Here is a 144,179-nt window from a genome sequence, read left to right as displayed (position 1 = left end):
AAACAACAAGTGAAGGATGAGTTTAAAAAAGTCGGACTGAAGGAGGAAGATGCAAGGGACAGGGTGAAATGGAGAAAAGGGATTAAGACAATTGCTGCGCGGAAACAATCGGCCACCCCCACTAGTGGGGAACAAACCGACGATGGATTATGATGAACAACACAGTTTATGTTAAATTTATACAAAAAAAATGTCTAAAATTACAATTCTTCTAAGTTTAAAAAAACGCCGCGTTTTTTGATTTGCAGCTCTTGAATTGTCATAAACTTTTGTTTTAAGTGTCAGTTACATGTGAGAGTTCGTTGTGTTTACTCAGTATTGTGATGCACACATTTCCTTTGAGCCAATGCTTTAGCCTACAATAGCTGCTGTTTGCTTCGCTGACCGAGTTGAGTTGGAATCTTCAGACCAGCACCAACTCCATCCTGAGTGACAAATTTCGATTGCCTGCTTACATAATTTGTTCTTGCAGTGCTAGCTTGAGTAATCCATCGCATGCGCCTCGATGGCTTATTCGGTTTTAAGGCAATGCTTCCCAACCTGGGAGTATCGCAGCATTTCTGAATGATATAGTTTACGATTAGGCCTAGATCGAGAAATTATTGCATTATCATTTCGTACCTAACACGCAGAAAAAAAATTGTGCGTTGTGTTAACAATTTTGATATCCCCCTGCATCTATATTAGGTATAGGGTACTCGGGTGATAAGAAATTTGTTAGCAAAGACGCCATTTTTTGTAACAGTTCAACATCTTATGCCCAGTTTTGTGGTCGCATAATAAAGCTGCCAATAAAAGTGTGTTGCAAACTGAAAAAGGTTAGGAAGCACTGAATGAAGCGACCGATTGTAAACAAAAAAACAGCAAGATTGCCAAATGACGGTACGGTTTAACTCACGCGATGTCCGCTTGATCAGCGTACTTCGATGACATCTTTTCATTCAGCGCAGGCGCGGATCTAGGAGTTTTTTTTGGGGGGCCAGAAAATTTGAAAATGAATTAAAAAGTAATAAAAAAATAAAACAGAAATGAACAATCAGTGGCATAGCGAGGAATTTGGGGGGTTTTGACGGCCGGCGGGCGAAGCCCGACGGCGTGTTTGCCAAAGGCGACACCCAGCGGCGGGGGGTCCGGGGGGCCTCCCCCAAAAAATTTTGAAAAATTACTTTGAATTTGGTGCATTCTGAAAACATTTTCAACAAAAATATGGGTATAAATATTACTGTCAAATGGTGCTGTCCGGTGGCATAGCAAAAGTATAAGATCATGTTTTCTTCGGCATTTTTTTCGGTAATAAAGCTAAGTCTCTATGTTTTCTTGTTGCTAATTCCTGGCTGAGATGTTTGAATGTTTGGTATTGGCAAAACTCGCTCTTTTAATGCAGTTTCGCTTAAAATTAGGCAAACTTTGTTTTAGAGACATAGAGACTGAAAGCATCATTCTCAATATCGTGACGTCACACGCGTGCCAAAGGGGGGGGGTTGGAAGTCCGCTGTGGGATTAATATCAGCTGTTTAAAAGCATATCAAACCATTCAACAATTTCTCACAAATTTGGGGGGGGGCCCGGGCCCCTTGGGCCCCCCCATAGATCCGCACCTGATTCAGCGGCACCTAGTAGCCTACATGAAAGAATTTAAGGACAAGTTTGTCAATCTCGGTGAGCGGGCACTTCTCAGTGGTTGAATGTCTCAAATAAGTTATGCGAAACTGCCAGAAAGAAGCTTTCTCAGTTTAGGATAAAGATTTTCGCAATCAAGGACAATGTGGAAAAGATCGGTTTTGCGTCGCTTCAACTTCAAACATTTTATCAAGCTGTTATGTCACAAGTTTGTTGTGTCTTCCCTCCAACCTGTCTGGGCAGTAGCTTACCCGCGGCAATGTAGCTAAAAGTGCAAGGAAATGTTTTCAGTGTCTGATTAAATTTGATTGACTCAAGCCAGCAAATTAGCTCTTTTTCGCATTCTGCAGAGAAATTGAATGTAAAAAAAGTCTTATTTACTGCCTAGACGGGAGCAAGTTTAAGTAGTGTCAGAAGCACTGAAGCAGAACCATTGCTGTAAATATTAAATAACAAAGCTAATCAAATAAAAACAACTTCGAATGGCTTTTATTTGCAAAGAGGACAGGGTGCCCTTTTTAAAAATTCACTTTATGTCACTTCCGTGCGCCCGGTACGTCATTTGAAATGTCATTATGAGAAATATCAAGCAAATACGTAACCTGCTTTTCAAATAGATGACGTTATATGAAATTGCTTCATAAATCAATTTCAATGCAGCCTACCACTGAACTCCAATCAGGTGATGTGTACATTGGGTAGAGAAGCTAAGAGGACACTCGGTCATTCGGTCAAATGTGTTCACCACTAAAAATGAAAAAAAGTAATTCTATTAAAATGATTTCCTCACTCACTTGCTAAGCCTAGATTAACTTATCCTGACAGTGTTGGGAAACGTCAGCACAGGATCTGACAAATGATTGGTTGCGTAGTCGCATGTCAAAATAAAAGGATTTTCTTATTCAACTACAAAATGTCCAATGATTAAATTGACCTATCGGGTGGTGAAAAAATGAGAGGTGTCTCACATGCAATTAGTTGTTCAAGCAATCATCCATGTTACTTTCAGCCAAACCTTTTGTGAAAATGTTGATGCCGATATTTTCATTTAGTAGGACGTTTCAAGTGTTTTATGCCAAAACAAAATTCTTCAAAAAGTATCATCCGAAACAAATCAAAACACAATCAATTTTTTAATCAACATTAAATATGTTAACGACATGATCTGATTAATTGAACAAATTTTGATCCTCGGACTGAGAAATCAACTTGGGAAGCTTAACTTTAGTAGTTTTACATAGAAACTTTGAAAGTTCACGAACGAAAGTTTCACATAGAAACGCAGAAGCTTTGAACCACTGAAAGTAAAATTTCCACTTGTTGAAATGCCATCGTTTGTAAATTATTCCATCCGCTTGGTGCCGCTGAATGGAGTTGTCGTTGAAATGCGTTTGTTCAAGGGCACATTCCGAGGGTCAAGCCAGTGCTGCTTGATCTTGTCGTTTCTTTACTTACAACTTTTAGAGCTTAATCGATTGAAGTTGAAAATAAAAAAGAAAATTGTTACTTTGTTTTTTAAAGAAAACCAAAACAAAAGACTTCCATCCAAAAATAAACGAATATTTTTTGTTTCAAAGAATCCTATTCATCAGTCTCTACCGTACTTCCATGACCAGACCGTGTAAATAACACCAAGTTTGCTTTCAACCCGCATACAGTGTAGAAATGGTGGCTGACCTCTGACCTACGTGATGCTCTGGGAGCTTAAAACCGCCACCCTTTGCTTAATATGGCTATTGAATCAAAGACTTAAATGTGCCCTTTTAGTGTGCTGTGTATTGTCATGTTTCCATTTGTGTTTTTCTTGTTACTGTCATGTCATAGAATATGTCAAATAATATCTTACAGCTTAATGAGATTAACCCATGCAATTGTAAATATGATTAATGTGAAGTGAGATATGCTGGCATTTAGAGCGTTCATTTCTTGTTGAGAGCTGTTTTGTTGTTTTGCTGCGCTATTTCGTCTCTAAAATTTTGTTTCAAGAAGCCGTGGAGAGACATCAAGACTTGCCAAAGAACAAAATAAAATATTAAGTCAAAAACTTAGCACGGTCTCAACGTCTTAGAAAACATTCAAATACAAAACCAGTTTGAACAATGAGTTCAAAGAATATTTTTATCGAATCAACGACATTGCATAAATGTCAAGCAATAAAAGCAAATCTCAAGTATTTCAACAAATCTTGTATCTTGAAGCTTTTTATAGTCGAAACTTAGCCTGATGACAACAATTAAAATTAATTAGTCCATCCGAAACTAAAATGAGAACAAAAACTCACAACAAACGTGATCATGATTAGTGCGGCGTGGCAGATGTGCTGTACGTTACGGGTGTTCTGTTAAATGTTAAGTAGCTGCATATCACATCAACAGAGATATCAATTCAGACCAGTAACGGCTGCGGAGAAAATTTTGCATCAATTTTGCTTCATATGTTGTGACAATTTCTTACCCTTAATATGAGTTAAAACACTTTGTTATTCACCATTTAATGCCCGATGCTTTCAGCAATGGACGTTTTAACCTATTATGGCAGCACCATGTTGCATGATGATGGATTTTGGCGGAACTACTGCTTCCTACATGTTGATAAAAGTAGGTCTGATGCCAGGTTTCGCAGCATGTTATAATGTAACTCACATAAAGCCGTGGTCTGTTGAAAAGTTTTGTAGATAAATATATTTAGAGGTACGTTTTAAACTGTCAACTTCTAGTTGAGTAAAGTGTTTCTTTTATAGTTTTTTTATTAAATGTTGTCTGTGCTCTATCTCGCTAATAAAAATATGCCCTAAAAATTAAGGCATGAACCGTAATTTCATCTTCTCTGACCTTTTTTCATGTACTTTAGTGATATTACCTATAAACAAAATAATACTGTACATGAAAAAACCTACAACATTTCAAGTTTTGCTATAGAAATTCCAGAGGAACTTGATGTAATTATCTGAGTGTAGTTCCAATAAACTAAATAAAAACAACACATGGTATACAGGAGGCTGTTTTACTTGGGACGTAAAGTCAATGATAAAACAAGTATTTTACAAAGTACGTCTTTAGACCACTAACAATTCAAGCTTATTTTCTCTGATTTGTATGAATGCCACAATGCTTGAAACTGCATGACAAAACACCTTGAATTATTTGCAATTTGTCCAGCAGCGAATCTAGGGGTAAGCATCTTGTCGCGTGTCCCACAAGAAAAATAAATAAAAACCGAGAAAAAAAAATTCAAATTTTCCTGCATTTTGCAAAAATTTCTTGTTTGCTTCGCTTGCTCAACCACACTTTGTTACACCTACCAGCACATAGGTCCAAACGCATGCTTGTTTGACAGCGACTTTAGAGTTAAGAAGTTATTTTAAGTGCCTCAAAAACTGAAAAAAATGCAGTGTTCTATTTTTAAGGTCACTATGTAGGCCTATAAGAATTTTACACCAATTTGCGCTTACGCTATGTGTTGTAGTTTCATTGTGAAAAATAACAAGCAAAATAATTGCAGCATTCGCGATAAATCTTGGTCTTACATGCAAAACATAGATAGGTACGTACAGGTAGTCTATTATGTCATGTATCCGAGATCTTACTCCATTTGAACTGTACATACCTTCACCTAATTACCACTAAGTCTGTTCAAACTTTCATCAAAAAATAAACTCTTACAATTTTTATGTCACCATGAACAAAAAGAATTTCAAATTTAGCTTTTTATTTTTATTTTCAACTTTTACAGAAATCTAGCTAATGATTATGGTAAAATACAAACTGTGTCTCGTAAACAAAAATCATTACTGAGCCACAGAATACGCTAAAAGTGACCAAAACGATGTTAATTTTGTCAAATATTTTTGAGAGCAAGCCCCCAATTGAATTAACGTTTTCCTTTGAATCTAAAATTTTACATTTTAACATTTTTAGTTCATCATTTTTGATTTGGCTCAACTTTGGTACTCTCCAATTTATTTTTTTAGAACCGCTACTAGATCTGTTAAAGAATCAAAAATCTTTTCCGAGTATTAACCTGATGAAAAAAAAAGTCCACTAAAGCTCAATCACCACAGACAGATACAGTTCATTAGACAAAGCTCATTAAATCCAAACATAATCGCTATTTTATTGTGAGTATATAATTAAGTTACTTTTGCAATACAGCAGATCACTACGATTTACAAATGAACATCACGGAAGCAATATTTCGAGACTGCGTACGTTAGCCTGAGCATGCGTGGGACAAAAACAGTTTCATCTCTTACCATGACAGTGTAAAAATTACGTGTTCATTTTTGATGACGATTATGTTCTTTGAAAACACACGCGTTTATCACGATCACGCCACATCAGACTCAGTAACTCTGTTCTGAGAAGAAACTCTTCATCTAAGATTTTTAAAACGGTATTTTGTAATTGTCATTAGTGGATGGAGAAATGGAATGATGATATAAAGTTAAATAGCCCTCTTATAATAATTGCGTTATTTTTACCTGCATTCGTACATGGAAACTTACTAATATTTTATTGCGTTCCACTGCTAAAAAGAGTTTAGCGTGTATTTTCCTTCACGCACTGTCAAGAGCACGAAACAAAAAGCAATTGATAAACTATGATTCTTTTGCTTTGACCATTACAGCTTTTTGCCTCTGAAAGCACGTCATGTTCACAACGTCACCAAGAATAGTCAGTTAAAAAAATAAACAAAAAACCTGGTTAGAGAATGATGCCCACAAAATTCAAGTTATTCGAATATTTTTTACAAAGCCCTTCTGTATCAGAAATGTGCCATATTATTGTTCAGTTTCGTTTGCTCTTATTTTATAATATTTGATTATGACAAATTCCTAAACGCAACGTTAAGATATAGAGCAAGTATTTTACCCATACTCCGAGAAGCTAATAATTTCAAGGAATTAACCCAAAAGTTTACGAACCAAAAAAGACTATTCCCAAAAGATTGAGAATAACAGAGGTTAGGTATTTGCAATAACCTTTGCGTGTACTAATCAACTTATAAGGGTCAAGCGACTTAAGTTGACAAACTGTCAGCTTGTGTTCGCACCACGAACCATTGGGCTCGAAAATGATTGATCGGATTATGCAGATGTCAAACAAAAGCTTAGTTTCCGGCGAGGATGTCACAATTAAATATATACCCAATTCTTTCACTGTACTTAAACTAGTAGCGCAGTACAAGGCTTCTAGAACCACAGCACGCTCCATCGATGGGTGGTATACTTATCTGATTACAAAACAAAAGCTCGTGGGATTGAATGCTGGTAAAAACTGCTTTTTTAATTCAATCTTTAGAGAGTGTTAGTTTGGTTTAAAGTTGAAATGCAAATTATTCTATATCAGAGTTTGCTAGTGGCGCATTTGTTTTTGAGCTTTTTTTTTGTCGTATCTTTTTGCTTACGCTCGATGGTTGACAATTTAGATGAAGTTGATAAGAAATTCATTCTCTTGTCTACAGTCGTAAGCTTGAGCGGTGTCGAACTGGCCCCCTATTGAGCGCAGTGCCACTTTGAGATTTTTTCCAATAAGGAAGCGCGGCTGTTGGTGAGTAACACCTCATGAGACGGCGAACCAGTGGTTGACCAAATCCTTTCAAGAAAATAAAGAAAAAAAAAGGCTTAAAGCAACTAAAGGATTTAATTGTGAACGTCACGCTTTTCACACTTGTCATAATAATCATCTTTAACGTTGGTTGCACATCTGGCAACAATGCAAACTCAACATGAGTTGAACAAAACTCGGATGTAGAAAAAAAGAAGTAGTCTCCGCGTCTTTGCATGCAATCTTAATCGTCCGAACGGAAAGCCTTATATAGACTGTGTTGCAAAAAAACTGATCACTTTGGCAGAGAAACAACTGAGGACAGGACATATGTAGCTGAGTTATGACAACCTAATGTTTGGCAAAAAACGTTTGGCAGCACAAATAATTTGAAACGGTTATGCATTCGAGTTATTTCCAAGCAAAGGGTTCCAATTGTAATTTAGGCCGAACAATGTGAAGGTTTTGCTGACAGCGCTAGCACAGAAAAAAGGAATAGCGGTTTCAATAATAGGTTAAGTTGCAGAAACTTGACGATTGCTCAATTGTTGATAGATTATCAGCAAAGTCATACACGCTTAGCTGACGTCAGAATACACAGACATCGTTAAAAACGCTAAATTAGATATCTGCATTGTTCAATGCCTATAGACTTTCTGGTAAAAGCCTAATAGGCTATTAACTTTCAAATGTGATATTTAATTGCAGAAACACTAAGAAAGTGATATTTATTTGCTAAAACAACTAAAACTACCTATTTGTTGCTGTGATATCTATTTTTATATTAAATTGAAAAGATGGTGACTGAGCTAGACACAACAAGAAAATATGGCACAATGCCAGCACGGTGCTCATTGAAGAAGATATCTCCAGGACCGTTTTGGGCCACTAAACTATGGGGGCAGCTAATTCAGCAATTCCAAGATGAGATGCCCACCAAGAAGCATTGGCGGCACATGAGATCTTACAAGAATTGCTTCATAGCTAGTGATGCCGTCGATTTTCTACATCTCATTCTAAAAAGCAATCACAACATTGGCAAGGAATTGTCTCGATTACAGGTAAGCAAAAGTTAAACCTCATTTCATTTATCACCATTTTATTACCAAATAATTTACAAAATAAACTAAACAGTACATTGTACATTATTCAGCCACAGACATATACAACCAAGCAACCACACGGCATTTAACATAATGGATTAAAATTGAAACATAAACTATAAGCTACAAACGTTTTCGGCCATACACACGTTAGCCCTTATCAAGTAACAAAAAATAACTGCTTATCATATCTACAATGAAAATGAATGACTGATCTAAACACTGAATTGAAAAACGAAATGCAAAATGAAACGGCAGAACAGAAGAAAGGCACATCACGTGGCGTTTAAATTACACCAGGCAAAGACGCAACATATGACGTATCAAGAAAAGACGTTGAGTAGATAAGAAGCACCTGAGGCAAACAACTGTGTATTGAGGCGAGGATTGTATGATTTTATTAGCAAAGCCTCGTGGATTTTAGTGTCGAATTCGGTGAAACATTTACGCATAATTCTAAAGGACTCCAAGGATGGTTTGTTATTTGAACATGTTTGACAATCGAATATGTGATCTTTAATGGCACTTTGCTTGTTCAAATTAGTTAAATCCAAGTGCTCCCTCACTCTCGTGGCCAAATGCCGCGTAGACATACCGATGTATGTACAATTCGCGTCATGCGAACAAGTGAACTTGTACACGACATTTGAACACAAGTAGGAGGGAGTCCTAGATTTAAGCTGAAAATAATAGCTGTGTATAAAACGTTCAAAGTTGGCTATTATTTTCAGCTTAAATCTAGGACTCCCTCCTACTTGTGTTCAAATGTCGTGTACAAGTTCACTTGTTCGCATGACGCGAATTGTACATACATCGGTATGTCTACGCGGCATTTGGCCACGAGAGTGAGGGAGCACTTGGATTTAACTAATTTGAACAAGCAAAGTGCCATTAAAGATCACATATTCGATTGTCAAACATGTTCAAATAACAAACCATCCTTGGAGTCCTTTAGAATTATGCGTAAATGTTTCACCGAATTCGACACTAAAATCCACGAGGCTTTGCTAATAAAATCATACAATCCTCGCCTCAATACACAGTTGTTTGCCTCAGGTGCTTCTTATCTACTCAACGTCTTTTCTTGATACGTCATATGTTGCGTCTTTGCCTGGTGTAATTTAAACGCCACGTGATGTGCCTTTCTTCTGTTCTGCCGTTTCATTTTGCATTTCGTTTTTCAATTCAGTGTTTAGATCAGTCATTCATTTTCATTGTAGATATGATAAGCAGTTATTTTTTGTTACTTGATAAGGGCTAACGTGTGTATGGCCGAAAACGTTTGTAGCTTATAGTTTATGTTTCAATTTTAATCCATTATGTTAAATGCCGTGTGGTTGCTTGGTTGTATATGTCTGTGGCTGAAGAAAGTAACCTCTTTACCAAAATTGTATTGTACATTATTGGTCACAATTCGTAAATGCGTGTATTCGGCTACTGATTTTAGGTTTGTTGCTTGTAGTAGCACTAGCAGATCCTGGGGGACACTTGGTCACGTGCCCCCCAAAAAACATGTACATTTTTTGTGGTTTTACTTAATTTTCTCGCTCGCTTTGCTCGCTCACACGCATTTCATTGACCTAATCAGGGGCATAGGAAACGCGTGCATTCAGAAGTGTGGCCTTCAAAAACTGAGAAAATGATTGCAATATTTCAATTCAAAATCTATTGCTTACTCAGGTAATCAACAATGAAATTAATGTTTTGTAGTCTTGATAAAAATATGAACCGAAATGTGCTTTGTATAGCTACGATATGTTAAGATGGGAAGACCAGGTAAAGGCATTATAAACTTTCCAGAAAGACTCCATGATATTACACAAGACTAGGATAAATTTTATCAATAACATAACTTATTGGAACTTTTCCCTGGCCATGAAAAAAAATTGAAACTTTGAATTTAAAAGCATATTTTTGTTGCTCTAATTTTCAAAAAAAAAATTAAAAGAAGAATTAGTTATTAATTGGATGACTTTTGTCAAGAACGATAAATGCGTCTTAAGCGAAAAGGCATAATATGAAGACGCAAACATGCAAAAAGCGACCACAACAAGGTAAACAAAGCCAAAAATGTTTTGTAAAGCATGCTCCCCAGACTTCTTGTCTATATTTTCGCTTTTTTGGATCTATATATTTTTGTTAATTTTGCTTGTTTTTTTTCGTTATTGAAATTCTGGTACTCCCCTAAATTTGTTTTTAGATTAGTTTTTGGTTGCTTGACCTGTTTTAGATTATGGTTTGCTGCCAAACACCACAAATCGAAAAATTGGCAATGTCTCTAAGCAATTAATAAAATGAAATAAATTAAGTGATATTATTGGTTTTTCCATTACGCAAATTCAAAAAATGAACGTGAGTTGTGAAACTTTCCATCTTGGTTATTTACTGCCTAAAGGAAATTGTCGTTTACAGTGTTCCCCTTTTCTGGAGAGCTTATGTTGATTAAGGCATTTCTTTGCAACGTTGTAGAAATAGCTGAAAGATTGATTATGAAATCTGCTGCCTGACGTAATGGATTTACTAACTACAGAGTGATTATAATGCTAATGGAAGTTTAATTAAAAGAATCTAAATTCATCTTATCACAACACGAAACAGGATTTCAATGTAACTAATTACATTGCTAAAAACGAAGAAAGGATGAATCAACTTTTGCGTTTCTTTACTGCGTGTCTAGATAGCATCACATATGCATCTATTATGAAAACATATCTACGTGGTTTATTATTTTGGGCACATAATTGATTAAAGAATGCGGTTACGTTGGGTGAACGTGTCTTTGTTTTTTATTTTTTGTTGTGACTTTTTATTTATATATTTTTTCTAGACAGTGTGAATCTACACTGTTTTGTAATGCAAGCTCGTAGACTCCAGATGGAAAATACTTTATTGAAGATACCTTTTTGGCCAAAAAGGACAACTATGTCAGATTTTAGCATTGTTTTCCCGAATATAGCAACCCTTGTGTTTGTCTCATCTGCAGCGTTTAAAAATTAAAGCTTTTTTTTTTTTTTTTTGGCTGTCATTATTCATCAATGATTTTTGCAGACGATAAAGTTGCTGCAAAAGTTTCATCAAAATAACTTGTTCGAAGACGTTCAAGGAGGAAATGAAGAATTCGGAGACAACAACCGCTTGTATAAGTAAGTATCATGTTGTGAGATGTAAGGCGTTGTGTAAATAGATCTTCTTAAGCTTTTTTTTCGTAGCCTAATTCGTTTGACTCGACGACTATTTGCCTAGTTCATTCAACTTTTGTATCAGAATCTATAAAAAACTCTTTTTTTGTAATTTGTTTGACTCGACAACTATTTGCCTAACGACAGTTCATTGGACTTTTGTATCAGAATTTACAAAAAAAACAAGATGTTTTATTGAAGGAAAACAACTACATTGGGGAGAAACATAGTTTTACACAGTTTTCTTTTCCTAATTACTCAAAATGTCAATTGGACTAACGACTTGTTCTTTCGACAAACTGTTGTTCAATGAAATTGTGTGTATATTTTTTGACTCTTTCAGTAATTGGTCGATTGAGAAAACTGCTTCATCAGAAACCGTTATACTTTTGTAGATTTTCCAATAACAAAAATGACGACTTCTTGTACCTATCAAAAGAATCGAACCCGAAAGCGAATAATGCCACCTTCCTGTCAGAAAGTTTTGCTGCCGACTACGGATCGAAAAACGGAATGGAATTAATTGTAGGAAGAAGACAAACAGTCCATGCGTTTTCGAAAACAGCTTACAAGGACAAAGGTGAGATATGTGATTACACAAAATAACTTCTGATCACTTTTCTTGACACTTCTTCTTGAACAAAAATACTGCCAACAAACAATGCAAATTGAGAAGCACTTCAGATGCAACTTACGTAACTTTGTTTTTGTTGCTACTTCCAAATTTCTGCTTCTTTGCATCAAATTTGCAGAGTGCATACCCTTTGTGCTGCAAAATTAAAAGGACATACTTCAGTGGTGTGAAATGTTTTAGGCTGAATTCTTTACTACAAGTTTACAAAAACTGTTGAAGATGTATAAAAATTTCTTGGATGAAACTGCTTGCTTGTGCTTTTTTGTTATTTTTTTTATTAATTTTTAAACAGTTTTACTGCCATGATGAAATTATTGTTTACTGTTTTTCAAATGTAGTTGCAAAGTCATCCTCTGTTGCATCCTCAAGTCCTCCAAAGCCGTCGTTCCTTATACCAAGCAACAGCAAAGAAATGCCTTTATTAATATCAGGCGAAGAAGAAAATAAAGTCTGGCGAGATGTGCTCGTAGAAAAAATAAAGGAAACCCTTCGTCTTGAAACCTTAGACGATCTCGTCGCTCCTCATCGCATTAAAGGTAAAAAACAGTTGTGAAGCAAAATCGGAAACTGTAACAATTGAAGCATATTACAATATTTTATATCCAGTTATATTCAAGTGGGCCTATAAAAATTGTTTTCCCAATAGCAACAGCATCTTTGGTAAGACATAAGTGAGCTATACGTTTTTCATAAACAATTTTTGGGATTTTTCTGACTTTAGTAACTTTAGCAACTTTTTATAACTAACATCTTCTTGAATCGGTATACCTAGTTCAGGTTTTGCATTACCAATTAATGAATCAACTACAAAAAAATAAAGCTTATAGCTTAATCTATTGATTTTAAGGTGAATGGATCAAACACAATGTCACAAAGGTGGGAAAATCAGGCGTAGTACGTGCTCTTTCTAACCAAGATCTTCCTGATTGGATAACTCAGGCGATGTGTTCTCTCGCTCACTGGCCATTGAACCAAGCTGAAGGTAGGCTACAGCAAATAATACATAATATGATCAAGGCATGCACCAGCTCACGATTCTTAAATTAAAACTTTATGCTTTTGAGAATATGTTCACGTTTGAGTCGCTTGATTACTTGTGTTGTTATATTGTCCAATTTAGGAAACTACACGATGTTGCTCTTTTAGACTGTATTACTTTGTCTGTGAGGGTTTAAAAAGTTTTTCGCGTTATTTTCCAGATTTGACATATTGCGAAGGTCTTGAAAGGAACATGTTTAAAATGATCACCAATTACTACTCTACTGGAAGCAATGGAACACCCCTGGAAAGACAATCAGGATGTAATGGAGGACTCAGATCTACAAACGACTCTGGAAGAGAGCCCAGCAACAATCACTGTTCATCTCCACCTGAACCTCTGTTGACATGTGGTCTATACGAATTGTTTAGCAACATTTTGTGGCTTCTTGATCCACAAACAAAAGAAATTGCACTGAAAGCCTTGAAACTGAGTCTGTTGCTTCTTCCTCCGTCCAATCGAAGAAAACTTCATTTTCTCCTCAAGTTAATGTTCAAAGTTTCCCTAAATCCTTCGCTACAGCAACTTCATCCTTCCATTCCTACCAGGCACGTTCAACAAATCTAATTATTAAGCTTGTAATTGGCCGAATAACTTTTTATGGACTGGATAAGAGCCTATTGACCAATTAATTAATGAGCTTCCAAACCTCCACGACTACATATATTCATAACAATTACTCTTTATTTTTCACAGATATCTGGTTTTGCAAACGTTTTCTCCTCACATTCTATCTCATTTCAAAGCGGTCCATCTTGATGAATTACTTGCAATTAGACTTATTGCTTTTCTGATGGACAATCATGAAGAGGTGAAATTTTTATCTTATTCTTGTCTAGTACGTTAAACTTGTTTGTGCTGCAAGAATTTATCCAATTTTGGTAAAGAGGTGACTTTCTTCAACCAACCAACGTTTATGGTTGAAGAATTTATCCGTTTGCAAATTTAGTCAATTTATCGAATTTAATTTTTACACGTTCAAAATTTAATTTTTGAAACGTGTTTTCAAAATTTAATTAATTATTATCTAATCAGTAGCCTACTTTTAAGCAATGCAAGTGAATTTCTTGTCATTTTATAGGTAATGAGAGTTCCAAGTACCATTGCATCTGAAGTAGAAGAAAGGATGACCCGATTAAAGTTATCCAAGAGGTACATTTCCACAATTGAGTTTGTTGCTACATCATTTACTCACATTCTTGTAAATATTTAAGCCTGCAACCAACTGAAATTTGAAATGAAGAGATAGATAACGTAGGCCATGCTGAATTTTTTTCAAAAGTTTTATGTTGTAGCTTTTTAAAAACTGAATGAGATGCCCATAAAATTTACATAAATGTTACATAGAAAGTTATTTATTACTCAACATCTTTTATGTATAAAGTGGCCCCTTTTCATTAACTTGTACGTAGCGGTGTCCGACAAATTGTTCGTAAGCAATTGTTCGTAAGCAATTGTTCGTAAAATTAATTCTTCGTAAAACAATTCTTTCTAAACCATTTTTTCGTGCATGCAATGGAGATTTGATGTATACGAAGAAATGCTTTACGAAGAATTGTTTTACGGATTTCATTTTACGAAAAACAGTTTACGAACAATTGTGTTACGAACAATTGCTTATGAACAATTTGCCTATAACCGTACGTAGCCTACGTTAAAAACAAAAGGACATGGTGCGTGTCTTTCATTACACAAGTTCTTGCAAATGAATATTTTTACCTTTATTTCGTTACAGGTATTCCAGTGGAAGTGATGCTGACTCATTTTTATATCCGATTTGTAATTTTTCTCCATCGGACTGCTTCAACCGAGAAAAAGTTCCATTGAAACGTTCCAAGTCTGCAGATGCTTTAAAAAATTTCTTCATCAAGCCTAAAAATAGCATCCAAAATCTTGCTGCAAAGAGTCCCAAATTTAACTCAATGTGAGTGCTCTACGACTGATGAAGTGTTCTAATTATTTGAAACTTAAACATGGCCTAGAGACTGATTGGCTTGATTGGTTGGAGTATTTTGGGCGTGTTGTCAAAACTTCTCTTGCTGGAAGGTCTGAGTTGTTTTCTACAATAGTCAGGAAGTGATGTCTTCATTTAATTACCAATATTTTAATCCAATCTGTAGCATTCATTGGCATACAGGCCTATCGAAAGTTTATAAGTCTTCAAACGTAAATCACGTAATTTTGATTACAATCTACGTTGAGTTTATGCAAGTGCACCCCCTTAATAATTCCCTAGATATTTTAATAATTATTAACTATTTTGTGCAATAACTAAAATGTTTTTGTTCTACAGAAAGAGGTCGCACAGCAGCAAAGAAGACGAAGCGTTATACTGCAAGCAATCGTGCCAGAGGTTCGGGTCAATTTCTAAAACTTTGAATGCTAAACCAGAACTGACATTCGATGACGTCGACTTACAAATTGCCCAGTCTTGTCCTGACATTTCAATTGACAATGTGAAACACCCAGTGATTGGCAACTCTGGCAAGAGAGGCAGCTTGAGAAGATTTCTTAAAATATTCCAAATGAAGTGAAAACTTGCTTATATTTTTCTCTCGCTTTTCTATTTAAGTAGTAATTTATTAAGAATATCATTTTTTTAAGTTATTGTAAAGTGACATCGCCCTACGTCATAATTTGGACTAGCATTCAAGCAAACAATCATTGTTCAATTTAGTACAGGACTTTTCAGATCGTCATGTCGTGCTATACCTGTAACCATCATGTAGTAGACTATTACAAGTGTGGATACAACAAAAACTATTAGTACATGATTTTAAGTACAGTATACTTGCTTAACACTATACAACTGTCAGTTGATATTTCGTATCACTGTGTAAGTGTGCTCAACAGTAAGTTGCAATATCTCATTTTCAAAATATGTTGCCAATGTGCAAAACAGTTGTTTTTTTCTTGTAAAACAACATAACTGCCAAATGATTTTTTATTTGTTGATTAATAGGCCTATTGACACTACTTTTTAGAAATTTTTCTTCAGTTTTTGTAATAAATTATTGTTTGCAATTATGGATTGTTCTTGCGATATGATGTCAACCGAACAACGCAAGGTTAAGGTTGGCACTCGCTTTCAGCTAGCTCCTCTAGTTTCCTTTGTTTTTGTCAAACTTCTACCGCGTGGTGGCAGCAGTTGGCACTAAAATGTAAATAAATTGAGGAAAGATTTTTGGGATAGCTATCCTTCATTATCACTGATACACAAAGAAATAAAAGGTCAAGTAATATTCTTGTCGTGTGCGATTGAGTAGCATATTCTTTATGCAGATTTACTACATAACAAAGCATATAATTTTAAAAAGATAATACAAATAGGTAACATGAGAAACTTTTCAATCTTAACGTCGGTGGACTGGATCTCCGTCAACGACATGAATACAAGATTGTCATGTTTTTTTCAATACAGGCTTTAAAGGTTGGTTGATAAAATAATGTTTCAGCTATTTTTGCTATTTTTTGTTAATGTTTCAACAAAATACAACGTTTTTGATGAGATTCATTGCATCATAGTGATTACGTAAAAAGTTGTAATCGAACTTGAAGCGGCAACTTTCACAAAAACTGACAAGAACAAAAAATCGTCTATTTTCGGAAAAAGTTTTTGTATGCGATACGAAGAACAAAAAATAATACTTTGAAAATACATTGCAAACAAAGTTTTATTGTTTATCGTTTTGTATCAAGTCGGATTCGGGCATTTTTTTAATGACTCCGACTCCGGACACGCCCAAATCCCTCCGACTCCATAGCCCGCATCAGATGCAGGTTTAATTAAATGCAGCAGCACAAAAAATTGTGAGATAGACATGTTGATCAAACAATGGAAGAAAAAACATAGCCCGGATTTGCAGAGTTTTCCAAAGTTGGGAAATCAACGCGGGATCTGCAAACAAGTAACTAGATTTAGATTGGTTGCGGAAATGAAGTTTGGATTACTTATTAACGAACCCTATCGTATAGTCTGTGTACAGAAGCTAGATATTGACGAGGCACAACAATATAAACGTCTTGTTTAAGTTGCAAAAATATTTTTTTTTGCAGCGGTAATGACTGCGTCAAACAACGCATGAACAACGGCTGGCTTTACCAAGTTAGCATTAAACATTGCCAGGACACCGAGGCCTACACAAAAAATAAATGGACAGTTACACTATCTCCGGTGCAACAATATTCATTGTTATATGCGAAACTACGTAAAAGAATAGGAAACAAGCTGGACAATTTTTTTTATGGTCATTTGTCAAAATCGCATCAAATACTTAATTATGCGAGTTCTATCGCACATCAGGTTTCCTCCATCCTGAACTTAAAAATTTCATTGCATCACATCGCAATTTTAACCCTTCGAGGCCTAAGCCTCATTTTCTTGCTTTGACACATGCTGACATAAAGAAAAGTAGATGACTGGCAATTCGGTTTTACGTCGTGATTTATTACCCATCAAAGCTGTGCACGTTTTTTGCCAGGACCAAGCAATTGTAAACTGACGTTGGTTTGTCAGAGTGACGCACTTTAACGTTGAAACTAAAAACTAATTGAGAGAAGCACAACAGGATGTTTTGTGAAGATGTTTCAAGTTAAGTCCCTTGACAAATGTGCGGGAAATACGAATCGTATTGCTCGCTCGATGTTTCCGTTTGAGACATTGAATTTTAAACAACGTCTGAATCGCAAAGTGATAGTAGCGGTGCAGAATCAGCAAAAAATTTCGCTAGTACCAAGTGTTTTACAAACTTATATTCTGTCTCAAGCACGTTCTAGCCTAACGTTCGTGTCAGGAATAACAACAGGTGAACTGAAGGCTGGCTATTGTTTTTCGGCTTGGAGACGCAACAAACCGAATTCTAGTTTGGCTGATGCTAATTGATTCGTTTACGAAATATGTTGTTTCCCACAAAATCGATGATTTGTCAATGCAACGACATGGTGGAAGCTGTTATCTCTACAAATGGTTCTTTCGGGACATGGTTCAAATCTCAACCCAGTCGTAAATAACATTTTCAACAGGATACCATATATACAGTCGTGCATAACCTTCAGCTTACGAACAGAGTATTGAAACAGTAAATTCCACAAAGAAGACAAAAAGCTCAAATGTGGAAGTTTTAACATTATATAGCATAACCAAATACAATAAATTCAGCACAACAAAAGCGTCATTTGAATATACAAACAATTGTAAAAAGCCAATTAACAACTTATCAGCCGATTAATTGTATTGATTTATATGTCTAACCTGCTCAAACCAAAATATATCCAAGTATAACCTATTTTTATAATGTGATCATCATTTCATGGTGGCAGTAATTTGGCAATCAACCTTATTTTGAAATAGGCTACACATCATTAAACCGTTTGCTACCACGGCCAAGGTGTCTCAAGTACGTGCACGGTTTGCGCAAGAGGCTATGCTTCGTTTTTATAATAAATGTATTTGAAAGTTATTTTCCAATTTCAGCAGTCACCATCATCGCATTAACGGGTATGATATAATTTGTAACATTGCACTTGCACTGAAACTAAACCGTAAAACTATTTTCATAGCTAAAAGCGTCTAAATCTCATGTTATCACATTCTTCCTCACACAATCGTTATGACAAATAGAATCTCTCGATTTCAAGCTGGCTTATGTCATCGATAACACACACAGCAAGGTTACGTTGTTAATTATTTATGCGAGTACATCTTCTGTAGCTGTGGGAACCTATTATTCGCTAATTTTCAAATATTAAAAACAAATTTTCTCACCCTATTAGAGTGACTTTTTTAATTCTATTTGTGAAACTGATTTTAATTGACCTTACGCAAAAGTGAAACAAAAAGAAAGAGAAAGTGTGCTCAGGTTAAGGCTGCAGGTTTTTTTAAATTTCAAGTTTAAACGGCTGGTAAATAATAAATTGTGTCAGCTCTCATTTTGAAATTTTTTTCAAAGAACTGCACTTTTCAGCAAATCAAGCTAAACAGCACAACACTTTTAAAAATACTGTTTTGTGAGATTGGTTTAAAGATAGATGTCACGTGTTGCCAAGCATTGACCATTCTTTTTAAAGTATGATAGCAAACTTTACTGTCTGAGAAGCGATAAGACTATTAGCATCAGAAAACCACGACAACAATGTTCTGGTTTGTTTGCACGATTGTAATTATTGCTAAATAACACAAGCCCAGAAGACCAACAGGTCGAAGAAGCCTGAATCAATTTAGCGTTTATTAGCCTTGAATTGACGTGTCTAGAAAGTATTGCAAGCTGGTTTCAAGGCTTCTCTTGGGAAGTTCGGACCGTGGGAAATGGTTAAATCATATCGGGTACAATTTCTGACGGGTTGTCGGAAAAGGCAACACGACTGCACTGCGCTGCAATAAACCAACACAATGGCAAAGCAGGCTGCAAGCAACGTTCCCACGCCTTATCTACAATAGCTCGTTAATGAATTATACACGACTGACTCGCCATTAGAAGAGTGCCATTTTCCGACTGATTTACAACAACAAACTATCGTTTAATCCTTCCTTCCAGTATCTTTATTTATTAATTGGATTTTTTTTCTGAACTGCAATTTATCCCAGCTCATTTTCCTAGAGACGTTAAAGTTAACTTTACCTAATTATCACTAATTTTAAGTCATCTAGTGCTAAATCACAACAGAAGTATCATAATGTTGTTCTTTGATTGGAGTTGTAACGTCAGACCAATCCTGCTATTATTTGAGCATAACATTTGCTGTTATTTACTATGATTTGGGCATTACTATCATTTACTATTACTTGGGCAATGGGCATAGCTATACTATTATTTGGGCATATATTATGGGCATTATTTGGGCATAGCTTTTATTTTTATACTCGAAAATGTACTTCTGTGACGTTTATTTTCCTACAAAAGTTATCAATTTTGTGTTGCAAGTTGGTTTGTTCGTAGAAGAATCGCAAGGTCACGTGGCTTTTTTGTCAAGAAAATGACTAAATAAAATCAGTTTTGCTTATTTCGAATGAGCATAATCATAATATCATTTAATTGAATCGGAATTATTGCAGCTCAGTTGAAAACTTTTGTAGAAAAGAAGCTCATATCTGTTGAAATATTGGCCTATTAGAAACGTAATTGGAGAGACAGTTTAAACTTAATTTTAAAAATGTTACTCACCTGTAAAAACTTATAGTTGTAGACACGTTAGGATACATCATTAATATAATCTTTCAAAGTAAGCTACTAAGCCTACTTGTAAATATGCTCAATTTTCTACATTGGATTTTCGATAACTTTCGTATCCTTGCTTGATTTTTTTTTTAAATCTTAAACTAAAGTGATGCGCTGTCATATATTTTGATATCGAAAAAGTTAAACAAAAAGAAAAGCGTCAATGAGCCAAGTGCAGCAGGCCCATGGTTTCATCATACCTAGAGGCTAGAACACTTATGTTAGGCTCATGCTTTACGTTTCAAATTCTTAGACTTCTAACGTGAAAGTTTTCTCATCCAAAAGCTTTTTCTGCTTTTGCGACAGAAATCCACCTCTGAAATTGCGGCAGGTTTTTGGTCATCATGATCCATTCAATGATATTTCTCCAGAGACAAGCTAATCCTCCTCATCAAAGAATAGGAAGGAAGTGAGATTATTGTTACAGGACGGTTTCTGGTGTATTGGGTTTGCACAGGTGGAATAATATTTTCCAATACACAAGTATTTCCTTTAGTTTAGGCTGATTGTTTTGTCACAGCGTTTTTCAATGATCGATCAAAAAGAAATAAAAAGCTTTTGTATTGACATTGAATAAAAGAGAGGTCAAATTATTTGAGTTTAGTGTCTTCCCCTGTAGGCTAGTGATAGCAATTTCGTATGTCACTTTTACATGTTCCGCTTAAGAGTTTTTAAAAAGTGTTTCCGAATTGTTGAACCATGTTGTAATCACCGGGTAGTGCGTTTCATGGACAGTCTAAAATCAACCCATCAATAGTTAGTCTGCTCTTTATGCAATGCGTAGCCTACAAGTTGATGCCCTCATTGTCTCACTTTCCAGCACACCGTGCTTATTGAATCTTGATATGGAGCCGACTTCCAAGCGTCGTGTATAAAAAGGTAAAAGTAGTCCTATACTTGATTCAAGTGTTGGGTATGAGAAGATAAGGTTCTCATTGTACTAAGCCTTCGACAATAAGGAGAGTAGGGTGGCCAGTTCCTTTCTCTCGGCCGCCTTTACTTCAGCAACTACGCTCACCCAATTTACTACACCCTGGGTAGAGGTGAGCGGTGTTTTGAACAACCAGCTTAGCCGGGAGTCGAACCAGGTTTGCATAATTGGAAAGCCTACGCCTTATCCGTTGCGCCATGTATAGAGGGTCTCAAAACCCGGCCACGTACATTTGGCATAAGTTCTGAAATTAAAAATAAAACATGGACAATAAGCAGTCTGCTACCAATCAATATAAGAGGTTGCAAGAAAAGGTATAAAAAAGCGAAACTTTGATGATGTTTGTTGTATCCATGTGTGCTTTTGCAATAAAGTTCGAAATGTTGTCTTGATGCAAAGGAATCGCAAGGGAAAGAACATTTTTTTTATGTATTTAAACTTGTTTCGACATGTGTTGGACGGATGGCCAATGATAGATTAATGACTTAAGCTTTTTCAACAAGTCGGAAGCAAAGATTTTGTCGAGAAAGATAAACGAGCACGTTTTGAAACTGATGAAATCAAAAACACAATTTCAGATTATATGCTGTCACTATCTTGCAAAAGAAAACTGTTAGCACGGTTTCTGGCATACTGACAGCTACAGCTGCACATCACCTTGAAGTACAGATATCATAATGCTGCTTCTTATTCAATATGATAGCCTACTACAAGAGCTCACAAAACGTTTTAGAGTTTTACCATTAATCCAACAAATATATTTTCTTTTAAATTATGATTGCCAAGTATTTCTTAGCACGAGAAGAAATTGCTTTTGACGCTTTGGCTTAACACCAAACTGTGAAATTGGCTTGACTCACTGCACGCAAGCACTCACATTATATTTCAAATGAAGTGGTAACACATTTTGCCAATTACTTTGGCGCCATAATTTAGGGAAAAATTGAGCGGCAAGCATAGCAAGTCCGGTTGAGCTTTTGCTATCTGACGAAACGTTATTACACACCAACCGCCGAGTATCACAGGAGGTTTGAGTGTAACGCAGAAGAACTTTTATGATCGTGATTTCATTTCATTGATACTTCAAAGTTTTCCAAAAACATTTGAAACAAAAAATTAAACAGAAAAAGACTTTGGCAAAAAAACAAAAGCATAATATTCACTCTTGAAGTTTTACTTGCACATATATGCCGACATCTGAGTGATACTCGTTGGTTTAAGATCATCATCAGTCAAGCTTTAAAGTAAACAAACATACAGTGTTAGAACATACTGTAGAAGCATGCTGAGAACGTTTAACGTCTGAACACCCAAAGCTACATACTGTAGGTTGAAGTTGGTTTGTCTAGAATAAAAATAGTTAATACAGTAAATCAAAAATAATTTAGTTATAATATTGATAAAAATAATGATACAGTGTATGGTTTTCGCTTTGATATCACAGACAGTTTCAAAGCGTAGGTATGAAGCCACAGTCTAATAGCTTTGGTTGACATTTATTGGAACGGGCATTCCATTCATTAGACTAGACCAGTAAACAAGTGAATAACATAAATTTCTGTTTGTCTTTGGTTTTGTTGAGATAAGACATAACTCCCTCCCTGACAGAAGTGTTGTCTGCAGTGTAGATTCGGTCAAAGGATATTATTGAGAAAGGAAGAAATATTTGTCCAGAATAATTTAGCTAAACTGTACAGTTCTAGATCCTCGACAATTCAGGCAGCAAAATAAACAGAAAATGTCAAGCGATCAGCACCAATTCGGTATATTGGACATTGATTCTACGTTGACAAACAATAGATCAATGCAAACATGCTTGATTTGGCAACGAAGATGTCTCAGCAGGTCATAATACCATGCACTGAAATCTGGCTCGAGACTCCGCAATTTTCCGCTCAACCAAGCGTGACGACGATTGCCAGAGCGCGACAAGGAAAGGAAGAAATCGCTTAGTAGTTAGAAGCGGGGAGTAGTGAGTGAACTGAAATGACAGAGAGGCATCTTCAAGCGCAGTTAGATGTTATTCTGCCAATAGACGAGTTTGCTCACGCGAATATGGCAATTTTAGCGCTGTAGTGTTACCTTTTTGTGTTTTTTAAATCGACTCATGAGTAAGACAGGATGTTTAATCTGTAAGGATATCGTTGACTTTTAATTTGCTGTATAATTTCACTAAAAGTCCTGTAAAGGATTCTGAAATTGCAATTCGACTGTGAAATCACCTCATATATTTGTGATGAAGTTTTTGATGTTAGACTACTGTTAATTTTATACTAAAATATTTTAAAAGCAAGTGGAAAACACATAAAGTTTACTATTGACAAAATTGGCACAGACTTACGGAACAAGAACGTTTCGCAAGGCACAGTAAAGGTTTCAAACATTTTAAAGTCGTTTGCACATGCGGAAAGTTATTTATATAACAGGCTACCATGAGAAAACACCACAGATGTTGAAATTCGGTATCGGTTCTAAGCCCTTAAGAATTTCTAACAATGGAGATAACTAAAGAGAGACAACAATACACAAAGAAATGATAAGCTTTGAAAACAATCGAATGAATGTTGCTTGTGTCAAATTAGATACTTAACTTATGTCTTGCCAGATGGCCTGTTAGCGAAAAATGACAAATAAATTTATATTGCTTTATATTTACAAGTCGTCAAGATCATCATAGCATTGGGTCTAAAGATGGCTTTTATATCAGTTTGTGATTGCGTCTTGAAATTTGTTTGCTTGGGCCGAACTGGACTCGAACAACCGTTTGGTTATGTTTTAACTTGCAGGGCTTTACAAATGCTTCCAGTAGAATAACGTTCGGGCCTTCTGTCATAAATTGACAAAAAACGTAGTTTACTTGTTAGACAAAAGAAGAATTGCATTGCTTTGTCAATGTGTAGTGATTTGTAGTTTAATCCAGTAATTCTTTCTACTTGCGATATTACTGTACCATGGATAGGAGCAATCGAAAATTTTCAAAAGCTATAAATACATTGTCATAGACAGCGATAGACTAGTGAATATGTTGATATCTTCGAAGACGTATCAAAGCAGCACTTTAGTTTCAGTTATGAACCGCATGGCCTTCCATCTTGCTTGCATTGTTGATATGCCATTGAGTACGAAGTACATTCCAAATAATGAAGATCACACCTCTTCTGATCTATAATCCTATGGAATGCAATATCCTAAAACCATTTTAATACTTTCTAACGTTAAGCACGAAAACAAACTTTGAATCAAGTGAAAGAGTCTGAAGTCTTGTCTGTTACAGTATTTTAGATTTAGCTGCAGGCGACTAAAAAGACAATTTCGAAACTTGTTTGAATTTACATGGTTGCTGCTGGATCGCATTCTGTTTTCCGAAGAAAGACATCTTGTATGCTTGAAATTATTTGCTGCTTTTAATGTAGCTTTACCACATAAGAAGGACGGGAATGTGTGATACTACTATTATCTATTGCTTATCACTATCTATACCAGGCAGGTTAGAACAAGTCCTTTTGGAATGGCCAGTGGATAGAAACACCAAACAAGCAAATAAAGACACTATTGCTGCTGCATCACCAAAGTTGTAGGCCACAGCTATACAGAGTATTGTTGAAGTTAGATGTGTATTGTGTTCATAATAAAGAACTAAAATTTATAATGTAATGAACAACTGAAACTCGGTTAAAAAGAGTGAAAGATTTCGGTATGAAAGGTCATGGTAATGGGAAACAGTAATGGTAATGGTATGAAAGGTCATGGTAAAGTCTTTATTCTTATCAGGCTTAATTTTGCTTTGCACAAAAGGCGATTGCATGTTCAGCTAATTAAAGGATTCTCAAGAGCATTGTTCAAACCCTGTGAACGTCTACGACCCTGCGCATGGACAAATCCTCTCAGTTCTTTCAAAAAGTTAGAATACGTGCAAAAATCTGTTGATCGTCTTATTGAAAGCTTTAGCCATTTCCGCTGGGTTGCCAAACTAGTATTTAATTTTATCTGACATAGAAACTTTGCAAAAACTAGATTTTCCGAAGAGAATATCCCAAACAGCAAATCAACCGTTTTGCAAATTGCAACGTCTGCAGATGTTGAATCAATGTAAAAACAGTTGATTTGTTGTCTGGAAGTGTTCGGATACTAACCAGTTAAGGGTGACTGCACGTTACCACCAAGGTGGTGACTTGAAGTGTTTCTTATAATAGCGTTTCCGGCCAAAACCAACTTTACAAACTAAGCCAAAAGCCACATGACATTGAAAGTTCCTTCGTCATGTCAATGAGGTTTATTTAAAACTTCCGCTTGAATACGTTTGTTGTCATTTGAAGTTATGGCTTTCAAAATGTCGTACAGTGTGAATAAAAGCTATGCTACATTTCTTCTATTGATCTGGAAAACTCGCAGAACTTCAGCTTTAAATGATCGATCAGTGATTATGGAGTAAAACATTAAAAGTTAAATCTAAAAGCAGAAACTTTATCTCCACCTGAACGGCCGCTTGCACCGTGCCCTTAGAAAGGCTTTAGGGTTTAGGCGAAATCAATTCCTTGCTGAACCAAAGAGATTATTACAACGTCCTCTTGAATGCAGCATTCATTATGTCGCATGTGGTGTGTATGTCTAGCTCAGATGACAAAACTAACCATTTTTACGTTGTGTCAACGTTTGATGACATTAAAACTGTGTAAACATGGCAACTTGCTAGCGGGACAGGGACAGGACAGCAGACTCAAAGTGAGAAATTAAAAATCGCTAAAAAAATTCAAAAAACTGAAACAAACAGTTGTAGAACAAAGTTTTCATAACATTATTCATTTCATAAAAATTATAAGTGAGCGAGCACGTTTGACGGTGAAATAATAGTTCTTGATCGCAATCCTATTCTCTTTTGCTATCAAACGTACCATAAAATCACGTTGAAAAGTGTTTCGGAATAATGTAGTGTAAAACTGCTCAAACAGCCAATGTTGCTCTGTGTGCGTTGTAGCTCATGTTCGGTCATTTTCAGTAGTAAATTATGAGATTCCACGTTTTTTCTGTTCAAACGAGACGAGCCAGCACGCCCAGTTGATTTGTTTACCATAAGATAACAAGAGCACGGTTGAGCACAGAACTCGTTGCACAGTGAAATATGAAATAAGGGTTAAACGTTTCGAATAGAGTTTGTGATACAGCATTCAGAGAGAATAGTCTTGAAAAATAAGAGACATAGTGCTCCGTACCAGCAAGAGATGTGTTTAGTCTACATAGCATATGCTGGCTGCTCTTAAATATATCACAATTTTTTTTGGGTCCATATCTACCATCAAATTAAGTTTTGAATAAGTTTTGTAGTTAAAAAGTGTCTGTGAAACACACATCATTGACAGCCATCAAAGCTATTTGGATTATTTTGCCACCAATACTTCAGCTCCACTCGACCTGCATACTTGTGGGAAATATCGCGTGGCTGTCACGAGTCCAAAGAAACAGAGTAAGTATTTTTGTTTAATTCCTATAGCAATATAAACTCAGACTCAAGAGCTTTTCAAAAATTGATAGAAATGACAAAACCTTTTACCTCCGACTCCACAGTCTTGTCTTTACGCCAGCCATGATATCACTGATTTAACTGCAAATATTTCCTTATGAGTTTCGGTTTAATTTCGGCTGTAATTTGTAATAGCCTACTATTGTAGTTTTAAGTGATAAAGTATTCATTTTTAAAATGTTTTTATAGTTATTTTTATAAGTTTTAAACCTTATTAGTTGTTACTAGCCTTATTGCAGTCATAGCCAACTGTGCCATTTTGACCAATGGTTTTCTCACATTCTTTCACATTAAAGGTCTTTTGCTGTTCCTTCCGAATGTTACCAATTTGTAGTTTCGTTCATCATGATTTTCTGTTAGTTTTTTTTAGTTCTCTTGAATTTCTTCTTGTTTCTCAAGATCTATTCAATTATTATTTTGTCTAACGTTTTACTCTCCAACCTTGCTGCAAGAGCATGGCTAGCTCATTTTCACTTATCCTTTCCCCGTTCCTTATTAATAAATAACTATAACCTATCAAGAAAAAGTTACTTTTATTTATTATGTTTCGATGTTATTGTTATTCTTCAACCTCGATTCCAGTGGAGTCTAGCGTAGCCACTACATCAGGCCGCTAAACGTTTTAACACTTTTTCAGGTTATCGCCATGAAGTCCTCACGAAATGACAACTTTACCAAAAGCGGAAACAGTAAAACAAGAGTTATAAAGAGCCTGAAAAGCCAGCTGAAAGACGTGGATTTATGGCGTGCCGCAGCAGCAGAGTTTCTTGCCACGTTCATCTTTTTATTCATCGTCTGTATTGCCCACATGACACCACAATCCAATTGTGAGTAGTTTTGCATGTCAACAAATATTACCAAATCTACACTAGCTCTGTAACAATGAGTTTTCAAAAGTTGTACCACAAACTGCAGTCATATATCATCTTTACTTGTTAGGATGAAAGCTCAATACAGACGGAAAGGATCAGTTTCTTTACCGTTTGTGTTTAATTTAGATGATGTTAAACCCCGTGTTTTATCTTACTTAGATTTCTATGTTAATGAGCAATTTTTTTACAATCAAGCAAGTCCTCTGCTCTGCCACAGTTTTCTCTTGTAAAGTTATCACTTATCAACAAACCATTTCATCGTTTGAATTGATGTTATTGGTTGCAAAACACGTCAAGCTCGTGTGAATGTGACCGCCTTTTAGAATACCGAACTCCTCTAAAAGAAGCATGTATGTTCGGCTTTCCAATAGGAAAACGTGCATCTTGCAGCGTTGATATACGTTGGAAAGCAATACTGCAGCAGCAACACAAAACTAATTAATGGCTCACCGTGTACCAGCGTCTAATTGAGCTCAGACTTTTAGTTGAAACTGACCGATGACCACTAATGGATTTGGATTAAGTTATCTTTTGTAGATTGCAGAGCAATTACTGGCTAACCAACGTCTGCGCATTGATATTTTCCTTGCGACAATGTTAAAGTCGTTTCTTGTATTTGTTAACTTTACAGCCGCCTAACTTTTTTCATTTACACATTTCAGTAAAAAATGAGAAGTTGGATGTCACGTTTACCAACAAAAATCAAGTATACACAGGAGAAACTCTTCAAGTAATTTAATTTTGAATAGCATTTTTCTGATTTATAATTGTTAAACACAACACTTATTGTAAGTGATGTTAGGCTATGGTAATGTTTATAATCATAAACCAGTTATCGATGTTTAGTTGTACGATTAAATTCAAATATATTTGTTCCTCAATTGCAAACCTCCAAGGCTGCAGCATAAATTTCTCTGACCGTTTGTACGCAGGTTAGCGTTGGAGTAGCTCTCACATATGCGACGCTCATTCAATGTTTTGAGAATATCAGTGGAGGTCACATGAATCCTGCTATCTCAGTGGCCATGGTGATAGCTGGCCACATCACTTTGTTGAAGGCTGCGATATATTCTATAGCTCAAATAACTGGTGCATTCAGCGCAGTGGCTTTATGTTTTGGGTAAGTAAAAAAACTCAAAAACTTGTTAGCCTACTGAGTTAAGATGTAAGATGAATTTGGTAGTTTTTACGTCAATGCAACCATTAATGATGCTAAAACAACTAAGAAATACTTCATTCTAAAGTTAATCTAGATGTCGTTTTCCGTAGTAAACAACGATCACTCTTGGAATGAAATATCTCGATGATGTAGCGGCCGTTCGTGTGTGGGCCTTTTTTTAGTTCTGGCCCCACAGACTTGTGCTTCCAAGATAGTGTCTAGCACGATGATTAAAGTAAAAAAGTCCAGAAATACCCACTCAATAACTAAAGGTCACACCTTTACTGGCCTAATTGTATCGGTTTACTTTTGCGTCAGTTTACATTTTCAACATGCTTTTTCCGCGCGAGAAATGAAGTCTTATTGAAGCGATTAGATTTTGCAATTCTCTTCATATCAAGCTTTTTAAACATATTTGTGCTTGTAGGCAGGCCTACTTGAATATAAGCCCTCTTTAATAAAACTGTGACATTTTCACAATTACTCTGACATGCTCACAGAAACCTAATTTTCATTTGAGAGTCTCATAACCCTGTCAAATCCACAACTCACCGGTTGGAAAAAAGGACACAAACAATCCAATAACACTAACATTTAAAAGAGACATTATGCACCCAATAAATTAAACAGGATTAAAATAACCAAACGACCAACAACTAATCATAATCAGTAAACATCAAGCACGTGGAAGGCCAATATTGCAAGCTGTCAATGAAATACTTAGCAGAGAGCTGAGAAGCCGTCAAGAGTTAGAGTATGTGGTTACGTATGCTTTGAAAATGGATTTGTTTTGGTCCTTCTCAGATTGCGTTTTACACATAGCGGTTTCGCTGTTACCCATGACTTTTACTAAATAAAACTTTTACCTCATGCACAGAAAGACTTTTCCTTATCAGTGACTTCATTTGAAATGCACTGGTTGCTTGTTTTTCCAATAACAACTATCTAATAAAACCCTAGCGTATCTTTGCGTTGAAATTCGTGATATTCCATGATTTTGGCATAAATCAAATATTGTTTTCAACCTTACAAAGTAACGGATATTGATTCTTTGATTACTAAATTTCATTGCTGTTGAAATATCTAAATTTGGGAGATTGCAATGCAACCAGGAATGCAACTGATTGTGGGTAAGAGGGTAAAAGTTTTAGATTAAGAGGTGTCGAATATAATTTTAATGGCCATCAACAGTCTAACTTTTTTGTGCAATTTTTAAAATGTTGTATAGTTCTTCAATCTATATCGGGCTGGAAAAGTTTTTCAAACGAGGTAAATATTTGGTTGAAAACGAGGTTATCATGAAGTTTAAGAATTCAGTCGGAGTGGCAAATTGATAACTGACCCTTCCGGTGTGGACGAATAATCGGAGCTTCGTGTCTCTTATTTTAATGTCCCTTGGGAGGGCGGATATACTGATATTTAGATTAAGACTAACTTTAAGTTACTACACACACACGTGTAAAAATGTAGTAGGTAGCAACGGTAGCAATATAATTTTTGTTCCACCAAACTCAAAACATTCGGGTATGATCATTTGTCTTCATTCTTGTATCATTTAAAAGCCGAGATAACGACTTCTTCCAAAGGTGAAACTCGAAACCTAGCTTAGGTAAAGCTATCATAACGCCGTATAGAATTGATTAAAACTTTCGTGTAACATTAATAATCATTTATGGTGACATCAGCAGATTTATTAGTCACATTATAAGTCGAGAACGGAAATCCTTTGCTGAAAAATGCTGTGGTTTAAGACAAATTTTAGAAAATTAGCATTCAAACAAAAATTTTACACCGACGTAATATTTAATGGCGTGTATTCACGATGTTGATTCCCTTGATGTTTCCAACAGTGAAATGTGATTTATGTTACTCGTGGCGGCCATCGGTAATGACGTTACTTAACATTCTTTTTCAATTGTGTTTTCTGCTGCTCTGATTAGCAATATAAAGTTATAGTGCCTACTACGTGAACATGTTTCCGCTCTACTATATGTTCCAAAGCATTGTCTATTATAAATTTGAATGTTTTATGTCTTTTGAAATCTTAGTTGAGTTGGATTTCGAGAAAATAGTGGTTGATTAAAATGCTTTTCATCTAGTTGTGTAGCAATATAGTGTTTCAGCAACCTCAAATTAGTGTTTGGTCTGAATACGGAAATTATGTCTCGCCATGTCTATCCCAGCCATGTGTAATATTAGTTCATAAGTGTAAAATCACTGTCTCTGTACTAGTGGGCTATGTGTAATTTGCGATACCAGAAGAAAGACAAAATGTTTGAACATTATCGAGCAATTGTTAAATACCGCTTCAATTGCGAAAGAGATTTTTTCAATTTCGATTCTTTTTCAGGATGATGCCAAACCCAATTTCTCAAGCCACCACTGTATCTCATGTCAATACAAGCCTAACCTCTTTTCAAGGTTTTGGAATTGAGCTTCTTCAAGCACTTATTCTCACTGTTGCGTGGCTGGCCAGTTATGTTACCAGCAAAAGCCAGTTAGGCTCGTCAGCACTTCCAGTTGGGATGGCATACTTGGCCAACAGTTTATGGGCGGTAAGTTTTGTTTTTGTTTGGTGTAAGCCTCGACAGTTGTAGCTACAAATCGAACTCATATTTAGAAGAAAGTTGTAAGCGTGTGCATTGTTTCATTGTACTTTTTGTAAAATTAATCTGTCACTAATTCTCAATCAGTTTGTTGATGCTATTTTGGAAAAGAGGAAATCTTACACGCGAGTCTTATCATCAACCAAATTCAGTTGTGCCCCCACTAAGTGGGGATGGCCGATTCTTTCCTTGCAGCGATTGCCTTCACTCCTATTCTTTATCTATATTATTAAAATTTGCAAAAAGCACACTTAACTTTTACAAGAGTAGACCGTTTGGCTGTGTGAAGCATTACGTCATCTCGCCGTCCATTCCATGACTTTCTTTGCAACTTACTGATGAAGGAAAGGAAAGCCAGTGTACGTAAAATGTGTACAAAATGTCCATTTGCGACAAAAGTGATTGCGGTGTTGTTTCAGGGTCAATTGACAGGGTCGAGTACTAACCCAGCACGTTCCATAGCTCCTGCTGTTTTATCACACCAGTGGAAGGACTTATGGGTGGGTGGCAACTAATAAGATAATTCGCACACAAGATGACCACATTTTCAAGTTTCCTTTCATTTCAGTAATGCTTTGGTGCCCAGTGGCGAATTCTTTTAGTCTGATATAAACGCGAATGATTACGAGTTATGTACATTTTAACACAGTGCTGTTCAACCATTTAGCAAACCCTAATACTGCAAACTTTGTGCGTAAAATTTTGTGGATTATGTTTGAGTCAGGCGACATGATTTTATTTGCATACCCATTTATTTGCATATTTGCATACGACATGATTTTATGTGATACCAATGAGCAATGATTTGATATAGACTGGCAGCATAGACCACAATATTATCGATTAATTTTTTCCAAAGGCGCGCAATTTTTTTCATTCTATTTGCTAAGCTGTCATACTGTTTTCGCAGTAAATTTATTGAAATGTAGAATTGGTGACATTTTTTTTTTAAATCTTAAACTAATGCTCTTTAACACCATTCGGAGAGAACTGGCAATCAGTGAGGTAGGTACTTACAATGCATCATTTCTTAACCTTGACTTGCTCTATATAAATGGGGTCTAACGAATCGATCTAACAAGTCAACAAACACCGGGATAGTAAAACTTTTAATGTCACATTTTCAGGTCTACATTGCCGGGCCACTTGTTGGTTGTGCCGTGGGAGCAGTTCTCTACACTCAAGTATTTGTGACCACGCCAAGAAAGGACAGAAGAAGAAGAGAAGTAACAAGCTCCGGAAGAAGTGCTGAAGGTGATCCATCCATGTTGCATCCCTTTCCCATTGCTAAGTCGCAAATTATAAGTTAGTGGGAATGACTGTCTGTACCTACGCAACAGTCAGGTTATTCTCATCTTAAAAACGTTTTAATTTTTAACAATAGATTCAACAAGAAACTTGTTTACAAAACTAGTCAAAAGATGTTGCTTGAATATCTGCTTGACCAATTGCTCTTACAGATTATGAAATCTTATTGTTTCACTGTCGGGTATGTCGTAAAAAATGTAAGGTGACTTCGAAACTTACATTTTTAATTTTGAAATATTTTTTATACATTTGTAACTGAAGTATTGCTTTGCATTTTTGCAGGAGAATCAGTACAGAGCGACGAAGACGCAATTGACGCGTCACCATTCAACAACGCGTCACAGCACATGCAGACCACCAACTTTTCAAATCCCCCAAAAAAATTGTCAGTATTGACACATGTAACTCAGCGTGGAGATTTCCAACCGAATGCTTGTCTCTCAAAGCAAACAACGCAAAATCCTCAGTCAATTTACATGCAGCAAAACACTGTCGTATCAGCAGCAGCTTCATTGAACGGCCAGTGCAAGATTCCGCAATTGAAAAACATGCTTTCGCCTCGTGAACAACAGAATATGGGTGCTGATCTTCAGCCCCTTCGCCACCCTGTTTTAAATACACCATGTCCAGGAAATGTGGCTCTCAATCGCAATAATTCCCTGATTCTTTCTCGTCCCAGCACAGCATGCGGCGCTCTCATGACACCCAACGGCAGATTGAACTGTAGCGTAGATGCTTTGGCTTTTGCTCGGAGTCAAGCCACAACACCTTCGGCAACATTTCGCAGTATCAGCGTTACCGAACCTTTCATCGAAAGTCCTAGAACTTTAATAAACAACAACGTTCTTTAAGTTTTAAAGGTTGATTCAGCAAATCAGTTCATCAATGGAGTCAAGGTTTCCGACCATAGCTGGTTAGTGGTTATACAGAAAGAGAAAGCGGAATGGTCGAAGTTTTCCCGACAAGCAATGCTCGTCGTTGTACATCGCTAGTCGGTAAACTGACAACAAATGGAGACGTTTGCTGACTTGGTTATTTTGCCAAAGTCAAACGTCTGTTGGTCGATGTCTAATTGATTTCACTGCCTTGAATATTATGTAAGTGTAGCGTCAATGCAACTGTTGTATAACTACTTTACTATTCATTTAGCTAGATGTTCATGAATCATGAATCCAAAGACTTATTATCATTATTTGAACAGCACCCGTCCTTTAAAGTTGGCAAGAATGCTGAAATGATATACTGTTTTTCCGTATTGTAATTTTATTTATATAACACTTCCTTATTTTTGTGTGTTTTTTTAATTTTTTTTTTCTGATGGAAAACGAAGCTACCTCTTATTGCCCTTCATCAACACCACTAGACTTAGATCTGGTGAAGAAATGGAGCCAAACAATGTTTTGAATTGTTTTTCAGTTTCGTCACTGGTCTGGCACGTGCTCATTGCTTGCTGTTGATCAGTTGCTTTTTTTGGTCAATCTTGGCTTAGATCTATTGGTTAAAGGCCTAGACAAAATGAATGGACAGAAAAGGCACTCTGCTTTGTATTCACTTTCAAGCATGTCATTAAATGACACAGACGCAGCTACATGATCTTGATATGTGCTTCGTCAGAGTTTCGCCTTGGGCTTAAAAGACTGTGCAAGTAAATGCTCTTCCACCATTCGTTTTATGAAGAGAGGTATCACTTGTTTGAAATCCCGATCTAGCGTGGATTTAAGTATGTCTTGTGTCTCATCAAAATATCTACCACACATACAAATACAATCATCACTAGATTATTATCAAATAATGTCTATGCTGATGTAAAATTTTGTTTAAGATTTGTTTTTTTTATTATTGGATAATTTTATTGAGTGATTGTCACATCAGACGCTTAAAAATTTGTTGCCGTTTGGTGAACAGAGCGTTTGAAAATGAAGAATTCTTTTTTCAACAAACCTATTAACAAGTAACAGCATTTGTGTTGTTTCGTATCACGTTTTACTTCATTTTTGGCGATGCACGATTCAATTTGCGGCATCTGTGCTTGTTGAGGCTGGTACATATTTTTAACAGTAGTTGAAAAATGTCTAAATGTACTTTATGATATTTTTGTTGATTTAAAATAACTGACCCGAAATCGTATTTTTTCCTATTCATTGTTTTTGTTAAAGTTGAATTTCAAAAGAAAAATGCGACGCTGGACAGACCCTAAATAGCTTACCAGTTACGACAGTAAGCTGGGTAAGCTACTTTAGAAAAAACCGTAAGATAAAATCGACAAGAAGTACGAAGCATATTCCTCATACTTTTTATGAGTTTCACACAAATCGCACTAACGGTAAGAGCAGTGGTTTTCAACAAGGGGTCTATGGACCCCTTGGGGGTCCGTGAGGGCACTGGACATTGACAGAATTAAATAAAAACATTCAATCAATTTCACGTGGATCGCGTGGATGTAAGGCAACAACTTGTAGGTACGAAAATAATGTAGAACCGTCAATTGTTGCCATATTTTGTTAACAGACATTAGCAATAGGACAGGTTATTTAGCAAAAGAACAGGTTGCAATGGCGGCTAAAAAATAAAATATAATGAAGAATACATATCGTACGATTTACCGTTACTTTGGAGACGATGGAACAGAAAAACCTCAATGCTTCCTTTGTGGAAAATTATTGGTTAATTAGGGTCAGTCTTAATAATTTAGGGGTCCGTAAGCTTGATAATTTTTTGAAAGGGTTCCGTGCACTTAAAAAGGTTTGGAACCACTGAGTTAGAGTGAAACATTGACAGGCAGTTTTACCTTCAGTTCCTGTCTTGATTGCAGCTTTGACAGTAAACCCTTCTTTTTACATTCTGACAGTGTAAAATCAATTACATGTAAAAACTGATTAGGTGGTAGCAAATGGTTTAACGCGAAACATTTTTTGAGGAAGAAAACGAAGACAATGTTGATAGAAAGAAGTAGCTTAATGAAAATGAAAATCAAACCGAAGCAAACAATAATAAAGCACGTTGATACTTACAAATATCTCGGGTCTCTCATCATGTAAAATGGAACTTTTCATTCATAAAGTAAAAGAAGAAGTCGAGCTACAACCATTCAGTTATGACGTAAACAGTGGCGTAGCTAGGGAATGTGCCGCCCGGGGCGGATTCAGATTTTGCCGCCCCTTCAAGAAAAAGCATGTGAAAATGTAATTTTTTTAATTGACTTAAAGTGGAATTATTGTATGCTTTGAACCAGTAGCGTAGCCAGTAATTTTGAAATGGAGGGGTTTTAAGGGCCGGCGGGCGAAGCCCGACGGCGTCCTCTCCAAAGACGACACCTAGCGGCGGGAGGTCTGGGGGGCCTCCCCCAGAAAATTTTGAAAAATCACTTTGGATACATTTTCAACAAAATTGTGGGTATAAATCCTCTATAGTATAAATATTCCTGTAAAATGGTGCTGTTCGGTGGCATAGCAAAAGGATAAGATCATGTTTTCTTGGGAATTTTTCGGTAACTTAATAAAGCTAAGTCTCTATGTTTTCTTGTTGCTAATTCCTGGCTGAGATATTTGAATGTTTGGTATTGGCAAAACTCGCTCTTTTAATGGAGTTTTGTTTAAAATTAGGCAAACTTTGTTTTAGAGACATAGAGACTGAAAGCATCATTTTCAATATCGTGACGTTACATGCGTGCCAAAGGGGGGGTTGTAACCCCCAAACCCCTCCTCCCCCTTGGCTACGCCACTGTTTTGAACGTTGCCATTCTATTTGCTTTTATTTTCCATGTACTTTTGCATTATCAACAAAAACACAAAACGTCCTGTCTGAAAGTGCCGCCCCCCAGACGTGCCGCCCGGGGCGGTCCGCCCCCCCCCCCCTCTAACTACGCCACTAGACGTAAAACAATGAAAACTGGACTTTTGCTAAAGAAATCCACAAAAAATTGTTTTCAACCCTTGTAGGCTACTTACCTACAGAAAGATATTGAAACATCAAACGAAGAAATTAGAAACAGAATTGGAGTGTATGACAGACGAGCAAATGATTTAACAAAACAAAAATTTATATTCGTTGACGTATTCTGAGAAAATTGTAGGGCCAGCTACATCAATTGGTTGTTGAAGGTATGGTGAAAGGAAAAAGATGCAACAGAAGAAGGAGACGAACTGGGGAGTTACATACAACGATACCCTGACTCGTCAAGTATAGGAAAAACAAAAAGAAGATATGGAAACTGTTGACAGCCAACCTTCGGCTCGACGATGACACATGATGATGATAAAGTGCTCTTTAGTGCGCTTTTGCTGTAAAATTTGTTTTTGCGGTTACACAATATATTTTTCCGTTCTTTTGAAAAAGACTGCGAATTCACATATTCTACCAATTTAATATTTTTTGTATTTTTTCCATCAAAATTCAACAAACAAGTCATTTTTCACTTATAACTTGAGTAATTACAGTATTGACGAAGATTAACATATTTAAAAAGCTTGAATTAATCAGCTACACTGCTACAGTAACACAACAATCAAAACTAAAGATTTTATAGGAATGTCAAATGACAAAAGTTTGGACGACCATGATCGCCAATGCTTATATCAAATCCGGCACATATTCAATCAATTACAGTAGGCTATAATTATTTTTTTAGCATAAACACAATAATGTCCTGCGACAAAAAGTTACAGTCTCAATGATTTGATTCAACTTTCAAGTGAAAAAGTTTTTACGCCTAGGCTACTTTTTCAACAAATGTTTTTTTTCATACGTAGCCTACTTTTTCTTTTGCAAATCTGTGTTATGATTATGATTAGTTTCAAACCAAATCGTAACTACTGGTAGTTATCTACTATTAGTAGTTAAATCATAACTACTAGGCTACAACGCAAACTGATAGTTAGATTCAAAATAGATTGTTGCGTTGGAAGAGAAATACGTTCCGAAGATTACCCAGCTCACAAAATTTGTCCTCTTTACACAGATTCAGGTGGTCTGAAGAACGTTGTATCTGCTGTCTACTTTTAAACAACGAGCGACAACTGTCTTTGAGCTTTGGCGGATCAGGGGTGAGGAGCGATGAGGGCGATCGACTCCTCCCCTAAAACACAGAAATGTAACTTTATTCACAGTGTATTTGCAAGGTCGGATTGATGTAGACCTACTCATTATTACGTTTTGTTGAAATCGCCCCCTTCTCCTTTAAGCTACTTTCTGGATCCGCCCCTGACCGTGAACTGTGTCTCTGAAGCTCATTTCAGTCGTTGAGAAATGTGTATGATTAATTAAATTATCACACAGTCTGACTAAAGATAGGATATCGGAGCAACACCGACATAAACTGATTTATCATCTTGTCAAAGATGAAGTCAAAGTAAAAAAGCAAATAAACATTATCTAAAGGCGAAGAAAACATTGATATGATAAAATTTTAATTTGCGGTTGTGAGGTGAAAGGTGGCTTTCTTCTTTACTTTATTTATCTTAGCTTGCGAAGCGAATCATATTCCCTTGTTGACTAAAGACTGCGCTTAGTTTTACTTGGCATTGTGGCTAATGTGAAATGCATCAGAGTTCGAAATTTAATGGAGAAATAAAACTATTTTCAGTATTTGAAGTAAAGTTTTTAGAGGTAGAATTTTGTCACCTGTAATAAGATAGCTTATGGAAAATAAATCTGATAAAAACCACTTGAAAAAAGGTTCAAACACCAATACAAAATATATTAAAAGTTCCGCAACAATCAAATACCCTACCGACTGCCTTAGGTTAGGGTCAACTAGCAACAAAGGCTACCCAGTATATGAAAAAGTTTTTGAAAACAATGTCTATAGTTACTCTGAGAATGAACCGTTTATTTTACAGATTATTTGTATTTGCAAAACTACTGATTTCTAAAAGCTTGTTATTGGAAGGAGGTTAGAAAAATCTATTAAATCTTTTTGAAACCAATAACGCCTTGTATGATTTGAATTGCAAAATATGAATTGCTTTGCAATTGTTCAAAGATATCAGAGGATTAGTCGCTAAAGGACATCTGTGCATTGCTTTTTGCAATCGTTTGCATAGTCGCTCATTTAAAAAAAAATGCAATTAAAAGAAATAGGCCTATATGAATTAATATGAATCCTAAAGCCACTGATATAATTAAAATACATAATTTTCAAAATTCCTAATAAAAATAATGCAATATTTATGAAATTATAGGCTATGTAATGAAAAATTTATAATTAAATTTTGCCAGCTAAACATTGGATAACCACGTTTTCCAAAACAAACAGTCATTAAAATTCATCTAAAAGAAGAAAACATCAATTCGTGCTGATGGGCTTAATTTTCACTAATGCTAGTCGCTATTGTGGTATCATGGGTAGGCTATTGGTATTCTAGTGCAGGGCTACTCAACTAATGTTAGCAAAGGTCCATTTTGACAAGTTGAATATTTGTGCGGTCCGGTGAATATTTCATATTTAACCACGAAAATTAAACAACCCGTAGCCTACAAGCACCGAAACGCTTTTCAGGTAGTATGTAACAAGACTTGAATTTTTGTCTGGCACAAACAAAGCAATAAAAAAGAAAAAAATGTATTGCGTTTCTTTGTAGTGTGGATCGCACATCAGAGAAGACAGCAAAGTGTTGGAGGGTCTGAGGGCGAAGCTCCCAGCTTCTTGGATAATCACAAAAAATTGCTTTTCCCTAATGAAAATCTGTCTAAAGAGGCCCTAAAATGTGGCAATGAGGTTATTCTTCCAGAAGCCCGAGGTCCACCTTTAACACCCAGAAGGTCCAGATTCGGACCGCGGTCCGCCAGTTGAGCAGCCCTGTTCTAGTGGAAGAGTTGTCGCAGTTACACAAATGTTGACATCAAAACATTTTATTTTTTAAAATTAATTTCAGACTTTGAAATCACAATAAAACGTGCAGACTTGCTGTTGCAAGTTCTCCTCTTTTGGTGCGATGGTATAAAAAATTTAAGATGCTTAATTCCGATCAAAAATGCAAGTATTTATGTTCACAATCAAAAGATCAAGTTTGTATATGCCCACTGCAATGTGCACAAATAAATAAGTTTCGATATTGATCTCACAAATAGTCAGTTTCACCGAGATTTAATGAAGTTGAAGCCATAGACTCTTACGACCATACTGCATCAAACATAAAAGCGACAATGACTTATCTAGAGTGGAAATTATTGCAAAATCACTGATCTTGAACATCTGAACAGAAAGTAACGCAAAGGAAGAATCACTAGTCACAACACCAGGCAAGAGTCTTAAATCTTCGGAAAGTTATCTATCTTTTTTTTTTTCAAGATAGCCTAATTTCGAAAGAAAAGTAGCCTACATGAAAGTGTTTGTAAGAAGGCCACAGTAAACTATAAACTTTGTAAAAACTTTTAAAGATAATAAACTTGATAAGATCAACTAGATACGTCAATACGTGATCAAATTCTTGGCTTCTCATTTATGACTTAGTTTAATGAGAATTAAGTTTTTTTTTATTTACACATATGAGAGTTTCTTCTTGCGTTTGAGGCCGCCGCAGGTTACGTTGTTATATCCAGGCACAGCAGCCAATGAATTGTGTATTTATCGAGAGTTGTTTGGTCCACATAGCCCAGGGGTGTCCAAAGTTCGACCCGCAGACCAAATACGCGCGATACGTTTTTCTTTATGGCCTGCGGCTGTTGTTTTAAAATGTGTTATATTTGACCCGCAGACACACAGAAATCATACAAATTCAACTTGCATTTTTAAAAAAATTAATGAAGACAATATTTTTTACAGTCAAATCCAGGCGAGAAAAGTTAGAATCATTGTTGACTTGACTTGAATTGTTGAGTCATTATTGCCTTAGACTGCAGTAGCAAATTAAACGACTGCTGCTTATTGAGCTTTTCTGCAAAGCGGACACCACCATCTTTCTGTCATGCACTCGTGCCTTTTTATCAGAAGCTTGATAAAAACAAATTTTCCAAAATGTTGAGCTTGTTTGGTTCAATGTGTTTGTGTGAACACTGAACAGGCGTTCTCGATTATGAACTTGAACAAGAACCGCTTGAGATCATAGCTGAGCGACTCCCACCTTCGTGACATTTTATGCTTGTCTACCACAACCTCGAATCAGACTTGACCTGGATATAGAAATCAAGACGTCAGTTTCATCTTTGACACTAACATAGCTGTGTTTTACAAAGTTTCTGGATATGCTAATTTCTGATGGAAAAGCAGATAGCCTACTGTAACTTATACAGCCTAACTTATCATATCCCGTGATATGTAGGTAGCCTATATATCAAAATGCTTAAACCTGCATATTGCTTTGTTGTATGAAAATGATATTAAATAATACAACATTGCTACTGCACATATGCATCTTCTTTGACGCAAAATAAGATTATCAGAACTGTTGGCCTGCGGGCACTTCTGCATTATCAAATTTGGCCTGCGTGGGAAAAAGTTTGGGCATCCCTGACATAGCCTATCGGTATCTATGCTGTAGTTGTCCACACAGGAAAGTTGTAGGGACACAACCTGCCCCAAGTAGACAAGCACTTGTTATTCTTCTTTACAGTTGTTCAGATATTTAGTTGTAAACTGTTAGAGTTTCATCTGTGTTAAGTTTTGAGAATCAATGGAATCGATGAAAAACAAAAAATTTGAACAGAACTTAATTATTTAATTTTACTTGACCTTTTATGGTTCTAATTAAAAAGTAATTTCAAATGTGCTTTGACTTGACTCGTAATTTGATTTGAAAGAAAATTTAGACAAGAAAATTTTTAAACATTTTTAGCATAAAAATTTGCAATTTCGACGTCGGTCATTCAAAACTAATTTGAAAATCAACCAAATTGCCTTCACGTGACAATACAGCAGCGCAACGCAAATATGTAGTGGAAAATTTGACAAGGCTGACCTAATGCAGCCCACTCTTGTAACCCAAAAAGATAAAATAAAGACAAGATACTTTTACTTTTTCGTTTCAAGCCGGATTATTGAGCTTGTATTCAAGAGCTTGTCATTCAAGCCAGAAGAATTACAGGTTTGACGCAGCAATATTCGACAAGACACCTGTAGGTATCTCTACACCAGTGACGTTCGGTGGCTTAAACCGTTGGGAAAGCAACTTGGAAATATGCTGCAGCAAGGTAGTAGGCACGAAGGGCGTAACCGTCGGGCGAAGCCCGAAGGCGTGTTGCCGAAGGCAACACTTCCAGCGGGGGGTCTGGGGGGCCTCCCCCAGAAATTTTTGAAAAACACTTCCAATTTGGTGCGCTCTGAGAGCATTTCCAAAACAAATCAAAAATAAAAATCTGTCAAATTGTGCTTCGCCTATGTGGTGATCATACATCCATTTAATGTTTAGAAGTCATGAACAATCTTAATTTTAACGTTGCAGGACCAAAATCCTGTGTTAGACATGGAATAATAGTTGTCTAAATGTTTAATTCGTCATGAATGTTCATTCTCAGATATTCAGTTAGGCCTACACTACAAAAATTAACACTTAGGCCTAAACATTACAACCGCAAGCAATTTGTACAAAAAGCTGGATAAGTTTGCCTCCTGCTTATAGAAGCTTAACCCTTTGACCGCCACCAAAAATTTACCCTACCGTCACGCATGAGTGATCACGAGTTTGTTGGCCCTAAATTTCTCATGTATGAATCTTCCCTCAATAACCTTCACATGAATGTCGAAGAGCAATTCTTTCTCTTTTCAAAAATGTAAAAAGATTATTTTATACAGTTATATTAATTAATTTTTGACCTCGCAAAGTTATCTGCATTTTTTTTCATACTTTTCTCACTTCAACCCCAAATAAAAGCTAAATTTTGAGCTCTTTTGGTGTTGAAATTTAATAAAATGTTTGAAATATTATCGGCAACACTGAAAAAACAGTTTCTAGCGCGACGGTAACGCTCTCTCGTCTGAAGCGAGCGCGGAAAATCCAAGCAAAAATTTTTGTCCAAGTTTGGCAGTAAAAATCTCAAAAAGTCTAAATACAAACTATATTTTTTTAATATATATTTTACTTCTCCATTGCTTCATCTTTGATTTGAAAGGTCAACGAGCATCAACGATGCCACCGTTCGCAAGATATTGTGGTTTTTAGACTTGCACTCAAATATGAGTGCTGGCGGTCAAAGGGTTAACGAACTAAATATTGCATCCGCACCTGAACGTTCATTGGCGAAGTAACGTTATATCAACGCTGTAAAAAGGGCAAAGGCATGACTAGGAAAGCTAGTAGGCTAAAGTACATGGCGAGGAGACATCAAAAAACAGCAATTATGATGCTGTGCGTGTACCGTGACGAGAGATCATTCTGACGAGTTAGTCTAGTCGCTCTAGCAAATGTATGCATTGACGTCACTGGGAAAGCAAGACTAACCTTAAGCAAGTCTAACCTATCTGATTGGCTAAGCAGCTGGTGACGTTTTGCAATACGAGTAAGGATTGGTTAAAATGAAGGCGTTTTTTGAACTTGGGTAAGCAATTTTGATAGTTGCTTACCTGGAGCCTCAGTGGTTGTTTCTGACAGAAGCGTTTACGTTAATTGGCATTTATAGGCAAGACATGCGGTTTGGTGAGGTCTTAGACTACTCACAAGCGTTACGAGTAATTCTAGCCACGAAAACAGTAATTTTCAAGTTAAAATGGACGTGATAAAAATAATAAGAAGTTAAACCTAGAATTCAGTCATTATATTTTGCATAGTTTTTGCTAAGGTAAGCACTGCTTTCCTTGCTTTCCCTCACCGATCGTCACTGCTCTACACAGGCTGCAGTTAAGGTCAAAGGATTTTTTGCTTTTACTAAACTGTTATGCTACAGTAGGCTAGATGCATTAAATCTGTTTAAAAAAGATGTGAAAATGTTTTCAAATAATAGTTTATTACAAGCTTCGATGTAAACTTCATTGGTTTTGTTTTCTTAAAGTTAAGAATCTTGGTAAATAATTTCGTTTTGTTTCGTTTCAAAATCTAAGAACTCGGGAATCTGAGAACACAGAAACAGAAAGTCCTTGATGTTTTGCAAGAAAATGTCACATGCCCTTTACGAAGTAAAAATCAGATTTTGTTTTGTTTTGGCGCAAAAATCTTAAATTTTCTTTATTTCGCGCAGAATTCGACAAACGATTGTGATGGAGAGTTTTGTTTTTATTCCGAATTGCCTTTCTACAATTAAAGTTTTTCTCGTTTCTCTAAAAAAAGGTTTTGAACGGATCTACCATTCATTTTCAGTTTAAAATCAATGCAAAGGAATTGCTGAGTTTGTGATGCGTTACTTGTGCACCGGAAACAAGGCAACATCTGCAACCCGTGCACTTTTGTATCTTATCTCATCAGATTCTCAAAAATTTAGATAGAATGTGTTTCTGTGTTCAATGTAATGTTAACATTATTTTAAACTTGTTACTGAAAGTATTTTTCAGAAATTGTTTTAAATTTGTGAAAACAGGCCATACTGTAGCTTATTTAGTGATCATGTACAACTATATGAGCAAGCCTCTGTATGGAATTGTGATGGGATTGCTTGGTAAGATTTTTTCATTTTAAATACGTTTAAATATGCAAACAAAATTTCTTTGAAATAGTCTGCTTCATATTTTCTTTACCTAAACTAATTAAAAACGACATTTCATAGAGCACTTCTGAATTGAAGCTAATCGTTAGGCTTGAAGTTTGCTTTATTAAAGTTTTGAAATGAAATACTGTAGTTACGCGTGAGTGGATTTGACATTGTTATCAATGCTGTTTTGAAAAGGGAATAATTTCAATAGAATTCCTCTGAAGATATTTAGACAAGTTTCGTTGAAAAAGCTGATTTAATTTTCATCCGTGTGTTATTTTATTCATAAATATCGTAAAGATATTTTAGTGGCAAGTCAAACAGCAAGAATATGTGGCACTTAATACACAAAGCTAAAGTATTGTTGACTTAATTCATATTGTGCACTTCAATCACAATTTAAAAGGGATCCTGTTTATTAAAGAAATGGATCTTCCATCGGTGCTACGGTCTTTAAAACAACATTTTGTGTTCAACATTTCACGTCCTTTTCAAATACCATGCAAGTGTAATGACACCAATACATAACAACGATCAGCAAGCCCTTTGAGAATTGGAATTTTTTTATTTTATATCATATTTATTAAAAACGATTAGTAATTAGATTGCTGATAAAACGATAACTGCTATGCCAATGTTATTAAATTTTAAATGTGTGATTGGTCTCGCTCTAAAATGAGCCATCATTTTGTCAGTGTTAGGAAAAGCAACCGACATATGAACTACCTTAAAAATCAGAGTCCAACCAAAGCAGTATCTCACGAAGTTTGTCTATTTTCTGCTGTTTCATTTTCATCGTGTGCTCAAAGGTTTGTCGAGCTGCATTGGACACGGTATCATTCTCTTGGTACTCAAAAGAAAACGCACGCTGGTGAAACAAAATCTTCTTCTTTCTCTTGGGATCTCTGACTGCCTCATTGCCGTGCATGCTTTCATGAGCACTTGTGCTGCATTTTCGTCCAGTTGGCCATTTGGAGACATAGGATGCCAGGTAATATGACTTTATGGCAAACTTAGAAATTATTGAAGAAGTCAAATATGGCTGCATAGCGCATAAAACAGGGGTGTCCAAAGTCCGGCCTGCGAGTCAATTGCTGTACGCGATACGTTTTTATATAGCCCGTGTCTGTTGTTGCACAATGTGTCATTTTTGATTAGCAGGCACGTATAAATCAGGCCAATACAACTTGCAGCGTGGACCCTGATGAAGCTCCTGCTCAAATGCAGCCAGAGCTAATTTAGCTTCATTGTGACACAGACTGCAACATGTCTTTCTCGTGTCTTCTTACCAATTGTTGGACAAAAAACATACTTTTTGAAATGCATACAAAATGTTAAGCTTGTTTGGATTGACAGCGTCAACCATCAACGTTAACTTATTCAGCGTCATCTATAAAGTTTGGACACTCCTGTTATAAGAGAGTTTGAAAGCAACTTTTCTTGTTAGAAACGAATTTTTTTGCCAAGAAACTTGCTTCGAAACAAAACGGTGAGAGTGTTCATCTTAACACGCAACATTTTTTGGTGTTTCCTCTTTCTAGACAATGTCCAGTGGTTGTAGATTTAGAAAATGTGGTCAGAAAGGCAATAAAAACCATCATTGGTGTCCGTTTTTATATATATCATTAAGTATGTTGCCAAAGACACGGCTTCGCGCTGTCGGTAGGTATCGAACAGACGCCCTTCGGAGGATCTCACTACTCAGCAATGCAGCTGACAATACACAACTGCAAAAGAAGCACAATTTTACGGCACTCCAAGTAGGCGTATTTTACTTTAGTGTACAATAGCCTCGTCCAGGCGCGGATTTATGGGGGAGCCCAAGGGGCCCGGGCCCCCCCCGAAATTTTGTGAGAAATTGTTGAATGGTTTGATATGCTTCTAAACAGCTGATATTAGTACCACAGCGGACTTAACTTATCCCGGAGGGGGGAGGGAAATATTTTTGTTATTATTAAGGTTGAAATTATCCATCGATTATACATTTTAATAGCAACATTTGTTGGAGCTGGCTCAGCTGAAACCAACGCTGAGCCAAATGACGTCAGTTGAAACAATCTGAAACCTGAATTGTTTTATAGTTTTTAGTCTTCATCATAATTTCAATCAATTACCGTAGGCTATATGTCTGCAAACATATAAATATCCAATTGGTCATGGACACTGCATAGGCCCTACAGGGTTTTAAACCAGATTTCAAGTTTACTTTGCATGCTTAGCAATTTTTATTCCAGCAAAATTTATTGATGAACATTGCTGTTTTAATGCCTATTTTATAGCATATCGTATAATAATGTCGTAGTATCATTGTTCACAGTGGCGTAGCCAAAGGGGGGGGGGGTTACAACCCCCCTTTGGCACGCGAGTGACGTCACGATATTGAGAATGATGTTCTCAGTCTCTATGTCTCGAAAACAAAGTTTGCCTAATTTTAAGCAAAACTGCATTAAAAGAGCGAGTTTTGCCAATACCAAACATCTCTGCCAGGAATTAGCAACAAGAAAACATAGAAACTTAGTTTTATTACCGAAAAAATGCCGAAGAAAACATGATCTTATCCTTTTGCTATGCCACCGGACAGCACCATTTTACAGGAATATTTATACCCATAGTTTTGTTGAAAATGCTCTCAGAATGCACCAAATTCAAAATAATTTTTCAAAATTTTCTGGGGGAGGCACCCCAGACCCCCCGCCGCTGGGTGTTTCCTTTGGCGAACACGCCGTCGGGCTTCGCCTACCGGCCGTCCAAACCCCCAAAATTCCTGGCTACGCCACTGATTGTTCATATATGTTTTATCGTTTTCTTTCTTTTTAATTCATTTTCAAATTTTCTGGCCCCCCCCAAAAAAAACTCCTAGATCCGCGCCTGGCCTCGTCCCTTCCAATTTTAAGTCATTTTCCATTTCAAGTCGACTGTGACCTAATGGGAACAAAAAATATATGATGTACACTAAGTTATTACAGTGAACTTGGCAAACTACACTTACTACAGTACAAAAAACTGTGATAAACCACTTTAGATCGATTCTTTTTTGGGAATGACAGCAACCTTTGCGAGTGTTTCCGCAGCATCTTGGATTGCGAAAGAAAAATATTACAAAGTTTGTGAGCCTGATAAAAGTGAGTATTGATAATTCTGCACATACTCTACAACTCTTATAGGCTCCAATGGGCAAAGAATTTTCTGCTGTACGCCAACTTTTTTAGTCTTTAAATAGTGTCTACTGGACTGGATATAGCTCAGGCCTACACTGTAAACTGTTGTATAATTTTACCTCCACAGCAGAGGTGTACAGTAGCAGGTGTTTTGGAGTATTTGGGAGCCGGAGTCTCACTTTTTGGCCGGGGTCGGAATGAGGCCAAAGTGATTTTTTGCCAGTTGATACTTTTAACATGCAAATATTTACGCTGTAGAGGAGACCGGGGATAGCTCGGACAATTTTTTGAAAACAGCCCATATGTTTTTAAATTACACAGCAAGTTCGTAAATGTTATTTTGTAGTAAACCTTAAAGCTTTGCCAAAAAAGGGTAGGAGTATCGTTTGCTTCAGAAAACCGGAAATGCTTATAAAAAGCATAATTTCCACGGTCCTCAAATGTCCGAAGTCACCCCGGTACCGGGGTAATTTCGGACATGCCTGGGGTCATCTCGGACAGCAATTTTATGCAGACGTTTTGAGTTGATTTGACAATTAATACAGAATATTTGTTTTTCTTTTATATGTTCGAACCATTATGTCTTTAAAATCCAATAAATCATTCAAAAGATCTGAAAATAAGATTTTGTTTAAGTTTGATTTTTTCCACGGGGATACTTCAGCCATTGTGTCCGAAGTATCCCCGACCACGTGACTACAGGTAAATGAAGAAAATATGGTTACCTGATTAACTGCTGGTCAAAATCATCACTTGCTTATCTGAGTATAGCTTTCTAACTACAACCTCAATCAATAAAAAGTTTGTTTTGGTTAACTGCAACGGAATTATGACCTTACACGTACAATTTTAAAATCTTGATATCACTGATAAAATTACTTTTTCGGCCTCAACTTTCTAAGAAAACCAGACATACTTGCAAACTTTATCCTGATTTGTAATGGAGCCACAAAGCTTTGGAAAACGTGATTTAACAATACTCTACTGTGACGTCAAATGCTTTATCCGAGGTATCCCCGCGTCCGAACTATCCCCGGTCTCCCCTACATGGTGCAGTTGTTATTTTTGTGTAAGCTACTTCTATGATTTTATTTTCCAAGCAGTAATTTTTTCATTTGAAGATATGCTTTTCTTTTCATGACAAGGCATAGAAAAAATATAAGTGTTATAGTTAAAAGGCTAGAAAAACCTGTATTGTGGTTTAGGTTTTGCGTTTAGAGTTAGATTGGAGTTTGGAGTGAACATTTCCAAATGTTTTGGAGCAAGAGTAGATTTGGAGTCGCAGACTTCGGGGTTGGAGTAGAGTTGGAGTCCAGAAAACCTGACTCCGTTCACCTCTGCTACGCAGTAAATATGTTACAATAGCCTACTGTGCACAGTGCACACCCTTTTATCTGGCAAGGTGACAACTTTTGGCTATTTGTGAAAACGTAACATATCTTCCAAAGATGTTCTGCTTTCGAAATACTTACATTTAGACTTAAACAGGAGAATAAGGATGGTCTTTAGCCTACTATAGATAAAATCATTCAGAAGATCTGTTGAAGATAACTACGGAAAATGTTCATCATGTTTTAGATTTTTTTTATTTCTTACATCTGCTTTCCAATAAAAGCTGAATGCAAAAACTTTTTTTATATTATAACTTCTAATTCGTTCTTTTACTTAGGCTATGTCTACCGTGCATATGTCTATGTCTCGCGTCTATGCATATGTCTCACCGTGGCCTACGATATCACGGTCTCACGTATTCGTTTTAGTGTCGACCACTTCAAATTAAATTGGCAACAACTGTATTGTATTTTGTGCGAGATTTCAATGCCAAGATTAAAGTACAATGTTTGTGGATTGGTGCCTTGATCGGTGGAGGTCTTCCTTTCTTCGGTTTTGGAGAATTTGGATACGAAACTGACATTCCCGCACTGAGAACCGGATGTTTGCTTAACTTCAAAAATGTTGGAGTGTAAGTAGTGGGCTATTATGTTATGATCAAAGATTGCAACTTCGGCGACGGCGATCGGCGACGAAATCTACAATTGCGCTAATCCAGCCAGTAAATCGTTTGTTTGTTACACTGATTCAATGTCTGCAGGACAGGTGTTGGCTCAATTAAGTAACAATTAAACAGTAAAAAAGGACTTATCTGTAAACTGGGAAGTCACAGTACCTTAAACGTTAAAAACGTTTAAAAAAATGCAATATTTCAAGATTAAATAGAGGCACAGTTTGTCAACAACTCTTGAGGTAGATTTCTCAGTTAAGTCACCTTAGTCACCGCCTTTGAGGCTAGATTCTTGTTTCCTGCGTTCTTTGGGTACATATTGTACAAAGCTTCAACCAAACTGTGATGACCCAGAAAACTCGCTATGTAGATCCGCTATTAAAAAAACACCACTTTTATAATGCTGAAGCTTAAACAAAAGTACACTCCAACTGTATTGAAATGATTTCGGTAGTTTACTATAAAGCATAACTCGGGCTTGATAACTACCTGACAATAGAGTATAGACAAGCCGTAAGATTTTAAGACAACAGGCTAATAAAAAAGTTTAGGCTTAAAATAGGCAAAGAAATGTTCTTCTCAAAACTCTAATTAGTTTTCATCCGGGTTTGTTGGTCACAACTAGGATGTCAAAACTAAGCATCAGTGGTTCAAACCTCCACAAATGCTATTATGTAGTACGTAAGCAGTCAAAACAAACATTCATTTGGTGAAGCAGAATCTAGTTCTACGAAAACGTTAATATTGTAAAAGGTATCGTTAAATGATACTCCGTAGTAAAAAATGAAACACTTTTGAAACTTTTAGGTACCTTAGCAAAAAGTAATTATTTACTATTTAACAGAAAATACTGGATTTACATCACATTAATCTTTCTAATGTGGTTTATTTGGCCTCTCTACGACATCTTAAGAAGTTATTGTAGAATATCTGAGATAACGCAAACATTTTACTGGGTAAGATTTTTATTTTTGTGATGTAACTTGATATTGTATTAATGATAAGAGTTGATTAAAATAAAAAGGATGTCTGTCAAATATATTTTAAAATGTTTTTATCATTTTACAGATAACCAATATTAACAACAACAAAAACAGTTTCAGAATAGCTCACTTGGTCCGGAATAGGCTTAGCTATCCAAAAAAATAAATAAAAAATACTGATTCGGTTTCGTACAGTAGGTACCCGCAACAATTTGTGAAAAAAAAATCTGTAGCTTACAGTAAATAAAAAGTATTTCAAACTTTTTTAGAAATAAGTTTTGAAATATGCAAATTTCCTTTGTTCTCAAGTGACCCTTGTTCTCAAGAAAATTACTCAAGATCTAGGATGACAAAACTACAAACGAGGAAGCATTAATGATTAAGGAGTCAACAGTTTTCCTTCTTGCTGAAGCGAAAATTGAATGTGAACTAGGCTATAGAATATAGATGGTTAGGCTTATACAGTATGTTCGGAGTACAAACCTTTCTTCCGCAGTTCAAGTTAAATCTTGAAGAAATGATGAAATGAACGTGTGCGGAAATCATACTTTTCTTGCAAAATCAATTATGTTTAACAAGATCAAGCGGCGCTGGTTCAACTCTCTGGGTGTGCGCTTGAGCAACGCACGTTAAGGACTGCTCTCCATTCAGCGGCATCTAATGGATGGAATAGTTCCCCGGCAACAAGACTTCAACAATCGTAAAACTTCACTCTGTCAATCTCGGTGACCGGGCCTGCGTCAGTGATTCAAAGCCTCTACAAGTATGCGAAACTTGCCAGGATTAAGCTCTTCTTCCCAGTCCGAGGATAAAGATTCAATCAATCAATTAAATCTTTCGTGATCACTGAATGAGACTTGATGATAAATATATGATTTGGATAAATCTTATCTTTATTATCAAAATCTTTATCCTCGGACTGACAAAGCCTCTGATAGACTATTCATGGCAGTTTCGCATACTTGTAGCAGCTTTCAATCATTAAAGCTGGTTCGGTTAGGCTACTAAAATTAGCTTAGCGAAATTTTCGATTGTTGAATTGTTGTTGCTGGGGAATTATTCCATGCAGCAGGTGCCACTGGATAGAGAGGTGTCCTTGAAATGTATTTCATACACAAAGTCGAGCGCCCTTTGAGGACCGATGGGACATATGTGTCCCATGAAATTTTCCGATTACTCCCTAGGCCTAGTTAACTTTAAAAAATTTGCCACTGCTGATACCCTAACGTAGTATTGCATATCTATGCTTAATTTTAGGATAGACATCCTTTTTTAATTTTTTTGCGTTGGTGTTGTTTATATGACATATGAAGTGTAAACAAACAAATTATACATAAATATTTTTTGGGGAAAATTAATGGTCCTCAAAGGGCCAACTGAGTTATCGGGGAGCACATCTATCGATTTGTTGTATTCCTACCCAAGCAGCACATCAGTCGTTTTTTGCATTAATTCAACGTCTGCAGACATTAAATCATTGTAAATAACGTCTGATTTGTTGTCTAGGTATCTACTGCAGTGCTTTTCACTTTTTTTCAGCCCGCATATGTGATTCCACTTCAACTGTTGGTTTCTCTCATCCCGTACACGATTTTTGCTTTTGAGTCAATTTTCTATGACGTCGAAGTTTTACCAGGTTTCTATGTGGCTTTAAACAATGTAAGTATGCTTCTTACTTTTTCACGCATAAGCTAATGAACGTAGGCCTTGGCTACCTTAAAATTAAAGCTTAAGTTAAACTCAGCTGGTCGCCAAGATGGTGAAGTTTTCATAGGTAATACTTAAGAGAAGAGAAGAGAAGTTCTTTTATTTGCATCAACAGCACATGTGGAAAAAACAATACAAGATTACAATGTGAACTAGGTTGTTTTAATGTTTGCTGACGATGATGGGAGTGGCAGAAGGACCGAACTGGTCATCAAGTCTGCCACACCCGTGTGGTGTCATAGCTTATTTGACATGGAACGGTGTCGGAGTTGAACGCAAATATATATTGTATACATTACAAAATAAATACACACACGAAATTTAACAGTACAATATAAAACAGGAATACAAGAAGCGATGCAGACATACAAAATGGCATAGGCTATACATACAACACAGCATAGGCTACTGGTAAGGAAAAAGCGAATATACAGTAATTAGCGAGATACGGTGAGAATAAGTAAAAACAGTTTGATGGCACTATATCAGTTACTTAATTTATACCCAGACATTAAGTGCAGTTTTAATTTTTTAGAAAACATACTAATTGTTTGAATTTTTCTTAGCTGTTCCGGTAATTTGTTCCAAGTGTTTGTTCCAAGAAATTTAATTGAGCGTTGACCAAGCTTTGTATGCATTCTTGGTTTAAAAAGTATATCTTTCTTAGCACCTCTGGTATTATAGTTATGAGTTTCATTACAAGGACGAAAGTACTCAGAAAAAATTGCTGGTAGATGTCCTTTATTGCTTTTATAAACAAACTTACATACTTCTATTAAAAACATGTCTTCGACTTGTAGCAAGTTGCTTTTATTGAACAGAGATTTGGTGGGAATTCTGTCCTTAATCTTGGTGAAGTTTAAACAGCGAATTATGCGATTGTGTACCAGATTTAAAGGATACAGTTCCGTTTTAAAAGCACGACCCTAACAGATGATACCATACATTAGGTGGGAGTGAACTAGAGCATAGTAAACTGCTTTTAATGTCTGGGAATTTACGCACTTTCTTAATCGATATAGAGCACCACAGCTTTGAGAAAGTTTTGTTGAGATTATATTGATGTGCTGTTTCCATGATAACGACTCATCAAATGTTATTCCTAAGTATTTGTAGGTGTTTGTGCGTTGCAAACTGGTATTTTGAAAAGTTATTTCTAGATTTGAATTTTCTCGAACAAACTTTGACCCAAACAACATGTATTTGGTTTTGCTTACATTAATTGTTAACTTGTTTGTATGCATCCAGTTTTGAATCATTAGGAGGTTAGAATTCACTTTTTCTTGCAATCTAGTAGGGCTTTTATCCTTAATACATAGTAGTGTATCATCAGCAAACAAACGAGTCTCAAATTCAGAAGCGTGATTAAGGTCATTAATGTAGATAATGAACAACAGTGGACCAAGAACTGAGCCTTGGGGTACACCACATTTGATTTCTTCATATTTAGAATTTGTAGTACCAATCTGCACAAACTGGTAACGGTGATTTAAGTAAGACTTTAATAAATTATAGGCATTTCCTCTGATGCCAAGGCATTAAAGTGTTGTTGCCTGGCATTATTCCATCTACTAGGTCCCACTGATATGACTGTGTTTAAAATTCGTTACTCAAACGCACACTCCCAGAAGTAAAGCAATATGTTTGATGTCCCTGTTCCTTGCTTCGTAAAATTAGACTTCAGAGTTTAGGCTACACTTATCTGAGCTATTAGGGGGGGGGGGGGAGATATATTTTTTAAGTTATTGCTGCTACACTTTGTTGGCAAGGGGTATACATGTTGTGGTCAGTAAGTTTAAATTAGGGCCATTAGCCTAAGGTTTGAAAACTTTATGACCATTGCCTTATTGTGACGCAAGCAAATTTGTTTGAACGTAGATTGCTGCCAAAGTCATGATCGCAACGAATCCCTATCTCTACATAGTCAGTGATGCTGCACTGAAACGGGAATGCGTAAACTTTCTATTTCAAAAAGCAGAAAACAATAAGAGAGAGTGATGAAGTGCCATCTGCAACCTACCTGTTTCAAATCTATTTATCTTTGTTACTGCATGACATGTTGTGTAATGTACTTTGTACAGTAGTCTTGTCGTTTTTGCGTTTTATCTTGTACTTCAATGCTGCAGTTACAGTAAACCATTAACCTGCATACTTGCCAGAACTCAGTAAGCTTATTGCTCAATGAGAGAATCGTAAATAGGCGGCCCGCACGGCGATGATAGGGATGTAGGCTTTTTATGTTTCAAAAGTAGGTGATGTGCCAAACCTTTCGGTGTAAAACTCGGTTAGATTTTAGTTAAAACGTTGATAAACACTTGTGAAATCGAGTTTGCATTCCACTTTAAAGTGCCTCTGACAGGTTGGACCCAAGTATAGTAACTTTTCTAAGCATTTCCTAGCGCAGAATTATGCTTAGCGAACTTTTTAATTTTAACCTCGAAGCTCGACTGGTTAGGGCAAAATTTATACAAAACGACTGCTTCGCAGCGCCACCACTGGCAAAACTTCATATTTCACTGCTCCGGGACGACTTTGATGGTGTTACGTCATCCTGGGTGGGCGTCGTTAGCGACGGATAAAACAAATGCTTTCTAGATGTAATTGGTGGATCACAGTTTGGTCGGAGTTGGTACAAGCGGTTGCTTTTTTCAAAGATTTATTGTTTTTTGCAGTTTAATAAAACTGTATTGGATACGTTCCTACAAAACCTAATATATACTTGAAGTGAAAAATGAAGAAATCGTACGAATCATCATTCATATTTAATTCATCATCATTCATCACTATTCAAAAATAAATAAAAGTTTTCTCTCTCTCTCTCATAATGTGCCTTCAGTTGGCCATGAAATCCAGTGTAACGGCCATCTGGACTTGGAAAATTGTTTCGGATTCGCCAAACAATGCATGACGGCAGCACAATCCGATTGTTGCTTCCGAGAGCATCACCTTGTAAAAGTATCCACTCCAATACATGCCTGTAAGCGACTAATCACCGATACCGCCTGCAAGGAAATAAAATCACTTCTTTTAGTGTGCATTTTTTAGCGTTTAGGGTATTTTTAGCCTAATGTAACATCCTTACTCTTTTGATAGGTTTCCGTTTTCTCCTTTCGGTTTCTTGCTTTTTCTCCAGTTCTTCCTGCTCCTCATAAAAAAGTCCCCAGAACTGCAGGATGTAAGTGTGCCTCAAAATCGGTCAAATTGGTAACACAGCTAGATGCTTCTTTCTTGTCTTTCTTCAAAAGTTCTTTAGTCTGTGGCACTTCATGGCAACATACACATTCATTGGACTGGGGCATAGACTCGCACTTGTGGCAAACGCACCACCTAGAGTTCCCAGCACGCCACTCATTGCTGAGAAGATCCAAATCATGTTGGTGGTGTTAAAAAAATTATCTCCAGTGAAGTGAAGAGAACATATACGACTAGTTTTGTATGGCCTATCCCACTTTCAAACACTTGAAAAAAACTTTGACTATTTTCTTCTCAGCACCTTGTTTTGTTTGAAAGCGTGAAAAGATAGCACACGACACTGTCACATAAACAGCAATTTGCAGGCATTACCTCAACCAGTGCTGTATTCGAGGGTATACGGCGGTATACGCAGTATACTCTCTGCTTTTTCGAGCAACTATGAGTGTACCCTCTGGTTTTCCAAAGAGAGTGCGTATGCTATCCTTAATTCTTGACAAGTACTAACTAACTACTTAACCCTTTGAGGACCATTAATAATGTGAGCTGTTTGATGTTTATTAATTGCAATGGACTACCTGTGGCTATCAATTTAACGCTAAAAAATATGTAAAATCTTGGCTGCTAAACCACTGATCAGCTAACGATATATAGCCGAGCTGACTGCATAGCCGGCTGCATTGCTAAGTGGTGAGAGCCCTGGAACGGCACTCGAAAGGCGCCGGTTCGATACCGCTTACGAGCATGCGGCTGTGTCTTTGGCAGGACATTTTAAGGCATGCTTGAAGGTGGACACGAAGATTGGCTTCCTTGTCTTCCCGTCCACTTAATCTAAATCTTCAACCACCAGGTCTAAGCCTGGATGCGACAACAACAAGCTAAGAATACTAGATCCCAAATTTGTAAAGAGGTTAAAGATGTAGACTGTTTGGAATGTATTTATACGAAAAATAAACAATTTTGTACCTCTCGTCCATTTTTGATGTTGATAATTCATGGTATGGTAGAAATAGAATAAAGATTAGTATTTTACAAGTTGTGTATTATTTATCATTTTGGAAAATCTGACAGTATACCCTGTGCTTTTTTTTACGAATACAGCACTGACCTCAACCATAAGTAAGGGTACTGTTTGTAAGATACGGCTGTTACACTGCAAATGGCTATAGCCAGATAAAAAATTATCAAAATTGTAGCCCTACAAGAGTTTAGAAAAACTACAATTACAATTGAATTGAGATGTTGTTTGATAAAAATAAACTCAACCTATTTGATCTAAACCTGATAGTAATAATAAGTTGACTTTTTCATTTCGGTAATTCTCATTTTGCACATTCTTTAGAGTTTAGACCAACAAAGCCTCAAACGATAAGTTTCTGGGCAGCCGATTTGTAGCAAGAATCGACAGCGATAAACACGTGTTTCGCCCATGAGGCTGGGCTCATCAGTATCGCACCGTATTTGTGTTCAACTGTTTTATTCGCATCAACAGCGCACGGGTACAAAGGATTGACACGGCGAGAGAGCACAAACAAACATAACTAGGTCGAAGACTTTAAGAAACCGGCCTGCCACACACCGCGGCGGCGGGGAGCGGCGTGATTTAGGGGTGACGATGCACCGGGAGGGGTAAGTCCACCAGCTTAGGTTGCGGGGGCCAGGCTGGGGAGTCGAGGTACCTGTGGAGGGAGAGTGTGGATCGAAAACGTTACATGACCCGTCCACAAATTTACAATGGCGGACCGGGCCAGGGAGACAGGCTTTTTCTGCATAGCCCAGAAAGATGACCTGCGACGGGCCGGGCGACCCGTCGCGTGTGGACGCTGGAGCCGGCAGTAATTGACCACCAGGCAGCGCCCACGTCTCCTTCACGCGTCCTCGGCGCAGGTACTTTGACTTTTATATCCGGTCTGCCAGTAGGCAGAGCGGATAAAATTGTGGTCTACCACGAGGAAGAGAGTCGAACTATTTAAGGATAATTTGGCTCTCGTGGCAGACAAAATTCGAATAAAAATGTGGAGCAGAGGCTCGATTAATCAATAGAAACAAAAAAATATAGGTGGGAGTGTAATAAATACTCACTGGAGAAGAGCAAGCTTTGATTCGGCGAGCACGGATGTGCACTGACCAGACGTTGAGGCAGGTTCGCCCAGCTGGGTCGGGGAGGCTAGCGATCGAAACCAGAGGCACTGATAGGCTACATTCAGTGTTGGGCGCGATAACTCATTTTTCAGTTAAGCGATAACGATAATCGATAAACGAAAAATGCCTAAAGCGATAACGATAAACGATAAATCAAAAAAAAGTTAAGCGATAACGATAAACGATAAATTATCGCCGATAATGTCCGATAACGATAATTTTTTTTTCTTGATTAGCGCTGCCCTATCCCATGCAGCACGAACTGTTTTCATCAACATGACGAAAAATCGAACATAATATACTGTAAAGGGACAAAACTTTTTGTAAGTTATGCATGAATAGAATCGCAACAGCGGCAGTAGGTATCGAATCTTCAACCTCTTGATCCAGAATCAAACCACTGAGGTAACCACCGTGCTTATCGCTTACGTGCAGTAGGCAAAATAATTAAATCAAATGAAAATACCATAAAAAATTCCAAACTTTGTATTTTGCTTTCTGCGGGCTGTTTACAGCAAAGTCAGCAATAATTGAAAAAATTCCAAAAAACGCAAAATGCTTGAAAATTTATCAGTAATCTTAAGCGATATTGGTAGTAAAAATGTGCATACTGTGAAATCCATCAAGCTTGTCAAATTAGTCGTGTTTGTTTAAGAACAATAACATAATTATCGTAATTTACTGATAATTCCAGATAAATTTTTCTGTTTTCTTTGTGAACACCATCATTAAAGCAATTGCAGAACGCTGAGTTGTTGAGATAAGAATTACAATATAGTATTATCAGTGGGAATAAAAATATTTGATTGAGGTAGGCTATGTTGCATAGGTAAATCGTCGTCGTATCCAGGCTTACGCCCGGTGGTTGAAGATTTAGATTAAGTGGACGGGAAGGCAAGGAAGCCAATCTTCATGTCCACCTTCAGGTATGCCTTTAAGTGTCCTGCTAAAGACACAGCTGTATGCTCATGAGCGGTGTCGAACCGGCGCCCTTTCGATTGCCGTTCAAGAGCTCTCACCACTCGGCTATACAGTATAGGTAAATGAGAAAGGTTATACTGTATTTAGCATAATTTTACCACGCAACTCGATGCGCCTGTTGTCATGCAAAAACTACTACAAGATGCAAAAAAGTGTGATTTCGGTCTGCATGTCAAATGCTTCAAGCAATATCATATTTTGCAATGACTTGTTTCAGTGATGGTGGCGCGAAAGACCATGTTTCCGATGTAAAAGCGGAGTCGCATTGCGACGCTTTCATAAACCACTTGCCAATTTCTTTCGCTTCGCTTCAAAGGAATCTGTACCGCCTGTGCGCTTACATTTTAATTGTAAAACTCACTCGCGATTGCCGATTGCAGCAAAACAACAAGAGACTTGTTGCATGCATTTCATTGCATTGCAATTTGCAACTCTAAAAATTATTGTGTTGTCAGGGCCGTCGCTACACGGGGCGTGCCCCTCCCCTGACAACGACCTGTGCACACACACTTCAGGCACTGAAGAAGAACTGGTTTTAATTTTAGTTTCATGAATTAGGTGGCTAGTAAAAATATTACTTTTCATGGTCTTTCCACTTGTGTTGATCCGAAATAAAATTTATCGGCGATTAATTATCGTCGATAATCAAATATTGCCTTTGGCGATAACGATAAACGATAACTGAAAAAATAATTAAGCGATAACGATAAGCGATAAAAATTTATCGCCGATAATTATCGCCGATAAATTATCGCCGATAATGCCCATCACTGGCTACATTACCGGTAAAAGTAGAAAATTGGGGTGAAAATTTTGAGGCTGCATTGAGTTGATCAATGCGTTGAAAGCAGAGCGAAGTTGATCCGAGCGGGCAAGAACAGCGTCACAAGGCGAAGGCAGCGTATGATAATTCGAAACAATTAATTGATTAATACATAGAGATCTAGTGATGATTGAAGTTTTACTTAATTGCTGTTAAACCAGTCTCGATTCACAATGCACATGACGCATTTAATCCTTTTCTTTGTTCATTTTTGAGTGTTTGGGTTTGATGAGACTGGAGCATAATCGACCGCCGCTTTAGCAGTCAGTTTAACTCTTATTTTTGTGGAAAGAAAAAGAGCCAACGAAACCAGCAGGTGCCAGGGGTAGGACATGTGAAGAATTCTTCACAGAGCCCCAAACATTGACGTTTTGCAGTATTCGTACCATACCTTACCAACTCACCACAGAGAAAAAAAGTATCCTTCCCACCCATGGTGACGTCACAGCGGTGTTGCCGTTTTTATTTTTGCAATTGAATGAGTGCCGGATTTGCTGAAAGTGAACGAAAGTTTACAAGCCTTTAACTTAGTAGTCTGTTGATATTTTTTACGATTTGCTGGTCAGGGAAGTTTGTTAGTGTCATCTCTTTGGTATCTTAGGTAAATTTAGCGAATTTATTTTCCTTTCAGAGGCACTTTAACATTGGTTTTTGTCTAAATGATCATTCCGTCCTGCAGTGAAGCCCCCTTTGCTACAGGGCGATCAGCTGTTTTGCAAAACATAGAGCCTATGTATGTCTTGGGCTAAAAAAATCAAAGTTGGTTGTTTCATTCTATAATATGGTGAAGGTCCCATCAGTGTCGCAGCCAGCCCAAACTTTTGAGGGCCAAACATTTTGACTTTAAGCGATTAACAATAGGCTACTTTGTTTTGGGCACCGTCTATCCAAGCATATAACGACGCAAAAATGCTGAATTGAGTAGGCTAATTCGAAAGATAGTAAGTCGCTAGCTGTTATCAATATAACATCCACTTTTCTAAACACTTTTTATATAAAATAGGCAATAGGCCAAACAAGATATTTCCAACACTATTAGCAAATGACAACACAATTAAAATTCTACTTATCGCTTATGCCAGCTAGGCTCTTACAAGTCGATTTAACTTCTCTTCACATTGATCTTTTTCACAATGGCAATGAAGCACACACAAATCTGAGAGGAGAAGACTCAGAGAAGTCATCGCTGAGCACAACTGTGTCTTGACTCGATCGTTTCTTGCACTTGAAATACCCTTCAGCTTCAACAGTTGTTGGGGGTAGTGCCACAATGATTTTGATTGCAAATACGTGTTTGTATCAGGGTTTCAGAGCCTCATGCGCTGTGCTATTCCACCACTGCGCTTTTGGAATGCGCATTCAAATAATGAGCCACGTCATTAGAAACACGACAACTTCGATGGCCACAACGTTCTTCCAGGTGGGTATCGTCGTCTGAGCCCAATGAAATTCGTTCTTTTAAAGTGGATATAACAATTGCTGACGTTCAATCGATGTAAGAAAGCGTTTTGCTACTAATAGATTCTGTTTTTCCTTTGAGACAGGAAAAGATCACAAGTTAGTGATTATTATTGTTTAATTACGTGGTAAAATATACACCAAAGTTAAAGTTAATGAACACGCCGTGTTACTCTGACACGAAACACTAAAATTTAGCAAATACAGCGATGACGTGTTTAAAAAACTGTCACTTTAAAATGTGCGCTGTGGCGGCACGTCGATGACGCCATAAAATCACAGATCACAACGGACTCCCAGCAAGCAAAGTTTCCAATTTTGCATCGTTTCAACGTCGCTAAACATTGAATGGATGTAAAAATAGTAACTTTTACTAGCTAAGCTCTAATTAACAAAAGAAAATCTTTCCAATTATCAAAAAATACACAGTCCAATCTGCAGGTACTAAACATGTTCAGTTCAAGGTTTCGAAAACTAAACTGTTTTCATCATCAGTACAATTGAATAGAATCACGAAGAATCTTTCAGTTTTGAGAAAAATTGAAGGTGACAAAACAATTATGAAAAACAAGTTTTGGATATCACTCGACTGAAACAATGTGAAGATATTAAAAATCCAAGCTAGTCGCTTAACTGGAAGCCAAGGTCTCAATTGGGATGCTGTTTAGTGTTTAATTCACAACAGTTTGATCAATGTAAAAAAAACAACGTTAAAACAACGCAGTGAAATGTTTCGTGAAAAAGAGCTTCGAGTTTCAGAAGCCAAGAGAAAGAAACTATAATGCAGCACGACATCGTACAAAGGCTAAACAGACGGTTGTTTTTGTACCATTGAAAAGCTACAGTTGATTCAAGCACGTCTATCAATCAATGCACCTTCTAGCTACGTTGAGCAAATGTAAAATTTCTAAACTACTTCAATGATCCTAGACAAATTTTTAACACCACTTCTGTTTGTGCAAGTAAAACACCGATACAGTTGTACATACAATTGACGTCGTTTTGAGATTGGAGAAGCGAAAGTGTGCAAGAGTCAAGCCAGACAGCAAATCAGTCGATTTTTACAGTGATTCAACGTCTGTAGACCGATATAGTTATGTCTGCAGACGTTGAATCAATGTAAAAAACGACTGATTTACTGTCTGGAGCTGAGCATGGTCTGGCGCGATTCTCGAGGGCAGTCAATGTTAGAAAAACTTAAAAACAAGAACAGGATAACTATATCGGTTACAGTGGCATGGGCTACAAACAAGACTATACCCAACTTTCAAAATACTTCTTTTTGCGTCGTTTCAATGTCGTCCGACGTTGAAAAAACGCAAAAAGAACTTGTAATACCGAGACAAGCCTCCAACTATCAAAATCCGTCCTTTTTAACAATGACTTGATTTTAATTGTGCAGACGTTAAATCAATGCAAAACGAACCGATTTTGCTACTTGGGCACAAGCCATCTGACTTTCAAAGCGCCTCGCCTTTGCGGGACGTGTAAAGCTTTTTAGCACCAGATCTACGAAACAAAACAACAAGATTAAGAAAGACGAAATACATTCTATCACAAACAACGAAACACACATCTTCACTTTTGGTTAGAAATTACAACGTGGGTTCAAAAACCTACAAATGGGGTTCAGAGCAAATTTGAATTGAAATAAAAAAACGATTTTAGCTTTTTTCTACGCAGACAATTAGTTTTAACGTGAGATAAAACATGGCAACGTTAAACTTCCGGCAACACAAGTCACACACATAATAAAACGTAGATTCAGAAAAATTTACGTGTGTTACTGTAACTAAAAGACAGAAACCAAAAATGGAAACATTTGACAATAACGTCTTCGTAGATGGTACGTTCATAGACCCAAACACACTGAAGCAAAATCAATATTGTTTCATTTTTGTTGATTTATGCAAAATTATCAGAACAATTAACTGGCAGGGCATTGAAGACGTGTTATTGACACACAATAGAATGATACGCAAAAAGCATAAAAAAGCAAAATCCATTTCAGTACAAATTGACAATTCCGATGATGAAACGCCAGCATGCGAGCGCTAGACGTTGATGCGTCGTAGAAGCGGCAACTTTGACCGACTGGGGTTTTTCTATCTTTACTGGATTTATATCAACGGAGGTGTATTAAACCAGACAGCAAAATCCGTTATTTTTACATTGATTCAACGTCTGCAGACGTATTTTGCTGTCTGGGAAGTAGCTGTGATGATCTTTGATAGTGTAGCTCAATTTACGTAATTATAACGTATTTAAACACACGTTTTCAGTTGTTTTTGAAACAAAATGATGTCACAATGTAAGTAGTGCCATTAAGCCGGCCATGACTGAAACAGAGTTGAAATGCGGTCGATAGTCGTTTCCCACAACATGGCCGCCATGGACCGACAACGCACCCGAGTTCCGAGGACAAACTGAAGCCGATGAGTCCCAAGATTAATTAGACCCTCGCGCGTACAGCGTCCGGCAAATTGTTGACGTTATATGAATGTTGATAAACCGTGCATGGTTTCGTAGCATTGAATCCAGAGCGGGCAAGATACAACGTTAGGACAGCTGAAGAAACAAAGCGGCAAGTTATATGGTGCGAACAAGTGAACTTGTACACATTTGAACACAGAACGCGGACTGCACATACGTTGGTATGTCCACGCGACATTTGGCCACAAGAGTGAGGGAGCATTTGGATTTAACTGCTTTCACAGAAAAGGTTCCATTAAAGATCATATACTCCACTGTCAGACTTGTTCAAACAATAAACCATCCCTGGAGTCTTTTAGAATTGTACGTAAATGCTTCACCGAATTCGATACTAAAATCCAGGAGGCTTTGCTCATAAAATCCCGCAATCCTCGCCTCAATAGGCAGTTGCTTGCCGCGAGCGGCTCCTTTCTGCTAAATGTCTTCATGTATTTTGCATCATCGACTTGTGTTTTTCCTAGCCAATTAAGCGTTATGTGATTTTGCCTTAAATACCGTTTATGCAGAACATCAGTCAGTTGGTTACTTGAAAAGGGCTAACATGAGCATGGCAGAAAACCTTTGTAATTTTTAGTTTTATTTTCATGTCATTATGTTAAATGCTGTGTGGTTATTAGGTTTTACAGGTCATTGGTTCAAGAAAATCACCTCTTTACCAAAACTGTAGTATAAAATTCCAACAATTAAAATTCAACGTGAAAATATATGGATCGAAATGCATTACCTGTCCTGGTGATTTACATATAAGCAGGGTTCCCACACATTTTTTATAAACAAATTCCCTACTTTTTCAATACTAAATTCTAAAAATTCCCTACTTTTTCAACACTAAATTAAAAAAATTCACAACCTGATTTTGATCTAAATTGCGCATTAACAGTGTTTAATCAATGAAAATTTCTGTGCTGTATTATTTCCAAACACGATCATGCACAGGTTTAAAATTGTATATCCGGACTCTATTACATTCGAATCAGTATGAAAAATAATAATAATGTATATACAGTAGAAGATTTCTGTTTGAAGAAAAAACTCTTTTTTTTTCAAAAGACACGAACTGAAATCAGTTTGAATAAACTGTCACATTTATACTAAAATTGCAATTCAAAGCCTCATTCCATCGGACATGGCAACCTGCCATAAGCCAAACCAAAACAATTAAAAATCACACTACGGACAAAATGAAGTAAGTGAAAAGAACACTGAACACTGTCTTTGTGATTCTGAACACTGAATCACAAAGACATTGTACAATAAATACGATTTATGAATGATATTGTCTTTTTTGTTGTGTCATGATAGTAGGTTTTAGTAATGAATGGCCACCGTGATTGAGGACTGAGGTATTGTGGTCTTGGTCGCAGATATTGCCTGCATTAACGATGTCTCTTACCGCTATTATCACCTAGCCAACCTGACATCATTGTTTTATGCGGCCGCTAATCGACTTCAACGATCATGGAATGTTACGTAATAAGAACAATTATACACGCAAAAATAAAAAAATCGATTGCTTAAATCAGCTTTTTTGTCTCGTGAGCTTTGCGTATTGCTCAACAAGTGTATAAAGTTTAGAATTAACAAGAAATCATTAAAATTTGAAGTTGAAACTGAAGTTTGAATCACGGCAAATAAACGTATTCAAAACTTTTACTTCAGCCGACGCTGTTTCACACTCAGTGTCTGGTCGGCAATAATTTTTCCGCAGCTAATATGCGTTAATTTTGAAGGCTGCCGAGTTGGAAACAGCTTGTCCCGTGTATAAGTCGAACCTGGCTTTTTGAGGTGAAAACTACTTGAGAAAATCTCAAACTACACTCGAGTATATACGGTAATAAGTAAAATTTTGAATGTTAGGCTACAGAACAAAAATCGCCCGAGGCTAAATTTTCATGTCAAGTTAAATATTTCTGCTTCTGGAGTGCCCACAATTAAATAAGTCACGCCATGGTTACGCTACACCACTGTCTGTACAGTAGAATGACCAGTATTTAAAGCGCAGATGAACAAGAAAAAAACAGTTTCCGAACTTTATTGAAAAGCTGCATGTTGCGCAACAACATTGTTCTTTGTAATACCGCTTTGAAGGAGGATTACACTATGAACAAAAGAATAAATTTTAAACTTCATTTTGAATTGAAAAGACATGACGTCATGTCTTCCATCCTTAGTTATCATATATTTTTTCATTACGTAATGTCTTGTAGGAATAAATTGAAAATCAGTATGATCACTCAAAATGAAAGTAATGGAACTACGAATCCTCACTAAACCAATCAATCAATGGTCTTGTTGTATCTAAGAGGACAACCTTATACTATATGTTACTGATCTCCGGAGCTGACGTAAACCTTAAAAGTCATGTCGACTTATTCTTGATGCCCCCCTTATCGAAAATTGTTCTTTGTAATACCGCTTTGAAGGAGGATTACGACTATGAACAAAAGAATAAATTTTAAACTTCAATTGGTATTGAAAATACAGGACGTAATGTCTTCCATCCTTATCACATATTTTTTCATTACGTAATGTCTTATAAGAATGAATTGAAAACGAGTCTATTCACTAAATATGAAAGCAACGGGACCACAAATCCTCACTGAACCAATTAGTAAAAGATCTTGTTGTGCCTACTGATCTCTGGAGCATACATAAACCTGAAAAAATATGGACTTATTCTTGATATGGAATTTGACTACATATATTACATATCGATTAATGGATATTTTGTTCCACTGAACTTCAAAGTCAAAACGTATTTGTTTACCACAACCAAACCACTTGTGACGATCGAATTTGTTAATTTATTATTACATAAAATGTTTAGATGATGTCACGTCATTACTCCGATTTGAGATAATTCATTCATGACGTTGTATGGATGAAAAACTTTTACAAGTTTTATACTCTGCTGAGAGTAAAAAAGAAACACAAATGATAAATATTGGAGAAATTGAGTCTCCTTTACAACTTAAGAATCGAACAAGGCAAAACTGCTGAAACAAAACGTTTTGTTTGAGTGAAAGAATCACTGCAAGCAACCAATGCCAAAATGCGCGCGCAAGAAGTCACGGGAGTGTGATATCAAAAATTTAACAGGTTGTTACTTTTCTGTATCAATCTGACGTTAGTTACTGCTTTAAAAAATCTATATCTTTGCTTCTGTAGAAAATCCGCAGCAAGCGCCTTTTTTACATGTTTAGTATCGGCCAAATTTTGCCGATACCGATACTTAAACAATGGCCGATATCACCGATACCAATACATCGGATTTTTTATCTACAATTTAGTCATCAAGGTTTTCCATACTTTTTCAATACCACTAAAGAGGTTTCACAAAATTCCCGACCTTTTCCCGGTCTGGAAAACGGGTTTTCAAATTCCCTACTTTTTCCCTACTTTCCCGACTGCGTGGGAACCCTGTATAAGGAAGTATCACTTCAAACCCGAAGACAACTCAATCAATGAAATATTTATGAGTTTTGACTTTCCATTAAGGACGTGGAGAAGTGTTTGAAGACGTGTCATTAGAATAGTTACTTACAGCTCGGGTTTGTGCGCCACTGGCACCGCCCACGTCGCTCTGTCTTCCCCGTTGCTGCAGCATGACTTGAGCTTGAAGCGCGTCTGCTTCTAAGGACTTGAACCTGTTAAAGACACAATACTCACGATTAATCGGTTTCATTTGTCCAATATATGGCATTAGGTAGAATCATTTGAGCTACAGTGCCCAGTTTGCAAAATTGGTTCTTTTTACATGTGGTCAATGTGTGAGCACGTTGAATCAATGTAAAACAAATTGCAAGCTGGGTAACTTTGTTTGTTACTGTTCATGGGATCGAACTTCCTTACACGCACAATGTGTTGCGCTTTCGCACTCGAAGGAAATTTTTTTCATCGAGTGGAACTAAATTAAAATGCAAATCAAATATTGCGACAACGGTGGCATTATTACCTTGTCACAACTTTGTGCAAACATTTTTAGAGAAGTTTATAAGAATGTTAACCAAAACGACTTACAGGAGGTTTTACTGTTTCATTTCTTAGTTTCTCAACATATTTATTGTGGTTGAAATATGAAACAGCATAGAAACCCTTGTTTCATCCTCTTGTACATCAACAAGTCAACGCATGGTCCCCATGCCATTAGCTCGAGATGTCAGCGCAAATACAGCACAAAATTGATACTTACAACAACAGAAGTTTACAACATGACAGCGATACCTCACGTTTGAATACAACAAATAAAACAAAAACTTAAGACAAAAAAAAATAATTCAAGCAAAAAGGACGGTTGGTTAAAGAGAAAGCCACAAAGATCACAACCCAATCTACTGAAAAAAATTAGTTATTTAACGTCAATTCAACATTTACAGACGTTGAATCGATACAAAAAGGACCGAGTATAGTATGTAAGCTGGAAATCAACTGACCTGTTAAAATCCTGCAATGGTGACTTAACAATTGGCATGCAAAGTACACAAAGGTGTCGCCAAACGTCACAACAAATGCTACATGGAAGCCACCAACTATAAACCACACTACGAACATTATTTTGTTCTCAAAAGTCCAATCAACAGATCGGAAACATAAACGATAACAGGTAGAAAATGAACAACTAGATCAATTTGTATTGAAAAAAATCCTATAAGCTGAAGATGCTATTACTATAGCGAAATCGATTCTTACTTACTTAATAAATAACACTAAGAGGTTAGATTGTTGTGCAAATGCCAGCATTTGATGAATGCAAAATAGCACTACAAGTCTACAACGCATGTTTTCATAATGATCAGTCGAGCCAGAGATGAAAATGCTTGCAAAGCGAAAGACGATAATAATAGTCATCACCTAAAAGCAACCAGTGGCTCAACAACAAGAGATCTAAAGCGCATTAAGAAAAACATCCTCATAGATGTTAAAAACCAAGCATTCGTGCTTAGATTTAACAATATCGCAACTAATCCCAAGATGAAGGTAGCTCAAGTAACGCCGCAATAAAAAAGCAATTATAGGACATGATATTCACCTTGCAAAACGTTTTTTTCAGAAAAGGGCTATTTTTTCTAGCTTGAAAAAAAACAACTGCATCAAGGCTTAAAAAACCAAGAATAAAAATGTTATACTGCGTTCGTTATTGGGGAAAAAGCTGGTTTGCGAAATCTTTATCATTTTGGGTTAGTAGTCGTTTTTTGACATTATCTCGAACGCTGCTTCATCTTGTTAATCGTTGGCAAAAAGACACACGAAGCAAAAAATTTATCACAAAGTTTATTTAAGAACAGTCATGCTGTAACAGGCAATCGGTACACAAAAACATCGCCATCGGCTAACACGCATTGTCCGTCACGTGATGGCAAACCTGTCAGAGTCATTTGCATCACGCTGTTTCTTTGTTGGGTGACAATGGCCTGCGGATGACCGACGTGCGAGTGCTCGTCTGGCTTTCAGAGTGTTGTACGTTACTATGTCGTTTTGGAGAGATTCTTTTCTGATAAAAGGAAGCTCACGATGATACATGGATTGCTGCCTCAAGCTTATGCATGTGACTATGACGTTGAATGCAGCAGGCTCCTAAAATTTCCGCGCTTTATGTTGCGACAATGTAACCAGTAATTTTCTGGTTGAACGCCGAGTGACGAATTTATTCAAAAATAGAGAATGGTGATGTAACAATGTAAGAACATCGGCAAGGTAACTTAGCACGTTGTTACTGTAATTTATGTAAAAGGGCATATTCAGTTACCTGGGCATGCACGGGTAATAACCCAACCAGCAAAATCCGTCATTTTTATATTGCTTCAACGTCTGCAGACGCTGAATGTGAAAATGACGGATTTTGCTGTCTGGGAAGGAACATGACAGCATCTTTGTTGGTGGAGGAAATTTACAAAAAACAAGCGCAGTTTGTATGAGTAAATTCGAAATCAAACTTTGCTTCCTTCCCCACGATAAACGTATGTTCTAGCAAACTTCGGCCTCAAACTGAATGAGAGCCGGGACGCAACCAATTTGTTAAAATCGATTTTCTTGGAATGCAAGACGTTTCAACTTTTAAGGTGAACTTTTCTGTTCAAATATCTGGAAATTTGTGTTGGACTGTATTGCTCAACAAAAATAAGTCAAAAGTTCATCTGGATGAACAACATCTTGTATTGAGCAAACCGGAAATGTGAGGTTTTTTTTTTATCAGAAAACCCTCAACTGCTATTGGCCAAAAAATGTTTTCTAATGTAAAGTGAGCATCACTTGTATTTTTTAAACTATCCAACGAAAAAAAGGTTTCTTTTGCCAGCACAGTATCGAATAAAAGTACAAAAATCTGAAGCTTTTATTAGTAAAAAGTTTTTTTTCGTTCAATTTATGAACAGACCAACGGAAACCTTTCAAAACAAACTCTCTTGATCTTTGAATATTCAAGATTTTCCAATAAATACCATCTGGTCGACACTTGCTTGAAAAACAGTGAGCTGACTCATGAATTGAATCAATAAAAATAATAAAATAATCAACAGATTGAAATGGCATCACTGATACAAATGGTGCTGGTGAGCTATGAAAATAAACAGGCGGAAAATTGTAGCTTTATACCATGGGGACCTATACACAGGTCATGCCAACGTGCAAGCTTCAAAATTGACAGGAGGCCGATCCACTACACAACGCACCACAGATAGTCTTTACGTATATTCTGTGTGATTTTGGACTACTTTTGTGCTGCCGTTACTATACAAATACGGAACTCGATTTTGGCCCTTACGAACCTAGCAACGCTGGCAACAGCGAGAGATTTGTCATTTTAGCGATATGAAAAGTTTTGAGGTGATGTGAGATCCAGTGCTCACACTTCGGCAATTTGGTTTCTTAAAACTGTAATTTCATAGAAATACAAAGTACATTTAGCCTAGAGTACAAAATCAAAATTATATCAGCCTCCAGTCGTAAATACAGGTTCGCAAGGTGGTAAGGCCTGTGTATGTGAGTAGACACTGGACATGCTCGATACACCAGAGCAAAATGGGTTTCTAGTAAAATGCTTTGAAGATCAGCAATGGAAATCACTGCTAAACAAGGCAGATAATCAAAAAAGTAAACAAACTAAATAAAATAGTCAATCGACAGTTGTGCCAAATTTAAAGTGAAACAGCAATATTCTGCTTCCAAGTGTATTTATATTTTCATAAAAAAGTTGAAAAATTACACATTAATATTATTATTGAGGCACAATCGAACACGAACAAACCTCGCTTGCCGCCATTGCTTTCGCTTCTCAGCTTCAATGGCTCGTCTTTCAGCGGGTGAAAGGTCATGAGTCGGCGTCATCTCTCGCTTCAGATCGGGTGAAGTGACCTTTAACCTCTCGCTGAGAGCGCTGGAATACAGAGTTGAGAGAATTGACGAAAGTTACTAGTATATCGTGATAACTTATACAGTGATTTGTATTCAACTTTCAATTTGGAGTCACTTGTGACAATAGACACAACGGAGTGCCCATTCTCTCGTTAGCTTCTTAAAAAAAGCTTTTTTTACCACCGGCGTCGGTTAGACTTCCAATCAAAGTTACATTCAGAAGGTCTGCTACATTAAACCAAGCTAACTTAGGTAGGACATAGTGATTGGAAATTAAAAATACGTTTCTATTTGAACAACCACATTAAGTTGACTTAGAAATCCTTTGGCTCTTTACCTTTCATCGGTATCTCCTTCAGCCGCATGGCTCGCTCTCACAACATCTTGCTCCAGTGATCTGATTAAATCCTCCTCACTGCTAGCAGATGCTGGAGGGTTGTATTGAGGATTCAAACGCTCCCTGGCACTCCTGGACAATGAGAAATTATTAGAGTACAAATGATTGTTTAAATAAAAAAAAGGCCAAGATAACTAGATCGCGATCATCATTTTCTTTGAAGATAAAAGTTACCGTTTTTCTGGCTTCTTTTCAACTTTATACTCTTTTCCTTCAATGAAGACGGTAGAGTTTGGTCGAATAACGGTTGGAACGTCCGCCATCTCCTCCACAACATCTTCGTCATCTTCCTCTGCAAAGTCCACCGATTTTCGGATCTCTTCTCTGGTCAAAGTTCCGTATTTCTTCTCTGAAAATACGATGAGCACTTAGAATGTAAACTACATAAATAAAAAGCAAACTAATACCGATAAACTTCCATGCGAAAGCCAAATAGCCAGAGATGTCCAGTAAGCGAAGAGCTTCAACCACCAGAATGCAACAACAGGTATACTACAACAAGATACCGGGAATGGTGCTGAGCATTTAACTCATCGCTTTGTTAGGAACTAGACCAGATAATAACTACCCTTCCAGAATATGACAGACCACAGAGGCATGTCGCAGTGAACAATTAAAATAGAAACTAAAATGGAACTCGAGCTTTAACAGCAAAAGAAAATGAGAACGCACCTTCTTCACGCTTGATGGTCCTCATGTCCTGGTCGCTAACCAAGCTGATCTTTTGGCGTTTCGAGACACTTCCGTTGTTGTTGCTTGTTTCTTCTGTGGATTTTTGCTTTATTTCCTCAAAATACTTTCTCCGATCACGGAAGGACATCCTGTCTTGTGGAGCTATGTTCTTCACTGGAGGTTGAGGAGCCTTGAAATGAAATAAGACCAGTTTTAAATTACAGCATATATATCTATATTTATAACTTGAAACAAAGAATCTTTATTTCACTACGATAATGTTAACAGATTCTTTTAACTTTTTTATTAAAAATAGGTAAAGACAAAGATTTAGTGCGCATATAGACATGGTAACTATTTCTGGCAAATAAACTGAACAAAAGCCCAAATAAGTCACTCTACCAACAGGGTTCATCACGTTTCGAAAATCACAACTTCGCCTGAAGTGGTTTAGCTAAGCCTACGTGTTTTAATTATAAAACTGACTACCTCTACTATGCTGGTTAATACTGATCATGAGAAAAGGAGAATTGATTGAGCAAAAAAACAAAAAAGGTACATTTACTAAGGCGTTACATTAGAAAGAACTACATAGAATTGACGAAACGGAGACAATGATAATTTGAGGTAATGAAATGACAAAAACAAATAACTTCCAATCATTAAAAAACTCTTGGACTTTAAAGCAGTATTAGACTAAAGGATGTGGTGTATTTTTCTTAGAATGTAAATGGTACGAAAATACGAGTAATGGTTTGGATAGAAGACAAGTAGAGAATAATATCAGCTTTCCGGCTCAGCTACGACAAAGACCGATCGATCTTTGCCTGGTTTCAATCGTTCATCACTCTTTTGAAAGTTAAACCATGAGATGTTGTGCTTTTGTGTCAAGTGAAAAATAAAGAAGTTAGTAAGCAAGTAAATAAAAGAAATAGAAAAACAGTTTACATATAAAAAAGAAATAAAAGAATGAAGACCTCAACATCTTGCAAGTCAAGCTTTTCAACAGAGTTCTCTTCGGGTAAAGCAGCCAAAAAGTGGTAATCAAACTTCTCGTTTATCTAAGAAAAAATTATGATGAAAACGTAGTAATAAAAAAAAACAATCGACAAAACTTCAAGAAAAAAGATAGCACAAGAAGCAAACAGTTAAGGTGTGATAGAAAACAATCCACAGAAATGAAAAAAAGGACCTTACAACACAGGCACACCACACGACCTTTGATCTTTCCACCGCATAGGCCAAATGCCACAGTGATAGAGGAGGAGAGAAGTGCCAATTGTGCCTCCGTGCAGAGCAGACTACCACATGAGAATGGAGAGACGTGCCAAGCTATGTGTATGGATGAAAAGTAATGATTAGATCATGCTCGATACAATGTGAGGTGAACATCAATTAACGTTATCTCTTGTTAACGCTTTTCACTGAGACCGAACAAAATCCGTCCATTTTCGCATTGATTCAACCTCTCCAGACGTTGAATCCATGCAAAAAAGACGGGCTTAATGAGCTGAAAAAAGAAAAAAGCGTCATTGTGAATGAATAAGTGAGCTGTTTATAGTGGGGTGACAACAGTGGTAATCCGAATGGATAAGATACACGTTGACTTTGCAGTAACCGAAAGAAATATTTTGAAACTTTATCAATGCAACAAAGACAAAACGCCAAGTAAAAGTAGTGAAGTTTGTTAAGTTCTAAAGTAAAATTACTTTAAAAAGGAAAATATCGATAGAAAGTTGAGAGTTTATAAACACGGAATGACAAGATGAGGCATGAAATCAAAGCGTGGTTTAAAATGAAGAAATATAAAACATTTCCTACGTTTGGTTGTTGATCATCTGCACGAGGAACAGCAGCAAATTGCTGGTAATCGAAATTTTTACTTGAATGAACGGGGATTTTGAAACGAGTTCCTGAAACGCTCGGATCTTGGGAGCACAAAAACGAAGCTGGAGAAGTTGCGGAGAACATGTTGGCGGAAGAGTGCTGCAGCTTGCGGAAAAACAAGTCTTCAGTAAATGAGTCCCTATTTGAAACAGAGCTTTCAGGATAATCAGTAAGATTGGCATCAGCTGTTTGCAAGCATTGAGGCCACGATTTTCGTACATTTGTCGTGTTTATTGGTCGAGGAAATGCCAATCTATTTTTTCCAGCGGAGTACCCATAGTATACTGCAGGCATACATATGCTGGAGTTTCCCATGTCGCCACGACCGGCTGAGACAGACGGTTCTAATAAGCTGGCAGGGCGTGGAATACGAGACATGCCAGCATGTCCTGTTCTTGGTCGAATGTAGCCTCGTTGCTGGCAGTAGCTATACCATGATGTTGGGGTTGAATTGATGTTTTGTGCTGCACAATGAGGCACTGTCGCTTTGCAACGCTGGTCTGAGAGAGGTTGATCAAGAGAATGCATAGGAGCAGAATTAGAAAGCGGAGTGATTAGTTTTGCTGCTTCGCTAGAAACTATTGGACGATTTGTTTCCACTGTCATGCCATCGGTACAAAGATTTAATTCATCCGTAGAATGTTGTTTCCTTGAAGAACCAATTTCTTCAACATCCTGAACAGAAGAGATATATCACAAACCGCGTTTGTTGTCCACAACCATAAATGAAAGACATGGTCTGGTCGGTGGACTTGTGATTCCTGAGAAATTTGTAACACAAAAACAGGGAGCAGGAGTCAATAACAAGATCACAAATGATAAGCACTTTCAAGAACTGCACGAGTGCTTCAAGCAAACAAAAACAGCAAAGAATGAAAGATAACCACCACGCAACATTCACAGGTGAGACACAAAGGTATTAGTCTCTATTTCTATGAAAACAAAATGAATCACAGAAGTGACAGTAAATTGTAAAGAAATCGCTGTTTTAAGCTGGAGTATGTAAGTAATCAGCCAGTCAATGATAACAGCAATTTTTCATACAATTTATTAAAAGTACGACTAAGTAGATTGGAGACACAAATGATTACAAATTGACACTCAAGGTCACCTCAACATTAAGTAATGTTTTTGGTCGAGGTACAGAAGCATAGAGCCGATAGGAGGCCTTCTTGTAAGGCTGATCAGATATCCTTTCCTGGTTATAAAGTTTCCAAATAAAAATTGTTGTAACTATAGTTGTTCACCGATGAAAAGTATGAAAGATAAACCTTTACTATTGTCACGCGTAATCGCTTTATTAATACGTAGCTATGAAAATCTTCTATTATTGCAATAGAACGTGAATACGTGATAACCGGGACCGAGAAATGTTAGGTAGTCAGCTATTTGTGTGATATGACATTGGATTGCAACTTGATAGTACGTTGCTCAGTAGCTTTGTAAATACACTGCTTTTGGTCGCAATGTAGAAAGATTGCAAAATTTGCCATTCAAATCTACTGGCTCAATTTTAGAAGGACATTGCTTAGTGGTGAAAACTATAACCTATGCCTAAATTTACAGTACACAAACTAAATATAATAAGCATACGAAACGTCTGTATCCTAATATTGAAGCTAGCTTGACACTGAAATTCAATAAGTTACGATATTTTGAGTAAAGAAAAGCACACTAAAACATACCGTTAATGTTAAATATTAGGCTATTCATGCAGGAGATAAACGTAAGCGTTAGATAACAATTATAAGACGTCAGCATTGTGGAATAGCAGAGGCTGCTTATTGGTTCGCAGTAACCTGACAATACCATTGCGCACAACAACAGCGTCAGCGCTATAAGCCTTATACACTTGTTAAGAAAATAAACAAAGGATTACAAACTTTCTAATTATTTATTTGTTCACCTACGAGGTTAAAAATTAAGAGTAAAACTAAAAAAGATAGAGAAACAGTAAAGAGAAGCTGAATGATAAGCATATTCTACGTATATTTAATGTCAGATGGCAGCGGTGGCCATTCAAACAAATCCATAGGACATTAGGACAATGCCTACAAGCAATCCAGCTGGCAAAATACGTTCCTTTTTAAATTAATTCAACGTCTTCAGACGTTAATTTTGCTAACTGGGAAGTAAGTAGCAATGGCACAGTAAACTAACATGACACAGAAAAGGCAAAAAGTTTATTAAAACGCACAAAATGCTGACGTAACAAACACAACATGCACGTCACAAACTTCAACTGAAAGCAAAATGCACCAATACATGTCAAGGCACAACAGAAAAGTTTGTGAAATGCACTATCACAAACGCTGCAAGCTACACTAATATAAATAATTCATTAAGAAGCACAGAACTATTCACTACTGCTACCAGATATAACGAAGACAAACGATATCAGATGGAACTGCCATTGTTAGCCTGACCTCAAGCATGTCTTTAGAAAAACAAAAGTTTTATTACATCGCTTTAATAACAGCTGGCGACGTTGAAACAATGTTCAAAGGAAATGTTGTTCAATTTACCATTGGAATCAATTAGATTAAATGGTTTGTCGAATCAAAATCATTTTATAAGAATTTGAAACATCTAGCGCCAGGTCGTGCAATAAAACAAAACAAAAAAACAAGCACAACAACATTCTTTAAAGCGGACGTTGTTGTTAACCCATCCCATTGGAGTTATTCACGAAAGCAAAAATATTAATTATATAGAATAGGCAAGCGTCATGCTAACATTAGAAACAAACAGAACTTGAGCGATGCATGGGTGAGACATCTGGTAGCCACTTAAACATGTTAACTCCCAGTATGATCTCAGTTGCAGCAACGACACCGCCAACCAATCAGAAGCTACGCTGTTCGTGACGTCATCAAGGTTGCGTTTCCAGGAAGAAGCAACGCAAACATTGAGTGAAGTCAACGTTTCGAGTGGCGTAGAGCAGTGGTTCCCAACTCATGGGTCGCGACCCAAAGTTGGGTCGCCTGATAATGCTTGTTTTTCAAGCATATTGTATCTTGGGCGAAAAAATAACAATAAAAAAAATTTAAAACGTGAAGAGATCGATCACAAAACTGGAAAATATAAACACAAGTCATGAAGCGTTTCATGTCGAGACATCGGAAAGCTTTGTAGCATGATCGTAGTGCAAGAAGTTTTAACAGTTTTCGTTTTTATTATTGTTAATATTATTATTAAATGTAAACCCAACAAAAATTTCAGTCTCAAGCATAAATTAACTTGACAAAGTTACGGGATATATATTGTAACGTGCACTATATGTCACGAACGCTATGTCGGATAAACTATGACAAAGTTTTCCACACGTTGGACCACGCATAGTCTGGTGTGGTAAAACGCATCAAAGACAAAGCCTCAAGTGCTGTATGGACTTATTGCTTTCTCCACAGACTGCAAAAAAGCTGCAAAAAGCCTTTGCTGCAAAAAAGCTGTCTCAAGAGCTGCACGAAGTGTTGAATGATGTGAAGTGTGTAAACTTCATCAAAACAAGTCCACTAAATCGGCATTTGTTTTCGTCTTTGTGGATTCTGATTATTATCAAGCATTGCTGTTGCACACAGAAGTGCGATAGTTGTCGCGAGGTCGTGTCCTGATGCGAGTTTGTAATTTGCGAGAGGAGATTGCTATCTTCCTGAGGCAACAGAACTGTGTGAGATTAGCCGAGAAGTGTTTGCAAGAAGATTTCAAGGCAAAAGTTGGTTACCTTGCCGATATATTTGACTCTCTGAATTCTCTAAATTTATATATGCAAGGCAACGGTTTTACGGTGATTGATCGCGCCGCAAAAGTTTTTGCTTAACACAAAAAACTCATATTCTGGAAAAGTTATGTCATCAGAGATGAGTACGATATATTTCCTCAGCTAACGCAATATATCTGTGGCAATGAAGTTGATATTAAGCAAACAATATAATTAGACACCTGGAACAGTTTGCTAAAAAGTTTGTGCACTACTATGGAGAATCTCTTAACACCTAATAGCTAAAAAGATTGGATAATTGATCCATTTGCTGGAAAAGATCTGCCTCAACTTTACATCCATGTTGCAGAACAGTTTATGAACATAACGACAGAAACAGCAAACCGTATTTCTTTTGCGTCCTTCAAAGACAAATACCCCAAAGATTCTGCAAACATCCACTTTTGGGCTTCCATGTACAAAGTGTATCCCACAGTTTCACAATTGAGGATTCAAAAACAGATTCCATTTGCAACAACTTAGCTTTGTAAGATTGGATTTAGCGCCATGTGTGTATTGAAAACTGAACAGCGAAACCGGCTGGAAGTTAAAGCCGACATGCGGCTATGCCTAAGCAAAATAACGCCTCGATTTCAAAAACTCACTGACAGCAAGCCAGCACAGCTATCTCAATAGTGATTTGGTAAACATATTATTTTCGGAAAAAGTTACTGCTTTTGTAGTGCTGTTTGTTTGCAACACAATCTTGTATGGCTTTTAAAATATTACGACAATTTGCTTGGGTCGCAAGATTTTACCGAACTGAATTTTTTTTTAAATGGGTCGCCTTAAAAACGAGTTGGGAACCACTGGCGTAGAGGGTTAAGTAGTCATTTCGATGACATGGGTTCGATTACCACCCCTGCCATTACTCTTTTTTCTTCGGTAATTACCAAACAAAGTGTAAAGCAAGAACCAACTCTCTGGCTGAGCGCTAGAAGGGTTGCGATTGGACGATAGCCACTTAAAGATGTTCTGATTGATTGGCGGTGTCGTTGCTGCAATTGGTATCTTACTGGAAATTAACATGTTTCAGTGGCCACCGAGACATCCAGGCAACCACATCCGGGCTCCACCCGTTGCAATAGTACCAACTTCCACTACTTTTTTAGTGAAGTGGCGACCATTGTGAAGATTCTCAACCGACTTCAATCAACTTTCAGGGGAAATATTAATTTTATGAGAAACTTTGAATGAAGTAGAACCCAGAAAATATGCAGTACGCAGCATCTGCGACGTTAAAGGATGATTTAATAAGTCGAATGAAAGGTTTAGTACTTGGGAAAGGTGACTTCACTTGCAGAAGGTGACTCAAGAAGGTTGAGAACCCTTGACTAATACTTTTATGGGTCACTTGGTTAGCTGTTTTTATTAAAATTTATTACTTTCTCGGTATGCGAAACACAACATGACATACTGAACGTGCGGTATTAATGAAAGATTAAGAGCTAAATTACTCGCCCAAGCTTTGCTGATAAAAAGCAACAACATTCAACGTAAAACTGTAACACACATGCCAACTCACCCGGTTTGTTTCAGGAAATGCGAACTGTGTTGATGGCTTAGTCGGGGTGGTTTTCGGGGGTAGCAAAGGAGTGTTTCCGGTTCGGGATTTGGGTCTTGGGGCAACAGGTGGGGGCGGGGTTTTACCGTCTTTGGGACTCTGCAAAGGTGATTTCTCAGCGGGCGGATTTTTAGGTAGGTCTTGAGCATCACTGGTTGGTAGCGAGGCTTGGCGACTTCGTCGACGACGGCGGGGTTCGGGGTTTTTTTCTTCGACGCTCTGACTTTTTGGAAAATTTTGCCGAGTCGGAACACCACTGAGATGACGGTAACTTTGACCCTCACGTGCAAGGCCCGCCATTGCTCCAGTTCCAAGTTCCACTTTCAGATCGATTGGCTTTAAAAATGAAAACAGCACAATTGCATCATCAAGATAAGAAGATTCCAAAACTTTGCAACGTGCAATTCACTCGTCGCTCATCTTTCAAACTAACCTCTTTATCCCAATCTTCGTCAGATATGTCTTTCCGTTGTGGAGATATATTGACCGCAAAGTCTTTGATATCACTATCAACCTTATCCACCTGAGATATCCATGTTATTGTAATTGAGTTCTGTAAGCGCACTCCAGTAGACCAACCGAACAAATTAGAGAAAGTGACAAAATTCAGGCCTATGTCGTTGCACGATGATGCTAAACACGACTTTCTACTTAAAAACGTTGCAATACCTGCTCGTCTTCTATCACAGATCCAGGAGCTAACGTCTGTTCTCGCCGTGATGGTTTAGTTGAAACTGGAGGGGGAGACTTTGCCATTGCAGACAGAGGGGTATCCGAAGTATCATTGCTATAAACAGAAGTTGATTTCTGGAAGAAGAAAAAAGTTCAGTTGAATTCAGTCGAAGATGATTAATGAGCAAGTAACGGCAAAGAAATTCTATACTTTTTACGTTAACTCGATGTTTGCTGACGTTTCAATAATTCAATTTCTACAGACAATGTAAAAAAATAAATTTTATTAAAAATGCACTGTGCATGTAATAACTTCATTTTCTATCATAACTGGTGCCACAAAATGTACAAATAACAGAAAGAATGTATCTCCAACCCTATTTTTTTACCGGAGAAAGCTCTCCATTAAAGCTATTATTGTTGTTGATGTTCTCTTCTTCAGTTGCTTTGGTGGAAACCTTTTTTGAATCTTCGTTTTGAGTTTCTTGTGAGCTCTACAAAGAAAAAAGAAATTTAAACCAACAAGAACAACTTAGTTGTTAGCACACAATGCTTGCAGTGCAGCGACAACAGCAACAAAATGCTGAACTTTTAACTAGCCTACCCAGACAGCAAATCAGTCATTTTTTTACATTGATTCAACGTATGTAAACGCAATTTGCTGTCTGGAAACGTATTCCATAGCACTTTATTGAATATTGATAGACGGCTAAATCTATTTGACACAACCGGATTTAACATTACTTTATATTCACACACAAAAATATATATTTTACTGTTTGAATTGAATAATGATAATGCCAGTTGTGTGATTTGGGTTGATATGTTGGTAGCACAAAATTTTAAACTCTCTACCAACGACCAACGTCTCATTATTAATAGACCTAGCAACAAAAAACAAAAAAAAACTAAAGCAATAGCTGGGAGTTAAATTTTCCGTAATTGTTATTCTTTTCCAAGAAATTCAATTGGCCATTAGTTAAGAAAGAACCCGGTTTGTCAAAACAGAAAACAACGCAATGTCAACAACTGAGCCATGACTGAGCATTTGAGCAACGTTCGTTCTTATCCAGCCGAGAAATGATGATTTTTTTGAATTGCAGGCTTTGTTGTGTTGCAGTTAGATTTTCACAGCTGCAGATGTTGAATCAATGTAAAAAGGGGCTGTTTTGCTCCGGAATGGCCCGTTTCGGTGAGTCCGATTCCTATTCGGTGATTTTTTCAATTTTTTTTTTTTAATTATCGGGTACCGTAGCCTAATTCTCATTGCCGTTTTAGGGTTGGGGGTTAGGGGTTAGGAACTCCCCGAATCGGACTCACCGAATAGTAGCAGACCCGTTTTGCTCGGTGAACAAGTGCGGGGGATACCATACTAAAATCCTTGTTGACCACAATCAACATTGAACTGACGTAAAAGAAACGTGGTTAGCTTGGTTAACAATTTTTAGTCGTCTATTCTCGAGACTTTTTCTATCCAAGCTTATGCCTGGTGGTTGAAAACGTGAATGAAGCGGCGGAAAATCAAGGCTGTTATTTCAGTCCATCTTCAAAAAGGTTATCAAGTCACTTTGCAGGAAACAGCCGAGTGTCCTCAATGGGCGTTGAACAGATGTCGATTGTTGGTTGGGCTCTGCCCCACTAAGCTCCAACATTGTTTCAATGGAAGAAATCTACAACAAACCCAGCCAAACTGTTTGAAGGCATTCCCCAGCAAGCAAAATGCAGTACGGTACGTTCATTTTGCATTGATTCAAAGTCTGCAAACGTTGAGTTATTATAACAAAAACGTAGTTTGCTGACTAGATTGCCAGCAGTAACTGGTGGTGGAAAAATTTGCCAATTTAACATTTGTATGCGTAGAATAAAGTGTCAAATCAGTGATACGATTGCAATTAGGAAAGCGAGACAAGCAAAAACCATGCAATTAACTTTAATTAAACATAGAATTACTTTTTGTGCAGCATCTTCCGAAAGTGATTCCTGATCGATAGATGACGTGCTACCTGATTGTGATGTCAGTGAGACGTTTGCGATGACGGGGGATGACGCCTGTGACATGCCATGCATGATAAATCAAGAAAATGATAAGATTTGAAAACGAATGTTGGGTAGACACAAAAAATTGTGAAGTGACTAATGGATGCACCGACGCCCTGACCTAAATTGCAGCTTGACTACATTTCAACATTGTTTCTACTCCCTTTAAAAATAAATGCCACGTAGCATAGTGAAGGATCGATAACTTGGGCTTTGGAACCATCGGTCAAAATACGAAAATTCCACAGTATAAAATATAGCTGAGCGGATAACTGAGTGCCTTTTATGTTCAAAGGCAAGCAAACCTTTTGCTTCACTGGACAGTAAGAAACACGTTGTTTGGTATGACCAATGGTTTGTCATTTATACATTACAAAGCTGTACCACAATAACCTACAACAGATAGTAATGTAACAGCCTTCTGCACTGCTTACGTTCAATTCAAAGCAGATTTACTTTCAATGGATGCAATACTCTATTTTTTTTTTTTTGAATTTTTACAACACAGCGCTAAGTGGCCAACCTCAGCAACTGAACAATTCCGTTGAATAAGGGAACGTATATTATACTTTATTTTATGATAGTGAGAACTGTAGATGTTGAGATGGAAACATAAAAAAAGTTCTAACAGTTTGTGCTTTCAACCAAACACTTATTTTTATTCAAATATATTTAAAAAGAGGTTATGATTGCATAATTGGTAATCAACCATTCGAAAACTGACTAAAAAACCGTTCCAAACAAAGTCTGAGTTTCGGTCTCGGTGATTTTAAAACAAAAATTTAAAAACTGCTTGACGACGGAGATGTGAAATCGTTTCATTATCGCTTCAAAATTAAAACCATTTTTACAAAATGCGACTGCACAGCAACACCAGTGGAGCAAGTGACTGCCAGAAATTAGAAAGTTTGACCGAGGGAAACTTTTACTGCTTTAAATTATCACCTTTCCGTTCAATAAAATAGCGTCTTCATCGTTGCAACAAACTATTGGCGACGAGGGCGGAGGTAAAGCGCTATGGAAAGTGGGACATCGAAATTCTTCCATGTAGATCACATCCCGATTAGGCATGATATGTTCGATTACGATAGCGTTTGTTTTATGGCGTGCTGTTTCGGTTTGGTCAGCCGCAGCCGAATCAAGTTCAACAATGTATCGATCGCTTCTCAAGCCAAGACTGACCGCGTCGACACGTTCTTCTTGCAAAGGTTCACTCATTAAGTTTTCCTCACTTTCAGTTTCAGACACAGCATTTTTGACAAGTTTGTTTTCTATTAAAGAGATATCATTTTGAGCTGGTTTTACGTCGGAAACATTCTTGACGTTGCGCTCTGCGGATGATTCTTCATACGTCAATGCTATGTTTGCAATGATTTCAAGCAAAATCGAATGAACAACATCAGCAATGTCCAAAGATAGTTCTTCAGCTTTATCACATGATGTGCGAGCTAATGCTTTGCTGTTGGGAAATTCAGGCTGAGCATCAGCTGAAGAAAGGTTGGGATCGGTACAAGCTACAGGCCCTGTGATGTTCCTGTTAGAAAGATCATACAAAATCTCATTGGCCATATCACTTTCTTCAATGAGAAGATCTTGACCAGATCCCAAATCGGAGGAAGCATGTGACAGATCACCTGCTTCAGCGCCAGAGATAGTATCGCCTTCGCATGGAACTTCATGTTCTTGATTATCACTATTCATATCAACATCCGGAGATTGCATTTCTAGATTTTTTTCAGAAATTTCCGTGATAGGAATTTCAACGGTAATTTCAGTTGCTTGTTGCTTTATTTTTGTTTGGGATTCATTGCTACGTTGAAAATACTCCTCCTCAACCTGCGTCGATGGTGCACTTCCAGTATCCGCCATGGGGACGGTATTAATGCTTGCTTCTTCATTTTTGTTAACATTATGTTCAACATCACTGGAGGAGAGTGAAGATGTTGCCTTTAGTCTATTTTCCTTCTCTATGGAAGCTTCTACATCGCTTGGAGACGTGACTACTATCTTTGGAAATTTAACAAGATTTTTCTCAACATCTTCGAACCCGTTATGTTCCCCCTTGGCTTTCTGGCTGCCGTTCGCGAGCTTCTTTTTCTTGGATCTCTGGCTCAACCTCTTGGTGAACGACGTCTTCTTCTTGATGGAAGTTCTCCCGCTCTCAACGCTGGCATTGTCTGGCGAATTTTCCGGTTTCTTCTTCTTGTGTTTTCGCTTTTTCTTCTTATTTACAGCTGCATTCAAAGACTCTTCGGATGAAGATTTCAGATTACGTTCTTGTTTTGAAGGCTTCCTTCGCGTCAAAATATTTCCCATTCTATTCTTTACTTTAACTTATCCTCATCCCACACAAAGCTTAAAGAAATTGTTTCTTAATAGATTGACAAAATACCTAATCAGCAGCAACAATGCAACATCACACACAGATTAACTTCAATTAGCTGTATGGTTAAGGTTACGTAAATCAAAGTCACACACAGTCGCATAGAATCCCATTCACATGCACTAATGTATGCAATTATCTCAACCACTTGAATGTGGCAATAGTGAATCTGGTATTTTTTTCTGCCAATACACCAGCGCTGACAACAAATCAGTGCACAAGCAGTTCTTTTTCACCTTGTTTCAACGTCTGCTCACGCTAAATCAATGTGAAAAAGAATTTTGTTAGTAATATGGGCCAGAATATAAATATGGGCCAAAATAATTATACCATAGCTACACGCTCACTTTAAGAGGAATTTTTATAATCTGTGCATTGTGCAATCTAAGGTTTGTCGGCGACTCTATTCAGCATCAGCACATGCCACCAAACGATTAGTCGAAGAGCATGTGTGATATAAATTAATTAGTCTTGTTTTCTCCTGGCTATTAAAGGTCAGGGGAGAATGCGGCTATGTGCCGTTTCAAATGACAAAGCAACCCAGTCACTTGAGCCAATTTCGCACAAAAATAAAATAACTCGCTGAGAATTTTTAATGAGCATTCAAGATTGAAAACTTGGTTTGAAAAAACAAAACGCGTTGAAAACGATAAAAATAATAGCCAGATTTTACTGATCTAAATCCCATAACGTTCTGTGGAAAAACCATGCGTGATTGATTTTTTTAACTGGGAAAGTAACTGAAGCGGGCAAATCGCGCAATCATTGATTTTAGTATCAAATGGTGAACTTACTACGACGAACGTTTGGCTTTGTTAATACAGATAGACGCCATCATGTCAGATGAATTTTTGCAAATATACGATTGCCTACGGCGTTAAAAGAGCTATTATAGGCAATCGCCAAACAAAATAACACATCCAAATGTATTTTTGGATCAAACACGTTTCATTAAATTCTGTTCTTGTTTGTACAGCAGTCAGTCCTGAATTGATGGCATACTATGAAGACACAAAATTTGAGACTTCACAAACAACGACACTTTACGAAGGTACCTTCAACGTTAAAGGGTTCATGATAGAATTCACATGATATGAAACCATCCAATTTTCACAAACGCTCCACAGACACAGAAAACCTTTCAAAGAAACCTTCGTGCCAAACTGGCAATTCAATTCGCTTAGTCTTTAGCTTTCATTCAAATTGCAACGAGACAAATACCTTTTAACAAATGGAAAATTTGACCTTTTTGTAATAACAAATGGTCAATTCAGGAAATGTAGAAGTAAGTTTACAACTGTGAACTGTGGCTGTGCGCAGTCCAGATGCAGAGTGAAACTAGTAAGCCATTTGGCCAAAATCTTGAAAAGATGATTAAAAAGTTACATAGTTCATCTGATATCTTGGATTCTTGGTATCACAGCGAGCGATGCCTCTGGAGACTCAGTTGCTTTAATAACAGATATTGGCTGCAGCGTAATATATAGACCGGCTCCTACAAACACTAGAAAAGCTTTGCTATAACGCTATTTACCCCACAATCTTTCTAAATGTGACGTCTTTCATGCAGACTAACAAAAAATTGACATGTAAATCAAATACTTGATCATTGGCACCACTCAAACACGAAAACGATGTAAAAGTACCGGGTGGCGATGGATATGTGCTGAACTTGAGTTTAGTCGCCATTAGTTGTTGGTTTTCAATTGTTACTAACGTGGTATATAGTTAAAGCACAGAATCACCAAACGCGATCATGTTCTTTTGAAAGCAAAGTGACTGTCACCTTTACAGCGTTTAAAAAATAGACTAGAGAACACTAAAAACTTGACATTTGACAACTTGACACAAGCGGCTTCAAGCAATAAATTATGTCCCAGTCAGGAAATCAGTTTGTTTACATTGATCGAAGGGTTGCACAGTGCACACGCTATATCGGTGTAAAAAAGTTAACTGATTTGTTCACCGGGGGGTCAATTATTGATCAATGAAAGATTGAGAAATGTATGAATCGCTTTGACAGAAACACTGCAAACTGGCTAGGGGGTTTAAACTAAGCTATCAAAATAAATCGATACGCTATTGTCACTTGCTGTCTACGTCACGAGCAACTAGTATGACAAAAACATGATAATTTATAATATGTGGCTTCCTGTACCATCTCTGTCCCAACATCACAGACAACAAAATCTGTCATTTTTACATGACGTCGAATCAATGTAAAAATGACGGATTTTGCTGTCTGGGACGTTGCAATAAAAATACAACTGGAATCTAACTGGAACTGACAACAGGATCCTAAAGCTATTGAAAAAATATTTTGTCATCAATAACTCGTTCAGTTTAGTCTTACGACTATATACGTAAATTAAAATGCAATCAATAAGGCTCCGGGTCTGAAAGTAGCTTATTTATTCTAACGACTAGCTAGCACTCTACTGTAAACGACAGCTAGCATTCAAAGTGAAGAATCGTAAATGATACATCATACATATTGGTAAGGCGAGCTCAACCGGCTCAACGTTATTTCTGTCATTTCTCTTCCATTCAGTGACAAAGCTGTCATGCCATTTGCCCGTCAATACGTCACAAAAAGAACATTATATTTGCTTCAGTGAACACTGTCACCTTAGTCGCAAAACAACTTGAAGACCTGGCTAATTTGTAGAGCTGTCTGAGTTTACATAGCAGTATATTTTCGGGTCAAATGCCCAAACTTAAAGACATGTGACTGACCATACTTGAACCTAAATATTTTCGAGATTACTCAGCTAATTTTTCTGTGGAACTAATCAAAGCACGGTTTAAAAAATTGCAAATTAACGGTCTGGCGTCTTAAACATGTTTTGTTGATGATTTTTGCCTTCGAGATGACGACCAACACTACCGGCACTTGTAATATCCTTGACGACATCAAATATCTTTTGTTTCAAAGTGGAAAATTTCAGCGGTGCTTCAAACGTCAAGGCTTGTCGTTAAAAAGAAAGAAAATACGACTTACAAAGTGACCCTTCCAACAATTGAAAACGTTTAAACTAGGTCAGCAAACATTGCAAAAACCTTTATGCAGTTTTAGCTATTTTTAAATTGCAATATAGCAGTGCAAAAACACTATGAACAAGTTCATCACACAAAATATCACCTTCAGTGAATGTTGTGTCAACGAACTGACAGCACAGTGAGTGATGGTAGTGCGCTTACGTTTCGAAGTAGCGTGAAGGCAAAAAACATTTTTGGAATATTTCAAGGGACTAATAGTTCAAAAATTGTTAAAAGCTGGATCGAACTCTTCTCAATTTGTAACCTTCGTTCTGAAAATTTAAACCAGGGGTTCCCAACATGGGGGCCATGGCCCCCTAGTGGGCCATGAGCCTTTTTCAAGGGGGCCATGGAAAAATTTGGAAAATAACAATTTTTTTAATTTATCATTTTCAAGTCCACTCCAACACTATATAACAAAAGAAATAAATTAAAATTTAATAGAAATACTAGTACATTTTTCCCAAATCTTCATGAAATGGTCTTTAATTCCCTGTTGTTTCAAAAATAATAATAATGCCATGCGCTTTCCACCTTCAAACCAACAATTAAGACATTGTCAGAGCAAAAACAAGCTCAACCATCACATTAACTGCATATTATGTAATAGCCTAACTAATTAATGTACTATCATGTTTATTGTGTGTTGTATTTATATCATTTTATCATTCTAACTACCGGTTACTGTATAAACAAGTTTTTTAATTAAAATGACAATTCTTAAGTTTTTCAAAAGGTTGAAAAAATAGGGGGGCCATTGATTTTTCAAATTTTTTAAAGTGGGCCACGGTGTAAAAAAAGGTTGGAAACTCCTGATTTAAACCTTTGATTTATTTCAACTGTTAGGCCTACTAATCTTGATTGAAGCAAGTCTTGTATCACGTGCGCTGAACGAGCAGTTAATGACACCAATTTCACTTCAAAACCTGATTGAAACTGTCTAAAAATTGCACTTATACTTTCTTATCTTTCCTGGCTGATCACGTCACAAACCAATATGTGGAATGAAGGAGGCAGTGATAGACGACAACAGTGTGTGTTTTTTTTTGCTTTTTTTGGAGAAGTTTAATTAGCAACACTCAGCAACAGTTTTCAAGAAGTGATAGCAGACAGCCAAGCTGGTTGGCTACAGTATATCAAAAACTGTTTTCATTAATTTCGGTTTCAAAAAAAGGTTCGAAATTTCGAGATAAACAGCGCCGCAATTGTAACGAACTTTCGAAAGATTGGAATGGTTTCTGAAAATGAACAAGTTGGTTTGATTTTCAATCACACACAAAATGGTTGTACACTGAAACAACGCAAAAATGATGGAATATTTAAGATTGATTTATTAAAACAAACGAATGTCAAGGATAGGATGTTTACGTTCTGCTTTGTGTGCATTCCTCATGCATTGTTGCGTAAACCAACCACTGGTTTAATTAAGAAGCGTGGGTGTGTTTCATGATCTCTGCTGTGATTGGATACGAAGAAAAGAATCTGGATTCTACAAGAATCTCGAATATTGATAGGAAAACGCTAGACAAAGTCTTACAAAATTTCTTAAACTTCCAGGTTGTCACATTGTGAGTAGCATAACGTTTCCTCAGTTCTATTTGATATGTGACCTGAGAAATGTTACCCACAATGCACCTATCTGAGATGGCTACAAAGCCGGTATGCTTTGAATGGTACGTCGATCTTTCCTCAGTCTTTCCGTTATCTCTGGCATATCTATTTTTAAACGAAAATAATTATGGCATTCTAAAGTCCAACACCGATTTTTCCGCCCTGATTTATGCACAGCTTGCTCTTTTACTCAAGCGTTTGCAAACATACAAGAATTACACTTTTCAATGTAATACTGACGTTTATAATGCTTTCCCTTAAGGCACTTTATTCCTTCCTAATCAAATTCAGTATCTCGGTTGTATTATATCAATGTCAGCTTGATTAATTAGTTTTAGTGTTCGAGAGCATGACATGCCATCAACTGATGCTGTATTGAGCTCCTTCCATATTTAAGAAGCAGCTGAAAGCATTGCTTGACGATGCAAAGCTGATGTTACTCGAGCTTCGTGCGTTGAAGATGACCTTTGCTGCAGATAACATTTCTCTCTGATGTCAATTGATATATTGAGTCCTATTCGCTAACGAGCTACGCAGGATGTTCATTAGGAGCAAAGCGCTTCGGAAGCGATCACTTACCTCACACACTTAATTGTTACAGAATTGGGAAATGCTGATAACTCGTATCGTCATGATGTGCGGGCTGCTGCTGCACAGCAAAACCTTGCCTTTGTAAACTCGTCTAGATTCTCAACAGCAGCAATGCTTTTAGCGATACTGAAATAAACTACCCTGGAAGAGAAGCAGGTAAAATCACACAACGCAGAGCGGGTGTACTTTTGCGGTATATGACTTGCGAGATGAGCGCTGAACAAAGACCGTGATCGATAAGCGCTGGCTTTAATACGTCGCTGGATATTTGAATCGAGTTCTTATCTTTGCAGAGAGCGGCTGGGATTCGGAGCATTGGTACGCAGCTGACAATTAGATATTTCTTAACTTCGTTTTAATGTCCGGCGACGTTGAAACAATAAAGAAAAACGTTTGTCAGCTGGGAATCTTAGTTCAACACGTTGTTGTAGAATGTAGAGTTGACAGGAAAACCACCATGTGACAGTGACTGATAGCACTGTGACAATGACAGCAATATGTGTTTTGTGCGTGCCTGCCTTTGCCTACACCCTACAGTCTACACACCTACAGGATTTTGAAAACCATTCATGCCAAAACAAACCACAATATCTTACTTTAACTCGACAGCTAAGAATTCAACTTTCAACTAACTGTCGAGTACGGTATATATGCGATTCAGAAAGAACAGCACTGACCTGGCTAAGGATGTAGAAATGCAATGACATCATTTTAAAAAGTGCAAAAAAAAATTACATTAGTTTCAGCCCAAGCAAAGCCTTTCCTTCGACATTCTATGCACTGCTGCCTATTTAGATTACAATAGTTTGCCGCAATCAAAATCACATTGACTGAAACAACAGGTCACCAGGCTATACTGAAAAGGTAGCGGAAATCGTCGGGAGTTTACAGTGCAACGAACACAATTGCACAAGAAAATTTGCAAACAGGATGCGTCAAAGTGGCCGAGAAATTCATTCACGGACTTCATATTTCACTGAAGTGATGACGGGAAGGCCTTGTAGGTGATAAAACGTACATATCAGAGATAAAAATAGCCTTGGATTATGATAACACAACTGCCACACGACCAACCTTCGAGTGCGGTTAAAGTTAGCTTATGGCGCATATTGCAATGTGATCTCGATCAACGTACTGATGCCATGAGTGTGGATGACGACGTCATCACACATTACCAGTCAGATGCAAATTCATACCAGCCTTTCCTTTGCTACACTAACCTGGCTCTCCATCACCTACCCTGAAATCTGAACAATCAAATCTCATAAGAAATATCTGCTGAATCAGTAAAGTGAAAGAAAACTCGACTTTCAAAAAACGTTATTGTACCGAGCTTGTTTTTTGAAGTCCGGCCACCAGTCATAGAGTACTGAACTAATGAAATCATTACAAGGTACATACAAAATGCAAGTTAATTGCATTGGCAAACTCCATTGCCATGTCATCTGTAAATCATCTCGGGTATCTCGTAGGAAACAAAGCACGCAATTAAATCATAGGTGTCTGAAATATGCCAAGACTACAGTGGGGTTGCTGCAACCTCATTAAAAATAATGTGCTCTTCTTTCGACTAACTCTGGTCTGAAAAGGTACACAGTATGTTGCTGATTCCAAAGCTCAAAGCGAATTCTTTTGTGTTCATGTGAACGAGACCACATTCACTCCGTACTGAATTACCAAGGTTTATTACGCGCTATTGTTCGTTGCTTAACAAGTTGTTGCGACAGATGTTTACAAAAGCCAAGACATTGTATCGATTCAGGTTTTCAAGTCTCTCTTGTAAAAACAAAATGTTACAAAATCTTGTAGTATCTTTTTTCCCTACTTGATGCCTGTCTTTTTCACTGGGAACTTTGCTGTTATAGAGAAAAGCTAAACTGTTTTTCAAACAACATTCAACATTGGATTAACCTCAAATTGTCGAGCAATTAAACTCACAGCAACAGGTTGAAAAGAAATGGGAAAAAAATACATTTCTTAAACTGTCCACTTGCGAGTCTATCCAGCCAGAAAATATCCTTTTTAGATTGATTCAACGTAAGGAAGAACTTATGTGAGCACTGGGTTATTCATAAGACCACAATGTTATTCACCATTAGAATTCATTAGTCTAACTTTCGATGATGTGACACGACGTGCTAGGTTTACTTCATTCAATTTGTCGTTGAACTTTTGCGTTGCAGAAGCCGCACTGTAAAAGACTGTTTTAGGGTAGGGCGAAAACATACGCTGCCGAGCAACATCACGAACTCGATCTTGGTCATAAAATCGTGTCATAATTTTGAACGAGGCTGTTGCAGAGTGACAAAAATTGAAGTCAGAGAGTGACTCATACCGACCGAAAGAAAGTAACTCAGTTAAGCTCATTAGATAAGATGAAGTGTTTTTAACGATCGAGTGAGATGGTTTTTAATTTTTCGGCCTAACTGTCACAAACGGTGAATTGACGCCCACTGTCAAATCAATCCTTTTTTACTTTGATTCAACGTTAGCAGACTTTAAATCAATGTCAATAAAGACCGACTTGTTGGTTGAGCAGTGGTCGGGAGCTTATTTTTTATTTTCGGATGCAAACGGGTGGCCAACTGCCCAGCCAGCAAAAATGGACAAAAGTGAAGTTTTGTTTGGATTTCAAGCAGAACAAGCCATGCCTTTGCGTGTGACATCTACGTGCAGCAACAGAAAACAATGCACGAACATTCGGATTGTTTTTTGGTTCATGAACCGCTATACCGGTACTGTAATTGTCACATGTGACAGCTGAAAACAATTTTACTGTAGGGATAAAAGCAGTTATGCTCTTTGCTCATCCAAACGCAGAAAAAATAGTTTTGAACCCCAAACCGTCAGTCACATGATTCAGTACAACTACTTCGAGTGCATATTCCATTTTGGCACTACTTCACAAAGATATGCAGCGCTTCTACTTTCAATGTCAGCCGATTTCTGCTTGCAGATGTGCTTCCTCAGTGCAAGGAGTTCACGAAAACAAAAAAATGCATAAGATGTATTTTAAACTTGAATAACAACAAAACGTGCAATGCCTTCAAAACCAGATTCCTTCAAAAATTATCCAAAATCAACATGGTTGCGTGTTGAGCTTGAGCTACACCGATGACAGTGATGATCCAAACAAATTATGTTATCTAACCAGCACGAGAACCTGAGAACTTAGGAGTTAATTATTGTTGCTCTGCATTACAGCTGCTACAGTTCATTGTTATTGTTTCTTGCTTTTCGATTGATATTGATGATGCAACCACGTTACTGCCCTTACTATCCTTACAGCTTTTATACTTTTAATTAGGCCTGGCTAGGAATCGAACCAAAGTCTACCACATGGCAAAGAAGAATCACTAATAAACCACCATTCGGTCATTGGTCTGGCGCAGATGCCGCGCTGCCACAAGTCATACAAATTAATAGTAACAATGATATGAAACAAACAAATGTTAAGGCTTATTCATTGTCGCTCTACAGCAGCTAAGGTCTATTATTTGTCCTCTTTGTCAATTTTGTATCATATTTACAATATCACCACATGGTCACCTAAATGCAAGCATCCTATGCAAGAAAGAACACAATCGATAGTGTTTTTAAAGTTTTTGGTCTGACCAGACTTGGAATCGAACCCAAACTTACTAGCACTAGAGCCGAAATCGATAAACACTCGGCCACTGAGCTGGTCGCCATACAAATTATATCAGCAGATCGAAATTGCGCATGAAATCACATTGTTTTGCACTTTTCAAGAAACTTAATTTGAAAAAGAAAAATCCTTGTCAATTAAGCGGAAAACCAAGCGATGAATAATTAATTCTCTTGCAGAGCAGCGGTGATCATGACCGGATCAGTGCAAGGGATGCGCGTGACAAATTTACCATGCTACAATGTCTTGATACGTTTAATCAACGAAGAACAATTTAGATTTGTCAGTAAGACAACATTTTCGTCAGCAAGTAAAAATATAATCTTCAGAAAATCCAAGGTTGATTAAAACCACAAGCTGTCATTACGAGAAAGCTATGGGCCACTGTGATGCCATGGAATTAAAAAAAAACCACCAGGGAATTGGCGACACAGTTCACATGATAAACTCATTGCAATAGATAATTACGTAAATATTAAAGGTTTGAAATTGAAAATGAAATCAAAGGCAACGCTCATGCACAAAGTTTACAGCACAGCCTCTGCAGTTCAACATCACATGGACACTGATGAATACAAAAATGGATAACAGCGTGTGGCTGACACGAGATGCAACGTGCAATGCCGCAACGTGCAATGCCGCAGCACCACGTATCGTAGACATGCATTACATCACGCTATCAGTATTTTATACACACCACAGCGTGATTTTGGTTGCAAAAATGCTTACGTCGTTATTAAAAAGTTCCTTTTCTTCAGACTCGATTCGTCGAGTGTAATAAAACCGGCGATAGCTTTGCACCACATATAAAATACTGAGAAGATGCATGACGTGTATACGACTGGAACGGGTAATTGGAAAAACATGAAAAACAATCCAACATTTATCTAACAACTCTTACCTGATCGGTCACTCGAGCGCTAGAAGGAGGTGACAGCTGTTGGTCACTAACTGATGAATCATTGGGATCGTAACCATGACACAGCAAAAATGAAGAGCGGTCTCCAACAGAGCGCAGGGTGCGCACTGCTTCGGCGTGGGTGCAACCAAGTAGGGACTGGTCGTTCACTTCTAAGATGCGTTGGCCAACTTTGAGGCGTCCGTCCCTATGGGCAGCCCCGACCGGGTTGATCTAGAAGCGTTTGAACTTGGTTTAGTGCATGCTTGATACAAAGTTGTTTTTGCCCTCAAAATCGAAAATAATGCTACAATCGAACCAAACAAACATAGCCGAGCTTTCGGAAGGCCTTTTTTACTTCACTTGGGGCCCAGATAGAAAAATCAGCCATTTTTACATTAATTCAACAACGTCTGCAAACGTTGAATCAATGTAAAAAATGACGGATTTTGTTGTCCGAGGGCAAAGTTTCAAAACCTCAAGTCAGGAAATGAAAACACACTCGCACAAACGAAATAATGTGTTTTTGAAAAAGAACAATTGATTTCCAATGATTCCATCATGATCTCTACGAAATACCCAAGAGCCGCCCCGCAAGTAGAACCACAGTTAATTGGTGAAAGCTCTGTGGCTCCTAGATTCATTTAATTTTAATTTACCAGAGTTCTTTTCCTGTCTTGATTATTTTTAGTTTCCACGGAGTGTGCTCCACGAATTTTATGAGCGTTGGAAAACAACAGATGCGGCTTTGATAAAAATAAAAGAACTTTATAAATAGACAAATCCTCAGGCATTTCCGTAATGTCTACCAGAGCTTCGTGCAGGAAATCACGAAGTCATCAGCCAGAAGGACATAGAAAACATGTAAAACAAAACCCTAGCAAACACACCTTCGAAATGAACACCCCTTCATCTGTGTCGTCGTGTGGGTTTCCGGCGTGACCTTTAACCCCACCACGTATGCTAATTCCAAGCTTTTCACCGTGATGTCTCTCCAAGACAATGCTCTGAAACGAAAGAAGAATGTAGTTTCTTTTGTATCGACACGTTGTTGGGATATCAAGATAATGCAAAATGACAATAAAAATTGCCTTTTAATCATACATGAATAAAGCAGCCTGGTCAATATTATTGATCTGAATCTGTGTGAGAAATTGAGATAGCCTCAAAAATACAACCAAAATTCATTGGGACTCAAAGCAAATCATTTGATGACAAACAAAATTCCCTCAAGATAATGATAACAGTCACTCTCGTTTCATAAGAATCGATATCAGGATAAAAATAGCCAGCGACGTTCTCGCTCGTTATGCTTCAACGGAGACAACCAATCATACAAGCATGCCGGGAGGCGGTGGGTCGTGACGTATCAACAGACGTATCTCCTGGCCACCAGACACCAAAGCGTTGACGCTTCCCTCGTGAGTAGAATGCGTCACATCGATGTCGTTAACTTTAAGGATGCGATCTCCGACGCGTAGATTGCTGGATGCTGCTGAACCATCAGCCTGGATCTGCACAGTGGAAGAGAATATTGGATTTATTTCTTGTTGCCATAACTGTGGTGCTCATCGCATTCGAAAAAAATCTTTCCCCCTTACTTTGATGACATGCGCTGATAGCTGACTGCGATTGCAATGTAAATGTTGCGCACCCTCGTCCCTCATGACAAAAAGAAAAAACATACGTTCAATGCTCAAGCTTACTTTCGACACGAATACTCCAGGCTTATCGATGCCAAATGGGTGACTGTTGTGGTCTCTTCCTCCCACTATGCTCAGGCCAAGAGGACCGAAGCCTTTCTTAATGAAGATTTCCTTCACATAAACAATGCACCACATGAGCCCAAGAAACTCAAAGCGTTTAAACTTCTAACGACATTGGGTTGCAGGTCTGGCTACAATTACGACATCAAGCATAACGTTAAAACAAAAACTGTTAATAGTGAATACACCACAGCACTTCCCCACCTCCACTGGATACTTTTGATGCTCTTCCATGATACTATCAGTTTCTTCATGGAGCTCAATAGTGTGAGCTAGGACCGGCTCCAACATCGCTGGATTGTTCGAGTTGGTGTTTTCGTAACTCAAACTCGTTTGAACCGGTTCAGTCCGGTCTTGTTCCGGTATTGGTGGTTGTGTGTAATACACGTCTTCGCGATACAAGACCAGTGTGATGTCGGTTTCAGGGGCGAACTGCTTTAGTAATCTGACCACCTCATCGTGCCGCACATTTGTCATGTCAGAACCGTTAATCTATGAATGAAGCGCCCGATTAGAAACAGGGTTGTTTTTTTTACATCTAATGACGTTGAAACAATGAAACAGGAAAAAAAATTGCTTCCTGGGTTGTATTGCCTTTGAAAAAGGTATATGATGTGGGGTTTTGACACGATACAATTGACCTTTTCATGATAAGATTTTGTTCACATAATCTCGAACGAAAGTTGTCAACCAGAGTTATTGCAGTAATATGAAATATAAAAGTTGTAAAAACAAACTGGTGTTGCCAGATGACCACATGTGAATTTCAAAACAACAATTTTTTTTCAGTTTTGGACTTAAATCCAAATTTTTAGTGCGCGGTAGCCGAGTGGCGAGGTTCACACAGTCAAAATTCCGCGCGTCGCTCGCAAGCGCGATGCGCGGTTGACAACAATAGCTTATATTATTGTTGTGTTTGTTTATCGGCTGTAGCGACTGTAACCGCTAGATTACATACAAAAAAAAACATTCCCGTCGCTATTTTCCTTTTTTTGTCTACTATCTCACAATTAAAAATATATCTACATATTTCTGTGTTTTGTTGAACACGCCCCCTCCCCCCTCCCTTTCTACCTGCTGGATCGCCCGATGTCTATGTCAAACTTTTTTAGTATTCCTGTGCGTATATGAACGATTGTTTCTAAATTATCTTTAAAAATAAAAAAAACACGTTTGTTTGTTACCATAAATGCAAAATGTTCTTTATGCTATTGTTTATTAATGATCTAGGCAATGATTGATTGATTGAGGTCCGCGTAGGTTAAAGGTCTCGATCTCGATCTGCTTGTTTGTGCAACTAACACATCAAGCCGAATGGCATCATGCCATGAATTGTGCAAAAAGCGCTTAACGGCATTGCCAGAGCATCCACAACAGCAGCCTACGGGCTGCGCACCTCTCAAATGGCCAGCGTCGTGGCGGCATCCACTCGTTATGGCTTGACCTTGACCGCGAACATTTGACCTCTTTTGTGTGATTTTGACCTCTTTTGTATCAATTAAACACTTTAGTGTAATTGTCATTGAGACTTTTTGGTTGGGTCACGTCGTAAGAAGAGACGAAGATTGTGTCGGAAGACGAATAAGACAATTGAAACTTGGTAAAAGAAAGCGAGAAAGACCAAAACGAAGATGGAGAGATTGCGTGGCAGAAGATATGGAAATAGTGGGAGTGAACGAGGAAGATGCTGTTAGAAGTCATTGAGACTTTTTATTGTATAATGTGATTTAAAAAAAAATTGGTACAATTACATTTGGTAGGTTGCACGCATGACGCACTCTTGTTGTTGAGTCGCTAAAAATCGACTCTACCACAGACAAGGAATCTTATCCGCCATGCTCATGATGTCACAATGGTCACTTCGGCCTTGTAGTTATTTATCTACATTTTGAGGTAGAGCCACTAGTTTATTAGAAACGTAAATCTAAAAAACTTCCTACTCTTGCTGTTTTGGCCAAAGAGTATTTTGGCTAACTGCAACATCAGCCTCAGCAGGAAGACTTTTCTCAATTGCATTGCTGATCAGTTTTATACCGTAAAACAAAACTTAATAGAAAGAGATAATTTTCGCAACCTAATCTTTATCAAATGCAATTGTCTTTGATAAAATCAAACAGTAAACAGACATTGATGAAGATGAATATTAAAACATTTAATTTAGTACTTGAAACGTGCAATTCATTATATTTGGAAGTAATTGTAATTTGAAAATTTAAGAACAATGTAATTGTAATGTGAATAAAAATTTTGATGATGTACTGTAAGTGTAATTTAACTACGCAATTGATCAAACTCTGCTATCAACATTTTTGACCATAGTTGGTTGAAGATGTAAGTGCAGACTAATAAATTTATCGCTGAAAGCAAATAAGCAATATTGTTGTATTACGTTTAGCCTACTTCCCGGTTTTAAGTTAAATTTCCTTTAAACATGGTTGATCAGCTTTCCACCTTTAGCCACGTTTCAAATTGGTCAGACGGAATTGGTATTGGATTGGTAAGTATAAAAAAAATTAAACTTATGAAGTTCTTCCAAAAGTAATCATCCCAACTGAACCGAGAATTGTGGACCATGATGAAACAAGATTTTTTAATAAGTTATTTTATAAGGAAGCTAAACATTGTAATTCCAAGAAAAACTAAAACTGCAATAAAATGCACCAACAACAACCATGCCATGCGTGAAAGTACCCAGACAACAAACTCAACCGCACAGACCAACAAATCAAACAAAAACGGTTGAATTGCTGTCTGGGTAAGGAGACAGAAGCAAAATCAAACCAAGCAAAAAGTCAGTTAAAAGCATCGCTATCAGGAAAGATCACAGTGATTCGTTCACTAACGTAAGAATTCATGCGCCCTATCATGCAAGAGCAGCTTCAATCAGTAAATTGTATGCTCAATGTACGCGGCCAAATAGAGATGATCAATTTCAGGCGAACATATAACGTCCTTAATCATCACTCATCAGCCACCATCACCCCATTTTGCTTTAAAGAAGTCTGGTCTTCACATCGAACCACCCGGATGTTGCACAAGCTCAAACTTGTGCCAGAACTTGAAGAAAATAAAATTAATGTGAAAGGAAATTGATTACGAAAATCACTTGAGGTACTGGGCGAGTTTTCGAGTCACCATGACAACAATCGGCGCTAGACGTTGACGCAATCACTTTCAAAGTTACGTCGCAGTAAATGAATGCAGGGTTGTGAAAATTTTTTCGAATTTTTCAAAACCATCCTACCATGACTGTGACGTAACAAGGACATGAGCATAACGTGGGTGCGCTGTGGTGGGCAGATTACCAAGCGGTGACGTCCCAAAATCGACCACGTCACAAGAAACTGCTAATCCAAGCAAGAAATTAATAAAGACTGAAAGGTGAACGAATCAAAAGAGTTTGCATTAGCAAAATCACAAACAGCCATTTAATCCGACATAAATGTTAAAAAAAGCAATTAAAAAACTAAAACGCGCTTCTCAAGAGAAAAATATATTAAGACTAAAAAAACATGCTAGTGATAGTACAAACTTTGTAAAAAACAAGTGATAATTTGCATCGATCAAAGTACAAAGGTCTTTCATTCGTTAGCACAGGGTTAGTAAATGTTTAGGTATTAGTGCAAGTAACCCTATTGCTAGGCCATATCATGCATTCATGAAAAAGCAGGTCATTCCAGATTTGATTCGTCTTACCGAAAGCACTTTATCACCGACTTGCATCTTTCCAACTTCATCGGCCGGGCCTCCTTCCATGACTTTTGATACAAAAATGCCTGGGTCTTCTGGTTGATAGGGTGTCGAGCCAATACCGCCAGCTATCGAGAAACCAAGACCAAGGTCAGTGCGTCGCAAGGTGGCAGTAAACGTCTGGAAAAGAGGAATATTTAGCCAGCAAGAATACAATCGAAGCCGATGACAAAACATACGTGTTTTGTTTCTGTTTTTATTTTCGCATTCATGAGATAAACGTTGCAACTACAGCTAGAAACAATAATATTTCTGATGAACACCCAAACTTTTCAGTATGCCAAGTAGTTGAAGAATCACAATAAGTGAACGAGGTGGCAAAGAAGCCAATCTTAGTGTGGACTTTAAACCATATGTAGTTAAGTGCATTGCTAACACACAGCTGCACCCACAGGAGGTATCGAACAGAGGTCGTAGGGTCACGCAGGTGTTTTTCGCACACGATCATGCAGCTGACATAGATAAAGGACAAACGTCTATGCTACTTTGGCTTTGGGTTGCATGATACTATTAAAACTAAACAGTTCTAGAGACATTTTAAGCGGAAAAATAACGTTTCGTCTATAATTTAGATCACTTTTTACAAGCAAATTTGAGTCGCAAAAATCAAATGAAAACATCAACAGCATTTACTTCTCCTTGTATCTTCATCTGAGGTTCGGGAGCGAAAGACACGCTCGGTTTCTTTACATCCTTTACAATCTGTTCTTCCTCTTCGTAATTCTCTTTTTCAGTTTTTTCTCCCTCGTCTCCTTTCTCTTCAGACTTAACCTGCCAAAAAAGAGTCAAATCAGCAATGAAGAGATAAACAACTTAAAATAAAACAAAACCCAAAAAAAAAAACTGAACGAAGTGCAGCGATGACAATGCAACAAGTATTATTTGTAAGTATACAATAAAAAAATACATTATAAACGTATTGTGACAAGCAATCGATCAAACGATGTTGTTGTTAGGACAATGAATCCTATCTCACCACTCTTCTGCACCACCTCTCCACCAGCAAGCGGACTACGTCATCACTTTCCTTGAGAGCCTCAACCGCCGTGGAATGCTCAACATCGACCAATGCGACGTCACCAACCTGAACAATTTACGTTTCAATAACATAATTTAAAGTCAAACTTTACATGGCTACTGCATTTACTGTCATCTATAATAATCACTTAACACTTTAGCTGCCAGCGTTTTGAAAAAATAGGAGCAGTTCTCCTCTTGCTTTTGTTGCCATGGTAATCAAAAAATGTGTTGCTAAACTATTGAAACGCACTTTGAAATTTCGGAGCAAATCGGTGTTGCAATTGATCGGCGAAATGACAATTGCATTTACAAGCGCGCAGCGCCAGTCAGCAAATCAGTTTTTTTTTTAAATTGAATCAACCTGTTCAGACGTGAAATCAATGCAAAAAAAACGACAGGCCAACTGGTTGATTCAACGTATGAATACGTTTTTGAATCATTGAAAATATGAACTGTTAGCCTAATTGATTTCTTTGAACAAATCGAATGGCTTCTGTAAATGTTTCTCAGTTAAAACCTGTACCTAGTCAGCAAAGTTCCCTTTTGTACATGAATTCAACGTCTGGCGATGTTGAAATGATGCAAAAATGAGACTTTTTGCTGGCCAGGAGCTAGACTACCGTACCGACGTTGAACTTGGCCAGTTGCAACTAGCAAACATATTTCCTTTCGATGAAACCTATAGGCTACCACGTTTGGTTTGTCTTTATATTACGGTACATTCAAAAGTTTTGTTGACATTAAAAATTCTTTGACTGTTTTGAGTTACAGCATGTTTACTTTTGAGTGCCTTCAGCCTGTAGTGCCGTCAGCTTGCCAGAGTGCCGTCAGCTTGTACATCAGACAATATTCAAAACTGTCAAACAAGAAATTAGTCAATATTGAAAATGTAATGCTAATGAGATTGTAAGGAAACATGATATTGCTGATATGAATCAACATCCCAGACAGTAAATCAACCGGTTTTATTGTAAAAAATGGTTGATTTGCTGTCTGGGATGTGGGAAATGAGAAAAAACAAATAATGACAAAAATGTCTTTCAAACATTTGCTTCTATAGACTGTAAACACAGATACATTAAACAGTATCATATAACTAGTAACTACACAGAGCATTCGCTAATGTGAAATGTATTCAATACATTTCTCAATATTAGTCAGTACGGTAATTAATTAGCAGGTAATATCTACGTTTTAACCTGACGCAACATGAGTCGTGTATTAATGAGTGTGAAAGGGGAAACGAAGTAACAAATTAGCGAAAAACTTACCGCGAGAAGTTTGTCTCCAACACGCACACCAGCCGCATCAGCAGCTCCGTTGGCTGTGACTCGAGATATGAAAATCCCTCGATCTTCCTCCACGTAAGGAGTCGATCCGATCCCTCCAGCTATGCTCAAACCGAGACCTCCTCCTTCCCTGTCGATGACTAGTTCTATCTGGAGATGGAGATTGTTTAATTTTTAAATTCTCAACGAGCACATGTTAACAGGTAAACAGCTAGTTGGAAGCTTTATCTAGAAAGCTTGCAAAACACTGGTCCATTTTTTTTTCTTGCATGGACTTTAAGAGCTGATTTAGGGTAATTTTGGGGTGATGAATCCAAGTGTCTGCTCAGATTTCCTCTATCACATCAGTTTTTTTTTGAAATATGCATGTTCCATATTGATGAATTACGCAAAAGCTGCTCATTCACTCACGAGTTCAACACTACACAATCACGCAGAAAAGCAGCTTCAAAGGCTTCCGGGCTACAGGAGAAATATCTTCTCAAAACAGGTACAAGCGCTTCATTTTATCGGGACAGAGGGGCCATATTGAGAAAGTACTTCCACTCGGACGGCCAACTTGTTTACTGCACAGATGTTGAAGAGCTTCTTCTTTCTATGAGTTTACCAGCACATCATTCAAGTGACTGGAGATTTTTTATTAACAAGTCGAAAAGAAGCCTGAAATGTGTCTTGCTCCACAATGGGAACAAGTATGGATCTATACTTATAGGACACTCGGTCTTTCTGAAGAAGAATTATGCGAATATCAAAGTTGTGCTAAAAAGATTAATACACTGCAATCACCAGTAGTTGATCTACGTGGATCTTAAAATGGTGAATTTCCTATTGGGACAACAAGGAGGTCACACCAGTTATCCTTGCTTTTATGCTACTGGGATAGTAGAGCCAATGAAGAACATTGGGTAGAAAAGAATGGCCACAAAGAAATACGATAAAACCTGGAAATAAGAATCTATACAATCCGGTAGTTAATCGGAAAAAGATTACTCTACCACGATTGCACATCAAACTTGGCTAATGAAGCAGTTTATCAAAGCAATTAATTGTTCTAGAGACTTTTTTGACTACACATCATCACATGCTGAAAATTTCTTGGCCTTAGGTATGAGAAGAAAAAAGCAGGGATATTTGATGGTCTCCAGATTAGAACGTTGCTCAAGAAACAACACTTCGTGACTACCATGGCCACCATCGAGGCTCGAGCTTGGAATGCATTTGCTGATCTGGTTTATAACTTCCTTGGGAATAAGAAAGCTGACAATTACAGAGAGACGGTTCAGGAGCTTCTCATCAGCCGGCACAAAGTTGAGAGTAGAATGAGCATGAAAGTTCACCACTTGCACAGCCATCTGAGCTAGTTTCCAGAGAACCTTGGACACGTAAATGAGGAAAAGGGGAAGCGTTTCCATCAGGGCATCAAAGTGATGGAAAAACGTTACCAAGGTCGATGAAACTGCAACATGATGACAAACTACTGCTGGGGTTCGATGACAGATGTCCCTTATGCTGTTCACAAGAGATCAGCTACACAAAGAAAAATTTTGATATCTTAACGTGATTGCGTTTGTTTGTACCAAGATATGCTTTGGATTTTTACACCACTATACAAATCGTTTTAAGGTGACAGCTGACAGTATTACCTTTTTCTTGCATGTGTTTAGTTTAAATCTGCAAATTCAATTATGCGAGAAAGACACAAAACTAAAAAAATCAGCTTTGTAGTGGTGCCTTACCAGTGGTGAGCAGTATGCTCCAAATTGTACTTTTTCAAATATATATCATTTATTTAGTGTTTGTATATTGCAGTCAATAATGACCGAAAAGGATACAACCACAAAAGTAGTTTTGGAGAAGCATTCTTTAAAGGAATAGCTGCCTCCCTTTGCAAACATTATTCTATAAAGGTCACATGGGTGCTTAAACGCAACGTAAATTTTATAACTTGAATCGGTAAAAAATACCAATTAAAAAAGTTTTCGTATCTCAAAAACTTGATATGATGAGCAAAAACTAACACCAGATTCGGATTTAGCGCCCCAAAATTACTATAACTCCATTGAAAAACTCCATCCAAGAAAAATTGTGTTGACCAGTGTAATTAAAGTCAAGCACGATATAAAGCCATCAAATCAGTCCTTTTTGACATTGACTTAATATCTGCAGATCTGGCTGAAAATAGTCAGAATGGTAAATTACTTCAAAGAATGCTAAAAAGATGAATTAAAGCTTTGTTTTCAATACTCAAACATGTACGCTAACCGTAACTCCAGGAACGCCGCTTAGAATTTTACAAATAAAGAAATTGTAGGATGCTTTTTAGACTCGTGTCGGCAAACCTGACACCAATAACTGCAACCGTTAGGTAGCCAGAGCAACCTACTAATGACGTAAAGTAATATCTAGTTTTGATAGTTCCTTACCTGGTCGAGGTATAGTTCAGTTTCGTGGCCTTCAGAATCTTCCACGCTTTCTAAACAGATGTTCATATTAAAAAAATACAAAAAACAGAATGACGCATGTCGTAACTGTGTGAAACCAGTCTAAGCCATGTAAACAAAATCTTCATTTTTTTCAGAAGTCAATAAGTGTTTGAACGACTAAGAGAAGTGATAAAATTTCAAAATTCAATTAATTGATGTTTAAGTTTGAAGCTTCGTGTTAAATTGCATCTAAGAACAAAATTATGAAAATTAACACAAAACCCTTATTACAGTAAGTTAAACTGGCGAGCAGAACATACTTTTCAAAGATGGGTTTCTCAGGAGAGCCACAACAGAATCAGGTTTATTGGTTTCAGTGATGCGAATGTCTCTCTTGTAGTGAGGAGTGTCCTTCCTGTGGAGGCGATCGGACCTCGGAGCATCGCTTTCTTCAAAGTCCACATCCCCACCACCAAAACGAACTTCTTTCTCTTCGTACTGAAAGAAGATAAGAGAATGTAGCTCTTCAAAAGCAAGAATGAAAGAAAATTAAACAAACAATAAAAATAATTTTTAAATTTGTAGAGGAAGACCAAAGAGAAGATGGAGAGACTGTGTTACAGAAAACCTTGAAACAGTATTAATGAAAAAAGAGGATACCGTTGACAGAGCAATGTGTAGGACCTGGCGGCTTCACTTGATGCAAGGATGAAGCCGGAAGAAAACTGACCATCATATATGGTTTGTATTCTAACATACAAACAACGTTAACGTAACAAAAATTAACAACAAACCTCAGCTTCCTCGTCGGTGTCCTTATCTTTACAGGAGAGGGATCTTTCTTCCACAAACGTCTGGGGGTCTTCTTTCACGGAATGATCAGACTCAGAATCGGCTGCAACTGATGATTAAAAAGTGCTTAGTCACATGACATTGCTGCGGACACTGGCATTGCTTGACGGCTTTTTGAATTTCCAAATTAGTTGAAAAAGGCTGCTAGTTTTAATAAATCGTTAAAACTTGCCTTGCACAGGAAAAGCAACTTTCCGGTCCGGTTCTTGTGAAGTTGATGAGTTAGATAACAACGGAGTGCGATCGTCACTGCCATCTGCTTCGTTGGTTTGAATTTCTGTTCAAAACACAACTCTGATTTTTGCGAGTGACGCGCTTTGTTTCGTGAAATTTAGCAAGGACATACTGTTATAAAAAAGCGATATTTTCTTCTTGATATTTGTGCTGTATCGCAGGAATGTGTGAAAATGTTGAATGGCGTGTGCGATTGGTGATCTGTTTTGTCAAATCCACGCTCATCCCGAGTGTTTGAAAATTCACATCAAGTGTCTTGCCAAAGACTAAGCATAAGCAGCGCCCTTTCGTTCTCACCATTCCACTGTTGCCGGCAAGTGCGGTGATGACTTGGGCAAACTATTTGGGTAGAGGTTGCAGTGAAATTTCGTGAAAAAATAGCATAGCAAAAGTATTAAACAAATAAAAAAAATGTTGACCTTCAGCAGCTGTTCTTGCGGCATCCAGCGCGTTCTGAGCAAGCTGTCTGTGTTTTTGAAGCACCTCGCTCTGCTGCTGACGTTTCAGTTCTTTTGGATGGGGGGTCAAATGACGCTGTAGAACCCCTGACTGCAAATGTAAAAACCTCATATCAAGACCAATAAAGTGTCGCTGAGTTAAAGTTTAAAGCCAAGATGGAAATCCACCAAGCAATCGAGCAAATCTTAAAGAATACGCAATTTCACATTCACCCCAACTTTGATAAACCACCTTCTGGTGAATCAATAGCAAACCTACACGGTGGATTTACAAGAAGTCACATTTGAATCAATCAATGAATTTCAATCGACAAAATTTGGCACTTATTGGTTTTCTTAGAGTCACAAAGCGTCAACAATCGAACATAGTGATGCGTGTAGGTTGAAGTCAACGGGCGAGTGGTTCCGTAATTGATGCTCAAACCAATGTGATCGCATGATGATTCGTTTGCTCAAGATGTTAGTTAAAAGCTTAGGGATAAGTAGTTGAGTGCGTTGTTTTCTTACATCTCTCTAACGTGACATAATGAAAAGAATATCAGAAAGCCAGAACCGTTTAACAACATCGCTGACCAAAACAGGCTAATCAAGCGGTAATGACTTACTTCGAATTGGCAGAACAGCCATGGCGCCTTTAAGGTATTGTTCGTTTGCTGAACTAAATCAAATTGAATTTACCCGCTCAAGCTTTCTATAACTGGCCCCAGCCAACAAAATCGCTTTTTCTTTTATATATTGATTCATAGTCTGCAAACATCGAATCAATGTAAAATGGACCAAATTTGTTAGCTGGGGCGTAAACGGGCAGCTCAACATGTCGGTTTGTCACGCATCACGATATCTCAAACCCTGTCGCCGACATACCGAAAGGACAATGTTTTGAGAACATGATTTATTCTTACAACGGAATGTAATTGTAAAGTTCTCAATTTACAAATTACCGCAAACATTTCGACACTTTCAGAAGCTAATCAAACCGGAGTGGGCTTGACCGTTCTCTTCATTATCCGACATTTTTGTCTCAATGCAAAGTGAAATAAGTTTAAATCTATCACCTACATCATCGAGTGATGATCAAAATCAGTGTGCGGCGCTATGCGCATCTCAGAAAGGTTCCGGAATACGGACATGCGTAAAACTTCAGCTTGGCATAAAGTTTATCTCATGCCCTTCTAAAAAATTTATATCAAAACCTCAACAGCATTTAGCCTAGGGTGTTCCAAAATTTCACCACTTTTAAATTTCAAAACGAGTACCTTTTTTTCTGATGGAGTTTTGGCCGCTGATTACGAATCTGGCATTATTTTTTCATTATGACGTCATCTTGAGGGTGCCCCACGCGATTTTTCGCGTTTTTTCAATATCTTGAAAACTACTTGGGCTAGACGTATGGAATTTGTATCAAATGATGCAGAATATACGATTTCCTATCTCTACTTAAGAGTGTTTAAAGTCGTATCTGCTTCAGAAAAAAAGTTATTTGAGAAAAACACTTTTTTATTGTTTTTACATCCATTCCATATCTACAATCTTCGAGCTATATGACAATACATTGTGACGTCAATTCGGTAATTGGTAATAACAATGGTAATTGTTTGTAAATCAACAACGATAATTGTTTGCTGACAATACGGGTCTTAAGGGATAAAAACAATTTCCAATTTGAATTTAGTTGGTCAGTTTTAAATGCAGTATAAGCAGGGATATGGCATGGTTGAGATCTGTTGAGGTTAAGTCTCTGATAGTCTCGAAAAAGTTACTTGGAAATACATTACCAACGTGTAGAGAAGTTATAGAGCACTATCATTATATTCAGCAGCTTTTAATGGATACAGACACTAAATTTTTGAAGAAAACTCCAGGATTCAATGATATCAAAGATGTAGTTATGAATGACATAGTTCAACTGTGGAGAAGAGCCAGCTTGCCTGCTATCGAGTTGAGAAGTATCCATACAAAACTGAAGCAACTTATTCACAAGTTTGCTGTGGCAAGAAAACGTGCCAAGAAATTGAAACTTATTTCAATCAGCGATGGCTGGCTCGACCAGCTCTTTGATATAACCAAGTGCCGGTGTGAAATACCAGATATATTTCAAACGTATAAAGGTAAGCTGATTTGTAGTTGCAGTTTTGACCACAGAGTTCCAGAAAAAGAAATTATGTTTCTGAAAGATCAAAGGTCCGATAGAAGAATGATTTTATCTTCATCCAAAGATGCACTGTTTAATATACACAAGCTGCAGAGTGTAATCAAGCTCAAGCGACGCACCACGGCGGAAGATGATATTGAGAACCCCACATCCAGTAAATTAAGAGCTACAATAAACGGAGGCCTATCCAATTCTAAAGTTTTATTCAATTCGTTGAGACCGCGCCAGTTCGATTTAAATATAAATTCTAATGAGAGCAACGATGATGTTTTCGAAGCAGAGACGAGTGATAATGTTAGGGACACGTCAACCTATTTCGACCTGGATTACCAACCTGCTCCCAAGCATCTTGCAGGAGGAAAAGCTTACCTTAAAAAACGTTCATTTTCGATCAGTACCAGTGACTGTGTTAAAGCAGACCGTCGTTTAGTGTCGATTCGCCAACAATCCGATCTGCAGCGATCAACTGTTGGAGAAAAAAATATTTCTGCTTCGCCAACAACTGTACTTCGAAAGCGCGAGCAGTGTCGACTGGAAGCTTTAAATCAATGTGAGGAAGAGCTGAAACATGCTAAAGCAATTCAATTATGCTATGATGGAAAAATCATAAACAAAATGGACAGGTACATCTTTTTGGGACAATTTGTGAATACAGGAGTCAAGTGTGAAAAAGTTATAGCTGTGAAAACTTTTTTGGAAGGAATTTCGGTAACTTCTCAGACCATTTTTAACTGTGTTACCGAGCAAATTTGTGAGGAAAGTTTGAGTAAAATATATTCAGTTATGTCAGATACTACTGCATTAAACACAGGGAAAAAATCTGGTGTAAATAAGCGCCTGGCCGATTTCTTCATGGAACGGCATGGCCGAGGCATCCACACATTGGAATGCTTATTTCATGTTAATGAAATATATTTCACTCATGTCATCTCAAAAATCGAAGGGCAAAAGAAGGGACCTGGAGCAATGCAAGATGGAGCACTGATGAATCACTTTAGTGAAATCAAGAAGCCTGATTTGAGTCACATTGTTGACAGAGTTAAACTTAGCGTTCCTATCACAGGATTAGCTGCTCTGCATTTGAGAAAGAAAGCAGAATGGTTTTCTAGTCAGATAGAAAATGGCAGTAACGAACATTCGTTTAGGAACGATCACGTGTGTTTACTTGCTTTGGCTTGTTACCTTGTAATGGATGTTCCAGAAAACATGAGAAATCTTTTGGTTTACAAGCAAGAGCCGACATGCCATGCCCGATGGATTACAACAGCAAGCGGATATCTTCGTCTGTTGATTTTCAACGTCTGTAAACTGGATGGTAACCAAAAAGAAAAACTTACTAGATTGGTATCTTACATAGTTTCAGTCTATCTACCTTCGTTTTTGCTTATTCACCTGATGCCTTCCGCTGCTGAAGGCCCGGGTATCATGATTGTGCAACGAAATTTTTTACTTGCGTACAGAGACCTCGATTCAGAACTTGCAGATGTCGCTTTGAAGTACTTTTACGACCATGCTCTGCAATGGCTGACACCAATAAACATCTCATTAAGCGTTTTCTCTGAAGTACCACCTTATTCCGTTGAAGCTGTAAAAACAGTAGCGTTTCCGCAGTCAGTAGATGCCAGAAGTTTACTGCGAGATCGCAAAGCCGGACTTCGAAACTTTTTTACCGCAAAGAGCAAAACTGCTCCTTGTATGATGTGTTGCGATGTTCCGGAGACATTTTGGAAAAAAATTGAGAACAACAACAGAGCGACGGAAAGGATGATTGGGAAATTAAAAGGTGTCGTTAACAACAGGATTATCGATAACCCATCACAAGCAGGAAAGACAGATGCTCGCTTCCGTGCGTTTCTTTGTAATTAGCAGACGACCATCATGAACGTTGAAAATCATTTTAGTGTTATGTTAGCTTACAGTTTGTTGTTTTGGTTAAGATACAGCTGAGTGGGATATACTGTATGCTCTTTTATTTCTGATTATACTACTCGTGATTGTTTATGTCAGTGGAATTTTCTTAGCATGTGATTTTTCCTGGCCAATCTATCTAGGCTCTTTAGCTGCTAATATTTTTTTATAATATTGCGGTGTATTTTACTTAATATGGTACAGTATTGTATAATATTGACTTAGAACGACTACAGGTTATAAAATCAAATTTAAAAGTAGAGACGCTTTTTAAATTTGAACCCATCCTGCAAATGACGTCACAATTGTAATTGTCATACAGCTCGAAGATTACAGATATGGATATAAAAACAATAAAAAAGTGTTTTTCTCAAATAACTTTTTTTCTGAAGCAGATACGACTTTAAACACTCTTAAGTAGAGATAGGAAATCGTATATTCTGCATCATTTGATACAAATTCCATACGTCTAGCCCAAGTAGTTTTCGAGATATTGAAAAAACGCGAAAAATCGCGTGGGGCACCCTCAAGATGACGTCATAATGAAAAAATAATGCCAGATTCGTAATCAGCGGCCAAAACTCCATCAGAAAAAAAGGTACTCGTTTTGAAATTTAAAAGTGGTGAAATTTTGGAACACCCTATTTTAGCCGTTTATGCAAATGGTAGGCTGTAATATCATTTGCTAGCCGCAACAAAACTACAATAAAACTTACGCCTTCATCGTCAATGTCTGGAAGTTGCTCCTCATGGAAAGTAATTCTTTTTTGTTGCTTCCCGATGCTGCTTAAGTCATCCTGAGTGGCTACGCTGCCGTTGAGTAAGTTCACTGCACAAGAAATGGACATAATGGAATGGTATTGCCTTAATACGTCAGAAAAAAATACTAGTTATTAAAAAATTTCCAAATTATTACACCGAATGTTTTGCAATCATTAATAGAGAAAGCACGTTTCACAAGTTGGGCTCGACATCCTCGGGTCAAGCCAATACCAAAAGACTTGTAAGTGAGCACAAAGTGTCATCTGAAGGCCAATCTCCTAAGCCTAAGGCAATGATTTTCAACCGGTGTTCCACGGAGCACTGGTGTTCCGTAAAAAATCATCCGGTGTTCCGCAAGAAATTTATTAGTTCGATTAGTGTTCTATGGAACACTGGTCGAAAATCAAAATTACACGAGCTTCGCGTATGTCTTCTGCAATTTCTGCCTGAATATCAACTTTGTAAACATCATAACAGGCCCAGATATCGCACTGACAAAAAACTAAAAGTAGATGAATTGTTGCTGTGTTGTTTATTTTATTGCACCATTATAAAATTTCGGTTGGTGTTCCGCATGATTATATTAATGTATAAAGTGATTTGTGACTCAAAAAAGGTTGAAAACACTGGCCTAAGGTGATGTGTCTGCGTTCAAGCAGCTGTATGGGGAAATGGAGGACGAAACGAGTATTGTCGTCGGCCTACGCTAAACCAGGTTTGGATCTACGTAACGTGTTTACTTGCTTTTAATTAACTGACAGTCAACAAGTTTTAATTAAAATGTATTATTAAAATATGTCCAATATAGTTACTAATCACCCAAGTATACTGTATGGGATGTTGCCTGATTCGCTGTGTTTGGTTTTTTACTAGGCATTGAGCACTTTTTTGCAGTGTCGATGGTACTGAATTAAAAATATGTGTAGATTTACGCACCCATGCTTTGTGAAGGTTGCTGCGGAAGTAAGAAACAAGTTAAAACTTCTCCTGCTGTTCCTCTGTCTTCTTTTTGGAACTTTAGCAGCGGTTGTGATTGATTTTCTGACAGCCATAATGCTATTACAAAGAAAAGAAACAGTGACAGCTAATTCAATATGAACAAACCTACAGAAGAGCCCTGCATGCGAAGCGGAAAACTGTTTTGACAGATTTCTTGCAACAGACAAGTCAATGTTTGGCTTGCCTTGACAACGTCTTGTGCTGTATATTAATCGTCGCAGGTTGAACAGCGTAGAGAGAAATATATTGAAAAACGACAAGTTGTTCAGTATTTATAAACAACGCAAAGCTACGAAGTGAATACGATCTCTGCTAGACAAAATAAAAAAAAAGGTGCTGCGTTATCACAGCGCAGTGCGCGAGTGTACGCCTTGTCTCTGTGACGTTAATCAGTCCAAACACAAAAACACATAGCGTTCAACTACCAGCATCTTAGCACTGCAGCAGTTGGTGTATGCCGGGTATTACACAAGCACTTTCTCAACACTATCAAGTGAAACCACCACAATTGCTATTTATTCAGCACAAGCACTTGACATGGAAACGCAACAACGCACAGTTGATTTAATCATCACCTTTCAGGTTAAGAGATGCCATGGATATGGGGAGATGATCAAGACGATTTCCACTCAACTCAAGAACCCTTAAGTTTTCTGCTTTCGAAAGTTCATCTGGTAAAGCCTTGAGAACATTATCTCGAGCCGATAGAATGTTCAGCTTCTGGCAGTCCCCCAACTGTGAGAAATTTAATTGCAAACAAAATGTTTGTCTTGATTGTTGCATGGAATTATTGATGCATATAATTGAATTATGATAAAATTTCTGGAATGTGCAATGACCTGATGGAATGTCATTCAGCCATCTTCTCACACCATTTCGCTAGATTGTGTGGAAAAAACGCAAGCAAGTGTTTAAATAGCCTGCACTTTTCACATAGTAATATTGAAAAGGCCCATTGTTTTACCAAACGATAACCATAAATATAGCCTTCTCAACACAATGCCATTATTTTAAACGCTTTAGAAGAAATCGATTGTTTGAAAATTTAAGCTACGACCAGATCGCTTGATTCTTCTATTCCAGAATGGAAAAGTTGTTATCCTTAGATCGTTCCAACGTCGAAGGACGTTGGAACGTTGTAAAAATAACAACTTTTATTCGTTTAGATACGAGTGAAAAGTTCAATGCAAAACCTCTTTCGGAAAGTATTCCAATTGATTCCGGTCCACGTTGAGCGTTATCATGTTTTGCAGAAGACCAAGACTGGGTGGTAGATCGGGAAGAAGATTCTCGGTGAGCATGAGTTCCGTGATGTTGGTGCACTTGCCGATCGACGGAGTCAGCTGGCTGAGACTGTTCTGATCGACTTTCAAGATCGACAACTTGGTCAGATTCCCTGCATGGAAAATCGAATTCATTATGGTATGTTATTTACGCAATGCGATGATATGCTGGTTTAAATGACATAATTTAGAACAGGGCTTCCCAAACTATGTAGGGTTGCCAATAAGTTAAAAGTGAACCTACAGTGGGTAGTTTCCACTGTAATTGATAGCATAAAAAAATGTTTTCTTACATGGGATCGCACAATAAGAAAGTTTGAAAAATCCTGATTTAGATTACACACTAGGAAGTTGTGAGGTGAAGCAGATAATTGTGTAAAGTGAAGCTTCCAAAAGTAAAACAGTAATTCATCAACCCCATTTTTTTTTAGATCAACGATCGTTAATAGCCTTTTATCACATCTCGAGTAAGTTTCACAAAATGATCGCTTTCATGCGAGGTAAACATGGGACATATTTTTCAAAAAGCTACAGAGGAAATAAAAAAACGTTTACAAGGACTAGGTGGATATTTACAAACAATAATAACACATATACTATACAGCAATGTAGCAGAGGATGTTGGCGTTGTTGAGTGTATGTATTATTAATTTATTCTTCATTTAGTTCCTGCTATCCAGCGTCAGAATTAAGCATTATGTACGGGAGGGCAAGGAAGCCAATCATCGCGTCAACCATCGAAAGCTTGTCCTGTGCTTTGCATTTGCCAAGATGTGTTTGAATAATTCCAGGCTTGGATAATCGTCATTTAAATTACACAATTTTACAAACAGACAAAGACAAAGAACTGCCTGATTGTTAGACTTGGAGCAGTTCAAATAATGAAGAGGCGCCCACGCAATTGTGATGCGTGGCGGCGTTCATTCTATCTCGGCCAGTCAAATGATATTTAGTCAATCAACCTCCTCATAAATATTTCAGCGAAGCGATCATGCAAAATCAACATAGCATATTCGGGGTGATTGAACAACCGAACTGGACTGAAAGAAATATTTTCTTGATGTTTTTATCGACATCTGCTACTGGTGCTGCTTACCTATGGAGTCGGGTAATTCCTCTAAGCTATTGTTCGACAGAGTGAGGTCGGTGAGAGCCGTGAGGTCGCCTATCGAGTCCGGAACAGAAATGAGGTTGTTTTCACTCACGTCCAGACAAACCAGGCTTCTCAGCTTTCCAATGTTCTAAATAAAAGAAAACTTTTGAGCATGCAAATACTGCTGAGATAGTTGGGCAGTACTAAACGTCATCAAATACCTAATTAAGTTAAAGATACTTAGCAACAACACGGTATTTGTTATTCTCCAGAAAAGAAGAAAAAAAAAACGCAAACGTTTTGAGCTGTAGGCCATGTCATCTTGCCCTTGCCTGGCACATGACCTAAAACCGTCGTGGATTTTCGTTTTGTAACAAGAAAAATTTTGTTGTATTGCTTCGTTTTATTTTTCTTGTGGTTCAACAAAGAAAACTCTCTAAACTTGTATTTTGTTAATAGCATCCATAAAGGAAGTTAAAATCATCATTTCAATTTTGCTTTTTTCATTGACTTGTCCGGCACGAAAAAGCAGAGCACGTCTTTTAGGCGCAAACAGTTAGGTGCCTGCCAGATGCGTATACTGTGGTGTTAGGATATTTAGGTGCGGGGCTCGCTCATTTAGGTGCTTTTCCCAGTAAAGTCTATTTCATTAAGTGCTTGATGATAATACTGCAGACAGTGGCGTACGCAGGATTTTCTCAAGGGGGGACCATTTGAAATGCTTTTCGAATCGAAAACAAATTTTAAAAAAACGCCCATTTGCTAATTATGAAAAGCAAGTTATATTGTACAAGATTGGCTTAACGTGATTGGCTTAACGTAATTGGCTTACTCAACCCAATGAACCACGCGTACTGATTCATCTGTACCTCAGGAAGAGATGTCAAGTGGTTTCCATCTAGCCACAGATCATGAAGATTCTTCAGTTTATCAACATTATCTGGCAGCACCTCCAGCTCGTTTGCTCCCAAGTCCAGCTGCTCGAGAGCAACAATGTTGCACAGAGAGTTGGGAACCGACGCCAATAAGTTTTCTCTGCACTCAATCGTCTGGAGCCTAAGCAACCTGGAAAGCAAACAAATTCATGGAGGGACAAGTTTTTATTAAAAAGTTATTAACACTTAGCGACTCCGCTGCTGCGTTAACTGTCGATTTGAGAGGAAATATAATAATTGAACCATTTTTAGCAAGAATAGTTACTTTCCGGTGTCCTGCGGGAGTCTTATTAACGAAATGTCGTTCACATTCAAATGACGAAGACCAGCCAATTGGCAAATGCTGTCCGGCAGCCTGTAAAACAGTTAAATTTTAAACGCATTTATATAATGCATTGTTGATGGGAGTACACTACAGAAACCATGCATACAGTAAATACAGTAGATAGCTGACTAAAACGTTCAGCAGACAACTTGAAAAATGCCAAAACAATAATCCAACAAAAAAATACGAAAAAGTAGATTTTCAAGTTAAAAAAAGAAAGCTCTGATTTAAAAATAGCTGTTAAGCAACTCCAGTAAAACCAAAATAACATGTTTCGCTTCATGGTAGAGCAAGAAACTCGCAGTAATGTCATGTAACTTACTCAATTTAATGTGTAAAATGTTGAACATGTGGCTATGAAACGACCACTCAAATCAAACTTGACTAGTGACTACATCCTAGCCAGTAGAAGATGTCGTTTTAGCATTCTGCCGTCACCAGACGTTGAAAAGATGTCAAAAACGGCAGCTTTTGCTGTCTGGGGAGGCACTTGCAAGATCAGTGTTACAATTAAACCCAGACAAATTTGCAGATTATAATTCTGTGTATTCACAAAATCGATAGTCTGAAGAGGAAAAATTATATTCAATTGCCCAAGCGGTTGACATCAGACAAAGCAGGATTGTCCAAAGCCAAAGTGGTTTAACAATGCAGCTTCGTTCATTCGTAGTATTGCGGTCCGCGCCAAATAACTCACATAGTTTAAATACCATTGCTTGACAGACTGTTAAGCAGCAACAAAAGATATTAAAGATATGGAAATGAAGACCACAAAGTTAAAGCAGATATACTTTGTTAAAGGATTTCCACTCAAATCCAATCTTTCGAGATTCAAGCAAAATTTGATGGTTTCTGGCAATTCTGTAAGATCTAAAATAAAAAAAAATAAAAAAACGTTAAAAGCGTTACATTATTTCCACAGTTGATTCAAATACACAATCATATTTTGGATCCAAATGGTGCATGATGTTGCTTATTAAAGAATAGCTTTGTGTTGTAGAAATTTAGAAATCAATCCGTACTTATTATTCATAAAAAGACTAAAAAAGTTTTTGTGAAACCTACCCTTGTAGTTTTGCAGCATAAAAACTTAAGCCAAGTCGTTGAAGTTAATCGTTTGAAGTTATTGGATAAACATTATTATAAAAGAAGACCTTCTAACATTAAAGGTTATATTACTGCGCTGAGCAAGACACAAACGATCGATGTTGCTGGTCTTGTTTCAAAGCCTGGTGCAGTAGCAAACGACAAGATTCAGGTAATCAGAACGACGTGAGAAAGTGAAAATTGTAAAATGCCAGTTACTACAGAGGCGTAAATTTTGTTGTCAAGAAAAAAAAGTTATTGGTGCTATACTAGGACAACTCAATCATGGTTGCTGTGCATCTAAAAGAAGGTTTTGGTTACCTTTTATATTAAACCCTTACGACACTTCACGTGGTATTTCAAAATGAGAAATTTTATCAGCATTGCATGCCAAGGAATAAATTCTGGTCAGAGCAAAATCAAAATTTGCCAAAAAATTCTCAGAAAGAGACACCTAAACGTTAAAATCTAATTTAACACGACTGGACGGAATTTGAGATTCTATGGCACTAGTGGATTATTCCACGTTAATTTAATCAATAGGTAAAACACAACCCTCTTTGATTTGGCTGAAATGAGGCACAATGATGTGAGTAGGTTAAAACTACCAAATCTAATATTTTACCTCAATGTAACAATTATTGTACAAAACAATATGGCACCTTAAATTTCTTGACAAATTTCACAAAATTGTCTAATGTCTACTTACGAGATGCCATTGCAATGGGAATATATTATATAAGTGTATATAAAATGCCTTTTTTTCGGTTGAATTGACATATACGGAAAAACGGCCCTAGTACCTCAAGCCAACAAAAGTTACACATTTTTTGGTTGAAAAAAAAACACAATCAAAAATAATAATCCATTCTTAACTTTTGATCACTGAGCTATTTTATGAACATACCATTCTTACTGATGTTAAAATCAACCAGATTAGTAAACTGAGCGATTTCATCAGACAGTTGTTGCAATTCATTGTCGCTTAATCCAAGCTTTCGTAGTTTTACAAGGCGAAAAAATTGCTGAAATACAATGTTAACAAGTAAACAACAGCCCAACAATCTTGCAAAAGTCCGCCCCGATAGCTCAGTTGGTTAACGTGTGACTTCTAGAACAAGGATGCTCAAGATCAAGCGGCATTAGTTCGACTCTCGAGGTGTGTGCTTGAGCAACACATGTTAAGAACTGCTCTCCATTCAGCGACATGTAATGGATGGAATAATTCCCCGGCATTAAGACTTCAACAATCAGAAACTTCACTCTGTCAATCTCGGTGACCGGCCCTGCGTCAGTGGTTCAAAGCCTCTACAAGTATGGGAAACTGCCAGGATTGGGAAAATTATTGGGAAACTGCCAAGAAGCTTTTCCAGTCTAAAAAGGATAAAGATTCAATCAACCAAACAAAAACGCACATCGAACTGTTCATAACACTCAGCATTAGTAGCCTATCTGTTGTTTGGAGTAACAGCATATTCGGGTAAGTCTCTTTGCAAGTCAGGTAAATGTGCCTTCGTTGTATAAAGCTGTATGCAACATGATGCGATGCTCTTCACATTTCTACATAATGTACACTATACAGTATACACTACAGTATGTCCAATTGTCAATCAACATAAACACTTTTCACATACCTATTCGCTCATGATATAAGCAAATCAACGTTTATATATATACACTCTACATACTGACTAGAAATGGGACTCACGCTTGATACCAAGTTTAAAACCATCATACAAATTTGAAATTGGTATTTAATCACATTGCAAATAACTGAAGAGACTTGACTACTTTTTTGCCTAAAAAGCTAGTTTGAAAATACAATATTCAAAATATCAAAGTTTTCTGGTAACTTACCTTTGGCAGGGCAGAAATTTGATTGGAGTCTAAAAGCAGCTCTTCTAAAGTTGCAGAATATCGAAAAACTTCTTCAGGTACTATCAGCAGACTACAATGACGTTTGTCAACAGTGTCGATTTGTCTGTGATGCAAAGCATACTCCTCGTAATTGTTTAAAAATTAAGTCGAGTTGTGCAGGGTTAAATCAATTTCATTTTAGTGAAACCACGTACGGCAACCTAGCGATGCGGCCTGATTACATTTTACAGATTTTGATTACCGTTACTGCTACTGTCCAACTGAAATTTTCTTGGATTTTTTTTGCTGACTTGTAATGATATGATATAAAAGCTTTTTGTTGCCTTGGGGTAGCAATAGAAAAGAAATAGAATAGAAAAGGAGATAAAGTTAAAAAACTTCCAATCACTCAATCCAACTGTTATTGATTCAACAGTCTGATTAAAATTTTATAAATCAAATTGTTTTTGTTTTGCTACGCCTGGTAATGTTAAAACCATTTAGTCAACTAGGATAGACACTAGACAGTAAAGACATTAAAATATAATTTTTAGAAAATTGCATTTCAGACATTTATCAGAAGTTGGCAAAATTCTGCAGAATGCGTCAAATAAGGCCATATCTCTAAATAGTTATGGTTAAACCTTTTCCTAATTTTTATTCTAAAGGTAATTGTGAAGTAGTATGTTAAAACCAAGGAAGTTTTGGTGGGAAAATGATAGCCTATAATGTTCACTGTTCAGTGAATATGCAAAATAATATAAACCAATATAAACCTAACATAGCATTTTTTAACAGATTTAGTAGGATAACACAAAAAATTGAAAAAGTTCAGAGATTAATATACTGTAATTACAATCTAAAGTGACAAGATTATACTGTTAACAAGATGAAATAAAATTCATAAGCAGATGAAAAGTAGGAGCAAAATGGTTGGAATGTCTAGTCATTAGTCAATCTGACCAAAAATAAGAGCCCAAAATGTTAATACTAACCTCATATTCAACAAACGTTTCGAAAACCAAACTTTTGAAAGCAAAAGTGCAAAACTAAAAATAATTATGAAATTTTTTATTCAATAGCATAGCCGTAGAAGAAGTAGCCAGTTTAGTTTTCGAAACGTTTGCTAAACATTTCATCATCTACATTTTAGGCTCTTTATTTTTTGATCAGACAAAAACTACATCTTGAATATACCGTTACAGTACTGAATCTCTTAACTCACAAATAAACTTTATCCCAGTTCAATAAATTTCATGGCTTGTAAATTTAAAATGTTTTGACATGATCCTGATGACCAAAACATAGATTTGCATGAGATCAAAACACTCTGTTGCACCAACTTGACGCAAGACGACTGTGGCGGATCTGTTGCAGAGATATCATACCGCAAGCTCACTTGACGTGAGTTGTACTTTACCATTCAGTATATCATGATGCATTGTGCAAATATTTTCGGTCATCAGACCAATCGACATGCGTCAATTCAGCAAGTGCTTAAACTCAGCAATTACATTTCAGATACTGTCAAGTCAGCACATGAGATTTTCACCTAGCATCGGACTTGCTTAGTCATCACTTGCTAAACTGAACTTGGTGACTTGTGACATGTCATGTTTTTGCTTGCTCAGATTGTTACTTTCCCAGTTTCATCATTTATCAACTTCAGCCACTTGCTGAAATGTTGCTAGCTCAGTTGTCGCTTGCTCAACTGCCATTCACAACTTCTGACTTGTAGGAGGCTCGATATTTTCACTTGGCAATGTTTCATTTCCATCACAATTTTTCTCTAGACAATTTCAATTTGCATCAAGGTAAAGGTATGCCAATATGCCATCAAATATAAGTTTACTGTTATACTTCATTTATTCACAAGCCATGAAATTAATTGAATTAGGATAAAGTTTATTTATGAGTTAAGAGATTCAGTACTGTAACGGTATATTCAAGATGTAATTTTTGTGTATACTGCATTTACTTGATTGTAAACTATGTCTTAATGAAGATTTCCACATCATCATTTGTGTGGTTTACATCCAGGTGCACTTATTTTTTGATTGATAAACAAAGCTTTGTTACATTACAATATTGTAAACATTCGCACCATACTGGCATTGGATTTGGCAGTTTTAAGGTTATTCTGTTGCTTTTTCTAAAATAGATGAACAGATGTTCATCTAATTTAGAAATTGTTTTATTTTGTTTGTTTTATTGTTTTATTTGAACAAAATGTTCAAATAAAACAATGTATTGGAATGCTGTGATTAGGAAGCACAGGATTAGTAACATCAACAAAAAGTCTAGACAATATTGCATGAAATATCGGCACAATCCAAGAATAAAGTCCTTGTGGAAGTTCTCAGCGGTCAGTGGTCTTGCGACAGGTCGTCTGTGGTCAGTGGTCTTGCAACAGGTTGTATGCAGTCAGTGGTCTTGCGACAAGTCGACCACAACAGGGCTATTGTACCCTACAATGAGATGTCCCGGACAGTTGTCTAGCATTGCGTTGGCCGTGACAGAATGTTGTGTACCCGACTTAGAATGCTAACTTGTTAAAAACCGTGGGTAAAAATTCAGATACACTTGTTCTTGTATATTGAACATTTGGCTAGTAAGGGTGAGTAATCAAGATGCATAAATACATGAGTAATAGTCGAAAAATTTTTGTCAACAACTTCACTGATCTGTTGCAACCTGGGGAGTAAACCAATGAATACAATTTTTTTTTACATCTAAGTTTCAGAGCTGCAAATGTAGTGTAAGCTTGAACAGCTTCATATGTTTAGCAAGATTAAAAAGCAGTTGTAATGAACTAAGTCAGCAGTTTTGAATTTTTAATTAAGTATGATATGTATCTGCTTGTACTTTGTAAAGAACAAACTTGCTTTGGTTCTACTACTGCAAAAATGTTAACAGAAAACTGTTCTCAATTGCCATACCCTTCTAAACTGATCCAGAATACTTAACAATTCACATTTTGACGCCTATATAGTACCGTAGATAACTCAAATTGATCAAAATCATAAAATAAAAACTTGTAACACTTTGTGAACTCTAAAACAGTTTGTTTGAGTTGGCCTATGCAGCAATGATTTTTCTTGGTTTTCTACCTATGAGGTTACTTTAAACATGACATATATAAAGACTGTTCATTAGAGTGGTTCAAAAAAATACAATTTTCTCGGAATCTTCCTCCACAAGGCTTAAAATGTGCCATTTTCCCATAGAAGTGCCCTTGCAAAAAATTAGACTGATTGGAAGTCGTTTAAAGGTCAATCAGATTTTCACTTTTTTACAACATTCTGCCTATGTCAAACCCTATCGCACACAGGCCGATATTGTGCGCAAGACTTACAGAGGGGGAAATGCCCCCTATTGTTTTGAAAACCACAGCAGAGAATGAGCTAGACTTTTATATGATGCAGAATTAAACTTAGTGTGTATGTAAACAGTATTTATTAACTTAACACCCAACAAAGCAAAAATCTTATTTTCATACTATACTATCGGCATCTACCATTTTTATTGAAAAACACTCGAAACCGGCAGTAGTCTCATCAGTCATCACTTCAATTATTTTGATAGGTTAAATAAGTTTAAACATAATACAATTTTCCTTTTATCACAAAGAGACATCCATATCACGATAAATGAATTAAAATACAATGTTAGCATCAAGGACTGTGGTGTTAAATCAGATATGACATTCGGCCACTGTTTTCATCACAGTCTCATTTCAGGCTTTGTTGAGATTAGGGGTTGCTTTGGTTGGCACCGGAAATCTTTTCCTGTGGATGCTTACTAACTACAGTAGGTACTGGTACTGTTTCTGAGTCTCATGAAAATGATTGAAGTGATGACTGATGAGACTACTGCCGGTTTCGAGTATTTTTCAATAATAATGGTAGATGCCGAATTGCCGATAGTTTAGTATGGAAATAAGATTTTTGCTTTGTTGGGTGTTAAGTTAATAAATCTGTTTACATACACACTAAGTTTAATTCTGCATCATATAGAAGTCTAGCTCATTCTCTGCTGTGGTTTTCAAGGTGATAGCGGGCATTTCCCCCTCTGTAATTCTTGTACACAATATCGGCCTGTGTGCGATAGGGTTTGACATAGGCAGAATGTGGTAAAAAAGTGAAAATCTGATCGACCTTTAAACGACTTCCAATCAGTCTAATTTTTTGCAAGGGCACTTCTATGGGGAAATGGCACATTTTAAGCCTTGTGGAGGAAGATTCCGAGAAAATTGTATTTTTTTGAACCACTCTACTGTTCATACATCATAATGACACAAATTTCAATTTTTTTCACCCCCACATGTCATGTCAAACATACATTTGTCAATTGTCATCATAATATAATCTCCTGCGCATAATGTCAGGATTTAGACACCCTCCTTCCAAGGGCAACATATGATATCCGAACTAAACAGCACAATAAAAAATAAATCAATAATTTCTTACCTGTTGCACCGTAAGCTTGGAAAACACTTCCAAAAACTAGGCATTGTCACAATTAAAATGCACCAAGGAATTTAAATAAAGAAACAAAATATTACAAAACACAACTAGCACAGCAATTTCATCAGCTAATGTGCAACAAGGGCATCTGTCAAAGCCAACAACATACAATAAAAAAAAGCAATTAATCAGACAAATAAAATTGACATTCATCATTTTAAATGTGATTTAGCTTTTAGTTCACAATTGTGTGTTTTTGTAGTTCAGATTGCTACTTGTGGTCCTATTACACAGCAAACGCAATGATGGGAAATAAAAATCAGACAAAATTCTCTGCAACTGTGTTGCAATTGATTGAATAGTTTGCTTTGTGATTAAGGCTGTTTGAAACAATTTTTTTTATTAATTTTTCCAAACCATCAGCCTCCAAAGCATGAAATGGCCTGTATCAGAGAATCCGATTCAGAGAAATCCCAACTCAAAGACAGCCTTTTTCGAAGAAAACCGATTTGGTGATTTCTTAAATTCAGCTATTGCTTCTGTTTATTTAGAGAAATTGTAAAGATTATTTGAGTAGGCGGTTTTTGTGTTTACCTTCCCATACCTATGCAAACAAGCAAGTTATTGTTTCAATAAGGTAGATGTAAATTAGCTGACATCTTGCGGGTATAGGATATAGCGATATCTAGCAACATTGGTTAAGACATTTTTGCTGAGACTTCATTTAATTAACCACCATTGTTAATCATGAAACGCTGTTTAACAACTGTTCTATTTTTTTCACTGAGACTTTGTTTGATTAACCTCCATTACAAGCCAATTCCTTTGAATAAAAAGATGCCGCTGTGAGATTTTAGAAATTTCCGAAAAACACCTTTTCCAAAAAAGCTGCCTCTGAATTGGGATTTCTCCACATCAGTTATTTCAAATAGTAGCAGATCGAGAAAGACCTGCCAAACGCAGCCAACCTCTGGAGAAACAAATTGATGCACCAGCTAACACAGTGAGCTGTATTAGATGAAAACCATCCCTTAAATCAGTTGATTCCCAAGGAACAATGTTAGAGCTCCAATACCTAACATCTTGCAATGCCATCTCTCGCCACGCTACAGATTTTTATGATTCCAATTTCCACCTCCAAAAAGTCTGGAGTAAACATTGGGATGAAACTACTAGACCAGAGCAGTTGAAAGTACCTCTAAACACCTCACTCCCACCAGGATCATATTTACTCCGCAAAGATTGGGTAAAGCTCTAACATCTTCGCACAGGAGTGGGACATTTTAATTGTAATACATTTCAATGGAGTCTAGCCATTAGCCAAATTGTCATCCTGTTTAAGTAGATCAGCCTCCCAAACCGCACAACACATCCTTCATCACTGCACTATTTACGGATTTCAAAATGGAAATGCCAATCTCAAAGCACGTGATAGTTACACACAGAGGTGGGCAGTAGCGTCGCTACTTTTTTCTAACGTAGCGGTAGCAGAAAGACACTGCCACTATTTTCCAATTTAAAGTTTACAAAAAATGACTTGTTTTAGGAGAATGTGTAAAAAATCAAAGCAGAAGTCATTCAACTATTGTGCAAACACCCAGCCATGTTGATACCGACAGGAATGATATCAGTCACGACTCTGAGGATGAATTTTTGGTGTGTTGGTGCCATCGCATGATACGTCGGTACAGAAAAAAAAATCAATCACAAAAACCTTTTTTTTCAAACAAAACCAAGGCCTTGAGCGTTCCCAGTGCTGATTTAAAACGTCTGTTCATTAAATTGAACTTTCCTATTCCTTCCAGTGCTGCGGTAGAGAGACTTTTGCCCAATGATTGATTTTGGTTGATTGAATCTTTATCCTCGGACTGGGAAAGCTTCTTGAAGAGCTTAATAGCTTAATCCTGGCAGTTTCGCATACTTGTAGATTGTAGAATGTAGAGGCTTTGAGTCACTGACGCAAGGCCGGTCACCGAGATTGACAGAGTGAAGTTTCCGGTTGTTGAAGTCTTGTTACAGTGGAATTGTTCCATCCATTAGATGCCGTTGAATGGAGAGCAGTCCTTAACGTGCGTTGCTCAAGCGCACACGTCAAGAGTCAAACCAGCGCAGCTTGATCTTGAAGCTTCTTCTTACCAGAAGTCACGTGCTGATCAACTGAGCTATCCAGAGGAAAAGACGTGAAGCCAAAGTGGGCAGGACTCAGCGACTTGCATTTTGAAATGCTCATGTTTTTGAAAGATGCGTAAGAATGAATTTCACTTACATGTTTTTTGTAACAACAGTGAAATGGCAATGTAAACAAAAAATGTCATTTATTTTCAAACTCATTTGGACGTCACAAAGTGCTGTGTCTGTTCAAGAGAAAAGTTGCAGAAGTAGCAATGGTGGGCTACTTTTAAAGCAGTGGATGCCTATCTCTGGTAACATAGTCTATTGGCTGCAGTGTCTGGATGGAATAACGTCACTGCTACCAACTCATACACAAAAAGATCAATGATAACTGTTCAGAGCCCACCTCTGTTATAAAGCCAAGACAGCAACTTGTAGTAGATCTCAGGGATTCAGTGTTTTATCACGCCTCTAACCTCCTTTACTTTTCCGGCGACCAAGCATGGCCTACCAGAGCTTTTTCCGTGGCTAAATTCTTGCGCTCGGCAGCCAATATAAAAACCCAGTAATAAATATCATGTTTTTACGTTCATCCAGGTAGGAACAACGCTAGCAAGACCCTGAAACAAAGTTGCCGTTGTATATAGATGTACATTGTACAAGTAGGTGTAGAGCCAGCCTTTGAGTTTTTAGCAGTCAGAAACTTTCATCAGCAATATTTTTTGTCGGCGTGTGAAAGACTTTGCCTTGTTTAAGAAAAGGTACAGGTATAGTAGGGCTACTAAAAAAGCTATGCCTATTTAAAAGCTTTATGACTACCACATATGGTAAATGTAATTGTGGCTAGGCTATTGCAAAATTATACTGCTAGCCTCAAGAAGTGTTTTGGGATAGCAAAAAATGACAACCATGTGGCCGACAAGAAATCAACAAGTTTGAGACATGACATCGGCGGCACCTTGTCACATGTGCTTAATAGGTTTGGTGGCCATGCTTAATTTATTTTCGTGTACGTAACCTTTAATTTGCATCGCATGCACGTTTTAAACTTTTGTAGTTTTGCCACCTTTTCCTTTTGTTGGTTTAGTTCCCGTTCACTATTTGTAACTTTATCATTGCTGTTGTTTTCTGACAAAGAAAAATAAATTGAATTGAATTGAAAAAAAAACAAAAAAACATACGATACTGTAGTGCCGTGGAATTGTGGGTGCATTAATTTGTATTAAATAAGGCTAACACTTAAACAGTATTCAATCAATCAATCATTTTATTTTTCGTCATTAACACGTCCGGGACAAAAAAGATACTAACTACAAAAATCGATATAGACCTACCAGCACGTCAATGAACGGGAAAAGGTGGCAAAACCTTGAAAGGTTTAAAACGTGCCGGAATGAAAAATTATGCAGTAGGCTATCTAGTTAGCACTGCCACAAAACCCAAAAAACAAATAGCAAAAAATAAAACAAAAACAGAGAGAAGCACACATGTAGTAATGAATGACAGCCTAATGAAAAGTGTTGTGGATTGAATTTGCCAGTTCCAATGTTGATGTGGATGAGCAGTCAAAATAATAATAATAGGATGGAGAAAGAAAACCGGAAGAAACCCATCTGCAGGCAAGATAAGAAAGATACGGTAAGCTACTGTATCTGTTATATAAATAAATTCCAGAATAATTCTTTGGTGCACTGCACAAAGACTTTGAATTGCTAGTACGGTACCATACCGGTACCTGATTGGTGAAATAATTTTAAAGTTATGATAAAAAATGCATTTCATTGTAGCCTATAATTTGCCGGGGAATTTAGTCTGAAATCATTTGGTCACTTTACTGCACATTCTAACTAAGTATATTCTCACGGTGTTGTAAACACTGCAACTCTCACTAAAGTAGAAGTCTAAAAGCTCACCATTCACCGATTCCGGCAGGCAGTTGCCCTCTTCCCACAAATAATCCCAGAAGAAGTCCCGCTTCGCTTGTCAACTTTCAATTAACCACTAGGGGGGGAAGGACCATAACAAAAAGGGAAATAGTAATTTCATGTTTTAATTCCGATTATCAAAATAAATCATCAAAGTAAATCGCTTTCCTACTGTATTTAGTTTCTTTGTAATTGTAAGTGCGTTGCTCGTAAGTTCTACGCTACAGAACCTACGAGCAGGTTCCACCTTGAGAGGGCATCGTAGTTTTGTAAAATAAAAAGCTATCATCAAGAATAAACGAAATAAAACTTTACGTTTGAAATAGCAATGAAGAAAGCGCTCCGGTTAGCTCAGTGGCTACGCGCCCGACTCAAGATCACGCGGCGCTGGTTCGGCTTTTGGGGTGAGCGCTTGAGCAACGCATTCAAGACTGCTATCAGCGGTAGCCTACGTGTGGTTGGAAAAATTTCTCGACAACACTTCAACAATCGGAAACTTCACTCTGTCAATCTCGGTATTTAAAGCGCCTAATTTAGCCACATCCGGTTAAATACATCCGTTTTTCTTGATGCAGCTGAAATCAGCAGCCTCAGTCTATATGGTCTGGTGTTTGAATCTTTATCCTCAGACTAACAAAGCCTTGAGACCAGGTTATTCCTGCAGTGATGTACACGCATACAAAAAATATTGACGCCGTCAGCGTAAACGCAAACGTTTGAAAAACTATACGCCGTATGCGTCAACGTCACTTGTGAAAAAAGTTGGCGGCGTCAGCGTCAGCGCATACACCAGCGTAAACTCATTTTGATTGCTAGGTGCCAAACATTCACACGGTATAAACCACTCGAAACAACAAGTTTTATTTTGAATTTCCACGAAGAAACACAAATATCTGAAAGTGTTCATCTGACATTTTGCTGAGTTTTGGTTTCAATATGTCTTTGCAGACTTTGCCCATTGAAAACATTCTTTCAACTGCAGCGCTGGAAGGTATTGGCGTGTTGTAGCAAAAAAAATACATTAAAAAGTATGCGTTGACGCTATGCGCTAAAAAACCGCAAAAACTTTACGGCGTAGCCTCAAGCGACAACTATCCAAAAAAATGTGGCCGTAAGCGTTAGCGCAAACAAAAAGTCTACGCCGAAAATCTACGGCGTAGAATTTGCGGCGTAGGAGAGACGGGGTTAGTTGGAAAGTTTTTTTTTAAAGTGGTATTTAAAACAATCGGTCAGGCAATCGATGCATAACCTGACAACTTAAAGTGGCTTAAATTATCATCTGTTGTGTCCCCAATCATACAACTAAAAATAAGTAGCGTATTCAGTTAATTTAACTTTTAATGCAAATTTAAAATAAACAAACCTATAGCCTAACTTACAATTGATTTTCCAACTAGGCTAACCCCATGCCTGAGGTTAGTTGGAAAATGCCTGGGGTTAGTTGAAAAACGTCAGTTTACTGCACACTAATTAACTGGATAGGCTACTCTTTTTTCAATCAACAAACATTTAGGGCTTTTAGGCTACATGGGGTTGGAAGCAATATGTTTATTTGCTTTGAAGTCAAAATGCAATAAATTGTACAATGTACACCTAATCACCGTAAAAACGTTTTTTAATAAACTCGTTGTTAAAACTTGTGATATCGTATATAGCCTATTACACTTTCCAAGTTATTCAAATTAAAATTTTACCAGTAGGCTATATCTGCTTAAAACAAGTAGGCTACATTTGAACTTATACTAACTTACTTACTATCATACCACGACAACATACTCCAATTATACTACATCGTCATACTGTTATCAAAACCTTTTCCAACTAACCCCACCCACTATTTTCCAACTAGCCCCATTAGCATATGACAAACTATTTTCCTGAAATTTTCAAGCATGGTGCATTTGACTAAATTTTGTTTATTTCTTAGTGTTGTAGAACACCTACAGCTGGCACACACCAAAAAAACTTTTGCTTATCTTTAACGACATCGACACAAAAGATGTTTCTTAAAACGCCAAAATTTTTACTTCGAAAGTAAGAAAATACAGTAGAATTCGCCTATAACGGCACCTCTAGGGGATTGCAAAAACTGACGTTATAGCCGAATTGACATTATAGACGAACTACTGCAAACTATTCCAAAACTGTCTTTTGATTAAAGAAAGAGGTGTATAATCCAGTCAGGTTTACTGTGTACCACCAAACTGACAAAAGTCACGCAGAAAATACAGTAAACAAAAAAATTGTGTAAAAACTTGATAATTTTGCTTCAGAGATCTCTTTCGACAACTGTACTGTGTAACATTGCGGCTTCTAGTTTATACAGTAGCCTACTGCACGTACAACTGTTACCATAATTAAAGTCCCTGCTGCGAACGACGTAGCAAAATAAATGGAAGACATTTTGCAAGCAGCAGCGCTAACTGGATTAAAAGACTGACCGTTTGTGGTGAAGGTGATGGCTTAAAGTGACGTTATAAACGAACAAAAGACGTCTGGGGACCAATAAAGGGTGCTGTTACATGCAAATTGACGTTATAGGCGATGCTGTTGTAGTCGAATTACAATGTACGTAAAATATAGGAATTCTGCCGGGACCGAGCGCAGTGTGACGTAATAGACGAATTGACGTTATAAACGAAGCCGTTATAGGCGAATTCTACTGTACAAAATTGTCAGCCAAACAGGCATAACTGGACTCAACAAATCGAAACTAACATGGATTATGTGCTTTTATAAATTACATCACATGGTGGCAGTAAATATTTTAAAAAGTCATCGAGAGTTAAAAAAATGATAATTTTTCAACTAACCCCGCCTTCCAACTAACCCCGGTCTCCCCCAAACGTACATCTCTGTATTCCTGTTTTTTTTGCATAGGGTAGCCTACTTGTAGAGGCTTTTGACGCAAGGCTGGTTACCAAGATTGACAGAGTGAAGCTTCCGATTGTGTTGAAATGTTGTTACCACTAAAATCAAAGTTGGGTTGATCAACTGCAAAAATATGCAAAAAAACAACGTGTAACACGTTTAGCCTAAAGATTCCCCTAAGGGCATGGGCGTCCGCACATAGGGGCAAATGGGGTCAGCTGACCCCCCCTGGAAAATTGTTGGATGAAAAATGAAAAAGCGAGAACATGCAAAAATAGGCAATTTTCTGAAAGGGGTGGGAGGGATGAAGGTGATACGAATGATGACTGGCTGGTCAAGCTCTCCGATTGTGATATCACCCTTCTTCGGGAGTATCCCACTTTCTCTATTAATTTACGAAGATACCTACGAGCTACCCGTAATCTCAAAATTCGACAACTTTAGCTCCTGTACTCTCAGAACCACATTACTAGTGCGGGAATTGGCTTTATCTCACATAAATCTGAAAAAGGATATTCACAGGTTCAGATAAAATCATCTCGTATTTCGTGAATTCAATGAAGCTGTTCGTAACATTGAATCATACAGAAAAGAACAATCATCCACCAGTTTAGTTAACCAGTTCTTGAATAAAAAGTGAAATCGACGTGGGTCTTTGCTGAATTTTTCGATGACTTTTTGGATGAATCTCTGGCCAATTTTGATAAAAATGCGTAGAAATGTAAACACTGATAAAATTGATAAATTGTCTGGATGGTGAAATGCATAGGCATAGCCAGGGAGAGAGGGGCCATGCCCCCCTCCCCAAATTTTTAAAGTTTGGATTCCGAAATTGAACCCTTTGTTGAAAATATAATATAATTTGTAGAAATTTATATCGTTTTCCAAGACATCTGGCTATTAACACCCCCCAGGGCTTGTTTTAGACACACAGAAAGACACCAATAAATTTTGCAAATTGTAAATCGCGCAAAGTTTACGCGATTTACTCTTTTTTTAAATAATCTGTGGAAGCAATTTCAGAATCGCTTACTCTGTTGTGTTTATGTGTATTTTTTGCGATCTCTAATTTTAGCCGGAGTTTTTGCCCGTTCCTGTGTATCAGCTACCTTTAATAAGTTAATAACTGTTTATCTTCTAATAAATTTCATACAAATATTAAATTACCCTGAAAGTGTTTCCAGAAAGCGCTATAATCCATTATTTTAGTGTAATTTTGCAAAAATTTTCCGGGGGACCATGCCCCCGGACCCCCAAGAATATGCGTGCCTTCGGCACGCTCTAACCCCCCACTACCTTTATTGCTTCCCTTGCTTCACCCACCAGGATACGCCACTGCACATCAGGTGGTGATGTCTTAAATCAAACACTTTGTCGTTCTCTTCAATTCATTAAATGTTTGCCACCCCCCCCAATTTTTTTTTCTGGCTATGCCACTGGTGTAATGGTCAAAATTTCAAAACAATTTTTCATCCGGCCGAAAAGGGCAGAGTGAACCCACCTTGACCCCCCCTAACCGAAAACCTGCGGACGCCCATGCCTAAGGGCCTGCACTAACGCTGACGTTCACACAATAGTATACAGTAGGCAGAGATGGGCGTGATCTTGATCTTAAAGATCACTTTTTTTTTGGTGATCTTGATCTAAGATCACTTTTTTTTTGTGTGATCTTGAAGAATAATAAGATCAAGATCACTTTAAAATTGAAGTTTACTTAGTAGATAGAGGCATTTTTTAGAACTCGTACTGTAAAAAGTAGTTAGTAGCAACTACCAGTGGCGTAGCCAAGGGGGGGGGGGGGTTTTGGGGGTTACAACCCCCCCCCTTTGGCACGCGTGTGACGTCACGATATTGAGAATGATGCTTTCAGTCAAAAAAAATTGCCTAATTTTATACAAAACTGCATTAAAAGAGCGAGTTTTGCCAATACCAAACATTCAAACATCTCAGCCAGGAATTAGCAACAAGAAAACATAGAGACTTAGCTTTATTTCCGAAAAATGCCGAAGAAAACATGATCTTATCCTTTTGCTATGCTACCGGACACACCATTTTACAGGAATATTTATACCTATATTTTTGTTGAAAATGCTCTCAGAATGCACCAAATTCAAAGTAATTTTTCAAAATTTTCTGGGGGAGGCCCCCCGCTGCTATGTGGTCAAAACCCCCCCCTTTCAAAACTCCTGGCTACGCTACTGGCAACTACTAACATAAAGCCACTGTTAATATGATATATGTCCAACAAACGACGATTTAAAGTCTCCATCTAATCTGGTCAGTGTTGCCATTTCAAAATTGAAAAAGTTTTCTGTGTTGGTCATAATAAAGAAGTCAACTTCCGTGTACTTTATATTGACGTATAAGAATATTAAAGAAATATTTGCTTTCTTTGACCCAATTTGAGATGTTTCAAAAGTCTAGAATGGCGGTCTTAAAAAATCTGGACTCTAGCCGACTTTGGTCTTGTAAAGTGGTTTATTGCAGCAAATCAACAAGACTTGTTTAGGGTCTGAGTATGGAACGGTTTGTCTGAGCGCAAACCTCTGAACTTTTTTGATAGCAGACAACAGTATTAAGGTTGCCAGATGGGTAAATGGTGCAATAAACATTGACATATTACAGTGAAAGTTAAAACTACATAGTAACACGAATAAAAACTCTCACATAAACCAGACAAAAATTTGGTAAAAAATGATGCAGTTCAAAGTTTATTTTTATTTATTTATTATAAATAAAAAGTATAAAACTAATGGCAAATTTTGCGACTTTTTCAGAATTACTGTAATTAACCTCGGCCTTGGGTGTGACGTTGCAATTCTACGCAAACTACGTCAACAGTTGATAGGCCTAATAGCAACAGTCACTAACTTATCACAATTCTTAGGCTAGCGATCGAGTAGTTAAAAGTAAAAGTTAGCAATACCAACTATATACCTTTACCCAGATTGCTCATAGTAACTATTTTTTGCAACATCATTGATCAAAAACTTCATTTTTTTTTCAAGTACAAAAAAAAGTGATCTTGAAAGTGATCTTGATCTTCAAGATCACGATCTTGATCTTCAAGATCACATAGTTTGGTGATCTTGATCTTCAAGATCACCTAATCAAGATCACCAATACTGGTGATCTTGCCCATCTCTGACAGTAGGCTACACCCTCAAACACATGCGCTAAACTGAGTTGATTACGAAACAAGTCACTGTTTATTATAGACATATGAAAGCCTTCATTAAGTACAGTTTACATTACAAAAAACTTGTTTGGATTCATTCAGTCGCGCCCCAATCTTAGGAATAGCACTTGAGTATCAAGCAAGTACTGCAACAATCGGGTTATTAAACAAATCAATCAGCTGGCCCGGGATTGTCGGCGAAAGTTAATGTGACAAGGATCGAGATCTTGACCGATCGCCGTTTCGGCGATTGCCTCTATCAGAAGATCTGCTCCTTTGCGGTGATCTGCTGTAGCTGCGTGATCTTCTTCCGCGCGAGCGTGAACGCGAACGAGAGTACGATCTACAAAGACAAGGTGTTCATCAGTAAATTTCATAAACGTTGTGATCGTGATGACTGTGCAGGTAATTGTAGATTCGTCGGACTGTGTTCTGTACAGCAAAGCGCTATAAAGATTCACTAACAACAAGCAACCTTAAAATGTAAGATCGAACACTAAGAGCGAGGAAACCGCAGAGAATACACCTGTCTGGAAAGCCACTACTTGAGAAGGTGCTGCCAGTTTAAAGAACATTTTAAAGCTACATGAAAAAAAAAATGAAGTGAAAGGAGCACCAACTAGGCTCACAACCTCTTCTCCCATATGACCTTAAATGTTCGAAGTGTGACAGAATGTTCAAAGCTAAAATTTGACTCTCTAAAATTTCATCGGCTAACGAGGATTATATCACCCTGGAATACAAGGAACAACCATAAAAGAATTCAAATAGTCAACACCTTTAAATTTTGAAAAATAAAACTACACCAATTAAGCATTCAAACTTCTTGAAGTATCACCATTCACCACTGTACGTTACTGAAAGCTTAGGTAGAACATCCATGCCTTTTTTTAATTTAAAAAAATGAAAACTTGGCTTTGGCGATTTCATGGTAGTTCAATTTATTAAGAACATGTTGCCAGTGGTTTGAAGCCGAAATTCGAAACAAGGGAGATACATGACTTCGAAAAGTGGTACTTCACCTAAGTTTGCATAGCAACGGGTTTAGGTGCATGTCAAAAACTTTGTAGAATAATCATAACTTCAATAAAAGTTTAACGTTGCTTTGTATTTTACTTGTTGATGCCCATAGCTCAGTAAAAATCAAGCTGAATAAAGTAATATTTTATTAAATACGGGTAACAACAAAAACAAAAAAAGCAATTCACTAAAAAAGAGAGACGGGCATCTGATTCTGGTGTTACTTTTTGAAAGCTGTTTTCTCAATTTGGTGAAATTGCGTAAGAGATGGACTTCAAACACCAGTTTCCCAGTCGTTTCTACAGCTTTTTGTTTAAAAATTTCAATTTAGTTGGATTATACGATATTTCAGAGCACAAAATTGCGGTTTTGGATAAAACTGTATGCTTTTTCAAAATTTCTGTTTACTATGTTACTGGTCGAAACATTTTCTTTGATTTCTACAATAACATTATTGGAAATTTCCCTAGTGAGCATTTTTTATTTCCTACACCAGAACCTTAGTTTTAGTCTTGCTAAGAATTGTATAAGAATTGAATGAAATTGAAGGTGTAGTTGCGAGACTAGCACGTTTGAAATATTCTCCCTTTGGTCACCTAGCGGCCATTTTTTAAGAGAAAATGGGGTAGTTAGGATTTCTTTTTTAAACAAATATAATATTAACCAGATAAGCAATTTTGTGAAGTTTAATGATAATACTATATAAAAAAAATATAAAAAATACATGGGTGTCATACCTTTACGATGAAATTAACTGCGTTCTAAATTCCTGATTTTTTTTGCATGAATTCTGTTATTTCAGTCCGTTAATAAAATCAATGGAAACTTTTTCACCTGGATCTTCTTTTGGATGCACTGCGGCTACGCGATCGGCTTCTTGATCTTGATCGCGAATTACTCCGCGAACGATAGCTCCTCCTTCTCCTCCTGGGAGTACGAGATCTTGAGCGAGACCGAGATCTTCTGCTTTTGCGGTCCCTGAAATCACAAAATCCGTTAAAAGCTCAACGTTTAAATTTTGATGGTTTTGTGGAAAAAGCTTGATAGCCAATTGTTTGCACATAAAATTGGATCACATGATGTGCAGTGTGCACTTCAAAACCACCTATATGAATAGGCACAGGATATTAGGGTCTCGTGACAAAGTCTACCTTTTTGCTGCAGCCGAAATACCCAAACGCAAATTTTAAAAAGTTTCGACTTCTGATAATCTTATGCATAAGACAAATTGTTTACATTTAGATTTACAAACTATGGCAAAGTTGATTATTCCAAACAAACACACTGAACCCATAGGCACCTGGTTGAAAAAAAACAAAAAAACTAAAAAATATAATTCAAACGCAACATCAGTTTTATATATGAACGTCTGGTTCACCGTTTTTTTACATTTGCCAGAAGACTATGTTGCGAAAAAAATCGATATAATTAAGTTAAAAAGTAATAATTCTCGTTGTGCAGTAACCCCTATTTTTGTTGAATAATTTATTTAAAATTAAATTTGCCATTGTCTGATTACTTTCTCACCAATCATGATTTAAAAAATGCGAACATGTTTAGGTTTAACTTCATGGGTTGTATTGTAGCACACCAGGCGTGTTGGCACCTATGGGCAGTTCCATTTTAAGCGATACCAACAAAAGGAACGATTTCGCCAAGTTAAAATTCATGGATTCCAATCGTTGATAAAAATGTATTAGTGAAGTCATGGGAATGATTGAAAAAAAAATACAAGATAAATGTTCAGAAAATGGCAATTAAAATCATGACAAGTAGCCCCAATGCCCCATTACGACACACTTTATTAATGACAAAAATAACTACGAAACGTTGGTCTGTAGTTCTCAGGTCATCGAAGAGAATCTATCTCTGAGTCTCCACATTCCTCTCAAATTCGAAGATCTCATGATATCTCAAACTCTATGCCCTGCATGAGACAGGCGCAATTCTGTCAGTTAGTTGGTAAGCGATAACACAGATGCAGAATAACCGTATAGTGTACTTCAGCACCAACTTACCCATAAAAACTATCCATGATTATGACTAAGGATGTTCATTTCAGAATATATATACGATGAAACATATTTTCGTATCAAATTTCTTTATTTCAAAATCCACCCGTAGGCTACTACTGAAAGCAATTTAAGACATAAATATCGAATCAGCTTTCTCTAAGATACAACTAGTAACACTTAAACGTACTTTTACTGCAAATTAATATCATGGGCACTCAAATTAACACTGAAATATGCTTATGTTTAAGTTGATTACTATACTATTACTGGCACTAAAAATCTATATACCGGTATGTTGAGAAATTAATAAACTTCAATTTCACTTGTATGTCATCCACAGCAACATATCATGTCTTATAATTAAAGTAGCTGTACATTACAGCAGTTCAAGCCTTTGGCACATATTCTATTTTGACTTTGTAAGTAAACAAATATGCTTAGTTTTAAAACTTAGCATCACTTTTATATTCCGAAATGAACATCCTTTTAAGCATCAGTAAATATAAAGAAGCAAGGTAAAAGGAGCACACAAGTTTTTCTAAGTTAATGTAAAACATATAACTTCAACTTTTCAAGACCAAGTACCATAGTAAACTTAAGGTATAATTATAAAAAGTCGAAACACAGAAAGATTGGCTATGTTAAATGACTATAACTTTTATAAGATAAAAAATACTTTTGATCAAAGCTGTAAGATGGTCATACATATAACAATGTGTAAGAGGTAATTTATATATGTTAAGCATTTGCACATCAATACTGGCATGCCATACATGCTTCAATTTTCAATTTGTTTATCAAACGCAACAATTTAATTTATATAATGGAAAAATGAAAAGAACACATGTGCAAAACAGCAAATATACCTTCCACGACTTCTTCGACTATATAAGTCACAATCGTAAGCATAATGCCCTGTTTCACCACAATTATAGCAACGATCGCTAGGGTTAAAAGCACGACGAGCTGCTGAACCACCAAATCTCCCCCCTTCATCTCTACGTGAAGGACCACGTGATCGCTCAACACGAATCTTTCTTCCATGAAGCTCCCTAGAAAAATGTGAAAAGAGGGGTATGCTTAAAGTTTAACATAAAATTGTAGAGACACGATCATCTTGCACTGGCATGGGACTTTTCTTCTCTTATAGGGAGTGATGCCTTCCTCTTCCTGTGAGTGATTAGTGTTAGGCAGAGGCTACAGTTATCATATTTAATAACCATAGCCCATCTATGGTCATCGTACATCACTCAACTAAAACATAACAGCGCACAAGCACAATAAACACATGAACTTGGCACTTATAAAAAAACAAAACAAAAATGCTAAAAATAAACAATATATATCATACATAGGCGTCGAAATAGGGTGGGCCGGGTGGGCGGCGCCCACCCTGCCGTGAAACGAGGGTGGGCAAAATATGTTTCGCCCACCCTGTTTTCATGACACTTATGAAGTGTTTGTTACAATTATTTCCATTTTTGTTAAACGCTGAGTTATCCAACCAACTGCATCAAAACTTCTTGTTTTACGCTATGTCTCTCGCTAGGTATTCGACAGAACAAAGCAATTCCGCAACAACGCTGCGTTAAATAAAAGGCATTTGGGCACGATTTGATATCAAGCCATTAGGCTACGCTGTAAAACCGCTGCACAGTCAGCAGTCACTTGTCCAAACATTTTGCGGCAAATATATCCAGCTGTGATCACCAGCGCTGTAAGTTTTGTTTGTAATTCCCGACGTTAATTTTAACAAGTCTTAATCCGAAGTGCTAATTTACATTGGCTGGCAATATTGTCGTTTTTATGTCGATGCAATGTTGTCGAACATTGAATCATTGTTAAAAAGGAGAACTAGGTTAGTTGACATCCGAGGGGAAAACACGTGTGTTGAGAAATGTTCCCGCTGTGGGTTAGTGACTTCACAATTGGTACAAATGGTCAGGTTTTATGAAAGACGGTATGCAGTTGAAACAATTTACTGAGCAGCGAGCAATTAAAGCAATTTAGTGCCATTAGATGATTGCGCAATACCGGATTACAATCCCGATAAAGCAGTTATTGCGTGGTACAACGATTCTATTGCAGGACGTCGCCCAGACCTCAACAACGCTAAGTGATCATTTTAGCATTGCTGCAAGTTTAATTCTATTTACTTGTGCTATCGTTATTTGTATTTTGGCCTCCAAGCACGCAAATTTGGCTGCCGAGAAGGAACTCTTGGTAGGCTACGATGGCTGCCGGAAAAAAAACACGAGTTCTAAGGCCTGGACGTTTCCTGAAATGGAACCAACCCACCAAAAATTTATCCTCAGAATCATGACTAGTGTTGGTGTCACTGTTGTCGGTACCAATGTGGTTTGATGTTTCTCTCAAAAGTTGAATAATTTCTGCCTTTATTTTTGCATGCATTATTTAAATAAAAAATAATCTCCAAAAACAAGTCATGTTTTTACTTTAAATCAAAAATAGCGGTTCGCGTGAGTGTGACTGAAAGAAATGCAGCGCCTCTGTGCTACATTGAAAAGAAAGTAGCGTCGTTTCTTAAACAAAAATGTACGGTAGCGCAATACCATTATCAAAAAAGTAGCATGCTACTGCCCACCTCTGGTGAGCGGTCATTATGACATTTATGACAACATAATGTACAAACAAAAAAATGACGCCAAAAAGCACTATCATCAAATGAGCCACTTTAAATTTGACGCTTCGAAGTTGTGTCGAATCGAAATCTTATGGAATCTCGCACGTAATCATTGAAAATATGCTACACATGTTGATACTGGAAGCAATAAATACAAAGATATTCAAGTCAGCTTTTCTTCATTGTTTATAACTTAACAAAAAGAAAAAAGAGAACTTCATATTAAATTGACTAGGGCACCATTACCTCAGGGGCTATAGCTACCACATAGGGTAAAATTAGCTATTGCATTTAATATTTATTGGTTGTTTTTGTCTCAATCTGTCTATGTGACACAAAACAGCCAATGTGATGCAAGGATAAGGGCACAGTTGAAACCAATTTTGCTCTTTCAGAAAAGTTTAACCACATAAACAAGCTTGAAAAATTGACTATACAATTACCCGGATTTGTCTGCATGAATGACTTCAGATGACATGTGCAAGTTTTACGTTGCACAAAAATGTACTGCTACAGTTTTGTGGGCATATTTTTATCATACTTTTATCAGCCTTCAGAAAAACAGAAATATATACCATGGCTCATCATCATCAGCGGCCATGCCTAAATAAGGCGTCGGCTACCGTAAGTCTCCACAACGATCGATTGTCCATAGTTCTTATTAGGTTTTCAAAATTTTGGTTTGTCCATGTTGAAAGATTTTTGAAGATTTCCAAACGTGGACGCCCCTGGTGCCTTTTACCAGGAAGTCGCCCCATCATTACCGAGTGTTCAATTCCGCGTTTGCGGTAGACATGCCCGATAAATGTCATTTGCCTTTTTTTGATAGTTGTGATGAGGACGCCAGGGGTGCACCCAGAGCGTCTCCATACTTCTTTGTTAGGGATCTTATCCATCCAGTTAATTCCCAACATTCTACGAATGAACCAAATTTCAGCACTGTTGATCTTCTTTTCTATCTTCGGGCATACAGTCCAGGATTCACCACCATATAGCAGAACTGACCAAATGTACACATGTAAAATTCTTATTCTAGTGTTTAGAGAGATTGAATTAGATTTCAGTATTTTGGCCATTTTGATGAAAGCTTGTTTGGATTGTGCAATTCTTGATTTTACATCGCTCCAGCATCGGCCATTCGAAGTGACTATAGAACCCAGATAGTTGAAACTATTTACTTGTGAGACTGTTGTATTTTGTATTTTGATTGTGCATATTGGAGTTATTTCTTTTGATGAGATAGTCATACAGAAGGTTTTCGTTGCATTCAAATTAAGTCCAAGGTTCTTACTTTGCTTAATGACTATGTCGAGTAAATTTTGTAAACTGAAGTTTGATGTGGCGATTAGTACTGTGTCGTCTGCGTATCTTATGTTGTTGAAGTGTTGTCCTCCTACAGAGACACCTTCTTTGTCATTTAGATGTCGCAAGATCATTTCGCCGTAGAGTGAGAAAAGATCAGGTGAGACTACGCACCCCTGTCAGGGGTCGATCTTAACTTTTTTTTTCACTAGCCCACCGGACTAAATGCTCTCCGTTTTCACTAGCCCGCACGATTTTTCACTAGTCCGACCAGTTTACTGACTTTTCACTTGTCTGATGACGTATTAAGTTAAGTGTTTTGGCTTAGACTGAAACTAACTAAAGGCTTTCAGATTCAACTACGACAAGGTAGCAATCCAAAGAAGCCTCAATAGCGATAACTACCCAGCTAACACTAAGCGTTAGACACTTTGTAGTAACGTTGAATCAGCATTTGATCACGATATATCAACAACAAAAAAATGTTAATTCTGCTAACTGCTGCTTGCTGGGATGCAGACTTCTCCGTGCTAACCACGGTTGCCAACCTGTCTTCACCAAAAAAAGCCAGACCTAGTCACAAAAAAAAACAGCAAAAAAACAGCTGAAAAAGCCAATTAGTATTCATTAAACATACACATATAAAAAGTGCACAACCAAATAGTGTCCCACCGAACTTTGACTTCAGCGACAACGCAGAAACATAGTTAATGAAAAGACAAGCAACTAGAAAAATTTCTAGTTTTGCCTTCAAAACGAAATTCGTTTGGACACTACAACCAAATATAATTTAGAAATTACTGCTCGAATTGACGCAGACCGAATTTTTTCCTACAAAAAATTGCGAAAGATAAAATTAAGCCAAAAAATGCCAAAATTATGTTGGCTTTGTATTAATTTGACAAAAAATCGATGAAACATGAAAAAAGCCAGAAAAAGCCTAATTTTTCTGGCTTTTTTTATTTAAAAAAATTAAGCCAAGCGAGTTGAAAAACAGCCAGATTCTCAAAATCTGGCTTCAAAAAAGCCAAATTGGCAACTCTGTGCTGACTACTACCACGCGTCGTGTCTAGCGAAAATGCGAGAAAAAAGTAGTCACGTGCTCAGTCAACCGACTTTGCCGCCTTCTTCGTTTGCAGTATTTCAGAGTGACGTCGCCGATCGCCATTTTGTAAACCAAAACTTTTCACCGGCGAATATTTTCACTAGCCAATCGGACTAGTACTGCAAAATTTCTACTAGTCCGCGCAAATTTTCACTAGCCATTGGCTAGCGGACTACCGCTAAGATCGAACCCTGCCTGTCTAACACCCCTCCGAATTTGTGTCCACTTGCTCAACTCGCCATCTATCCGGACTGCTGCTGATTGATCCCAGTAGAGATTTCTGAGAAGTCGAAGGTCTTTACCATCTGTGTCTAAGCTGTCAAGCATCTCCATAAGTGGCTCATGTCTAACACGGTCGAAAGCTTTGCTGTAGTCCATAAAGCAGAGGTACAGGTCTTCCCTATGTTCTATTGACCTCTCAGCAAGTGTCCTGATTAGGAATGTGGCGTTTCTAGTTCCTTTGTCTTTCATAAATCCGCATTGCACATCTGAGATTTCGGGATTGATGCATCTGCGTAGTCGATGGAGTAAAACGGTCAAAAAAATTTTGGTGACATGACTCATTAGACTGATTGTACGGTGTAGTTCGCAATCAATCGCCCCAGGTTTCTTTGGTAATGTGATGACGATCGATTTTAATAGATTCTCCGGAATTTTTCCGCTGTCATAAATCTCATTTGCGATTTCAATCAACTTTTTTATTCCAAAATCGTCTAAAACCTTAAGGGTTTCTGTATGCACAGCATCAGGACCTGGAGCTTTTTTCAATTTGGCTTTCTTTATAGCGTGACGTATTTCACTTTCTAGAATCGGTGGTCCATCTATCTCTTTCGATATCGCAGGTTTGTTTCCACGAGCGTCATCGAACAAGTCTCTGATATATTCAGCCCATCTCTCGAGGATTTCATCCTTCTCCAGAGTTTAGACAATACAATGGCTACGAAGAGCTGTCCAGTTTAAAGATAATGCGTCAGAGTTTAGACAATACCATGGCTAATAGACAATACCATGACAATGACAATACCATTAGACAAAGACAATACCATGGCTACTCATGCTTTAATATGAAACTTCAATTCAATACTAAAATTTTCTTCAACAGGACTAGTTACCGTACCGGTATTAGTAATATTGATGAAATTTAGCCAAAACAGACACTCCAAACACTTCTTATACAAACACTCCAAATTTAGCAATAAAGTACCGTACCAGTACATCTCTCAAATCAAGCAAGATAGTGTTTTATACCTTCCGTCCAATCCTTTAATAGCATCATCAGCATCGCGAGAGTCTTCAAACTCAACATATGAAAACCCCGGAGGATTTTTTGCAACCCACACATTTAAAAGACGGCCATAGTAACCAAATTCATACTCCAAATCTCCTCTTGTTGTTGATGAAGATAAGTTACCAACATATATTTTGGAACCAAGACCTCGATGTGACATGTTCACTCAATAGCTAGCCTACAGTTTAAACTTAATAAATGCAGCTGACCTATTTTAACACAAAAATTGAAAATTAAGTGCATATATATATTGGACAAATTGAATTTTAAATATAGGCTAGTCTAAGAGATTAATAAGTTTGAAAAGCAAAATTATCTAAAAACTAAAATATAGGAAGTGGCTACGTTTACGGCGCCGTAAATACAGCCGTTCCATGCCTGTTTTTTTAATCTTTACGTCGCTTTTACTGCGCATGCGCGCTGTTGCTGAAAAAAATGCTGATATATAACTAAATTCAACTGCTTTTGAAAAGTGATTCAGTGGCGCGTGCGGTTATCGTCTGGTTTGAACTCCCAGGATATGAGTTCGATACCTCCAATAGGTAATCCTTTTTTTAAACTAAATTCTCACCCGAAGTGACTCAATCGTTAGGCTACGCATTTTTGTGGCGGTTTAGTTTGTTTTTAATTCTAACGATCACAACGTAATCCTTTTTTTAAACTAAATTCTCACCCGAAGTGACTCAATCGTTAGGCTACGCGTTTTTGTGGCGGTTTAGTTTGTTTTTAATTCTAACAATCACAACGAAAAAACAGTATATGACAAACATAGCAGAGATCTAGAAAAAGGTAGTAGCGACAAAACTCGGACGTTATAGGGTGCATGATACCAGATATCCGAGTGATGAGAACGTCTCTCGGATATTTGGCGTTCGAAAGGACGCGGCTGTGTCTCGGTAAAGACACTTAGGCCTAATGGCAAGCCAAAATAAGGGGACCAGCTGACTTGAAGACTATGTCACTTTTGCTGCTTCCTGTCGTCTGTTGTATCGCATCTGTGATCGCAGTGCACTGTATGTTATCGCAATGGATGCAAATAAAAACACGATTATTATTATAAAGCAGGACAATCAGTTTAAAATATGACGTCGTCGTCGTGTGAGCCTCTGGGGCCGAGCCGAGGGTCTATCCTTTTACCACCCCAGATTCACGATGTTCCCGGACTACGTCTTGTAGCCTACTCAAATCTTTAGGCTACGCTACGACTCAATCGTTAAGCTATTGTGGTAACATTTTAGGCAGTGGCTATTTGACCGGCTCCGGTCTTTGAATCTGAAACACTATTTGACCGGTCATGACGTCATTACATAAGTACTTTTTTCTTTTTCTCTTTCAAAGCAAAAGACGTGAAGCGCCGATATAAAGTTCTAAATTCAACACGTTGTCTGCAACTCAGTCCGTGGCGCATACGTTGCGTCTCGGGTTGCCATTCTAGAGGGGATGAGTTCGATACTATCCGGAAGCATTGACTTTTTTTTCATTTTTATTTATCTAAACTTTGAACCGAAGCGCATTTTTGTGGTCAATTTTTAATTTGAGTAGCCTACAGCCCATTTTTTTATGTCTTTTTAAATGTGAGTAATAAAGTTAGAGTTTTTTTAATTTGCTGGAATTTGAGAATTTCTCTGGGTAATTTTCCGATCGTGATAAGTGGTCTAAGAAGTTTAGTTTTTCCGATAAGAAGTAAAGTTTAGATAAAAAAAAAAAAATGAAAAAAAAGTCAATGCTTCCGGATGTTATCGAACTCATCCCCTCTAGAATGACAACCCGAGACGCAACGTATGCGCCACGGACTGAGTTGCAGAAAACGTGTTGAATTTAGAACTTTATATCGGCGCTTCACGTCTTTTGCTTTGAAGAAGAAAAAGAAAAAAGTACTTATGTAATGACGTCATGACCGGTCAAATAGTGTTTCAGATTCAAAGACCGGAGCCGGTCAAATAGCCACTGCCAACATTTTATTTAATTTATAAAACATTTTGATTGCTTTGTTACGACCAGTGGCGTAGCCAAATGGGGGGGGGGTTTGGGGGTTACAACCCCCCTTTGGCACGCGTGTGACGTTACGATATTGAGAATGATGCTATCAGTCTAAAAAAAAGTGCCTAATTTTAAACAAAATTGCATTAAAAGTGCAAGTTTTGCCAATACCAAACATCTCAGCCAGGAATTAGCAACAAGAAAACATAGAGACTTAGCTTTATTTCCGAAAAATGCCGAAGAAACTTTTACTTCTTTTAACAACACCTAATATTTATTAGCCTATTATGTATTTGCGTCAGACAAAGCGGTCCATATCCAAAACAAAACAACGAAATGATGCACAACCT

At 37.3% G+C, this 144,179-nt stretch overlaps 5 protein-coding genes across 5 annotated transcripts; 3 read left to right on the top strand and 2 right to left on the bottom strand.

Annotated features, from left to right (window-relative positions):
• The first annotated feature begins 8,080 nt into the window (after window positions 1-8,080).
• On the top strand, window positions 8,081-15,984 carry LOC145780265 (DEP domain-containing protein 1B-like). Its single transcript, XM_082591968.1, has 10 exons — window positions 8,081-8,227; window positions 11,318-11,412; window positions 11,844-12,028; window positions 12,421-12,618; window positions 12,930-13,064; window positions 13,282-13,669; window positions 13,818-13,932; window positions 14,203-14,273; window positions 14,857-15,045; window positions 15,415-15,984. The coding sequence occupies exons 1-10, from the start codon at window positions 8,096-8,098 to the stop codon at window positions 15,653-15,655; spliced, it is 1,749 nt and encodes a 582-aa protein (XP_082448094.1). The 5' UTR covers window positions 8,081-8,095; the 3' UTR covers window positions 15,656-15,984.
• A 10,689-nt stretch (window positions 15,985-26,673) lies between these two features.
• LOC145779858 (uncharacterized) lies at window positions 26,674-35,064 on the top strand. The gene is made up of 8 exons (XM_082591522.1): window positions 26,674-26,727; window positions 27,422-27,611; window positions 28,319-28,386; window positions 28,589-28,776; window positions 31,166-31,370; window positions 31,841-31,921; window positions 32,549-32,675; window positions 33,012-35,064. Exons 2-8 carry the CDS (start codon window positions 27,431-27,433, stop codon window positions 33,578-33,580), a joined length of 1,419 nt encoding a protein of 472 aa, XP_082447648.1. The 5' UTR covers window positions 26,674-26,727; window positions 27,422-27,430; the 3' UTR covers window positions 33,581-35,064.
• Window positions 35,065-44,192: 9,128 nt separating this feature from the next.
• On the top strand, window positions 44,193-54,148 carry LOC145779211 (violet-sensitive opsin-like). The gene is made up of 7 exons (XM_082590747.1): window positions 44,193-44,249; window positions 45,092-45,273; window positions 47,305-47,404; window positions 49,253-49,403; window positions 50,287-50,398; window positions 51,965-52,084; window positions 54,011-54,148. Exons 1-7 carry the CDS (start codon window positions 44,198-44,200, stop codon window positions 54,128-54,130), a joined length of 837 nt encoding a protein of 278 aa, XP_082446873.1. The 5' UTR covers window positions 44,193-44,197; the 3' UTR covers window positions 54,131-54,148.
• Window positions 54,149-60,834: 6,686 nt separating this feature from the next.
• On the bottom strand, window positions 60,835-122,536 carry LOC145780264 (uncharacterized). Its single transcript, XM_082591967.1, has 39 exons — window positions 122,393-122,536; window positions 117,924-118,047; window positions 116,974-117,091; window positions 115,772-115,850; window positions 114,921-115,010; window positions 114,590-114,785; window positions 113,724-113,868; window positions 112,538-112,740; window positions 111,920-112,079; window positions 111,282-111,401; window positions 110,300-110,412; window positions 105,485-105,614; window positions 105,004-105,108; window positions 104,774-104,880; window positions 104,300-104,477; window positions 103,980-104,029; window positions 101,539-101,706; window positions 100,224-100,331; window positions 99,881-100,018; window positions 99,194-99,367; window positions 95,702-95,989; window positions 95,438-95,548; window positions 95,069-95,245; window positions 94,622-94,738; window positions 93,735-93,965; window positions 92,521-92,584; window positions 82,506-83,809; window positions 81,474-81,572; window positions 79,913-80,017; window positions 79,521-79,658; window positions 79,285-79,374; window positions 78,813-79,187; window positions 74,639-74,725; window positions 71,641-71,830; window positions 71,143-71,317; window positions 70,909-71,037; window positions 70,465-70,593; window positions 66,766-66,868; window positions 60,835-63,296 (listed from the first exon to the last, which is right to left on the bottom strand). Exons 1-39 carry the CDS (start codon window positions 122,434-122,436, stop codon window positions 63,288-63,290), a joined length of 6,471 nt encoding a protein of 2,156 aa, XP_082448093.1. The 5' UTR covers window positions 122,437-122,536; the 3' UTR covers window positions 60,835-63,287.
• Window positions 122,537-131,995: 9,459 nt separating this feature from the next.
• Window positions 131,996-142,052, bottom strand: LOC145779283 (serine/arginine-rich splicing factor 7-like). Its single transcript, XM_082590825.1, has 4 exons — window positions 141,810-142,052; window positions 136,377-136,562; window positions 134,330-134,473; window positions 131,996-132,818 (listed from the first exon to the last, which is right to left on the bottom strand). The coding sequence occupies exons 1-4, from the start codon at window positions 142,007-142,009 to the stop codon at window positions 132,680-132,682; spliced, it is 669 nt and encodes a 222-aa protein (XP_082446951.1). The 5' UTR covers window positions 142,010-142,052; the 3' UTR covers window positions 131,996-132,679.
• Window positions 142,053-144,179: the final 2,127 nt, after the last annotated feature.

This window comes from Aplidium turbinatum, chromosome 11 (genome assembly GCF_918807975.1).
Source record: "Aplidium turbinatum chromosome 11, kaAplTurb1.1, whole genome shotgun sequence".
Lineage (NCBI taxonomy): Eukaryota > Metazoa > Chordata > Ascidiacea > Aplousobranchia > Polyclinidae > Aplidium > Aplidium turbinatum.
This window is presented reverse-complemented; position numbering and strand designations above follow the sequence as displayed.

Coding starts and splice junctions, on each gene's coding strand:
- LOC145780265 (XM_082591968.1), top strand. CDS start 8,096: ATGCCCACCAAGAAGCATTGGCGGCACATGAGATCTTACAAGAATTGC. Junction 12,029..12,420: donor AACAGCTTACAAGGACAAAG/GTGAGATATGTG, acceptor TTTCAAATGTAG/TTGCAAAGTCATCCTCTGTT. Junction 13,933..14,202: donor TGATGGACAATCATGAAGAG/GTGAAATTTTTA, acceptor GTCATTTTATAG/GTAATGAGAGTTCCAAGTAC.
- LOC145779858 (XM_082591522.1), top strand. CDS start 27,431: ATGAAGTCCTCACGAAATGACAACTTTACCAAAAGCGGAAACAGTAAA. Junction 27,612..28,318: donor CATGACACCACAATCCAATT/GTGAGTAGTTTT, acceptor TACACATTTCAG/TAAAAAATGAGAAGTTGGAT. Junction 31,922..32,548: donor ACCAGTGGAAGGACTTATGG/GTGGGTGGCAAC, acceptor TCACATTTTCAG/GTCTACATTGCCGGGCCACT.
- LOC145779211 (XM_082590747.1), top strand. CDS start 44,198: ATGTACAACTATATGAGCAAGCCTCTGTATGGAATTGTGATGGGATTG. Junction 49,404..50,286: donor AACTTCAAAAATGTTGGAGT/GTAAGTAGTGGG, acceptor ACTATTTAACAG/AAAATACTGGATTTACATCA. Junction 52,085..54,010: donor TCTATGTGGCTTTAAACAAT/GTAAGTATGCTT, acceptor GTTTGAACGTAG/ATTGCTGCCAAAGTCATGAT.
- LOC145780264 (XM_082591967.1), bottom strand. CDS start 122,436: ATGCCTAGTTTTTGGAAGTGTTTTCCAAGCTTACGGTGCAACAG. Junction 104,030..104,299: donor GAGAAACCCATCTTTGAAAA/GTATGTTCTGCT, acceptor ACATCTGTTTAG/AAAGCGTGGAAGATTCTGAA. Junction 81,573..82,505: donor CTATTTTATTGAACGGAAAG/GTGATAATTTAA, acceptor GGCATGTCACAG/GCGTCATCCCCCGTCATCGC.
- LOC145779283 (XM_082590825.1), bottom strand. CDS start 142,009: ATGTCACATCGAGGTCTTGGTTCCAAAATATATGTTGGTAACTTATCT. Junction 136,563..141,809: donor ATTAAAGGATTGGACGGAAG/GTATAAAACACT, acceptor ACATTTTTCTAG/GGAGCTTCATGGAAGAAAGA. Junction 132,819..134,329: donor GCATCCAAAAGAAGATCCAG/GTGAAAAAGTTT, acceptor TTGTCTTTGTAG/ATCGTACTCTCGTTCGCGTT.